Source organism: Sebastes umbrosus, chromosome 11 (assembly GCF_015220745.1).
Source record: "Sebastes umbrosus isolate fSebUmb1 chromosome 11, fSebUmb1.pri, whole genome shotgun sequence".
NCBI classification, from domain to species: domain Eukaryota; kingdom Metazoa; phylum Chordata; class Actinopteri; order Perciformes; family Sebastidae; genus Sebastes; species Sebastes umbrosus.
The window spans coordinates 32,606,461-32,727,062 of NC_051279.1; the positions used below are offsets into that span (position 1 = coordinate 32,606,461).

At 39.9% G+C, this 120,602-nt stretch overlaps 8 protein-coding genes across 16 annotated transcripts; 3 read left to right on the forward strand and 5 right to left on the reverse strand.

Annotated features, from left to right (window-relative positions):
* The first annotated feature begins 3,890 nt into the window (after window positions 1-3,890).
* Window positions 3,891-11,348, forward strand: LOC119497101 (fucolectin-like). The gene is made up of 4 exons (XM_037784956.1): window positions 3,891-3,920; window positions 7,798-7,856; window positions 8,481-8,763; window positions 8,971-11,348. Exons 2-4 carry the CDS (start codon window positions 7,799-7,801, stop codon window positions 9,143-9,145), a joined length of 516 nt encoding a protein of 171 aa, XP_037640884.1. The 5' UTR covers window positions 3,891-3,920; window position 7,798; the 3' UTR covers window positions 9,146-11,348.
* A 410-nt stretch (window positions 11,349-11,758) lies between these two features.
* Window positions 11,759-32,701, reverse strand: LOC119497102 (phospholemman-like). 4 transcript variants are annotated; one of them, XM_037784958.1, is made up of 9 exons: window positions 32,439-32,701; window positions 18,870-18,941; window positions 17,807-17,862; window positions 15,822-15,854; window positions 15,435-15,458; window positions 15,160-15,234; window positions 15,006-15,042; window positions 14,178-14,221; window positions 11,759-12,491 (listed from the first exon to the last, which is right to left on the reverse strand). In XM_037784958.1, exons 2-9 carry the CDS (start codon window positions 18,902-18,904, stop codon window positions 12,472-12,474), a joined length of 324 nt encoding a protein of 107 aa, XP_037640886.1. In that variant the 5' UTR covers window positions 18,905-18,941; window positions 32,439-32,701; the 3' UTR covers window positions 11,759-12,471. The 4 variants fall into 4 exon arrangements, with proteins under 4 accessions (XP_037640886.1, XP_037640885.1, XP_037640888.1 ...); XM_037784957.1 differs by having other exon boundaries at window positions 15,435-15,461; window positions 32,439-32,681; XM_037784960.1 differs by lacking the exon at window positions 18,870-18,941 and having other exon boundaries at window positions 32,439-32,685.
* Window positions 32,702-46,940: 14,239 nt separating this feature from the next.
* Window positions 46,941-53,529, reverse strand: LOC119496452. Of its 2 annotated transcripts, none has more exons than XM_037783738.1 (6): window positions 53,204-53,529; window positions 52,415-52,551; window positions 50,161-50,609; window positions 48,337-48,484; window positions 48,007-48,129; window positions 46,941-47,900 (listed from the first exon to the last, which is right to left on the reverse strand). In XM_037783738.1, exons 1-6 carry the CDS (start codon window positions 53,209-53,211, stop codon window positions 47,854-47,856), a joined length of 912 nt encoding a protein of 303 aa, XP_037639666.1. In that variant the 5' UTR covers window positions 53,212-53,529; the 3' UTR covers window positions 46,941-47,853. The 2 variants fall into 2 exon arrangements, with proteins under 2 accessions (XP_037639666.1, XP_037639667.1); XM_037783739.1 differs by having other exon boundaries at window positions 50,272-50,609; window positions 53,204-53,520.
* Window positions 53,530-55,659: 2,130 nt separating this feature from the next.
* cd22 (cd22 molecule) lies at window positions 55,660-61,045 on the forward strand. The gene is made up of 7 exons (XM_037785296.1): window positions 55,660-55,817; window positions 56,482-56,826; window positions 56,911-57,150; window positions 59,264-59,542; window positions 59,845-59,926; window positions 60,034-60,067; window positions 60,150-61,045. The coding sequence occupies exons 1-7, from the start codon at window positions 55,778-55,780 to the stop codon at window positions 60,189-60,191; spliced, it is 1,062 nt and encodes a 353-aa protein (XP_037641224.1). The 5' UTR covers window positions 55,660-55,777; the 3' UTR covers window positions 60,192-61,045.
* Window positions 61,046-61,215: 170 nt separating this feature from the next.
* Window positions 61,216-71,687, reverse strand: LOC119497286 (B-cell receptor CD22-like). Of its 2 annotated transcripts, none has more exons than XM_037785294.1 (9): window positions 71,563-71,687; window positions 68,989-69,233; window positions 67,492-67,634; window positions 67,127-67,212; window positions 66,817-67,022; window positions 64,489-64,752; window positions 63,939-64,250; window positions 63,048-63,147; window positions 61,216-62,495 (listed from the first exon to the last, which is right to left on the reverse strand). In XM_037785294.1, exons 2-9 carry the CDS (start codon window positions 69,041-69,043, stop codon window positions 62,432-62,434), a joined length of 1,230 nt encoding a protein of 409 aa, XP_037641222.1. In that variant the 5' UTR covers window positions 69,044-69,233; window positions 71,563-71,687; the 3' UTR covers window positions 61,216-62,431. The 2 variants fall into 2 exon arrangements, with proteins under 2 accessions (XP_037641222.1, XP_037641223.1); XM_037785295.1 differs by lacking the exon at window positions 71,563-71,687 and adding an exon at window positions 71,399-71,493.
* A 21-nt stretch (window positions 71,688-71,708) lies between these two features.
* Window positions 71,709-95,197, forward strand: hpn (hepsin). Of its 2 annotated transcripts, none has more exons than XM_037785293.1 (13): window positions 71,709-71,914; window positions 73,144-73,305; window positions 86,041-86,148; window positions 86,287-86,328; window positions 87,053-87,182; window positions 87,279-87,398; window positions 87,568-87,608; window positions 88,767-88,932; window positions 89,015-89,205; window positions 91,044-91,139; window positions 91,921-92,063; window positions 92,282-92,446; window positions 92,964-95,197. In XM_037785293.1, exons 2-13 carry the CDS (start codon window positions 73,269-73,271, stop codon window positions 93,006-93,008), a joined length of 1,284 nt encoding a protein of 427 aa, XP_037641221.1. In that variant the 5' UTR covers window positions 71,709-71,914; window positions 73,144-73,268; the 3' UTR covers window positions 93,009-95,197. The 2 variants fall into 2 exon arrangements, with proteins under 2 accessions (XP_037641221.1, XP_037641220.1); XM_037785292.1 differs by having other exon boundaries at window positions 73,166-73,305.
* A 10-nt stretch (window positions 95,198-95,207) lies between these two features.
* Window positions 95,208-102,023, reverse strand: LOC119497284 (B-cell receptor CD22-like). The gene is made up of 11 exons (XM_037785291.1): window positions 101,988-102,023; window positions 101,839-101,891; window positions 101,303-101,641; window positions 100,999-101,223; window positions 100,408-100,680; window positions 98,252-98,530; window positions 98,071-98,140; window positions 97,631-97,661; window positions 97,117-97,281; window positions 96,941-97,032; window positions 95,208-95,633 (listed from the first exon to the last, which is right to left on the reverse strand). Exons 2-11 carry the CDS (start codon window positions 101,876-101,878, stop codon window positions 95,573-95,575), a joined length of 1,575 nt encoding a protein of 524 aa, XP_037641219.1. The 5' UTR covers window positions 101,879-101,891; window positions 101,988-102,023; the 3' UTR covers window positions 95,208-95,572.
* A 3,278-nt stretch (window positions 102,024-105,301) lies between these two features.
* Window positions 105,302-115,250, reverse strand: si:dkey-33i11.1 (sialoadhesin). Of its 3 annotated transcripts, none has more exons than XM_037783827.1 (19): window positions 115,061-115,250; window positions 114,888-114,953; window positions 113,999-114,097; window positions 113,002-113,113; window positions 112,780-112,925; window positions 112,582-112,702; window positions 112,367-112,503; window positions 111,914-112,036; window positions 111,454-111,600; window positions 110,870-110,975; window positions 110,363-110,526; window positions 110,057-110,206; window positions 109,748-109,882; window positions 108,014-108,095; window positions 107,815-107,863; window positions 107,511-107,597; window positions 107,264-107,397; window positions 106,708-106,834; window positions 105,302-106,361 (listed from the first exon to the last, which is right to left on the reverse strand). In XM_037783827.1, exons 2-18 carry the CDS (start codon window positions 114,934-114,936, stop codon window positions 106,732-106,734), a joined length of 1,944 nt encoding a protein of 647 aa, XP_037639755.1. In that variant the 5' UTR covers window positions 114,937-114,953; window positions 115,061-115,250; the 3' UTR covers window positions 105,302-106,361; window positions 106,708-106,731. The 3 variants fall into 3 exon arrangements, with proteins under 3 accessions (XP_037639755.1, XP_037639754.1, XP_037639756.1); XM_037783826.1 differs by having other exon boundaries at window positions 106,717-106,834; window positions 115,061-115,249; XM_037783828.1 differs by having other exon boundaries at window positions 106,717-106,834; window positions 109,748-109,879; window positions 115,061-115,248.
* Window positions 115,251-120,602: the final 5,352 nt, after the last annotated feature.

The following is a 120,602-nucleotide window of genomic DNA, read 5'->3' on the forward strand; positions in this document are numbered from 1 at the left end:
TTAGTGTTAGTCAGTGTTAGGGTTAGTCAGTGTTAGGGTTAGTTAGTGTTAGTGTTAGTCAGTGTTAGTGTTAGTCAGTGTTAGGGTTAGTCAGTGTTAGGGTTAGTCAGTGTTAGTGTTAGTCAGTGTTAGGGTTAGTCAGTGTTAGGGTTAGTTAGTGTTAGTGTTAGTCAGTGTTAGTGTTAGTCAGTGTTAGTGTTAATTAGTGTTAGGGTTAGTCAGTGTTAGGGTGAGTCAGTGTTAGTGGTAGTCAGTGTTAGGGTTAGTCAGTGTTAGTGTTAGTCAGTGTTAGGGTTAGTCAGTGTTAGGGTTAGTCAGTGTTAGGGTTAGTCAGTGTTAGGGTTAGTCAGTGTTAGGGTTAGTTAGTGTTAGTGTTAGTCAGTGTTAGGGTTAGTTAGTGTTAGGGTTAGTCAGTGTTAGGGTTAGTTAGTGTTAGTGTTAGGGTTAGTCAGTGTTAGGGTTAGTTAGTGTTAGTCAGTGTTAGTGTTAGTTAGTGTTAGGGTTAGTCAGTGCTAGGGTGAGTCAGTGTTAGTGTTAGTTAGTGCTAGGGTTAGTCAGTGTTAGGGTTAGTTAGTGTTAGTCAGTGTTAGTGTTAGTTAGTGTTAGGGTTAGTCAGTGCTAGGGTGAGTTAGTGTTAGTGTTAGGGTTAGTCAGTGCTAGGGTGAGTCAGTGTTAGTGTTAGTTAGTGCTAGGGTTAGTCAGTGTTAGGGTGAGTCAGTGTTAGTGTTAGTTAGTGCTAGGGTTAGTCAGTGTTAGGGTTAGTTAGTGTTAGTCAGTGTTAGGGTGAGTTAGTGTTAGTGTTAGTTAGTGTTAGGGTTCGTCAGTGTTAGGGTTAGTCAGTGTTAGGGTTAGTTAGTGTTAGTCAGTGTTAGTGTTAGTTAGTGTTAGGGTTAGTCAGTGCTAGGGTGAGTCAGTGTTAGTGTTAGTTAGTGCTAGGGTTAGTCAGTGTTAGGGTTAGTTAGTGTTAGTCAGTGTTAGTGTTAGTTAGTGTTAGGGTTAGTCAGTGCTAGGGTGAGTTAGTGTTAGTGTTAGTTAGTGTTAGGGTTAGTCAGTGCTAGGGTGAGTCAGTGTTAGTGTTAGTTAGTGCTAGGGTTAGTCAGTGTTAGGGTGAGTCAGTGTTAGTGTTAGTTAGTGCTAGGGTTAGTCAGTGTTAGGGTTAGTTAGTGTTAGTCAGTGTTAGGGTGAGTTAGTGTTAGTGTTAGTTAGTGTTAGGGTTCGTCAGTGTTAGGGTTAGTCAGTGTTAGGGTTAGTTAGTGTTAGTCAGTGTTAGTGTTAGGGTTAGTCAGTGCTAGGGTGAGTCAGTGTTAGTGATAGTTAGTGTTTGGGTTAGTCAGTGTTAGGGTTAGTTAGTGTTAGGGTTAGTTAGTGTCATAGTCAGTGTTAGTGTTAGTCAGTGTTAGTGTTAGTGTTAGGGTTAGTTAATGTTAGGGTTAGTTAGTGTAAGGGTGAGTTACTGTTAGTGTTAGGGTTAGTTAGTGGGGCTCTCCAACAGCCCCTCTGTGACTGTCTCTCTCTCACACACACACACACACACACTACTGCCCCCCCAATCTCTCTCTCTCTCTCTCTCTCTCTCTCTCACACACACACACACACAGTATTGCCCCCCCACTATCTCTCTCTCTCTCTCTCACACACACACACTACTAAATTTATACAGTCCCCTGTATACTGATTTAGTATTTCATACTTTTATTAATAATTTAAGTTTGAAAGCAGAATAGAAAATAGATTCATATAACAGTGTCCACTAGGGCGAGCCAGATCCTTTCTAAGACACAGAAAGGTTATCTCCAGTAGGCAGACACTGGGACGCATCTTAACAGAGAAAAGCTCAGGTTTAACTACCTTAAATGGTAATAATTACACCAGTGCTCTTCTTGTTATGACAAATCATGTAGGCATGTAGTTTATGTGGTTATATTTATACCTTGTTTTACTTTGAACATTGAACAGATTTTTTTCATACACATACACACGTTTTATATTATTGTGATGATGCTTTAATGTTTTGTCTGAAGATTTGTCAGTTTAATACTCTTGATATGAAGAAATGTCATTTCATTTTACTGTGTACTGTTTATGGTTAAAAAGACAAACAAAAGGCCAATCACACTCCAACTTTAAGCCCCTCAACATCCATTGTATACTCAAAGCGTCTGTTGATTTATCTGATTTTAAGGACTTAGATCTATCTATCTATCTATTTATCTATCTATGGTAACGAAAACACAACAATTCTTATTTTCAGGTGATTATGCACTAAAGAAAACACATACTTATTCATTTTATATTCCAATTCTGCCAATCGATCCCCTTAATTGTTACACACTGTTCCTTTAAATGTGCTGTTTTGCTGATGGGATTTCCCACTACTCATACTGATGTGTAAAAGGATACAGCTATTCATTAACTGTTTATACTGTGTTGTTTTGAGATTGTGTAACTCAGTCATGTTTATACAGAGGAATGTGTGCTTAAAGAATACGGTAAAAGTGCAGTTAAAACATGTGTATAATAAAGTCTGGCACACTCCCTGTTCCTTGGCTCATTATTTCCCTTTTCTTTACAAAACAATATTATAATCTGATATAATCTACAGGCGTCACACCCTATTACACAAACGGTTTTTATTTGTTTTTATTTTATAAATTGGCTTACAAAGGTGTGGTTAAGTTTAGAAAAAGATCATAGTTATTGTAAATACACTTTGGTAAGGTTATAGGGAACTAAAACTACAGTACGGTGTGGCCCTGACAGCTCAGAAATAACATCATTAATCATATACTGTATGCAACATCATAACACACATAGAGCAAATACAGAAAACCCAACCAAATACAGAAACACGCTGTAAATACAGGAAACCTAACCAAATATAGAAAGACGCTGTAACTATAGGAAATCTAACCAAATACAGAAACACGCTGTAAATACAGAAATCTAACCAAATATAGAAAGACGCTGTAACTATAGGAAACCTAACCAAATACAGAAACACGCTGTAAATACAGAAAACCTAACCAAATATAGAAAGACGCTGTAACTATAGGAAATCCAACCAAATACAGAAACTTGCTGTAACTATAGGAAATCCAACCAAATACAGAAACTTGCTGTAACTATAGGAAATCTAACCAAATAAATACGCTGTAAATACAGAAAATCCAACCAAATACAGAAACACGCTGTAAATATACAGGAAATACAGTAGAGAAGAATAAATTATAGCTCAATCTAATGCAGTCTACTGTAATACAACAGTGCTGCAATAACACCTACCTTCATGAAGGCTATATTGTTCAGTTCAGGTGTTTCTATTATTTTGTCCACCCCGTTCATTTCACCAATGGTGGGCTAAATGACAGTAACAACTCTCCGTACAGTTCAACACCATCGCTAACTACATCCTCCAGAAGGGTCAATACACGCAGTTTGATTCTAACATGCAGACTGAGCAACATTCAGTCACTTACTCTATTTATTTATTTATGCTTACATTTATTAAAAGTTGTTATATTAAAAAATATTAAAACAGATTGCTGAATTCTTTCATCGTTAATTTCTATCTATTGTATTACATTTAATATTTGTAACAGATATATCTCTTCTCTTCACCAGATCTCATGTACTGTAATTAGATGTACGTACATTGTCTCTACTACCTGTCACAATCTTCATTCATCAACTCCGACCATTATTTGAGCAAACGCAGGGTGTAACCTCTGAAAAAAGATGACCTAAACACCAACATCACGGTCAGACTGGCCTTTGAATACAAAAACAACACCTGTTATTTGACCAGGGTGTTTGTTAATCAAGCAGATGTCAATCATGCTTTGCACTAAAGTATAAAAAGAATTGCTCTCTACGTGGGCATGCAGATCACAGCTGCTTCCAGGGTGCTACAGAGCTTCCAGGTACGTGTTTGGTAAAGTTACTGACCAACGTTAGTCTTCCTTTTATTTTCCGTCTGTAATTTTGTCAGTAAAATAATGAACTAAATCAACTTGAAGAAAAAAATTAAGTTATCATACTATGAAAATGTCAATTTTGTTTCGAGGGGAAACATATTTTCTCCTGGATTATGTTTTTTTTTGACGTAATCAATCTGTAAAGATAATATCTTTTAAGATCTGAAGGTCTGAATGTGCAGCAGAGCTACAGGATGAAGAGTTTGAGAGACGATCCTCAACATTTATGATATTGATTAAAGAAATAAGCTTCCAGAAGATTCTGCTTTGCACATTTCAGCACAAAGCAAGAGAGAAAGAAAGTTTTATTTCAACTGTTAAAATAACTATGATAAGTACAAAGTGACCAGAGGTGGAAAGAGTACTAGAATAGTGTATATATATATATATATATATATATATATACTACTATATACTGCTCCTTTAAAGAAATTTTACTCAAGTAAAAATAATTGTGTGTAAAAAAAAATGCACTCTGCATAAACGTTACTGGGTTACATGAAAAAAGGGAGTGGGTGATGATATAAGACACCTCTGTTAAATTAGATTAAAATATTAAGGCCAACAGACAGGCACTCTGCAGTCTGTGCATACAACTGATTATCAATTATATAAATATACAACAGCCTCCCAGCCATTTTGGACTTATTATATATATATATATATATATATATATATATATATATATATATATATATATATATATATATATTATACTTATTAATGCTTATTTATTTATAATATTTTATTGTTCAACACAGGGGTAGAATATGTCAATAGAAATCATTTTAGTTTTTCTTTGTATGGCTCTTTTTAGGTGGTTGTTTTTTTTAGTGGCTTTGAGTCCAAAATGGTGAAAGTGTAGCTCTTCTGCTTGGCGCTGATGGAACAAACGATTGACTTTCACTTCTTGGCAGTATACATTCTTTGATAAACATCAGGAAAGTCTCCCGTCACGGGCTAGATGTTCTAAAGCCTGAAAACAGAGCCATGAGGAGGAGCAGAAGTCTAGTTTTCTCTCAGAACACTTGAATTACAATATGCTGAAAGGTTATTATGGAATTTTTGCCCAATGATGCCAAAAATATACTGACTACTGCTGCTTTAATATATATTATACTTATTAACGCTCACTATATTTATAATACTGTATTGTTCAACACAGGCCATTTCGGTAGAATATGTCAATAGACTACACATAATCTTGTTTTACTTTGTAAGGCTCTTTTTAGGCAGATGTTTTTTTTACTAGCTTTCAGTCCAAAATGGCGGCCGTGTGGCTCCACCGCTGGGTGCTGATGTTGACATGGAACAAACGTTCTTTTATAAAACATCACGAAAGGATACAACATGGACATGTAAACAATATAAACTCCACAGCGACTGTAGCCACGTATATGTTACAGTTAAACTACCTTTAACTACGTCTAACTAGGTTGCTAGGCAACGATGTGGTTGACGTTCTCATCAGCAGTGTGTTGGTTGTAAAGTTCCTCTCCGGTCTGAGCGGCTCCCTGCCAGTCTTTCCTGACCACTGTGAAGTCCTCCACACACAGTCAGCAGGTATTAACAGTCTCAACCAGCAGGAAGTCCTCACACACCTCATGAAGGTAGAAGATCCTCAGTGGACAAGGAAGTCACTGCTATGAGCATTTAGCATGTTAGCATGTTAGCCAGAGGCAGTGCGCCGCTACTGGAGGCCACGAACATCGTGGGTGTGTCATGTAGCTTGCTCACCAGGTCTGACGTAGCCTGCTCACCAGGTGTCACTCAGCCTGCTCACCAGGTGTGACGTAGCCTACTCACCAGGTGTCACTCAGCCTGCTCACCAGGTGTGACGTAGCCTGCTCACCAGGTGTCACTCAGCCTGCTCACCAGGTGTGACGTAGCCTACTTACCAGGTGTCACTCAGCCTGCTCACCAGGTGTGACGTAGCCTGCTCACCAGGTGCTGCATTAAATCAGCCATTAATGAGATAGGTGCAACTTTTTAAAAACTATTCCTAGATGCAATAATAACCTAAATAACCCCATGTGTGTGTGTGTGTGTGTGTGTGCGTGTGCGTGTGCGTGTGTGTGAGTGTGTGTGTGTGATCCTTAATTTGATTGTACTTGAAGTGGGCCCAGCCCGTGAACTCTGCGGCCCGTGAACGCAAACATTTCATAATAAGGTATCACTTCCGGTGTGTCTCCTCTCTGAACTCTCTAGACTCTCTGGACCTCTGGACCTCTGGACATGGAGCAGCGTCCTTCTGTGGCCGCTGTCTGGAACTGTTCTAGGAGGGAGGGAGTTTACTTTAGACTGAGGGAAAACATGAGATAATAAAGAGGAATTAAAAGAAGACACAGACCACAATGAACAGTGAACAGCACCCTGCATCATTTTGTGCCTAATTTGCGCCATGTGGACCAACAACTACTGAAAATAGCATGTAGACAAGCATTACTTTGTTTATTAATAATTGATTATTTAGAAGGAGAGTGGTAGCTCTGTAACTCTGTGATTATATAATGTGCTCTGAAAAGATCCACATTATATTTTGCAGTAATATTTCCACCCCACCATCTGTCAATTTGTCCGTCACAAATGTGACACCGAGTCAAATTGAAACACAGTCGCATCCTCAAATAACTTTTTCATCAATTTTCATCAGATTAGTTGAATATGGGACTGATGTTCCACAGGTGTTATGACATGACAGGAAACAGAGGACCTGAAGTTAGGGACCGTCTCAAAGGTGCACACAAATGGATCAAGGGGAGGTTTTCACATTTTTGTCAATAGCTTTCTAATTTCTTAATTTCAAAAGAAAAATATTTCCGTCTGGGCTTCCTCCAATTCCATGCACTATATGCTATTTTAAAAAGTATGCACCAGGGCCTCATTATTATTATTATTATGATTATTATTATTATTATTATTAACCTTTATTTAACCAGGTTAGTCCCATTGAGATTAAGAACCTCTTTTCCAAGGGAGACCTGGCCCAGACAGTCAGCAGCAAGAACACAGAGTTGCAGACAGAGACACAGACAGAGACAAAATACAGTTCACAAACACTAAAAGCACTAACATTTGCATTAAAAGAGAACTATCTAAAGACAAATGGGGGGACAAAAAAGGAACTTTTCTGGGAGTCAGCTGTACAACAAGGGGGCTAAAAACATTCTGTTCAAATTTTTTGGGACAGAGAGCACAAATAAGTCCTGTGAACACAGTGAATACTGTCCACAATTTTTCTGCTTAATAAAAACACTTCAGTAGTGTGTGAGCAGACCCCGAATCACCTTCTATATACAGATGTACTGTAAGTATGTATGTAAGACGATAAAGTGATGAAATAAAACCAGCAGACACCAGCGACGACATCCATCAAAGATAGATTTGATTTATTTGGTCTTCTTGTCGGAGGACGGTGTGTCGTGAAGTTTAGAAACACATTTCTCAAGCGTCCCGTTATCATGAGGTTGTATAACTTGTGTTTTGTCAGTGATTTTCTCATTATTTAATTCTAGACATTTCAGACCAACTTTACTTTCATCTGGGTCTCCTCCCATCCAGCTTTTAAATAAAACAATGATATGGCCGTTTGCAATTCTGACTTGTATTCTTCCACTAACTTTCCGTCCTATGTTCGCTCTTGATTTCCACCCTAAACCATTAATAGATACACAGCTTTAATTTAGACCGGTATGGCAATATATAGGTGGAGTTATTTTTCATAAAAACGTACGTGCATATTATGTATATGTATGTATATGTGTGTATAAATATAGTAAATGCATAAGTTTAATATCTTCATATGTGTGAACTTGCTCCACAGGATGATGACTACAGTCTTTGTCTTGTTGGCTGTTCTAGGACAAACAAGTGGCCATTTTGGTGAGATTATTCTTTTAATTATCCAAGTCAAATTATTCATATTTCCCTAATGAATTCCAATTTTAGCATTCAATAGACACATGTAATATATGTGCCTTTCTCAGTCTATCTTCAATATCATATTTTGTACGGCTCCAACTGGTGATTTGTCTCATATAAAGAGTTCAATAGTTAACTTTGAGCAGACAGTCATAGGGCTTTGGTCAGATCAAAACATGTAATATTTCTGTACTTTCCTCAAACTATCTACCTTTATTTATTTACTTTTTATATATACTTTATTTTTTCCCCCTTTTTTTCTGAGTTTGTTTTCATGTATGCAATTTACAGTTCATAATTACAATCCTTTATTAAACAATTTTAAGTAATTAAGCTTAGAAACAGACACAAGAGAAAAAAAACATCAGCATTCAAAATTGAAATAAAATAAAAAATAAAAAAATTGATTAAAATAAAAAATAATAATAATAATAATACAAAGAGGAAAAAAAGAAAAAAAAAAGAAATAATAATAATAAGTAAATAAATAAATAAATAAATAAATAAATAAATAAATAAATAAGTTAATAATGAAAAAAATCCTCAAACTATCTATAATGACACATTTTTTATATCTTTGTCCAGATACTAATATTGCTAAAGGTGGAAAAGTGACCCAGTCCTCCCTGGGGTTTAACGGCATCCCCGAAAGGGCCATTGATGGAAACCGTGCTAGCATCTGGAAACAGGGATCCTGTAGCCACACACAAAAAGATAAAAAACCCTGGTGGAGACTAGACCTCCTGAAGACATATAACATCAACACTGTCACCGTCACCAACAGAATGGACTGTTGCCACGATAGGATCAATGGTGCTGAGATCCGCATCGGAAATTCCCTCAATGACGATGGCAACGATAATCCCAGGTGACAGCACTTTCTGTCATATATTACATTTTTCATTGGTTGTGTAAGTTACAGGAAATCAGTGCACTGGATATATACATAATTTCTAACAAATACTCATATTGTTCACCACAGTAGCATCCCCAGTATAGAACTACTGGTGAGATATGTGCATATTTCCATCTAATAACATAGTTTTACTGATAATTCTGTTTTCTTTTTCTTCAGATGTGCTGTTGTCTCGTCTATCGCTGCCGGGACCTCCAAAACCTTTGCGTGTGAAGGAATGGAAGGCCGTTATGTGAACATTGTGATACCTGGAGGACCAGAATACCTGACACTGTGTGAGGTGGAAGTCACTGGGACAGAATCAGATCATTCCATTGAATATGGCGTCGGCTGAGTCTGAAATAATTCCTCATACTTATGTCCACTAAAGCTAATCTATATTTCTGCTTGTTTTCCTTCAGTGGTATATTCATACTTACTAGTGCAGTTCCCGTTGAAAACATGCCTGTTTAGAGCGGGCTGAATGCTCGGCCTGTGGTGTTCTCGAGAACCGCTCATGCAAACAACTTCACACTCAACGCTATGCTTCCTTGGGTCCTGAGCAATACACCTGCCATGATATAGTTGCGCCACACACCCAAGTCGTTGCTACTCACGGTCAGAAACACTGGTAAAATACACTCTGGTTCACAGGAAAAAACACACCCAAGTCGTGGTTACTTGCAGTCAGAAAAATCGGTGAAATACACTTTGTGGAGGCAATCTCCAAAATGAATTAACAGATGTACTTTGCTGGGGGTAATATTATTAATGTTATAAGTTAGTATCAAGTCTTATACAGAGTAAATACAGTCTTACTCGTGGGGGAAAAACACACCCAAGTCGTAACTTACTCACGGTCACACCGGTGAAATACATTGGCTATATCTGCTCGTGTTGACTCCAGGGAAGTGAAGAAGAGAACGGTTGTAAAGTGAGTGTGCACAGAGATCGCTTGTTTATTCAAAGTTTATTAATATTGAACGTGTGTCCAAATTGCACCAAATTCAAAGAAAGCACTTCCTTGGGTCCCCAGCATACACCTGCCAAGTGTGAAGTAGATCGGATGAGCGGTTCTCGAGATATGTGTAGGACACACAGACAGACAGAATTCAGTTCCTGATCCTGTGGCACTGTTCACCTAAGAAAAAGCAGCAGAGTCTGGCATCGTGAGTCATTTTCCTTTGACGTGTTTAATAGTTTTCATTCACTATCCACTGCACTTGCAAAATAAGCTTTTTATACGCCATTAATCTCTCTTTTTTGCTCTGTGTTTTCTTTTTCTTGAACTTTAAAGTCATTAAGGTGAAATGTGAGGGTAAAATCAGGGTGTATTCTGTTAATAATATGTGAATAATAACTACTGACAATTAAACAAACATTAAAGTTCCAGCAACTGTTGTAAGTCTGAGAAACATCCTGTAGAAACCATGGTCTACCATGACTCTGCAGCATACTGTGGGCACATTGGTTAATGTGTGAATATGTTTCTGTGAAGGTAGCTCCATCTCATGGTCACAACCTGCAGTTGAATGATTCTGTTAAAGCCAATAAATCACGTGTATTTGTTTTTCTTGTTTCCATTAGATAACTGTTCATTTAATGCTAGTCGTGCTTGCACATACATGGTATTTTATAATAGTATGGTACAATATCTTATTATTGTTGTACCATGTAAATACAGTGGTAAGGGCGGCTGTAGCTCAGTGGGTGGAGAGTGGTCGTCTAGTTGTAGTGGTTTGACCCCCGTTCCTATTGTCTTCATGTCAAGGTGACCTTGAGTGAGACACTTAACCCCAAGCTGCTCCCCGGCTGCTTCACAGCAGCTCACTACTCCTTAGGACGGGTTAAATGCAGAGATCATATTTCATGTGTGTACCTGTATGTGACGAATCTAATAAAGGTTTAAGTTTGGTCGCTTACATGATGATATCATGGTATTACTGTGTGTAATTGTGACCAAATTATGCCAATTATTTCACGATATTACCATGACACTAACACCTTAAAAGGTGATTTACGCAGCACCCCTCAGTATCACAACGGAGGGAGAAGGTTAAAGAGGTTTACTCTATGGAAAACATCACTGCAAGGTGACAGATGACAGATCTGCATGACAGATGTATTCTTAACTAAGTGGTCCCCAATAACCTAATTTTTCTCAATTGATGTGAACTAAATGAATATGTAACAACCTGGGGACTTTTATTTTTTAGTCTTCTATTCATTTTTGTTGATATTTATTTATTTTTCTTGTTGTGACTTTTTTTTGTATCACTATTTACTTTGTTTATACTTACCTTCTCTTCACGCCTAATATAAGTATAAACAAACATGTTATTTTTCCTCCCTGTACATCTACTGTATGTATTCTCTGGGCCTATGGACGAAAATTATTACTCATTCCTACTTAATGGAACAATGTATGGACATTGTGGGGATGCCGAAGCTCACGGGCTGCCTCTTAAGGACACTTGACCTTGCTGTTATGTCAAAACATGTGACTGTGCTGTACGACTCTACCTGTTGAAAGGAAATAAAAAGAAGTTCAAAAAAAAGAAAGAGAAGCTAACTTACTACTCATCAAAGTTTAACAGACATACTGTACCTGCTACCCTTATTTCTCTCTTCTGGCTCAGGCACAATATCCCATTTTTACCAAGGTAGACATGCAGATTTGATGCACATTTTACTGAAATTCACATACAGCACATTGAGCCAGCTAATCTGCTACACACTCAATAATAAAGAGCAAATCCAGTAATCATTCACTGAGCAATCTTTAGCCACAACTTTTTTTTTTTTTGAAATATTAAGATCAAATAGCAACTATTTGAAGAAGTTGTACCTGGGTGAGGAGAAGCAGAACTTCAAATCAAGACAGAGCTCTGACAAAGACAGGCAGCAATTCTACCAACATGGACGCTCCATCACACACACTCAAATAAAGTTCCATAGTTCGTAGTAGTTAGTTTCAATAGTTCTTTTTATAGAAACATGACAGAGCATTTCTGTATCTCCGAACAGTGCAATCCACTACTTTCCTCCATAAAGCTAAACATTGGAATTAAGAGATTATCATGAATTATCAACAGCACTCTAAACACTCACTGACTATGTGGATTTCATAATATGTGACATGAAAGCATGGTTAGGTTGGTCACAGTAAGCGACTAATATCAATGTTTACCGTACACAGACAGTACAGACAACAGGAGTAGTGCGAGACATCGACACAACCTACAGTATGCAGACACTTAAGGATTTTTTTTTGGTAAAAGGTTCGTGTTAACCGTTATATGAAGTCACTTTCAGCTCAATCAACCTAAAATGAACGACAGAGCATTCACACTGAGTTACAGAAGGATTCATGAGACAGTTTCTTCATGTCAAAAAACCTTTTCAACTTCTAAACACCATCAGCTGATTGAAATGAAAGTGACAACTTGTGTGTGTGTGTATGTGTCAAGCTGCAGGCTGCAGATCAGTAGCTCAGTTATCAGGCAGAAAGCATCACACCTCACAGCCGGTACACACACACAGACTACTTCCTGTCGCTCTCTAACAATAAAAACAAAAGCCTCTTGTTGGATGGATCAGATCCCGCTGCTGCCGCTGCTGCTGCGTGTTATCTGTTGGTTGCAGGTTCATCGGGATGTCAGTGTGTGTTCTGGTTGACGTCTAGCAGTCACAGGAACGACCTGCAGACAGACAGGCAGGCAGACAGACAGACAGATAGAAAGACAGACAGACAGGAAGGTGAGTTACAAACATAGAATCTAGTACTTTAAGCTGTATTTAGGTTACTTTTCTACAGAACTGAAGTTAAAGATAAATTCATCAAATTTGTGATGAGAATCAAACTGTGGTTTTACTCAGTGGGCAACCTCTGGGTCTGAGAAGTGAAGCCAATGCTGAAGTGTCTTAAACCTGCATTCTTTCTATCAGCCAGCAGGGGGCGACTCCTCTGGTTGTATAGAAGTCTATGAGAAAATGAGTCTACTTCTCTCTTGATTTATTACCTCAGTAAACATTGTAAACATGAGTTTATGGTCTCAATCGCTAGTTTCAAGTCTTCATCAATACAGCATGATGTTCATTTAGTAAATTATGGTCCCATTTAGAGTCAGATAGACCATAAAGCAGGGGATGCTTTAGGGCAGGGCTACCTTGTGATTGACAGGTTGCTACCACGTTGTCCGGTCTGAGAGTTGTCTGAGTTTTCATCTCTTACAACATTAACCCTTTCACGGTGTGTTTTCAGTTCATAAAAGTTAATTGTAACATTTTAAACACCTACAAATGTCAAATTCTATTGAATTTGTTTTGGTCAGAAGTTTTTAAGTTTACAGAAGACATCTTCAAAAAACCCTCTGTATTTAAAAGCAGAGCATATCATACTCGGGAAACCTCCAATTGGTCTCAGTAAAGATGAACGTCACTTATTTACAATACTAATTTAATAAAATGGAAAAGTTTGATTCAAGAAGGAAAAGTTATGGAAAAGAGAACTCACAAAATAAGAAATATGGTGTTTTTCCATATGGGTCTTTATCTACATCACAGCTGGTAAAACCACACCAGTAGCATCCGACACCATCAGCGTCATCAGGGATTAAACTGGCTTCACTACAAATAAATGGCAGCTAAATCTGCATTTTTCAAACTCAAAAGGGCATCTTGTATACGGCTGCACCACGACATAAAAGAAGAGTAGTGGTGGCCTCACACCACTCTTCCTCCCCCTACTTCCCTCCCTTCCTCTGCATGCCAGACACCCAGAGTCCCACCACCTGTTGGACAGCGACGTCCATCTGAGTCAAGCACTATGGGAGATTTCCATACTGTGTCAGCGTGTGTGTGTGTGTGTGTGTGTGACATGAGGCTGTTTACAGTGAAACAGATGGACAAAGTAAATATAACTTTAGACTTCAGCTGGGTGATGAAATGTGTGTGTTTTGCTACACACGTCTACATACATATGTCTACTACATATGCAGTATTGTTTTTGGGAGGGCAAAACAGCATTTATTGTAGAAGTGGGAAGATGGGTATATTTATTTAGAATAATGTAAGTGTTGTAATGTGAAAAGGAAGGTTTTAGCTGTTGTCCTTGTTGCTCTTGTCACGTCTCTGTGGTTACAGGTGATCAACTCCTCTGTTGACATTTACAGTAAACCATAACTACAAATGAAGTTTGCTTTCTGTTAATAAATATTTACGTGGTACTGAGTTAGAATTGTGTTCAATCAGCTGTTGACCACGTTTCACCTCTTGAAGTTGTCATCAACATAGTCTTGCTTGTTGGGGAGTTTTTAGATAGTGTCTCACACCTGCGACAGTTAACAAGGTAAAGAGAGGGACGCTGGTAGGTTAACAAATGTTACCTTGGTCGGAGAGCATCTGCTGAGCATTGCTTCCTGTCCTCCTTCTGCAAGGAGAAGAAAGGAGGGAGTAAGAAACAAAAAAAACATACACAATATGTACTGTTTTTACAATATTAAATGTAAATTGTTCCTAGTTAAAGGTTTACACAGCAATTACACAAATGTTTTAATGTTTAACTGTAGGGATGCACCGATACCGATACCAATATCGGGTCCGATACTGTGCTCATGTACTCGTACTCGCAAAACGGCTCCGATACAACTTTACGGCTGCGTGACGTTAACCTCTCGTCACCATCTTTCGGGTCCTATCGCACGCGCTCAAGCTCCACCTCCCCGACAGCATGTATGAGACGGGCATTAACGCGTGTGCGTTAAACTCCTTGGTCCGTGTTTCAAGATGGGTCGGGTGGGTTGCAGACATCGGCGTAAGACCCTGGCGCCTTTTAATGTACGTGGGCCGAGCCCCGCCCTGTGGGTACGACGTAGTTGGGGCGCACTGAGGACAGTCCGCCATGGTCGACAGTCTTTCCCCAGCAGGGAGAGAGGGCGCAGTGAGCACTTTGTCAACGGCCCCGGGAAGCACCTTTGCCCCGAGCCTTTCCAAGCCGACCTAGAGCCGGTGGCGGCGCACCGCCTCGTATGCGGGACTCCCCAGCCTGCCGTGTGTCGCTCACACCCTCCAGCTGGCTGTTAACGAGGGTCTTTTGACACAGAGAAGTACTCGTATCGGTACTTGGTATCGGAGAGTACCCAAATGTAAGTACTTGTACTCGGTCTGAACTCGGTGTACTCGGTGCATCCCTATTTAACTGTATGAAGGATCACCTCTTCTCCTGGTTGAACTTGCACCTGCAGTGGCCACCTGCAACAAGAGAAAAGACAAGGTGACTTTCTTCATATCTGTGTATTTGTGTGTTGTTAGAGACAGTTTATGACTCCGTATGTGTGGATAAGGGTGTGTGCATAATTTGCATCTCACTGAACAGGATGGTGATGCCAATGAGACAGAGGACAGCAGCTAGAATCAGGCCTCCAACACGCAGTCTGTGGTAGTCTACACAAACATGTCATTGGTCAGCATTTGAAAATAAATCAATATAATAATAAAATCCAAGCAAAGAAACTTACAAAGGAAATTACACAGGAAACACCTTTAACTACAAGTTACAGCAAACTGCCCTTTATGTCAATGATACAGAGCAGTTCCATTAACTTCTAAATGTGAGAATAATACATTGGAAAATAATAGATTACCAAAGGTGAATGGATCCTCTTCCACTGCTGCAGCAGAAATGAATAGATGAGTCAGATGAAAGTTGGTTTGAGCAGCAGATAAATGAGAAACATCCACATATCAAACAGTGACATAATAAAGTCAACAGTACAAAGTTAGACGACCAAACACGGTGACCTAGTTTCATTCTCTCACTGATGACATAATCAATACATTTCAACACAGAAGAGACATTACACTCAATGTATATGAAAAATGGTGGTCTTATCTCATCATTTTAAGATATAAATATAATAATAATAATAAAATAGCTATATCCTTTTTTAGGATGAAACCTAACCTATTACTCAAATATTTACTGTAGTTGGGCTGATTGAGGAGAAAAAAAGACATATTAGTGTACTTACAGTTCTGTTCTTCCGCAAACCCCATGGACACAACTGCAAGAGTTCAGAAAGAGAAAAAAACAGTGAAACACAGCTCGCGGCAACTCATTTTTGGATAATTATTATTATTAGGCATAATGAGAGTGGAAAAGAAAGGAAATGATCTCATTGCTGTAGGTTTTTTTAATATTTTATTGATAATTTTTCCAGAAAGGAAAGAGACAAAACATTGAAGTGGTTAACAAACCACATTACCCACCTCCTCCCAACACACGTAGGTTTCTATGGTCATCCGTAAATACAATTACACTGCGTTCTTAAAAGAATATAAAGACAAAGGTTTGACTGAAAATAAAAGTAATTGAGCTGTCATGTGGGTCCCCTCAGTGAGGCATCTCATTTGGTTTATGAGGGATAATGAGTGGAAAAGAAAGAATAATGATCCCATTGCTGTTGGTTTATTTGGAAAATACTGATTCATGTGGTCCAAACACTTAAAATACTCCAAATAGTTTCACTCATATTGGTTTTGTGTGCTTAATATTGAGGTAGTTTTCTATTTTGGATACTTTTGAGGAAAGACATGCCTGTAATTTAGAATCGTTGACAAATGAAACTGTGTCAATGAATAAAAGATTTCTTACAAAGCTCTTAGATCTTTGCTGCGTTTATCAGAAATCCAGATCTGTTTAAAAATGTTACATCAAAATCTGCCTGTTTTATCTCTCTTCCTCCTCATCCATCACATCGTTTCTCTCTTCTACAACACCTGAAGGAGCCGTGGATGTTGTCCCCCCCGTCACCTTTTCAGGACTGTTAATTGTGGAACGCTTCATTTACCTACAGTGTTAGGGGATTTGCTTTCTCACAGTCTATTTCTATAGGACGCATAATGACGTCAGAGTGAAGGAGTCAACCAGACAGCCAGTGACAAGATGATCTCTCTAACCACTCATCCACTCGGCTGCTTTTTGTCTCGCCTCAGACATGTCACATAGTGTCACAAAGATATAAATACTTGTGCAATGTGCTGATGGAAGACAGACCTGCAGGCAGAATGTCCTCTGTAAAGAGGAAGTGGAGCCAAAAAGGTCACGAGTACTTCGAGATGTAACATTAATGTGTTTAGTGTGAGGTGGCTCTCTTTCTTTCAAAGGTCTTTTTATTAATTGTCAACAATCAATAGAACAGTCACTATACAGGGAAAGTTCATTTTTTCTTTTTCTGAACAACACTCACCCGTGACACAACACATCAATCAATCACACCTGACAACAACATACACATACACAGCCACAGCTGGCCACAAAACACATAACTGATTCTCAATCATGGATACATGAATTTCAAATTGTAGAAAATAATACAAAAATAAATAATAATAAACAAATTAAAAATAATAATAATAATAAATATGTACAGTAGATATATAATAATAATAATAATAATAATAATAATAATAATAATAATAATAATAATAATAATAATAATGAATAAATAAATAAAGAGGTGTCTCTCTGGTTGATTAAAACTAAAATAAATTAGAGCTGCAACAATTAATCAATTAGTTGCCAATTATCAAATTAATCAGCAACTATTTTGATAATCGATTAATCGGTTTGAGTAATTTTTTAAGAAAAAACAAGTCTAAATTCTCTGATTGCAGCTTCTTAAATGTGAATATTTTCTGGTTTCTTTCCTCCTTTGTGACAGTAAACTGAATATCTTTGAGTTGAGAACAAAACAAGACATTTGAGGACATCTTGGGCTTTGGGAAACACTGATCGACAGTTTTAACTATTTTCTGAGATTTTATAGACCAAACAATTAATCTATTAATCGTGAATATAATGGACAGATTAATCAACAACGAATATAATCGTTAGTTGCAGCCATAAATCAAATTGATTTACTTTCTGACTTTCATAAAGAGGAAGTTAGTGATTTAATGAAGGAGTTCTTAAAGACAAACTGTGATTAAATGAAAAAACTTTAAAGAAACTCACGTGTCATCAACACCAAAGCACCGATCTTTGACATCTTCACGCTTGAGGCTGTTGACCTGCAGAGATAAAACCAAACACTGACATCAACAACAATATTAACAACAACTAAGAATGTAATTAGATTGATGTATGTACAGTATGCAGCTTTACATTCTAAGTTAGTCCCTTACAGTTTATTCAAGTATGTTATTAGTATACTTCTTTTCAAACTTAAAATAAGAGCGTATGCTTTCAGATTACTTTTTATGTACTTATCAGAGATGAACTTAAATAATTATGCTTAAATATCCTTGTATCATACCGACAAGTATACAGAAAAGTCCAAGTATACTTGGCTTATACTGAAAAGTATACAGAAAAGTGTAAATATATTTGGTAAGTACTATAAGTTAACTTACAAGCATACAGTAATTACAGTAAAAACTACTAAACCAGTAGTTTACTGAGATTATTCTTTAAAGTGTACTTTCATAAACTAAAAAAGTGGGCTACAACTATATAACTAGTAATAAAATAACAGTATACCTATAAGTTCACTTGTAGTGTAGATCATATTATAGTTGGATCTAAACTAGTTGTGTACTCAAAGTTTACTACTCTTACATTTAAAGTATACTTAATAGTATACTTTTATAAACTAAAAAGTAGGGCCAATTTAGTCCCAAGAAGTATTGAAGTAGTACACTTACAAGTATACTACTAGTATATTTATATTAGTATACTTATTACACAAAGGTAAGTATACTTGGGATTATACTTGAACTATACTTAAGTTTACATCATAAAATAAACTTTTTGTAAGGGGTTCCAGAGCAGTGATAAAGATATTAAAACTTGTATTAATTAAAAATCTGTACTTTTGAGTTATGCTCGCAGGTCGATTGAAAACATGAACTACTAACTGCGGTGCATTGACTGGCCATTAGAACCAGGCTCTAGTTGAATCAACGTGGGGTAAATAACATTATCTCCAGTCCCCATGGCACAAATAATCACATTTTAAATGTGTGTGTGCGTGTTAGATGTTAGAAAGCTGATTACAGAACTCCAAACTGGCTCTCACCGGCCAACAGAGTCAACAGAGACCTGACGCAACATGTAGCCTCTCTGTGTTGTCTGAGGGGCACTAAAAGGACTTAAACACACAGAAAACAGAAAGCCATCACACCGCTCCATCTGAAGCACACACAAAGAAATCTGATCAAATTTGGCCGACACAAAGTGGTCTCTCCCGCTCTCTTTCACACTCAGACACACTCAGAAACTCAATCTGATGTTGATGGCTACAAAGTGCTCCAATGGAGCCTCAACAGGAGGACTGAACCATTCTGCATAATGCATTACTCCCATGCGAAAGCTCCAATCTTCTTTTTTCTTGTTTCAATGTTATCTTTCAATTCACTACAGGCTTATTCTACCATATATACAGTACACTACTGCATTTATGCATCCATGTACATGTAGTCACCTGCTGCAACTGTCCACATTTTTCTTCTTTCAAACTTTCACTTGAACAAATCAATGAGAATAATATTAAAGTGCACTCTCCCTGCCGAAGCTATTCTTGTCTGTAATATCATTTTAATGTTGTTTCTGGCGTACATTAGTGTATAGATGGCTAGCTTCCAGCTTCTTTTTGAAGTACCATCATCACTCAATAGAGATATTTTTATTTTCTAATGCCTGCTAATTATTAAAAACTGACAAAAAGCTCCCTCATCTTACTTCCAGTAAGAGCTCTCTCTTGACAGTGAGGCAGACTTTACAATAATATATTACCCAAGTAAATTTCCTGACAATTACATCCCACGCACTGTCTACTGAGCGGCTCTGTGTCCACGCAGCAGAGGTAACATGATGTACTGGGTGGAGACACACCTTAAACAACACAGCAGGGATTTTCCACTCGCTGCACTTTTTCCGTTCAGAGCGCTCCGTACGTAGTGAAGAGCAAACACACCTGAGCTCATTTAAAACTGGCATTCACACACAATCAAGTGAGAGGGAAAACTTGCACAAACACACACAAATGCGTGCATAAAAATACATCATCTGGATGACATCAAATTCAAATTGGGCTGAGTCAAATTAGTTGGTCTGAATTCCTGCTGACGCTACAGCTCAGCCTGTGCAGCAGCATGATCTGTATGTCCTCTTAGTTTGCTCGAATGTGAGCTTTATGACAGATTTTTGGGGGGAAATTGGAAACTTTTTCTAATTTTTTATCTAAAGTTTTTTCTATTTGAGAAGGGCAGAACTCACAAGAGAAAATAGTGTTGTAGGTTAAAAGCATTTTGACCTCTACTAGTGCTATGGAGTTTTTTTTATGACTGGGTCCCCGTTTGTTTGTGTCATTCAAAAGATGCACATGTACACGATAAACAGTCCAGCCAATAGAGTAGTGCAGGTATGACGTATTTGTGTAGGCCAACCAGGAGGTTAGCATCGCACGACAAAAAGCCAATGGGATTTTGTACAAACGCAAAAGTCTGTCACTGAGTGATGAAGTTACACGATTGGTCGGCCGAGTGTTGGAGTTTGAAAAGGCGGGAACAGTCCTTTTTTGCAAATGAGCCCGTCCAGCGTGACGCGTCCGGCTCACAAAACTTGGACTAAGCTGTGAAACTAGGCGATCTAGTTCTGAAGTGAAACCAGATTCTGCAGTGACATCATCCCATATCTCTCGCTTAAAATGTTTTCAGAAGTTGATTTTGGTGATTTGTTTAGATGGAATAACAGAAAGTTTACAAAGTTTTATGAGCAGGCTGCCAAGTTGTTTCCTGTTTGAAATGTCAAGCAGAAAATCAGGAACCAATCAGGTACATTTGGGTGGTGCCAGTTGAGTGGAGCAGCGCGTCCCCTAGTGTCCTCACCGGACCTGGTGGACATGTACCGCTGCATTTAACATGATAGACATGACCACTGACGATTTGCATAACAGTTTAGCCACAAATTCACAGACTGACCGTCCAGCCAGAGTCTTGTTCTGTTGGCTTTTAGATTATTGCAGAAAATAAGTTCTGAGGCAAACAAACGTTTATGATACATATGCGTTTTTATTCAGCAAAATAATGTCCACAAAAGTACACCACTTTTATGATTTTTGAAGTGTGAATGCAATCGCCAGCAGTAAAAAGCTAACGTACTACACCACGGTCACATGAACGCGAGTATACACAACGAGGCTGTAAAGGAGGACGAGTCGGTGTGATGACGTTTAGTCGTCTCATTTAGCCACTTGTTAGCAACCGCCTTTTTTAAGACACGTAAAAGCTTCAAAATTCACACGCGGGATATTTACTGAGGTATTTTATGTCGTAGAACAAAACGTTAAAATCTCTTCAGCTTGTGTTAACCACAGACCTGATTTCAGGCTCTAACTAAAAACCCATTCAAAAAACACACTGACTTTGAGATGAGGGGACCAGAGGTGCTAAAATCCTGACTCATTTCCAGGTTTTAGGACTCATTCCTGCTCCACTCTATGGTTTCACACTATTCCACTGATCTACAGGTGGTAATAATGAGCCAAGACACACACCAATGTGCCACCAAAGGCAGTGAAGAGAAAGACTGTTAGCAAGTAAACATGGATGTAAACAGCTCTTCAGTAAAATTGTCTTTGCAAATGTTTTATGAGGAAGGAAGTGCATTCAACAGGTTTGTCAGACCTCAAGGATACACACGGCGTTTTGGTGAATGACACAGACTTAAACATAACTTTTGCTCCATAAGGCACCTTTAAGCTCTACGGATCAGACTGACATCTCTCAGGATGGAACCTAAAAGATGTGACAGTACAGATTCAGCTCCTAAGCTGTAGTTTAGTTTCTGTACAGACACACATACAACCGTGACCTTTGAGTCCCAATAAAGGAGAATGATAGTAAAACAATGTGTCCCGCTGCTCTGCTGTTGGTATAAAGGGAGAAAGAGGAGAGCAGGATGAGTGCACCTCTCCTGGTGCCTCTCCACAGCAACCCAAAGCGAGGGAGGGGGAATGTGGATGGACGGGAAATAAGCCAACAACCACTAGAGAACGGTTTACCTCAGGAGAGAGCCACACAGAGAGAGAGGAGGAATAGACGTAGGGCAGAGACAGAAACAGGAGAGAGGAGGACGGGGCCACAGAAGAAGACACTGAGGGGGAGACTATTGGAAAGGGGGAGGCAGAAGAGTGAGAAAAGTGAAGAGAGACAAAGGGATAGGGTGAGGAACAGAAAGCAGGGGAGTATGAAATAGGTGGCGCCTCCTTGTTCCTGTTTGAAGATCGAGTTCTAAAACAAATGTTAGTGTAAGGTGGAGCCAGGAGGGGAGTGCTGGAGGTGTGTGTTCACATCATTATGTTTATGGCTAGTTAGGAAGTCTGGTGGATAAGTATGGTGTATGGTGTACTATATAACACATAGAGTGCATTCAATATCTAATGTCAGTGGATTAGGCCTGCCACTAACTATTTTTCTTTGTTGATTAATCTGCAGATTATTTTTGTGATGATTGACAATTTTTTTTTTTTTCTGTAAAATGTGAGAAAGCAGTGAACTAGAATCATGGCCTCGTGGTTGTATTCCTCCACCAACCAGACAAGTAGCAGTTTACATCCATGTCCGTTCAAAATGTCATCTCTTCATCATTTTATCCTGTTAGATGTTTGTGTGAAATTCTCATGAATTATTGAGTTATGGCCAAAAACGTGTTTTGTGAGGTCACAGTGACTTTGACCTTTGAGCACCAAAATCTAATCAGTTCATCCTTGAGTTCAAGTGGACGTTTGTGCCAAATTTGAAGAAAAAGTTTCCTCCAGGCAAAAGAATGGACCGGACATATGTACGGATGAACAGACGGACAACCCGAAAACATAATGCCTCCAGCCACGGCTGCTGCCGGTGAAGAGGCATAAAAATGCAGATCACAATTTCCCACAGCTGCACGGTAACATTCACATTGCTGGTTTTGTCCAACTAACAGTCCAAAACTCAAAGATATTCAGTACACTATCATATACGACAAAGAAAAGGAGGAAATCCTCACACTGGGGAGGCTGGAAACAGCAGATTTGAGGCATTTTTGCTTCCAAAAGTGGCTTAAATAATGAATAGAATTAATATACTATCAAAATAATTGCAGATAAATGTGCTGTCAATCGATTAATTGAATAATCAACTAATAGTTTCAGATCTACTGTAGTCCCTGTGGAGCCACTTCTCTCTGCCTAGCACGGATAAAGAGTTTTCTGTTCTGGCTCTGTCATCCTACTCTGCCTGTCTCCGACTGTCCCTCGCTTTTTGTTTTCAGCTCTCTTTCTCTTCCTGTCTTTAGGACAGTTTTTTTTACTTTTTGTTGTCTCTACACCCTCTGCATCTTTCATTCTGTCTTCTCTCTCTCTTTCTAATACTCCTTTCCACTTTCCTTTAGAAGCTTTAAGAAGCCTGTTTGTTTGAAGCCACTGTTTCACACTACTCTTCTGCCTTTGTTGAGCTGCTGTGTCCTTTCCAATCTCCTCCAAACCTCTCCTCTACTACTTCCCTCCTCTGACACACCTCTGCATGTCCTCGCTCCTTCACCCATCCCCTCTCGTCTCCCTTTTGTTAGGTCTTTTCCACTCATTTATCCCTTCCCTTACAAACTCCCCTGGAGCACAGGCTTTCTAGGCTCTACGCCCGTCTCACGCTCATACACTATCATCTTCTCTTCTCTTCCTCTCTTATCCAACAGTAAAGTTACACAATAAGCTGCAGGGCCGTCAAAGGAGCTCCAACTCTTAAATTTAGCCATGTATCAGTCACTCATTCAGTCAGGATCCCACCCACTACTTATAGTACTTACCAAGATTAAATATTGATATTATATAGTGTCTATTTCTTCTCTATTAAGTAGTTCCTATGAAAATGTCTCACACAGATCTGTTGATCATCAGGGATGAAAAGCTGCTATTGGATTTCTTTTAATGCTGTGAGCACCACAAATGAAAATCTATATCTATTTAGCTCTGTTGTAGCGGGGTGGAGGCCGAAATATCTGAGACACTTAGTTCAGATCTGGTCACATAAGACAAAAAACTATCTGCATGGCTTGATGACAAATGGACAACCAAAATTCTTAAAGGTGCTAAATGGGAGATTGGGAGCATTTCTACCTCCTCTGCACAGCTCTCAACGTGGCGACAGCTGAGCTAGCGGCTTGTAGCTAACGATGCAGACAACTGCAATAGTGCCGACAACCGCCGTATGAGAGCAATGCAGAGCGGCATGCACGGCCGGCCCGGCAATAGTTGTTTGCTGCTATATTAACGCTCTGGATGTCGTATAGAGAACCTTTAAGTCCTGCATTTAGCAGGACAAAAAGTACTGACTATAAGGAAAATATTAGAGCTGTCAAAGTTGACGCGATAATAACACGTCGATGCAAATTCATTCTAATGCCACTAATTTCTTTAACGCATTAATGCAATCGATGTTTCGGAGGTGGTAGCGGGCTCAGTTTTAAAGCTAGATTGAAGATACCTGATGAATCCGTCGGTACCAACCATGTCATACTAGCTTGTCGCAAAGGAGGTTAAATAACGCTCCAAAGTTACGCTAAATTTTGGTGGAGAACGGAAGAGAAAAGTCAGCCCTGCAGTAGCACTGCCGCGGTTACTTGTCATGAGGTAGCGTTGTTGAGTTGAGGTCCTCTCTCCGCTCTGTGTCTGTGAAGTAGTTACGTTGCGGCGGTGCTCGTGCATGTGTGTGTGTGTAGGGAGGGGGGGGGGGGGGGGGGGGGGGGGGGGGAGAGCCCCAAGGGGAGGGGGGCGGGGTTAGACGGAGCTCCTGAGGCGATGCTACTTTCACATTATGCTAGCTTTACAACATCGTCCACCCTATCTTTAATGCTACTTTATCCCAAAAACCAGAGATTCAATTTGTGCTTCCACTATTTTGTGTGTGCACATGACTCTGTGTGTTACGGGATGTGACGTGCACAGCATGTATGTGTCCCTGTTTCTATTTTCCAACATCCCCCCTCCCCCCCCCGCCCCCCAACTGTTTGAAGGCTGGACACCGGAGTCTGTGTGTTCCTGTACTGCGCTACAAAGACAGCTGCCTATTCTCAGTGGTATGTTTTATTCCTAAATTAGCAGCACTGGATTCCAACACATCTTTTATGAGGCACACGTACACACACACACACTGTGGTCTAGAGACACACTGAACAGTGTGAACCTGCTGTGAAATCTGTGATGAATAATTAGCTTTTATCTCAGCTGAGACACAGTTGAATTTAGCTCAACTCATTCCTTCCTTTACTTTACTAATAAATGACATGATGACATGACGACAGGACGTGATGTTTCTCTGGAACTGAATGTCTGGAAATGTTGACTGATGAAGCACGTGACCTCAGATTTAATCATTACAAAGTAGACTTATTTGTAGATGATCACAGCTAACAGCTACAGACCAAAGAAAGTAAAGTAACTAAGCACATTTACTCAAGTACTGTACTTAAGTATAATTTCTATTTCATGCTACTTTATGCTTCTACTCCCCTACATCTCAGAGGGAACTATTGTACTTTTTTAAAACTACATTTATCTGACAGCTTCAGTTAATGAAGATCGAGGTTTTACACGCTCAGTTTATAAAATATGAATAATTACAGATTAGTTGTTAGAGATTAAACCACCCTACAGTATTAAAAGTAGTTAAAATTATCTTCATTTTGACCAGCTAAAACATAAAATGCTGTCAGTCAGTAATAGTACATAATAATATTTCAAAAGTTTCACACTGACAGGAGTCATTCTACTTTTACTTTTCATACGTTAAATACATTTTGCTGCTATACTTCTACTTAAGTAAGATTTTGATTGCAAGACTTGTAGTGGAGTAATTTTATTCTGAGTTGCTGCTACTTTTACTTAAGTAAAAGCTCCGAGTACTTCCTCCACTACTGGTTTAGATCACTAAAAGTGCAACTTGTGTTTTATGTAATGTGGAAAAATAAGCAAGAGAGATAGAAAGGAAGAAACAGAGGGTGGTGGAGGTGGAGTCAGTTCACTGATGAAGAAGGGAAAGAGAGAAAGAGGAAGAAAAAAGGAAAGTACAAAGAAGATATCGAGGTGGTTAGAGTGAGCGAGAGAGTGAGAGGAGGAGGAGGAGGAGGAGGAGGAGGAAGAATTGAAGCCTGTGGGAATGAGAGAGAGGGAGGCAGGAAAATGAGTGCGGTTGGGAAAGAGAGGGAACGAGGAGGGACACAAAGAGACAGACGGAGGTTAAGAGGGAGTGGAGCATACTAGAGCCATGAGTCACACATGGTAACCACAAAGCTCGCAGTCAGCGGCTCAGACTTCGACCATCGTTTCATCCATAAAACTATTAATCTTACACTTACTGACTAGTAACTTCTCTATTAAACTTTGTAGAAGCCCTGAATCATCTGTTGTGCTTCCAATATTTGAATAACACTGTGAGACACACATGCGTACAGTTTTGTATTAGACACTTATAACTATGAAGTGCAAATAAAAATATATGGATAACAACTACCACGATACTTGGGTGCCGATTCAATATGTATTGAGATTTTTAAGTATTGTGATTCAATATTCTGATTTATTGTGATTTTTGTTAACTTTTTTAACACTACACCATGGGAAAAAGTTGAATCATACACTTCTAGGGACTTTTACTTTGGAAATATCTAAATTAATACAATAAAATGTTTGATTTTCAGCACATTATGTAGTCAGAGATGTCCTGAAGTCAAATATATCAGTCATTGTCAGGAATTATTATTATTTTTTTTTCCAGCAACACAAAAATCAAAGAATAAAGACATTTCCCTCACAGATTAGTGGTATTTTTTTTAATTTATAGGGACTAGAAATGTTTTATACTTATGGTGAATATAATCCTATCAATCTTATTTCCATAGATGTATTTTGTATATACAGTTCCCTTTGTTAACACCTTGTCAACACAGTAATAATACCTCCGTTAACTTCGCCAAGTCCATCGCTAGCTCTCCCGTCAGCTCCGTTCTCTTTAATACATCCATGGTCAGCTCCGTAAGAATGCATTTAACATAAATGTCAGTGTCTGGGTGCTCTACAGTTGTAGCGTCGGCTCATTTGACCACGGAGATGAGAGCGACGGATGGCTCGCCGACACGTTACCTCGATGCGATAACGTTTCCTGTCCGTGACAGAGTTAGCATGCAGCTCTGGCGGTGATGTCGAGCTCTGCTTTTCCTGTCAATGTGTGAAACCCAAAGTGTTTCCATCCTTTACTGGATATGTAGTGTTTACCACGCTGGATTTAACATGTGAGGGTGCAGGTCGTATCCACGCTGACCCTCCAACGTTTTATACCTCCTGCGGTTTGTTTTGGTTGACGGATACGGAGCGGATATGACGTCATGTTACTCAGACTACAACAATAAAAGCGGTAACTTCTTCTACCTCCACAGACTCAAATGAAGCAAATATATCGATTCTAGCATTAAAAAAATCTATTTCAAAATCGGAAAAAATCGTGATACATAGGTGAATCGATTTTTTTCCCACCCCTCATAAGCTGTGTCTCTGCTGAGCTGTAAATTAAAGCTTTGTGGCTACACAGGGAATGCACTGAAGGTCACAGTCACAGTAAAATCAATGTCTTCTTGTTGAGGTTTCTAAATTTGTGTTCAAAGTGATGTGAGGAAAGGTGAGGAGGAAAGTGTGCCTCGCCTAAGAACGCTCTCCCCTCCAACTGTTTTCCCTCACTTGCTCTCGTTTTCTTTTTTTAGGAATCGTGGTCATGTGAGGAGGCGAGGTGAGGACTGTGAGCTAAGTCGGTTTCATCTGAGAGAGGAAAGACAACTCTGTCTGTCGCCACCTTTGTTTCACCCTCCCTCCATCTCCGTCTCTCACCCTGTAACCCTTTACTCTCCATGAATAACTGTGCTCATATAAGTAGAACTAAGGTGCATTTAAATCTGTCAAAATACAGTAGACATTCTGCAGTTAGACAGGTGTGACTGTATCTTTCCCTCTCTGTGCATTTGTTAGATAAAACAATGTTGGAGTACTTAAATATCCCAAAATACATTTGGTACTGTAGTTATATAAATTCTTAAGAAAACTCTGAAATCAAATCTGTTTGTTGCTAAGCAATCATATTCATGCGTGGCAAAATATTGATTTGTTTTGGCAGAAATCTCAGTAGTCCACACAAATGACCTGCCATTTATATGAATATATAATGCCATGCATGCAAAGAAGACTAAAAATGCATCACACTTTCCCTCAAGATCGGTTTAGATCTACTTCAGTTACCAAACTTTCACAAACAGCCACAGAAGGGACATCCATTTGTTGCAGGACAGACAGATAGCATGCCATATAGTATATTAGCTTTACAGCATGTCTATGATCATCACCACATGCTCAAAACATATTAGATGTTACTACTGCAATGCATTCTGGTCTATATGGTCACTCTGTGCCTCTTGTGCAACTGATTTCTCCCTGTATAAAGGTCTGTTTACCTGAGACTTCTTGTTTACCCGTGCACAGTCTGTATCTGTAACCATGGGTCACAGACACACATAGATATGTGAAACAAAACAACAACCCTACAGCTGTTTCAACTGTTTATGCATCTCTATCCTTTATTGGTCAGTTAACTGCTCACACACCTTCATAAAGAGTGTCAGAATGATGTAGAAACCGGCATTACATTGGTGCTTAATATTAGTTGATAACAAAATTTGTAAAACATGAACAAATATATACAGAGAATGAAGAACGGCGAGGTGGAGAGGAAGAACATATTTCAAGTTAAACAAGTTGATTTTTCCTGGGTTAATAAACTCTATTTACATCGTTTTTGTGGCAACACGCCAACATTCTTGCAGGTTACAGCTCCTAAAATGTTAATGATTTTTTCCTACCATTGTAACTTTTGAAGCTTTTGACTGTAAGTAACCTAAAAAAAAATGATTTATTCAATAAATAATCAATATTTAGCAGTCCTTTCTTCCATAGAGTTCAACATTGTACAGCACAATTTGACATGTCCTGTATCTGTCCTTGTCCCAATCTGTCCTGGTGCCACATTGAAGCTAAACTGTTATCACTACTGTTCTTATCAGCTGGCCTTTTCACACACACACACATACACATACACACACACACACACACACACATGCACACACCAGCTGACCATATGTGTTCACTAAAGCATGTAACAATATGACAATATTGAAAAATTCCACAGCAGGAAGTCTTCACTGGGAGCCTAATGTGTGCTTGAGGAGTAAAATGTCTCAAACTGTTAATTCATGAGTTGAATAATTTAGCATGTGACTGTCTAAAATATCATCTATTTAATGCTATTTATTTTAAACACCTGAAAGAGGTCATGGCTAGCATCAACTATAAACACTAAGGGTGGGAAATGAATATATATTTTTTAAGACATTTATTTTAAATGCATTCAAACGGCCCCGATGGAGCTGTATATATAAAGAGAATGGAGCTGACGGGAGAACTAGCGAAGGCTTTACGAAAATATACACGCGTGACTACGTCCGGTTTTCAAAATAAGATGTTAACAAAGGTAACTGTATATACAAAATACATATTTGTAAATAAGACTGATTAGTGTATATTCACCAGAAGTATAAAACATGACATGTAGCTTACAAATTAAAAGAAAATACCACTAATTTGTGAGGGAAATGTCTTTTTTCATTGATTTTTGGGTGGCTGGAAAGAAATTAAATAAATAATGCCTGACAATGACTGATATATTTGACTTCAGGTCATCTGACATGCTTAAAATCAAACATATTTACTCTATTAATTTAGATATTATCCAAAGTAAGGTGTATGATTCAACTTTTCCCGTGGTCTAGTGTTAGAAAAGTTGACAAAAATCTTATTTATTACACAGCTTTGTTGAATACCCGATTCTGATTGGTTAATCACGGCGTTCCACGGTGTGTTATTTCTTTATAGCAGACCGTTGCTATGTGTAACAGACCGTTGCTATGGGCGTAGCTCTGATGTCAGACTCTGGCGGAGCGTTTTTGTGTCAAATTGTTGATTTCTTCAGTAAGTAGCCGTGTAATAAACGGGATAATGTACAGCTAGCGCGTCCTTGTTGTGTTAGAATCCCCTTCAGGGCGATGAGAGACCCCTCCGCTCCCGTTTCTTTCACAACAATGACCAGCTCGCTGTACATTATCCCTTACTTAATAACTTTTGGAACCTCACAGTGAGTTTAGAAAATAAGAGCAACTTTCAATTCGAGTAAAAATAACAGGGCTGTCAAAGTTTGTTTTAATGCCACTTATTTCTTTAACGCATTAAAGCCATCGATCTTTCGGAGGTTGTAGCGGGCTAGAGTGCTAGAGTGAAGATACTGGTATCATATGAAACTATAAACCTGATGAATCCATCAATCCCCTTGACCTCTGACCTCAAGATACATGAATGAAAATGGGTTCTGTGGGTACCCACCAAGCCCCCAGGAAGAGCGCCGGTTGTCAATCCCGACTTTCGTAGCGGTCAAACGGTGGTACTGCAACTGCCGTGTCCGTCACGTGATGCATTGGGCCCAAAAATACTTTCCCCATAGACTTACATTGGGAAAGAAAAGGCTGTAACTCAGCGGATACATTTTTTTTTAGTACGAACACTCTAATAGCCCTTATTTAAAAAATGTAGTTTTTAAAGTTGTAAAACGCACTAATTGCTAAATCCAGAGTTATCTCCGTTCATGTGAGTGAGACCCATACCTGTATTTACTCTCTGCCTGAAATGCTCCGTTTTAGCGCATTTCAACGGAATTGCGTTGATAGGCAATAGCTTGAGTCCATGTTTACTTCCTGTCAGTTGATGTAATTCACACCCACTGCAGCAGAAAATAAAACTGGGACACATTTAGAATGCTTACGTTTAAAACTGTGAAATGGTCTAAATATTGTAGATTTGTGACTAGGGATGTCAATAATTAACCGTTTAACCGTTAACCGACATTAAGCATTTTAACCGATTAGCGCCATTGGTTAAAAGAAATGTTAATAATTAATTAAAAAACTGAGCGCCTCAAAGGAGCGGCTCGTCACTTTAAGGAGAAGCTGGTCCACCTTAACAGCCCACCTTAAGAGGCGGAGCCGGAGTTGCAGGATACAGGAACTTGGCTCCGGTCTCTGGCTCGCTTGAGCAGAGGAGTTGTAGTTTCGTAGCATTTATTCACCGACAAATAAACTGTACACACACTGCTACACCTACGATCACAGCTAGAATGCCACCAACAACCTCACACTCACCACCAACACACACACACAGTCTGTTGGAAACTCGAAGCCTCCGGCAATGCTACAGCTGCTAAAGTAGCACAAATACACACACTGTTTGTTGGGCACTCGCTAAAGTTAACTAAACTAAATGTGCGGTGGAGACTTTTACTGGGAAAGTGGCCGCATGTCTGCGACACTACACGCAGCATCGTAGCTGCTAAGTTAACGCTCCCGGATGGTGAACTGGAGACTCCCGTCAACCAATATCTCTTGTGCTCCTGCAGCTGGTACACCGCTGCATGTGAGGCACAAATCTTGTCGGTTAACGGTTAATAATCGGTTAACGAGGGTCGTTATCGGTTAAGAACATTTTTCAAAATGAGCATCCCTATTTGTGACATCACAAATGGACAAAAATCCTGACAGCTTGTTTGAAAAAGCAGTTTCTGAATACGGGCTGTGGGTATTTCTCTGGGGATTGAGTGTTTTGATACTTTCACAGTATTTATACAGCACTTAAACCTACTTTATGATATAAAATACATGAAAATCGCACTATTTACAATATGGGACCTTTAATACATCCATGTTGAGTCTCCCCTTTACAGACATGCTCACTTTATGGTAATCTCATGCCGATTTGGGGCAAGACATAGTCAAGTCAGCACACTGATGCAATTCTTAAAAATCGCAATACATATCGAATCGGCACCCAATTATCGTGATATCGGGGGATAGGTGTATCGTCCCAGCCCCAAAAAACACCTACAGACAACTATTTGATTTATTTATATTATTTATTATTCTCTCATCTGGTTGGTTAAACAAGGACTAGATGTACAGACAACCTTTCTTTATGTCAAATATAGTAGTTTAAAGCCTGCAGCGTCCTTTAATAACCATATTGACATGAACAGTGTGCTCAGAGCACGTGAAGAGACACTATCCGGCCGGTACGCACGTTGGCCCCTATAGGCGCGTGCCGCTCCATTGTCCTGGTAACTGGTGGCTCGAGTCAACATGTCAGCCCGTTAACATTAATATGCTTGTTATGATATCATGTTGTATTAATACTCTTATTATGACATCATGTTGTATTCAACTGTCACATTTAAAGAATTATAGACTTTTCAAAGACGGGAAAAACAGGTTTATGTGTTTAATTCGAGCCTTTTTGAGTGTAAGGTAACTCCAGTTATTAATAAAAACAGAGATTTAACAACATGTTTAGAAGCTACAACATTAGCTTAAAGATGCTCACGAGCATGTTTGGAATGTTTTTAACTTCATAAACAAATGTCCTCAAATCAACAGTTGAAGGGAGATTATAGTCTGTGAGATATGAGTCAATAACACTTACCTCTCACACGGTGAATCTAGCAACGACAACAAAGAGGAAATCTTTCCCAGAGAACAAGAAGAAGGCGGATACGTGTGACTTTTCTGCTCTCAGTCCGCCAACACCCTGCTGCTGCTGCTGCTGCTGCCTTCAGCTCGGCTACACTCAACAGGTCGGCTGCATTCTTAGAGAAAAGGGGGGGCTGGAGTTTGAGTTTTAGTCCGTGAGTCCTGATCCCGGGTCGGTTTGTGTGGTCCAGCTGACAGCTAGAGAGAGGACCGGGCTGGAGAGGAGCGGGGCGTGGAAGCTGATCCAGAGTCAGGAGGACTGATGAGAGCCGGGAGGAGGAGGAAGAGGAGGAGGAGGAGGAGTGAAGCACTGCATGTTTGCTTGTCGAGAACGAAGATGGCGAAATGTATCGAGTTTGGGCTGATTTAACTTCCACACTGGGATAATAGTTATGGGCTATAAACCATTAGAGACATAACAAACCACGTCTGTAAAGAAGATAAATATGTATAATAACATATTATAACAATCATAGTCTTAAAGGAAACTCTAGATCAACAACTGCCCTTCTCAGTTCACAAACCTTAATAGGCTACTATATCAAAAAGTAAGCACAACTACAAGCCAAGTATTTGTCAGTTGTCTGTATGAGCCAAGTATACTTGGACTTTTCTGTATACTTGTAAGTATAAGCCAAGTATACTCAGACTTTTCTGTATACTTGCCAATATAAGCCAAGTATACTTAGACCTTTCTGTATACTTGTCAGTATAAGACATGTATACTTAGACTTTTCTGTATACTTGTCAGTATAAGCCAAGTCAACTTATGTATACTTTTGTTAAGTATATCTCTGATAAGTACATAAAAAGTTAACTTATTTTAAGTTTAAAAGAAGTATACTAATAGCATACTGGAATAAACTTCATTTTGTAAGGGTAGTTTTAAAAGTTAAGGTCATTAAAGGTCAAAGAGGACAAGATGATCTACATTATACACCTGTGGAAAAACTACACTGAAATATTGGAATCGGGTTTAGCATAGTGACATTTATTCTCATGTTGGATGTTGCACACCAAAAGATTTCTAACATTTTGTATTTCTAATCTTGTCAATATTGAAATGGTTGACCACATGATTAATCTAAGTAGTTTATCACACAGCAAAACATGCAATGAACAGCAGGACTAAACATCACATTGTGTTCCTAATAATGCACTATTTCAACTATAAGCAGGGATAAACATCTTTGTGAATATTGATTTACACATCATATAGTACAGAGAGGGCTTCATTTATTTCATCTTTATCGTAACATGTTGATCTATTGGACTGCTTTCACATCTTGCATGAATGATAAATCTTTGCACAGGTCTGTACAGGTATAATCATCTGAGCTGGTGTGTTAGGTCCAAACCCCCCCACAACGCACCCAAATCTCTCCACCCCTCTTGCCTGTCAGCTCTTCTCCCTGGCTGAAACCGGTTTGTCAGGCACCATATCAGATTTCACTGTTGTCATCCTCCACTTTTCTACAAGGTAAGAGAGGAGGGTGGGGCGGCCATTAGCATGGCAGTTTGAGAAGAAAGAGAGAGAGAGGGAGACAATAAAAGGGGGAGGAAGTCACATTAAAGAACAGACATGAGCACAAAAACACACATTTCACAATATGAGAAAAACACGTACTTGTTCTTCCCGGAGCACCTGTTATCTGTGAAAACAAAGTAGGATGTGTTACCCTGATTCTTCTATAGGCGTAGCTCTGAGACTTTCATTTGGGATTTAAAAATACATTTAAATGTTTTCACATGTTTACCATACTGGCAGAACTTACAAAGTAAAATGGTGAGTCCTCCAACAAACAACAGGCTGGCACAGACCAGGCCTCCGATTCGTAGCCTTTCATAGTCTGTTAGACAGTAATGTTAGAAGTTAAGAGGGTCCTGGTGCACCTGACAAAGCAAAATATTCAATTCCAAAGCAAACACGCACCCTAAAATTTAATGGAGAATCAAATAACGTTTGATTCATGCTTTATCTAAACATGTTTTTTTTAAACTATCACATTAGCAGTGGCTGCTTTTGTCATCAGACATTGCAATAATCTAACATGATACTCTGCACTAGTCTTTTTTATAATCCTTACACTGAGTGGGGATGTTAGGTGTAGATTATAAGAATTAGGAGATAAGAGTGTCTGTACTTACTGTAATAAAACGGATCTACAGAACAAACACAAGAGGAGGAGAAACAAGAGAGAGGGAAAATAAACATTAGAGACAAGACTCACTTCAACTCGCTTCAAAGGATGATTCAAGATTTCTACTTCAACAATGTACAAAGTGGCCTTAACAACATATTGATCCATGTTTCTGGGTTACATCATTTAGTATTACATGTCTCTAATCAGGAAATTAGATTCATACGATATAAGCAAGAACATCTTAGAGACTGTCTACAAAAGTGTCTTAACTTTGAACACGTGTACACGGGCACCTAGGGGTTAAGAACAAATTTAAACTATCCAGAATTACAAACATGGAATGGGATGTCTATATATATATATATATATATAAATAAAACACAGGTGAAACAAAAAGCCAGATAAATTGTTCTCTGATCCCGTTCATCCTCTTTTTAAAGAATTTATAAATCTGCCCCTCGGGAAGACGCTAAAGATCCGCCGCAGCAACCAAAAAGTCTTTCATACTAAATGCAATAACTTTACTAAATTAAATTCATAAACACCGTTCACACTGGGACCATGTCCGTTATTGTTATATGTACCGTATGTTGTGCTACCCCTTACCAAACAGAAGTTTATTCAAGTGTGTTATTAGTATTCTTCTTTTAAACTTAAAATAAGAGAGTATGCCTTCAGTTAACTTTTTATGTACTTATCAGAGATATACCTAACAAAAGTATACTTGGCTTCTACTGACAAGTATGCAGAAAAGTCTGAGTATACTTGGCTTATTCTGACAAGTATACAGCAAAGTCTAAGTAAAATTTGGCTTATAGGCCTACTTGTACTTAATCTTTTGATCGAGATATACTTAAAATAGTATAATTAAGTATTCTTGCCTCGGTCTACAGAATGGTATACTTGGCTTTTGCAGTACAAAATAAAATTTAGCTGTAAACTAGTTGTGTACTCAAAGTTGACTATTCTTATACTTAAAGTATACTTTTATAAACTAAAAAGTTGACCAATTTAGTCCCAAGAAATATTAAAGTAGTGCACTTATACTAGTATACTACTAGTACATTGATATTAGTATACTTACTACATAAAGTATACTTGGGAAATATATACTTGAACTTTACTTGAGCATACTTTATAAAATAAACTTGAAGTATACTACTTTTTTCGTATTTATATTTAGGGTATTTATTGCATTTACTGTGATGTCCTGCATGTTGTGCTATTTATTGTATTTACTGTGATTTACTATGATGTGTTAAAACAACCTGTGAAGCCGAAGGCAAATTTCCACATTTGTGGACGATAAAGATTATTATTATTAACTATTTTAAGCATCCATTTTTGGGGGATGTTAACAGAGGGGATGTTGCCCTGAATATGGCCCGTTGTTATGGAGACAAAAGTGTTTGATTTCTTCCTAAACCAGTTTCTCAACAAACCAGTTCAGAACAAGACAAGGTGGTGAAAGTCGAGTTTTGACCTTACTTGCTTCAGTTTCCATGAAAAGGGTGAAGAGCACTGCAAGAAAGACAGACAGACAAATGAAATGTTAATTTTGTAGAGTGGGAGTCATCTGTAATGCGTGATACGGTCAGTGTCTCGCTACAGAGGAAACACGGTCATTTATTTTCTTTTAACAAGTTGAAGTTTGAGATGTGTCGGGGTCAAGGGAGGCCTTTTGAACAAAGTGAGCTTTTGTCTGCTCATAAATGACCTTGAACAGAAAATATCTGGAATATTTGATTGACTTTTTTTACTGTTTTATTTACCTGCAATAACAGCCACAACAGTGAGATGTTCCATCTTCAACACGACTGAGAGTCAGATAGAGAGAGAAACAGATAAAGACAGAGAGAGATCATATGACTGTGAGAGACATTTTTTCCTTTTTGTTTCTCACACTCGTGCATACACGCAACGAAGTGCACACACTTCTCCGTCTCCCCCGGGAAGAATGTCCTTGTTGTGTGAGAGGTCAGTGTCTCGTCAGCAGGGATGCATTCTGGGTGTTTGGAGAGTAAACAGTGGATCATTTTTTGTCTTGGGGTGAAACCCAGCAGGTTTTTCCAGACAACTTTCCTTCAACCTCCACTTAAAAAAATCATTGCTTCAGGCCAAACACTAGTCATGTGCTCTACAGCATCTAAAGATGATTTATTAACCTTTCTCTCACTTTAAACATCATATGAGCAGTCGGATTTATTACTGACTTTATAACATTTATGTCTCATGTATGTAGCATGCAAAATACAGCTTTATGCAATGAGTTTTATAATATGTATTTCAAAATAGATATGCATAGTTATAACATATTCATAATCACAACAAGTAATATTGAGTTACAGATCAACTTTTTTAACCCCTTTAAAAAGCATAAAAAATCTCCCATGAATAAAAATGTTTCTTCTTGCAGACATTTAATATATATATATATAATATACGTATATAAGTGTGTACATGCATTAGGACTTTCCAGCGACCTCACTGTCACCTCTAACTGATCTTGGACACCCTTGGGTGTCTCCATGGAGGTTAGAGTCTCTGCGTTTTCACTTCATTCTTTGTCTCTCCTCTCTTCTGCTCTACTTCTGTCCGGCTCAAACTAGTTTTCCATTCACAGATGTTTTTTTTTGTTTTTTTTAAACATCCCAGCCTGTTATTGAAACCTTGCGTAGCCAAAGCACAGTGAGCTTAGCAATAGATAAAACATGCTTTTTTTTTTTTTTACATGTTTGATAAGTCTTACAAGAAGATCAAATACTGGTGTTACACCAAAACCTGTGACTGCAGAGAGCCAGCAACACATGAGATCGCCTGTTCTGATGGCTGTCGTCAGAAAATGTGACCCCACTGTACCAATATAATAAATGAGGCAAATATATGACAGATAACACACAAAACTAAATTGTTTAAAAACATAAATGCATTTTGATACTTTTAATTTAAAGATATATTCATAAAAACTCTAAAAGAAAAGTAAAAGATAGGTACAGTGGTCACATTATCTGATGACATCCGTCAGTAATGGTGACCTTATGTGTTGCTGGTTCTCTGCGGTCACAGATTTTGGTGTATCACTGTCTTGATGCATTTTTTTTTCTGCATGTAACTTCTTGCAGATTTATACAGTTTGCACCAGAAATGGACATCAAATGAAAACAAAGACAACACAGAGACTCCTTATCATGCAGTGTCTGTCTCTTATCTTCAATCATGGCCTCTGTCCTCGCTGTCTAAAAATGTCATAGCAGCTATCAGTTAGCATGACCTTAGCCAAGGTCAAACTGTGGACAGGCCTTTGTCTTTCAGATCCCACCTCTCAGATGACACAGCAGCAACAGGCAGAATAGACTTTCTGCTTGAGTTTAAAGTGATTTTACGGTTCAGCGTCCTTCCCAGCTTACCGATGTTCTGCCAACACCTCCTGCATTCTTTACTCTTTTGTTAAGCGAATTAACAAATGTTAATTGTTTCTGATTCAATTTGGAAAATGTTCTGTTGTCTAAGGTTAATTCAAAGATAGCAACCAACCAGAAATCATCCCACATATCATTCTAGGGCTCGTCATACATGGACACAATGTCATAACTTATAAACCAGAAGCTCCACATGCCATATACAAACGAACAAATTCAACAAATAAAATTATTTTTTCATCACAAGCATATTTGCTGTTCAGTTTGTGATAATTTATCTTCAAATCTCCAAAACAATTTCAAAGCTCATCTTTCAGTAAATTCTTCAAATGGCCTCAACCTCCCACATGAATGTCTCTTTGATAGTGCAAAACACTCACAAGAATCACAACCCTTGCAATCGACTCCTTCACAGAAAGGTGACCGTGACCCCTTAACCCTCCCTGACTCCCATCCTGCCTCGCTCCACCATACCTGTGCTTACCTGAGCTGATGGTTACTTGAATGTTCCGAAGACACTGCCTGGTCAAAAGTGTGTATTTTCTATTTTACCTGAATAAGTAGCGCCTGCTCCTCCTCTTTGTTTGGGGTATAAACTGAAGTGTGTGCAGCGTGTCCGGTGTGGATGTGTGACGTGTTTACGTATATGTGTAGGAGACCGGTGGCAATGTTATTCCATAAACATCAGCGTGTGTGCGTGATGGAGTGAAAGACAGGGGCCATTTTTACTTATAGTTATACACTTTCATTTAAATGTTCATATTAATATTCTAACATTAATAAATTTGCTTTATACAGTCTGTGATTCACTGGCAAGAATCCTTTGACACTCCAGTGACCGTCAGTGAAGCCTTTACACTGAGTTTAAACAACAAACAGTATCAAAGCAGCAAAATCAGAAAGGATATCAGTCATAGAAAATATGAAGAGAGGTAAAAATACTGTGGCTTAGCGGATAGAGCGGGTCGTCCTTTAACCAGAAGGTTGGCGGTTCGTGTCCTTAAGCGAGACACTAAAACCCCAAGTTGCTCCTTGGATGCTTTGCAGCAGTCCACTGCTCTAAACTGCTCAGGTTGGGTTAAATGCGGAGGTCTAATGTCATGTATGTACCTGTAGCCTACAGTATGTGTATGACGATTGTTATAAAGTTTAGAATAGAAAATACTTTATCGTCTAGTTTTCATATACAAAAGGCAGAAATTTGTCTTTGGTCCACATGTGCAAAAAGTGCTATTAAAACAGTACTGTAAAAGCTACATTAAAAAGGAGCAGCAGGTACCAGGACTGAATCAAGGTTAAATAAATAGATATAAAGTGCTGTTTGCTGAGGTAGCAGGCTGGCTTCAGAAAGTGTCTGCCCTTAAATATTAAGATACTTTATGGCAATAGGGAAAAATTATTTTTGTTCTATATGTTTTTCTTTGCACAGGGGTCTGTTTGCAGCCTGTAATTGTAAAGGCCAGTTTGACTACTTTGGAAAGCTTCGTCTTGCTTTTGACACTTAGTTACTCGATGTACAATGTTAAAAGTGAGTATACTTTCAATAAGGGACTGGTATACTCTGCTTAAAGTGCATTTGCTGACCTACTGTAAGTACTAAATATTATGAGATTATAAAATTAAATCATCTCAACTTCACAGATACAACGAAATGAACATCAGTTTTTCTTCTTTTTCAAGTGTATTCTAGAGTTTTAGATGAGACAAAGACATGAGGTGTGTACAGTGCATTATGTCTGTCGTTCCTCTACTGACTTCAGTGTTGTCTCTGTGCTCTCTGCTCTCTGTCGGGTTTCCCAGGTATCCACCAGAGCTCCTCTCTCTGTGGAATAAATTGCACTGTGTTGGTCTTTTGGTTAACAGCCATTTTACTTCTTCACTAACCCTGGGCAGGAGGGAGGGATTTCTTCAAACTCACACCCTTGCATGAAATAGACCATTTTAAAATAGTTTGTTCTTGCATGTTAGTTCAGTTCATCTTAAAGGAACAGTGTGTAGGATCTGTCGGTATCTAGCGGTATCTAGCGGCCTCTCCCATGTGCTAAACGTGTAGGATTGCTACGGTGGCTGACACAAAATTGTGGATGTCCCTCTCTAGAACCAGTTATTGTAAGAGTAACGCAGGTCATTTGAAGCAGAACCAGTGCGTATAGTGTGTGTGTACGTGGGAAGTGAGTGGTGAAGCAAGAGAGAGAGAGAGCAGCGATGGCGACAGGAGCGAGTAACGTTATAGACTCCGGCCCAAGTAGGAAAAGTTAACAGAGTTTGGTTTGTCCGTTCTGGGCTACTGTAGAAACACGGCGGTGCAACATGGCGGAGTTTGTGAAGAGGGTGCCCACTCTGTATGTAGATTTATTACACGGCTTTGTTGAATACTCAATTCTAATTGGTCAATCACGGCGTTCTACGGTCTGTTATTTCTTTATAGCAGACCGTTGCTATGAATAACAGACTGTTGCTATGTATAACAGACCGTTGCTATGTATAACAGACCATTGCTATGGGCGCAGTTCTGATGTCGGACTCTGACAGCGTTTTTTGTGTAAAATCATTGATTTCTTAAGTATGTAGCCGTGTAATAAGCGTGATAATGTACAGAGGGTCATTGTTGTGAAATAAACCCCTTCAGGGTGATGAGAGACTCTGTCGGGATTTTTTTCACAACAATGACCGGCTCGCTGTACATTATCCCACATATTACATGGCTCTTTCTGAGGTAACGAAAACACGATTAGTTTCAGGTGATTAGACAATTTTTTCAGGTGTTGAAAAAACAAAGTTCGGAAACTTGTGTTTGGTCGATTATTGCTCTGTTGTTACAATGCTAATTGGCATTGTATTTTACATCGTTGGAAAGCCTGTTTATTTACCTTCGCAATGATGTCCCACTTGTAAGGATCATGCATTTGTGGGATGAGCAGCACAGCTGATTATGTGGGTAGCGCCCAAGAAAAATTTGCCAAAATGCTCCGTCAATGGTAAACAGTGTATTCTCCTGTTGGTATTGACTCTTGTTTTGAGTTGTTTGGTGGATTGGATGATTGAACTCTCTATCAGTAACAAGGAACAAACAAGACATTTTGGCAATTTTACGCTTTATTCATTTAATACACATGAGCCTCAGTAGCGGTGGAAGATCCATACGCAGCCACAACAGCCTGGCACCTCCTCCTCATGCTGGTCACCAACCTGGTCACACGTTGCTGTGGGATGGCGTTCCATTCCTCAACCAGGATTCGTTGCAGGTCAGCCAGCGTGGTTGTGTTGGTCACTCTAACACGTACAGCATGCCCGAGCTGATCCCACAAGTGTTGAATTGGGTTGAGGTGTGGACTCTTGGCAGGCCGTTCCATTCTCTCTACTCCCACATTGTGGAGGTAGTCTGTGATAACCCTGGCTCTGTGGGGGTGAGCGTTGTTTCTTGGAGGATGAAGTTAGGTGCCAGATTGTGGAGATATGGGATCGCCACTGGCTGCAGAATCTCATCCCGATATCTCACTGCATTGAGATGGCCTTCAATGATGACAAGCCTTGTTTTGCCAGTGAGGGAGATGCCCCCCCCCACCCCCCACCCCCACACCATGACACTGCCCCCACCAAAAGCGGTTCAACAATCAGCATAGCGTTCTCCGCGTCGTCTCCATACTTTGACCCTGCCATCCAACTTTGGCAGACAGAACCTGGACTCATCACTGAACATGACATTCCCCCACATGTTCAGGTTCCATTGTCTGTGTTGTCGACACCAGCGCAAACGGGCCTGATGGTGAAGGGCAGTCATTGCAGGCTTCCTGGTAGCCTTATGAGAATACACTGTTTACCATTGGCAGAGCATTTTGGCAAATTGTTCTTGGGCGCTACCCACATAATCAGCTGTGCTGCTCATCCCACAAATGCATGATCCTTGCAAGTGGGACATCATTGCAAAGGTAAATAAACAGGCTTTCCAACCATGTAAAATACAATGACCATTAGCATTGTAACAACAGAGAAAACCAAACACAAGATTCCGAACTTTGTTTTTCCAGTATATATACAACACATGTGTGCAGAGCTATGCGAGTGCATGCATGTGTCACAGCTGGTGATCTGTGACTATTTATACCTTTTCCTGTCACACGCTGACAAAGCCGAGGCATGCATCAGCCTCTCAACAAATGATAACGCTGCGAGGACGGAGGAGATATAGAAAGACACAGACACAAAAGAGACATACTGTAGTTCAAGGTGTGTGTGTGTGATTGAATGTGTGTGAGTGTGAGTGATAATACACCAATTTGACAGCAGATAGAGACGCAACTGGTGATGACAAAGCAGAGAGAGAGAATACAGATACAGTGGTGCGTTCACTTTCATTACGTTTTTTTTCACATTCTTTTGCACATGGACTGGATTTCATGGATTACTTCAAATAATTTTGATGGCTTAAATCTTCATATAGCATGAAGCATCTGTAATATTGTTAATGTGAGGTTAAATAAAGGCCGGTGTGTTCCATGTCATGAGCATGTCACTGATAGAATTAAAGGAGCTAAAGAATATATAGAGAGAGGACACTCAGTGAACTGTTTCTTTCAGTATATGTAGGATGTTTCTATTGGTGGTGAAAATTACAATATTATTTTTCTCTGGTTGTAGCACTACTGAGCATTTTCAGTCACTGTAAAAGTAATAATAAATATACACTAAACCAGGTGTTCCCTTTACAGGGGAGAAAATTTTCCAAGGACCCCGTCTTAACCGTAACACCGATTATGCATATCTGATTAATACCATTTCTACTCTTAGATATCATCGGAACTATTTGTATTCTAAAACTTTTCAACCTAAATACTTCAGACCTATTTCATATAAACAAACAGAAACACATTTCAATTTGAATCATGTTAAGATAAGATTAGATAATCCTTAATTAATACATTTACAATGTCATTGAATGTTAATATTAGGGTTGTCAAAGTTAACGCGATAATGCGTTGACGCAAATTAGTTTTAACGCCACTAATTTCTTTAACGCATTAACGCAATTGATCTTTCGGAGGTTGTAGCAGGCTAGAGTGCTAGAGTGAAGATACTGGTATCATATGAAACTATAAACCTGATGAATCCATCGGTACCAACCATGTCATAGCTTGTCTCAAAGGAGGTTAAAGGGACTGTTTGTAAGAATCATTAATTGATTCTTAACAGCGACACCTGTGGTCGTTAATTCAATGAAAGTCAGCGTCCTGTTGCTCGCGCTTGTGATCGCTCTACATAGACATGAACGAGCATCGCTGAAAATAGTGAGGCGACACACGTCAGCTAAAAGCACAATATCACTCTATATTTCAGCTGCTTGGCAGTAATGTTAGCTGACCAGACGAAGGTCTCTCCATGAATCCATGCTGATTCTAGTGTTGGCTTTTCCTGCTTCAGCCTCCCGACCACAGCGGGAGGGAACAGGGGAGACACCGGCACCCGGTCGGAGACGATAACGTTTCTCTCTGCGGAGCCCCGTCACTTCACAAGACACGGGAAACCTCTGTTGGTCTGGAGGCTACGGCATTTATTTCTGCACAAACGTCCACTGAACATTCACTAGATATTCTCAGAGCTAAACTAACTCTTCTGCAGTGTGGAGTGTGTGCGCATGCACGTGAGGTGGAGCGAGCTGAGCGAGTGAGAACGAGCGCGGTGTGTGAGTGAAGGCAAGCAGAGGAGCAGAGGAGCCGAGTACAGCAGAGACTCCGGTCCTGGAGACCAAAGCTACGGTCTCCCCCGCGTCCTCCGACCGCAGCCAACACTGTTTAACAGACAGGCTTCACTAGAAACAACTTTGCGGCTTTGGTGCTGCCCACTTTATGATAATCACATGCAGTTTGGGTCAAGTCATAGTCAAGTCAGCACACTGACACACTGACAGCTGTTGTTGCCTGTTGGGCTGCAGTTTGCCATGTTATGATTTGAGCATATTGTTTTATCTAAATGCAGTACCTGTGAGGGTTTCTGGACAATATCTGTCATTGTTTTGTGTTGTTAATTGATTTACAATAATACATATATACATATGTTTGCATAAAGCAGCATATTTTTCCAATCCCATGTTGATAAGAGTATTAAATACTTGACAATTCTCCCTTTAAGGTACATTTTGAACAAATAAAACAATGTGTGATTAATCATGATTAATTATGGACAATCATGCGATTAATCGCAATTTAATATTTGAATCGATTGACAGCCCTAATTAATACCACTTATATACCTAATGGACACAATATGCTTGTTTTATTGGTGCAAATGGTCCCCATCTGTAGATTTGTACTTTTTAATGATCGAGCACAATATTATAATTTATAGCAAATTATTTCGTGGACCTCCTGACAGAGTGACCCCACTTTGAGAATCACTGCTCTAATGAAATAAAAATGTCAACTATTAAAGATGTGAAAGTTCAACATGCAAAAATGAGGTTAAAACCAGTTAAAAATGTAGCTTAATAATAATATTAGCTTCATAAAGAAATATAAGGATTTTTTCAGCAGGATGACTAACTGGTACATAATCTGGTAGATATCAAGTGTAAAAGTTACCCAAAAAATCCTGCATTTTGTTTACTTCAATGCAATCTTGCTTTTCTGCTTTTATTCTTTTTAAATAAAAGCTAATTTAGCAGCAAACGTAGCAGACATATGGTCTCAATGATTCACAGTGACTGTGGGGAAATTAGAGGTTAGTTGCAGGTCAGTTAAAATTACTCTAAAAGTCGTAAAGTCTGTTGTCGGCTCCACCGCTAACTTCACTCGATACGATCAACATGTCACTATTTAACTTTAAATGTAATAGTGTAACCCGTGTTTCCTCAGCTATTGATCGCTGTAGCGAGTTAAACTGATTCATTATCAGTTAAAGGTCATCTTGAGAACACACTCTGAACAATGTAGGTTATCAGTGGACACACACACACACACACACACACACACACACACGCACACATTCATTCACGCATGGCAACACATGCGTGCGTGTGTTATGGTGGTATGCAGGATGTTTGTCCATAAACAGTCAAACTAAAGGTCTGAGAACAGGTTAGCTTAGTCAGTCAGCAGATTAGAGAGCTTCACTTAGATCTGAAAAGATCCGATGGAAATCAGCTTCTAGCTAATAGATAGTAATAATATAGCAGCTTGCTTTAAAAGTCACATTGGGAAACTCTTAGTGGTGGGTCCTCACGTGATAAGAGTATTGTGTATTTAGACAGCGTTATAGGGCTTTTTTCCCAAAGAGAGCTAAGAAATGTGACCGGACTGACTGTAATACACCACACTGTTGTCTCATTTGATCCTTTGTCATGCAAACACCAAATGAAGCCAACAATCCTGCTGTAAAACTACTGTCATACTTCATCTTCAGTTGTGGAGAACATGAAGAAATGAGACAGCAGAAGATGACGGGACCTTATCAGGAGTGAACCGAGGTGTCGCTGAGCAGCTGAGTCAACACGTTGCTCCACACTGCCTCTGTTGTATCAACCAACTTTAAGAGACCAGGCTGAATCCTCTCCTGCTGGTTTCCCTGTGTGTGTGTGTGTGTGTGTGTGTGTGTGTGTGTGTGTGTTGGGGGGGGGGATGAAGACTGCAGTCAAAAGCAGTCAAACACCAGTTGTCACATTACGTTGTTTAGTGCTCAATAAATCATATTTAAACGTCCATGTGAGCAGCTGTGTTTGAGTAGTGAAACAGCATTATATCAGTGGGTTTGTGATTGGTTGATTGATGGATTGGTTTGTCTTTTACCAAATGCAGCCCCAGCTGAGCTGGTTGGATAAAGATGAATTGATATTTGTGGGTTAAACCAGCAGTAGGCAGCATATTTTTGGCATCATTGGGCAAAAATTCCATAATAACCTTTCAGCATATTGTAATTCAAGTGTGAAAACTAGACTTCTGCTCCTCCTCATGGCTCTGTTTTCAGGCTTTAGAACATCTAGCCTGTGACGGGAGACTTTGACCAATCACAGGGCATTTCAGAGAGAGAGATTGAGCGTTCCTATTGGCTGTGCTCCGGTCATTTTAGAGAAATGTTGGTCCTTGTCGGGTTTTCATAGGTCTAAATTCAACAAAATCATGCAAAAGAATGGAAGTAGGTATTTATGTGATGAAATGATGATGGTTTATACTGCAGCTTTCCAAATTTTAAACGCACTCCAGTTTTTCTTTTGACATCATGTTACTTTAATTTGGTTCAATGGGCCACACACTGACAGAAAGCTCTGATTTACACATGCATATTGTGTGCAGGGTCAATAGGACAAAAAGGAAACAAGAAAACAAGAGCATATTACAGTAATGTAATCATAAAAACATCTACAGAAAGAATAGAAGGCACAAACATCAGCAACAGCATACAAACAAATACATCCCTGATTTATCTCTGGTAGCTGCAGAACTACCAGCTACTTTCCTTCACGCAAACACGATGACTGTGTCACCACAAAAGCTTCAGGACTATTTACCTCACAATGTTATTATATAAAAACACCTATCATCACATCTAACTTACCTCACTGACTAAATCCCAAACAAAGCAATTTCTTCATTACAGTTTTAATTGAATGAAAGTGTGAAGTGCAACATGCTCTGATGGAAACAGAAAATAGTTGTTTTAGTGTTCACAATAAGTTATTTTAAAGGTCCCATATCATACTCAAATTTTTATGTTTCTACTAGAACATGTTTACATGCTGTATTGTTAAAAAAACAACTTTATTTTCCTCATACTGTCTGCCTGAATATACCTGTATTCACCCTCGGTCTGAAAAACGCTCCGTTTTAGCACATTTCAATGGAATTGCGTTGCTAGGCAACAGCTTGGGTCCGTGTTTACTTCCTGTCAGCTGATTTCATTCACTCGCGAGCGCACAAACACACACACACACACACACACACACACAGTATTTATACGATTTATAATATATGTATTATTGATAAAAAAAAAGACATGAAAATCTCACTTTTTTACAATATGGGACCTTTAAAGGTAATATTTCTCTCAGTAGTGTTGCAACAACCAACTGGCTTTTTATCTGTGGAGCAAGTGCTTCCCTCAAGTGGACAAACTGTGAAAGTGCAGCTGACTAAACCTGCTATTACAAGCACAGCTGGGACCACCAGTGAGTATTTTACCTTCATTAGTTTGTTGTGATACAGCTGTAAAACATTTGTACCAGCAAAAAGGGGCAGCTACTCTTTAATTCCTCATTTAACCGGCGCCGGTCTGCAGACGATCACTTAGTCAGCACTTTCATAACATCTCTGTAACCTCTTACTGTAACTGCTGGGAACCTGCAGGGCACACTTAGAGTGGTTCTTTTTTATTACATGTGGCCAAAAGCTACTGAAATCCTACACTACATACAGTCTGACTGCTGCTTTCTACAAACACGTCAACTGTTTTAGTCACATTAGAGTTCACAAAAACACATTTTTACACATGATTTATAAGGTATGTACCGTACAGGCAATGCACTGATGAATGACCCTGCACCAATGGGGCAAGCGATCTGGCATAATAATATTTTGGTGTATTGTTTGAAGGGCTCATGCTATATTATACACTGTCAGGCTGTGTATAACGTGTGGACAGAACAAGGAAGTGAGGAGATCAGAGGTCAACAGAACACATCATCTCCAGACCTGCAGGGTTCAATCCAACTTTCACTTCTTTTTGATCGATGAAAGGATTTTAAAACAGAAACATTTCCATTCTCTGTTGGTAAGAAAGGTACAAAAAGCGACATCAAGAAACGGCTTTCTGTCTCCGTTTACTCCTTCGTTATTATTGTGGTCATATCATCTGACACACTCCCCCCTAGAAGCACAAAGACGTCACATGTTTACTTATACATTTTCAGGTAGCAGTCGATGTATTCAGGCTAGGGGAGGGAGGCAGGGAGGCAGGGAGGCAGGGTACTTACTAAAGAACCTCTGGAGGGCATCAGATCTCTGCAGCATGGTGTACGCTAAACCAAACACCAACAGGATGCCGAAGAAGCCCCCAATGGCACAGCCGATGAGAGTGGCGAAGCTGAGGCCGTTATCTAAGATAACAGGGCAGAGTGAGGGAGGAGAATTTACCATTTACCATAGTATAACTACCTCTTAGAGACCACCATTGGAGTTTTTTTCTGTGATCGTGGGTTTGTTTTTAGTACAGCACATAGACACGTGAATTAAAGTAATCAAAATGATTTAATGCTGTGATAAACATGGTGAGGAAAAATGTAGATATTAAATTGTGTCTTCACCATAAACACGTAGGAAGGCAACAGCTGCTTTAGGATTCTTCGCCTGCTGACATACGACTCTTGTGCCGTTGTCGGAGAACGAAGATCCCTTGAGGACCCACACACCCAACGACTGTCCTTTCTTCACACCACAACTTCCATAGAGAGCCTGAGGGGGGTGGGGGCGGGGGGGTGGGGGGGGGAGAGAGAGAGAGAGAGAGAGAGAGAGAGAAAGAGTAGAATAAAGAGGGGTTCAGATGAGAGTAAGAGTAAGAGATTGAAAAGAATATAAACATGATGTGAGCTACTCTAGCTCCTCTTGAGAGAGAGAGAGAGATATTAGACCCTTTATTGCCAGTGTGTGAACAGGTTGTAACCTAACCTAAGAAATGAGACCTTACACAACTTTCTGGGTTTCCTCTATCAGCCTGTAGACTGCTTTTAATGTGATGAACCTGGGCCGTTTATACCGGGAAAATCCAACGGATGTGACGTCATGCTAGCTCGCGAGTGACTTTATTTTCAGCTCCGCTTACAGAGCTAAAAATGTGCAACCATAGCTAATGTTTGTGTTGCAACCTAGAAATATTTTATAATTTACATTTTATTGACATAGAATAGATTTAAGTTATCTAAGAAGAAATATACACTACACTACACTATTATCTGATTTATGTTATTATCACGAGGTCAAAGTTCAGAGTGATGTGATGTCATCAGTCAGCGCAATGTTATTATTAAAAAGGTCAAAGTTCAGGCTGTGATGAGGTCATCAGTCAGTGCGGTTGCGATTAGAAAGCGTGCTTGATGTTTTACATATGTGTGCGAGCGGTTCTGATTGCTTCGTGTAAAAGATAACTTCAACAGAACTGGGAAGAATAAAAGTTGCCAAAAGGAAGACGGAGTCATGTGTCTTTAAGGGTGCAACATTTGGTTAGAAATGGAGTCCATTAACGCCAATAAACGACAAGCCCCCACCACAACTCAGACTCCCAACATTTATATCTAATGAAGCCCGTCTGGCAAAACAGGAATGTGACTGGCGTCGGAGGAAAACTAGGATCAACATCGACCGGGCCTTCGATTCATGGAGGGACCTTTGTTTACGAGCATTAGCGTGCGCAACAGGACGCTGACTGTCATCGACTTAACGGCCACAGGTGTCACTGTTAACAAGCAATTTCTGATTCTTACATAGAGTCCCTTTAAAGGAATAGTGTGGAACATTTGGGGGATCTAATAATATTCCTAACTATGTTTTCATTAGTGTTTAAACACCTGAAACTAATAACTGTGTTTTCGTTAGCTTAGAATGAGCCGTTTATATCTACATAGGGAGCGGGTCCTCTTCACGGAGTCCTCCATGTTGTTACGCCATTTTTCTTTCACATTTTTATGTTACCTGAAGGCCACCGTAGTTCTCAGGCACACTTATGAAACTGCGGTAACGTGAGTACCAGAGTGTAAAACCGTGGTACCGCCAGCCGCCTGACTTCAGTTGCTCTTAAAGCAGTGATATTATGGTAAGGATGACCTCTGAGTTAGAAGAACGGCATTACCAAGGTTTTGCACTCGGTGGCTCACGTTACCGCAGTCTTGGAAAGGGAGGAGTCAGCAGAGGGGAACTCAGTTGATTATAATCTGCAACCACACCACTAGATGCCACCAAATCCTACACACTGTCCCTTTAAAGGCAGCCTTACTTTTGTGTAAAATGTTAAACAATGTTAATAACTTTTGGAATCTCACAGTGAGTTGAGAAGCAACTTTCAATTTTATTTTTTATTTTATTTTTCCAGTGTGATGAAAGTTAATTCACCTTCTGCTCTGAGAGATGTTGTTTACCTCCTCAGCTTTGTGTCTGTGTGTCAACAAGATGGCGTCACTGAGGGGAAGTGGCGAAGAAAGTGAGGATGAAGTGAGAGTAAATACAGAGTCGGACGGTGACCACCTCACCTGGGGGATATTTTCCTCATGGCCAAAGGGGCATTTGAGGATGAAGTTGCCGTGACTCCCGTAGAGGGTGAATGTGAAGTTTGGAGAAGCTGCGGGAACTCCACAGCGAAACACTGCAGGTTGTCCCACAGCCACTTTGACGACAGCTGGGCGGGTGCTGTAACGGAGAGCTGACCTGGTGGTGGGGGTGCTTTTGGTGCTGGTGGTGCTGGTGTTACTGTTGGTTCTGGTGCTGGTGGTGCTGGTGTTACTGGTGGTTCTGGTGCTGGTGGTGCTGGTGGTGCTGGTGATGCTGTCAGTGTCGTCAGTGAAGTCGTCAGTGTCGTCGTCGTCTTGAGCTGAAACAGGGATTAAGTGTTGACAATGTGTGTGAGAGATGAGGAGGAAAGAGCAAAATGTGGAAATAATTTAATAAAATCACTAATAATGTATATACATATACATATACATATATATATATACAGATAATAGAGTGATACAGGAATGAGTCCTAAAACCCAGAAAATTAGTTATCATTTTAGCACTTCCTGTTCCCTCGTCTGAAAGTTAATGTTTTTTTTTAAAATGGGTTTTTAGTTAGATGCCTGAAATAAGGTCTGTGGTTAACACAAGCTGAAGAGATTTTAATGTTTTGTTCTACGACGTCAGTAAATGTTTTAAAAAGGAGGTTGCTAACAAGTGGCTAAATGAGACTACTAAGCGTCATCACGTTGACTCGTCCGCCTTTACAGCCTTGTTGTTTATACTCGCGCGTTCATGCGACCTTGGTGTAGTTCGTCTACAGCCTAACGTTAGCTTTTTACTTATCTTGCTGAACAAAACGTGTAAGTATCCTAAACGTTTGTTCACCACAGAGCAGGGTCTGAAATTAACTTTTTTTCACTTCCTGCCACTGTGGCAGGTAAGTATTTTTTTTGCAGTAACATTTTAGATCTGATGTCATTCAATCTTCAATATATTTTACACAAAAAACATTTTATGTATGATAAATTACAGAGTTCGAATTACACCGTATCTTCCGGGGGAGCCCTATTTATTTGGGGCAGAGAGGGTACTCTACACAGTACAGTACTGTACTTTGTTATTGTCATCTATAGTGGTTGTTTGCATAAAAAACACATGATTCAAATGATTATTATTTAAATATTTGTTTTGATTTAAAAAAAAATCTCGGCAAGCTGCTTAGAGCTAGTGTTAGGAAGTTAAACAGGTCCTAATTCTCTCTCTAATATCTGTTTTACATTGCTGTGAAAACATCTCCTTCAAACAACTGGATTTGCTCGACTGCTTAACTGACGGAAAGCATCAATACAGAGGAATCGATAGTCACGGAGGCATGGAATCGGACAACTAGGAACCGGTAATCAATGGGAACCGGTTCTCTATTCCCATCTACAGCATTTTCCATGTCTGCCAAAGCGTGACGATTTTACCAAATGCAGGTAAATTGTTGGCAGTGGCGGGTGCTAATTTCACACCCTGCCACAGAGCTTATTTTATGCAATAATGCAAAACCCAATGAAAAAATCTCATTGTCTTTTTGTGAGGGAACCCAGGGCGATATTAACTTCCTGGTTGTCGTCCCCGGAGCACTCTATTAAAGGCATATATATTACCCAGTGTAAATTCTACCACTAAATCACTTTCTATTTGTTGAAATTTTAAATCCCACCATCACTTTTTCAGGCAGTTTAGTGCGATCAGAAACATACTGTAGGAAGCCAGTAAAGAAAACCAAACACAGACTCTGAATAAATGTAGAGTGTAACACTATCACTATTGTCATGGAGTCTGATGTTTTAAAACAAAGTGTGCACGTCATTACTCAGATAATTGTTCAGTTCTTATATGTTAAAACAATTATCCACCCATCCTTGTTATGTGACCAGAATGCTTCCTGCATCTGCATCACTGTCCTCATAAACATTTGAATATTGTAATGACTGGAACACCGTGTGGTTCCCCGCAAGATTTCCTTGGAAGGGTGTAAAGAAACAAAAATCCTCGTGTTCTTACAGACGGCAAAACATCGACCAGGGTCAGGATGAGTTCTACGGATGTTTTCAGTTCAGAATGTATTGAGTGTAATGAGAGTAAGAAATGGAATCTTTATCTTCAATAAATCCTGTATGTGGTTGGTTACCTAAGGAGGGTGCGGTGATCTGGAGAAGAGCCAGCAGCAGCAGCAAGCAGATATGAGAAACCTTCCTCTTCATCCTCATCTGTCCTTTCCTGCACTCTTCCATTCTTTTCTCAATCGCTTTTATTCCATTAGTTGATCTGCAAACGTTTGAACAACGAAACTTTACTTTTCACTCAACAATAAAGGAACACAATGCATGTAATAGTACAACCCTCCTTGTGTTAAAGGTTGATGTTGATGACTATCACCTGAGGGAAGATAATGGTTATTTACACTGTAGTGATTTTAAATACAGATTCAATCCGTCACTTCTTTTTATATGAAAAGGCTGCAAGTATTTTAGGACTTTTGAAAAAGAACTATTATCGTCTATATAAGTATATTAAACCAAAGATTTTATTGCACACCATCAGTCGGATGACAATATTTGGCCAGAGCAGCATTTTAAGCCATAAAATGATCCGATTTAATATTTAGTAATAAGTGATGCTGAAAATCTTTCTTCACTTTTGCTGATTCAAGTCTTCTGCTTTATGAATTATGAATAAGTCATGTTGACTTTTAAAGATATGCAAATTCATTCCATTTTATCACTCATGTTTTGTTTACTGAGCTTTAGTCACCAATAGTTTTCGGTTTCTTAAAACATCAGTATCATAATCTTGTCACCCATCATCATGACTCTTTTGTCCCCAAATCTGACACGTTTTTTGTAAATGTGAGAATTACAGTAAAACGGAACAAGTATGTTGAAATGCAGAGAAAGACTGTGACATTATTAACACGAACCTCCACATGAACTGGAAACTCCCCAGAAGGTCTGCAGGCAGCTTCCTTTATTTGAAGAATTTGACGCTGCTCCTTTTAAAAATAAATCCTGTTTATTGTAGAAATGAACTTCTCAGATGACACCTTCATCTGTAAAGTCTGATCTATATCTGCTGCCTCAATAAACTATAAATGCTGACTCTCTCTCTTCAACTCTGTCCGCCTCACTTCGTCCTCCTGCTCTAAACCAGGAGTGAGGTTGAGAACAACGAGGCACCTGAAGGAACGTGGACATCTACCTGATTTACAAGGAAGCTGCAAATGAGAAGCAAACAGGTTGAACAGGCCGGGCCTGAGCCAATAATAGCTGTTCTGGAAGGAACGTCAATGCTGATCACGCAGCGCTTTTCTGCTTTCTCTCTCTCTCACTCGCTCTGTCTCACACAAACACACACACACACACACAAACACACACACACACACACACGCACACGCGCGCACACACGCACACACGCACACACACACACACACACACACACACACACACACACACACACACACACACACACCCTTAGACAAAGAGCTTGAAATACTCGTTTTTTTTTTTTTTTTCATTTTACTTTAAATGTATTTCCTTCTGTCTGAAGGACAAGCAGGTTGACCTGCTGCCATCACAGCAGAAGTGGCATCACGTTTCACCACATACTTGCACTAGTTTTTATGTGAATGTTCGAATTACAGTAATTACCGTGTGTTGTTGTTGATCGTTAAGACATTGAGATGATGGTTTCTCTTCTAAGTTGAAAGAGGAAGATTATATCTAGTCTCCCTTTCTGCGTTTTATCGCGAGGGATCGCCTCGCTTCCCAGCATTGGGCGCTTGATGGGCTGCCGCTAGACACAAGGCACCTGATTGGTGCGCTTTCCTTTGTGAGCTGCTGCTCCCAGCTTTTAAAGTGGAAACAATATGGCGGCTCGTTTGGAAACTTTCTTCTCTTATATTATTAAAATAGTTTTACATTTTATGTGAGAAATAAGCCATGCAGTTGATGAATCTGTCTTTATTTTAGATCGACAACGTTTAGTTTAAAAGTTTCTCGGGAGTTTCCAGAAGCGGTCAGTTGCGCCGGACGCCCCTGATTTGCATAAAGTAGCCTAGACCTCAACTTTATGCAAATGATGAACGGGCAACTTGACGGTCGGTCTCTCGAATCGCATCGCCACGCTACCAGAATGCATTGCACGGCAAGGACTGGGAAGCATGAAAGTAAGGAGCCTGTCCACATGTACCATGAGAGTCTACAGCCTCTTCTTAGCGTCTCTGTGAGGCTGAACTTTTAGGGTTGTGTCTAGAAGGTAACCTGCAAATTGCAAAAACTTGCAAAAACTCTAGCGAGACTCACTGCCCAACAACCTATCCTAACCTTAACTATTCCAGGTCAATGCCTAACCTTAACTATCTCGCAAGAGTTTCACAATGTGCGTGTTTAACATTCTAGACACGACCAACTTTTAGGCACGACGGTGCTTTGAGCTAAATGCTACCATCAGCATACTAACACGCTCACAATGTCAATGCTAGCATGCTGATGTTCAGCAGGTTCACCATCTTAGTTACCATGCTAACTTTTGCTAATTGGCATTTAACACAAAGTACAACTAATGTTGATGGGATGTTAATTAGTTTTGCACATATTTTGCAGGATAGATGAAAAGTCAGGGCCTCAATTCTCTTTTCGACTGCATTGTGTAGGAATCATGAACGTCTGTGCACACTTTTGTGCCAGTCCATAACAGCTGTTTATTTCACTGAATATCTGAAAACTTTGACCTGCTTATGGTGCAAGAGCAAAAGACATAATTAGTTTTTGACCTATTTCAATCTGGATCAAAGAATGACATAAATAACTGAGCAGGAAACTACCAGATTGAGATGTGAAACTTCAACATCAACAATGATGTTGAAGTTTGAGTAGCAGCCATTCTGCCTGTTGCAGCAGGAGACTGCACCCTTTAAAAGACTGTCTTGTGTTTTTAGCTTTTGTTTTGATGGAGCATATAAAAAAGAAACATTTGAAGTAGCCACAGAAGAAAAGTAATAAAGGAAATACGTTTTGAGAAGGAAAGCAACAAATTAGCATGATGTGCAGTGATGCGAGACAGAGGAACTGAAGTTTCAATCACAAGTTCCACATTTACAGACGACTTCTCTTTTTGTGTTTTTCTACCTATTTTTTCCCCCCATTTATTATCTTATTCCTGCTGTTATATTTTGGTATGTGCCACACATGTCCTTTTTTCATTAATTGTTTTCATTAGATTATTACACACCCACTCTTGCTTATAGAGAAACACAGTTTATGTAATCAAATGATTTAGCTGACCCCTCCCTTCACATAGATGTGTGACGTGGCAGCCGCTAAGGGAGCATCATGCGCATAGGCTCTTTCTTTCCACTCCCAGAGGTGCACAGTAAGCTCTAATTTATTTGTCCTCCCTCGTCCTCCTGAAGGTGTCTGTGATCTGTGCTTCCTGTCACACCCACTTATGAGAACTCAAATCTCACTTCCATCTCGAAATTTTGTGTTTGCGTTTGATGGAGAAGATGCTCCTAATGCTGGTGCTTCTGATGCCAGGTAAGGAGAGATCATTTTTGAATTTACATTTTAAGTCAAAGTGTGAGACTTGTATTTATTTCTGGTCAGTTTTCTTTGTTTCTTTACACAACTACTATTTTTAATTTATTTAATTCACTTTATTCTATCTATTTTGTCCATATTATGCTATAAATACTGTAGATACTTCTAGCAAGGGTGTAATTTCATTTTCACAGGGGCTGAGGTTCTCACCGTCCTCACTACCCAAATTAAAATTTGCAACCAGACCAACGCTTTCTTGAAGATTCAGTTTAATATGCTCATTAAAATCTCTCTCCTCTGTGCAGCCACCGTCATTAAGAAACTCTTGAGTTGGGCGCTCAACTAAAAGCTTTAGAGTACCAAAGGGCACAGCTGTTTACACTGAATTTCTAATCCTCATATATATATATATATATACGTATATATATATATATATACGTATATTAGTTTTGAAGAACCCATGGTTTGAGCCCCTCCACATCTGAAAACAAACCAATAGTCTTGACTTTTCTGATGAGTTCACTCTCTTTAATCCTTTTAAATCACATCTTAAAGTTAAAGCCATATTGTTGCAGAGTATGTGTCCATTCCTTCTTTCAACTCATCATACAGTAAAATAATTATTTAAAACATAATGCATGACATTGTGATTTCTCTGCAGGAACAGTGAGTGCTGGTTGGTCAGTGACGTTTGATAACCCAAATCCGTGTGCTTTAAAGGGATCATCAGTGGAGCTCAGCTGCTCATACAACTACACAGACGGGGAAACTGTTATAAAGACTGCATGGTACAAAGGGGAATTAAAAGATGGCACCTGGAGACGCGTTGAGCTCTCAGACCTTCCTTCATATCAAAATCGTTCTGAATTTTTTGGCGACCAGCTGCACGACTGTGGCCTTGCGATTCACGACCTGCAGGATAGTGACAGTGGACATTACTACTTCAGGTTTGATACGGAGACGTATGGGAGGCGGAGTAAAGAATCAGTGTATCTGACTGTCACAGGTAAAATTATTGCACATTGACTGTTACTCTTCAAATGTTTTCATCTTTTCTGAACATCACAGTCTCTGTTTCTTTAACTGACAGATGCAGAGCTGAGAGCCAGTGTTTACCCTGAGAGTGTGAGAGCAGGAGACACCGTGACTCTTAAATGTGGAACATACACGAGCACATCCTGCCAACTTCCCAGCACAGTTTGGTTCAAAGATGGACGTCCAGTAGCCGAACCAGTGTTCCAGGCTCAAGCCGAGGATGCTGGGAATTATTCATGTGCTGTCAAAGGACAGGAGTCAGTGCTATCTGACCCTGTGGCTCTGGATGTTCAGTGTAAGTATGTTTATTATGGAGAAACTGGTGTTTTACTGTGTGATGCATGAACTTAAAGGAATAGTTCAACATTACCCACAAGTTGCAAAACTTTCGCAAGATGGTTAAAACCCCTGCCTCCCTCCAGCCAGTTTTACTTCCTGTTTTTTGGTTAACATTCATTCTCAAACAGAGAATGGGGGCTTGGTTAATAGTCAGACGTAATTCATTACCATGGCAACCAGATTTGATTGTTTTTCAACCCAGTTTAGATGAAACCAGCTTAGATTAATTTACTGTTTATCAACCCACAAATGAGACAAGAATTAGTGCAACACGCCGACACTCTCTCACTCGCTCTCTTCTTCATCATCTCCTGCTGGCGAGGCGGCCGTCTGCTGGCTGAGTAGCCGCACCACCGCACGCCGGCCGGATAGACATGTTGCCGAGGTCCGCCGTTTGAAATGGAGTTTCGGGACATTTTGGAGGTTCACCGTCCACCAGCACCGGCCGCTCTCACCTCAGCTCCCAGCACCGACACTGCACCAGGCGGCACTGGGATTCGTTTGTTTCTCTAACGGGACTTTTCTCTTGTGTTCTTTTGGGCTGAAAGTTGCACGCTTCCGTTGTTCAGACCTGTTAGAGGCCCGCAAACCTCTGGTATCGGCTGCTTTCCGTTAACTTATCTCCAGCAGGAGGAGTAGGTAAAGAAGGGGGCGAGTGAGACAGACAGTCAGTGTGTTGTGTTCATTCTGTGTAATTCACTGCGTTGATTTCACCCGTTCACCACACACACAAATGCCGTTGTGAAAATAAACACTAAACTAAGGTGGAGGAAACTAAAAATAAAATGACAACCCTCAGTTAGCTAATGTAACAAGTTGGGCGAGCTATCTACACCTAACTAACTAACTAACTAACTATAAAGACAAACAGATAAACAGATCTATCAGTTTGCTGCTCGGACACAAACGAGCATGAGTGCGACTGTGCAAGCTTGGAGGATGACCTTTGACCTGCAGCTTCTACTATAGTCATATTCCCATTTTACCAACAACCTTCTCTTTTAAACTTTGAGCACAAAATTAAGTTATTTGTTAAAAATAAATTTGGCAAACAGTGTGGCTGATCAACTTAGTCCTGAAAGAACTCAAAAAAATATGAAATAATCACAGGTAAAATACACTGGAGGGGGGCTTTAAGGTTAAGCATTGACCTTGAAAGTTTAAGGTTGGATAGATTGTCTGGCAGCGAGTCTCCCAAGAGTTTTTGCACGTTCTCACAACTTGTGTGTTACCTTTTAGACACGATCGGAAAATACTTATTATTGTGTTTTGTTGCGTATTGAGTGAGATGAGAAGATCGATGCCACTCTCATGTGTGTCCATTAAATAAAAGGCTACTGCCAGCAGCCAGTTAGCCAGTTAGCTTAGCGCAAAGACGGAGAGAGATAAACATTTGTTTGATCCTGTTTGAATTGCTCCATGAATCACACATGATGTTTGTCAATTTAAAACATTATTTTGCAAGTCAACAAAGTTTGTCGTAGTATCATTTAGTTTAGTGTGAAACCGCTCAGTGAACTACATCTCTCGTCTCGCACAATATACGCCACCAACACTAGCTAGCTAGCTAACTCAGCTGTGTTCCACACACAAATGAAACGTTAGTCTGATACTTCAACAGTTTTACAACAAACTGAGACTTTCTCGACTTGCAAAATTATTTTTTAAATATACAAACATCATCTGTGTGATTCATGGAGCAATTCAAACTGTCCCTCTCCCGTTCATATTTTTTTCCAAAATAAGGTCCCATGGTGGTCCACCGGAAGGGACGGGACTTCACTGCTGGTCACAGCCAGGCTGTTTATGGTCTTTGTGCTAAGCTAAGCTAACCAACTCCTGGTGGTAGCTTTGTATTTACTGTCCGGATATGAGAGTGGTATCAGACTTGAGTAGGGAATAATATTTCCCAAAATGTTGACTTTACATTTTTAAACGACGTATTCTTTGACAATTAATGTTTGGCTACAAATGGTCAGGATCATCCATGAATATTTTCTTTTTTACAAAAAAAATACAGTCTCTAAATGAATGTATAAAACAACACAGTGGTTGTGTTTTTAATACAGATCCTCCATTGAATGTGTCAGTTGAGGTGAGTTATCATGGCCCCCTGACAGAGGGCAGCAGTGTGAACCTGACCTGCAGCAGTGCTGCTAACCCTGCAGCAGACAGCTACACCTGGTACAGGGTGAGTACTGGCTCCATGCTGCAGGTGGGATCAGGACAGGTGCTGTCCCTCCCCTCTGTGGACGCGTCCCACACTGGACTCTACCTCTGCCGGGCCGGGAACCATCTAGGGGGAAACAACTCAACCGAGGTGCTGCTGACAGTGGACGAAACAGACAGTGAGTATGTAGAGAACATAAGATGGATCACAATGAGCTATTACAACCTGTTCAGGGACTGTATTCATAAGTGATTAATAACTCATCCTAATGGAAATGGTGAATTTGAATAGCCTGATTGGAAGGATTTTTAGTGGGGTGGAGATACAATTGCATTTTATTCATCACAACCATAAACCTGATTTTAGAAAATACAGTAACATGCAATTTAAAGAAACATCAGCTAAAGTTTTACAATGTATTTGCTGAACATTTTTAACTATATTTGAAAATTTCTCACAGTTTATTTCTACCTCTACTAGTTAACCGTGTCGTCCTCTTTGTTGGTATTGGAGTCAAAGTCTTTATAATCTTGTTGCTTCCACTGGTTATTATCTGGGCATGGTGAGTTCAGTTATACACAACATTCTTGATTTTGTGCCTCTTGGACTATGACATTTCATACTATGACTGTTATGAAACGTTACACTTTTCTTATTTCATTGTTTCAGGAGGCTGAGACGTAACTCTGCTGTGGATAAAGAGGTAAGAAGGACGCGGTTCTGTTTAAATAAACGAACGATGGTTTCACACAAAATGTCTAAATGTTGCCCTGTTATGTTTTCAGGAGAACGGCCATGATTATGAAAACATCAACCTAAAGAGCTGAGTCATTTAGAAGGAAATGTCTGTTCAGCCTGATGATATTTCATGACACCAGATACACGACTTGGCATGGGAACGTCTGTGGTTCAGTGGTATGCTGCTTGGAGCTCAACCAGAATACAGCTTAAGTTAAAGAGTTGAGCAGCAAGTTTGCCGGCATGAAAAATGCAGCAACACCTCTCGTTCTCTCCTGACTCCCATCTGTTCAAACAGTCAATCCTTCTCATGACACTGGAGACACTACCAAGAAAACATGACCTAGTTTTATCAGTGAAATACCCACAAAATGTAACTAAATGAAGCTATTTTACTTTGAACATGTTCCAGTTGAGCGAGTGGTTCACTGCTGGAACAACAGACAGTGTGCAGAGTCATTGTAGTCAAACCAGGATATGCTGCCCTCTTGTGTTTAAAATACTCATGTACATTATGTTCTGCTTGTAAATACAGTACTTTGTTACCTTCAGTCTACTAAATTATTTAGTTAGGGTAAGCTCAGGGTTGAGGTTTGTTAAGATATAATGAGATTTTTATAATAATTAGTGTTTGTAATTGTAACAGACACAACCACAACAGCATAGCGTGCATGTATCGGGTCAATGCATTTTAAAATTTGTTTCACACTGTAAACTGATCAATATGTGCCTCACACAGATGGCAGAACTGTGGTCAATATGGTAGTAGTCACTGATCGCTATTCAATAATCTTTTTGTATACCTTCTGGTGAAAACTACACAAAACAACACGTGTAAACACCTGCATGCATAAGAACGAGCATTTCAAACTTGCTGCTGTGATAACTGTATAGATTATGTTTTTCTAGGGCATAGGGCATTTAAATAAATATGTTATTAATATGTTTTGCGATGCAATAAACTCTTGTTTCCAAGGCAATTTCCTTTTGAGCAGTTAATTGTTGGAAAATGGAAAGTCCAATCTTCATTAAATCTAAAATAACACACATTCTGTACACCTTGGTATCACTCTAGATACGTCACAATTAGAAAAAATCTCAGATGACATACACTGTGGTTCAAAACAGCTTTAAAATCAGAAGCTCAGTATATGTAACGGAATCAGTGACATTACAATATGTGCACCTCTATTTCCTCATTAAAACGTCACATAAATGTTAAAAAATATACGCTAAATACAACCAAGCAAAACAGCTCTTGACCTGACGAGCACATACAGTATGTGAAACTGTCTCTTGAAATGAAACAAGCACTGCACTTCCTTGTTTACTTAATTATCATGTTTGCACCACTTTACTCTGCTCACTTTAATATGATGAATCAGGCAAAAGCAAATTGCTAAAAATAGCCGATAATGAGATGAAGAGTTGATATCCAAGTACATGTTGTAAATGTGATGTCCGGGTTGTCAGAGTCACTGTCCTCCTGGTTTTCATCCTCAGGCTCTGGTCAGTATCCGTTAGAGCCTTATCACTGCCAAGAGTTTACTCAAAACCACACAGATGGGACACAGTCCCGACTGCTAACAGCTCTTAATTGGATCATTATGTCTGTATTTTCTGTCATCGTCTTCATGCTCCTCATCATCATCTCTAACAGGCTTTCAGTAACAGCTGTTTCTGGCTCACACAGTACTGGGTGCAAGTTAAAATCTGTGGTCGTCATGTGTGATGAACCACCAGAGGATGTATTCAAATTCACATCTGCTCCTGCAACAGTTCAAAAGCACAAAGTAAAAAAGGAAATGAGAACAGAGGATTTTCAGTCTATTTTCTGTTATAATAAATATTTCTTTCTTGAAGATTGCAGTCACACTTAAACAAATGATCAGATAACCACGAGAATAAAGATATTCAGACAGTTTTTCCTTTTTTCTTCAGATCTGTTGGTTCTGAAATGAAGCATTTAGTCTCTTAAAGCCCAGGTGAGCCAAGTTCATCCTCATTGAAATCCAGGAGTTAAGGGTTTTTTCCTGCTTGCTTGAATGTACAGCGACGTCTATCGTGTGATCTTCAGGTTGTCACACTGTGTGAGTTGGAGCCACCATCAACAGTCTAGGAAGTTGTTTTTCTTCTGTGTGCTACAGGGGGCTCAAGCAGGCCAAAAGGTGTTACAGCATGTGATGTAATACTAGTTTTAAGGTGTGAAGGTGAACACACAAGAGTGTCCGAGGATATTAAGAAAAAATGTGATGAATCATGAGTTACTTTAATAAAATAAAAAGGTCTCTGCTGGTGGTTGTAGGCTGTTTGTACTTTGTTTTGTACTTTAAGGTGCTGTAGCTGTTGTCTCAGCGAGGACGTACGCCTGTTGCCTGGATGGCTTCCGTCTCCTGAAAGGACACACAAATAAGTAATAATAAAAAAACACTGTCATTTACATCATTAAGTTAATTTGATCTTGATTAATTTTTCTTAGAATATAATAAATCATTTATTAACAGTGTATGTGTATGTAACCAAACCCAGACACTGAAGATCTAATATTCACACTATACTACGGCATCACCTCAACCTTATAATTACACATTATAGATTGAATTATTGAAAGAGTTCAAGCAACAACCATGTGAATGCATACTGTTTAATGATGCATCAGGTGGTTTCAGACCCAGTATCACTTCTTGTGAGGCTGCTGTGTGTTACACACTGGATCTTTTTAACCTCACATTTTCTATAAATATGAGGTCTTTTGTTATTGTGATGTTTATTAAGAGTATTGAAGCAGGGACCATTGCACTTGATTTTCTTTTAATTACATTATTTTACTGATATTATCCACCAATCCAACGGTACATTCCTGATGCTGCAGTGCTGATAGAAATATAACAGGAATAAAGAAATATAATAATACTGATGAGCTGAGAGAGAAGCAAAGAACTCACCTTGTCAGAAAAGCCACTAATGCCATGATAGCCAGTAGAACAGCGACGGTCACGCCGATAATGATCAATCTGCCTCCTGAGGACTCAGACGGGTTCGTCGATGTATAGAGAACAGAAACAGGATTAGAGCCAGAACAAACTGTCTCAGGCAGTATTCTTTAATACAATGAGCAGCATGTGAATGGCCAGACCTCGGACCGAGAACGTCCTGGTGCTGCAGGAGTATAGGTACAATGTTAAGGTATTTCATAATGTTTGACTTCATGGTAGCAGAACCTTTTTTAATGAGTTAAATGCAAAATATTTGAAATAAATATTGCCTGGATAAAGTCATGTATTTAGAACCTTAAAAAGTGGCAGAATGGGTCAGCAGTTTATCACAAGGTTCAATCTCCTCCTGTCCACACATCGAAATGTTTTTGAGCAAGACAATGAACCCTAAATTTCTCCTCATTTATACGTGGGTATAGAAATGAAGTCACTTTAATTACTACTTTCCTCTTCTTCGTATTACATAACAACACACAGAACTGTTTGGATCATAAAAATTCACTCCTTGATTTGTAATATCTTAGTGGCTAAACAGATAAATCATTTTGTTTTAGTAAGGTTTAATCACATTTATTTGTCATTGTCAAAGGTGAGTGTATACAAAAAGTCCACAACTGTATTTGTGAGTCATGGAAGCACTCCCCGTTTTTCAAACATTTTGAAATCAGTTTCTACCTTTTGGACTAATATTTGCAAGTAAAAACCCTGCTCAACCCTGTAAACAGGTTTGGCCAGGTGTTACTCTGGGACTATGTTCTGCAGGATTGTGGAGAACACATGGCTGCCACTGAAAACTGTTGAACTCGGATTCTGTGACTGACAGGCTCTTCATTGACCCACCTTTGGAGCCTGTGAGTGTTACGCTCTCGGTCTGTGATCCGCGTCTGTTGCTTGCTACACAGCAGTGCTGCCCACTGTCCTCAGTGGTGATGCTGGCGCTGCTGAGCGTCGAGCCTCGTCTGGAGGGTGTAGCCGGGGATCGTCTTGCCTGATGCCAGCTTTTGTCTGCTGCAGGGAGACATGCTGCACCCTGGTACCAGGTGTATGTTTGGACAGGTGGGTTGGCATCACTGCTGCAGGTCAGAGTCACAGGAACTCCGTCCTGTAGCTCTGCAGCAGGAGAGACTGAGACGGCTGTGTTTCGAGGAGAGTCTAGACAGGAAGGAAATGAAAGGTCAGTTACACCTGACATGAGATATGATATATATGATATGAGTCACTGCTTTTAAGCCAGTTTTCAAACTGAACAAGGAAGTTTCTTCATCCAGCCAAGAATTTCTCAAATTCTCTGTTGGAATGCTCAGTCAGAAGCACCTTGCTTTACTTCTGTTAATGTGAAGCACATCAATAGGCTAAACAAATGACTAAATCAGGATAATATTTCACTCACACTCTACGTCAACGGGCAGCACGGTTGAGTTCTGCACTTTATCTCCAGTCTGTATCTGACAGTAGTAGCTGCCAGAGTCATCAGATGTAACCTCCGTGATGTTCCACACCGGTCCAGTGTGTCTCGGGCTGGTGCTTGCGCTCTTGTACCATCTGAAACGGGCCTGTGGACCGGCCGCAGGGCTGCAGCAGGCTAGACGTAAAGCCACGCCCTCTGAGATGTCACCGGAGGGACTTGCTGATGCTGTGACGTCGGAGGATGGGTCTGGAGAACACAAGGGGTAGGAAAGTGGGAAAGCATGTGTGGTTAGATTGTCTTACTTCAGATATTCAAGAAGAGAAAATGAATCATTTGACTGGTTAGTTTATCCTTGTGTGTACATCAACAGGGCAAAAATCATATACGAATTACATGGCTGGGAATATTGACATCCAATGTTTTGCTTGCTTGTAATGATGTTTCTGCAGGACTGTTTTCAGGTTTCAAGTTTTCAAGTTTAGTGATTTGTGACCAACAACTGTACAACACTTTCTGTTCAGGGTGTTGGCCAGGACTTTAGAAACACTGAGGTCAAAGGTCAAACCACCCATCAGATCATTTTAGAGGTTATTATATTGTTTTGTATATTTTTCCCTGTTGAATTAATTGAATTGTTCTATTATTATATATTTTCTCTACTGTATATGATAGTCTAAAAGCTATATCTTATTTATCTACCCAACAAGAAATACCCAAATCTGGTGGTTAAACTGCTGTATTTACTCATCTCTGTACAACTGTCATGAGCAATACAATGTGACATGACAATTTGTACCCAATCTGAGTTGAACATCTTTCAGCCGGTAAACAAATATCCAACTTTTCTCTGATAATTAATTTCTATTCTACTGTATTCTACCATTTTTTGGATTGTTTTGCTCATCCTACAGATTACCAGTAGATCATGGGGTTTAATCACAAAGGATGACACAGCATTGCAACAAAGAAAAAACAAGAAGAGTGCGGCTTCACACAGACGTTTCTCAATCATTTCTTCAGATTATCCTAACACCACTTACCAACACCACCCAGCCTGACTGCTTCTCACCAGGCTCTAATACCTTCAATTGCTCTAAATCCCCTGTTTTTTTTAAAAGTTCAGCAGGTTTACAGTTTGTCCCTTCATGTTTGGCTGTGAGTGACTGTCATCATTACTTTAGGACCTGGCTAGAAAAATAAAACTGTCTGACATTACGAAACACCTTATTTATATGCATGTCAGTTGCAGTTCTACTTCTCATAAAAAGCACAAAGTGTCAAACACAGAGTTGCATAAAGGAAGTGGTTCACTGAAAGGCAACACTTGTTGTCCAAGTATTGAAGTTAGCAAAGTACACATATTCTTAATTTGATGTTTGTTTCTTGTACAATTACTACAAAACAGCTACCACTCGATACTGTTGACGGCAGACAGGCAGTAAGACGGAGTGTCAGTGAGACACAACATTCACAACATTCACAACATGGAGGAAGGACAAATAAAATAATTCTTTATGGTTTGTCTACTGTGGTTGGTTAAGGCAAACTGAATTGAATCTGTCTGTTTTTTCTTCTTCATCTTTAAGATTTTGAGATGGACGTGAGCTACAGTATATGGGTGAAAATCAAGACATGATTGATGAGTCATACACTGTCAATAAATCCACTGCTGCTCTTATATACTATAATTCTTACATTCTTTAATGCACATTTTTATGTATTATGTAGATATCATCTGTCACTTTATGTACATATTAATATATGTACATACCTGTCACTGTAAATATAAATCCTACTCGGTGTACATACAGTATACAAACATCTCCACATGTACATGCTATACATAATCATCTAGTCCATGTAAATTATATCCATCCAATATTTATTTCTTTGCACTATTTGTATTGTTTACAACTCCCAAACACTTGACTTGTATATAGACATTTGATTTGATTTTTGTTTTTATTATTATATTATTTATTCTGTTATTTCTATTCTGTGTAAAGACATTGAGAGAGCTGCATAAAAACAGGAGTTAAATTCCTTGTATGCATATACTGTACTTGGTGAAATAAACCTGATTCTGATTCTGATAAAAATCAGCTCTCTACTTTGCATTCAACATAATATATTGGCCCATTTTAAAACTCTCTTTACGTTTCTATCTTCTTAAATACTTTGCAACTCTACAGATTATGAGCTGTTGATTGATGATTGTGATGCTTTTCTGAAGAAGATGATGGTAATTATGGAGGTGATGATCATGTTCATTATGATCAGTTGTTAGTTGTAAATGAAATCTATTCCTACCTGCCACCAGGAGCTGAATGCCGCTCTGCTCTGGCATCTTCTGTGTAGGGTGGCTGGTGATGAGGTAAAACACGTATGACCCACTGTCCGACTGCCTCAGATCAGAAATCCTCAGAGAGCAGTTCTTTGTCCCTGGTTGTCCCAGGTACTCCACCCTGTTCTGGTAGGACGGTTCTGGGAAGATGCCGGCACTGTGGAAGACATATCTGAGACAGACAGACAGACTCAGACACTTTGTTTGTTTGTCTAAACCCTGAGCTATGAGTTCTTTACTGAAATGAATAACAGGTGCTTTGGTCTTAAACAATACCTCTGTGTCATACAGCGACTGTTTTCAAGACACCACATCTCAGACAAAACTTTGTACTGCTGTCCTTGTTGTCCTCCTCCACCACCCTGCAAAAGAAAAAAAAATAAGCAGTTGCTAAAAATAGAAAACAAGGAATGAACTAGGGATAAATTACTGTGAAATAGCAGATGATATGTTCATGCATACCTAACTCTAGATGTGCATACCACTTCCAAAACTTTAATTGCAAGCTTAAAGTTTATGCAGTTATTGTTAATCAACCCGCTGTAGCTGCATGTTTCTATTCATTCTCTTGCAGAGGAAGTCTTCTGGTTAAAGACACACTGCAGGATATACTGCCAACAATGCCTTCTTTATTGAATCACCTGAGTAGAGAGCCGTCCCTCTTCCTTGGTTTCATTAGAACTTTGGGGGTAGTCATAGGAACAAGGGAGAACCACAGAGGAGCCAATCACAGCACAGATAGGACTGGATGGGAGACGAACTGACCAATCACCTGCAAGAATACCTGAGAGGCAGAAGATATGTGTTAAAATATAGCAAGTTATCATAAGTTACGTTATAATGGTGCAACATTTCCTTAATTTAATTAGTTGTACATTTTATATGTTAAAGGTAAAAGAAGAAATTCACAGTTGCACGATGCATTGACGAAATACATTTAAAACATAGTTCACTAACTTTCAGTATTAAATAGCATTATCCAGAGACAGATCAAAGTAACTCACACATCTACCCATATTATACCTGTTGCTACAATGTGAGGATGCATTATATGCATATATCTATATATTATATTATATATATATATATGTTTTTTCTTGAGCGTAGGATGTGCATGAGGTCTGTGTAGATGTTATGTATATACGTATGTATGCCTAGATGTATGTTTAAGCATGCATCTCCATCCATTATAGTGACTTTAAGTGACTTTATATGTGTGCTTTTCGTGGTCTGTCATTCAATTTTGGTCTGTTGTTAAATCTTACTGACCAGTCCTTCTATATATATATATATATATATATATAGTATTTTGTTTGATTAAGATTCAAGATTGAAGATTCAAGATGTTTATTGTCACACCGGTTATACCAGTACAATCGTGTGGAATACTTTTTGCTGGGTAGCTCCATTTATAAAACAGTAAGTTAGGTAGCAAAAAATAAAATAAAATAAAATAAAATAAGATAATAATAATAATAATAATAACAATAATAATAATAATAATAATAATAATAATAATAATAATAATAATAATAATAATAATAATAATAATAATAAATGACAATACATTTTAAAAAAAGTGTATTTACAAATATTATACAGCACAATAATAAAGGAAATACTTGGTATATGGTAAATATACAAGCATATATATATATATACATATATATATGGGAGCAGTAGAGGTTGCATACTATAAAAATATTGCACAGGAATTTTTTTTATATTGTACATATTGCATTGATTGAAGTATAATAAAAGATGATAAAGGTTACCTTTAGTATCTGCTGTACTGCTGATTGTTTGTCTACATCTCTTCGGTTCAAATAATAATGAAATTTTAGTCACAATAACTGTTGCTACAACACTGTATTTTCGTATTTTCCAGGCGTTATGGATTATTTGGAAAAAAAATTTAATTACTTAAAAAGAATTAAGGAATGTTTCTGCTCAGAATTAATTGGTGAACAAAAACAAAAAAGTAAGGGAGAAATATAAAAATATTTTACTAGCAACAAGAATATGGAAACATGCATGTAGTTCTGGTTGTAGCCGACTTGTTGCCCAAATCTGATGCAAACTGTGGTTGCCACCATAGATATAAAACATGTTGCTGGTACTCTGATCCGGGGTCTTACCTTTCAGAGAGAGTGTGATCAGCAACCAGCAGCTCTGTGCCACTCGTCCACCCATCTTCTTCTCTCCTTCTCTTCCTGCTGTTGGCTTGTGTTGTAGTGGCCTCCTGACCTTCCTCCCTCGCTCACCTGCTCTCCTCTGTTGGCTTCACCTCTTCTCTCCTTCTCGTCCCCCTCTGTGACGCTCTGATCGTTTTCAACCAGTCTGCCCTCCTCTAGTTGAATCAGTGATGTGCAGGCTTCTCTTCCTGTAGAGCAAAGACTTATAGGTTAGATTGTACTTCCCTTTTATTTTCTCTGCCAAAGAGGAACCAGGGTGATGAAATGTCACCAAAGGGAACTTACTGTACATACATACTGCATGTGTGTAGGTGGTGGTTGGGGGACACCACCAATGTGTTTACTGGCTCAATACAGAGATACCATTACCAAAAGAGTAGTATACTTCAAGTTTATTTTATGAAGTATTAAGTAAAGTATATTCAAGTTCCTCCAAGTATACTTTATGTAGTAAATATACTATTAGTACACTTGTAAGTCTACTACTTCATTACTTTTTGGGACTAAATTCACCCATCTTTTAATTTATAAAATTATACTTTTAAGTGTAAGAATAGTACAATTTGAGTCAGGGTCTGAAATTAGCCCGGTTCCCGTTGAGAACCGGTTCCTAGCTGTCTGACCTTTTGGCATCTCATGCCTCCGGGAATATCGAGTCCTCTGTATTGATGCTTTCAGACAGTTACGCATGCACAATCACGTTCATGTTCATCATGTTTCGGTTTGTTTGGGACCGGAGCCACAGCGGAGAGAAAAAAAGCGCTCAGCAGCATGGCGCCACCACTAAAGCTGAGGAATGCACCCTATTTCTCCCTGATAATGCTTCATTGTGAACAACAAATCTGTGCTGAAATCAACAGCAGGAGAGATAGTAACGTTAGTAACGGAGGTGACATTGAGTTACATTAAAAGTGCGTTCAAGTAAAAAGGACTATTGGGCGAAGGTAAATTACAACGTTATCATGCTGTGTTGAAATGTTTTTGGTGAGAAACTTGAATAAATCCAGTTGTTTGAAGGAGAAGTTTTCACAGCAATATCAAATGGATATTAAAGAGGGAATTATGACCTGTTTTAACTTCCTAACACTAGCTCTAAACAGCTTATAATACCTCTTTTAAACTACTAATGTCAAGATATATATATTAAATAGCAAATTTAAATAATCATAATCATTTTAATTGTGTTTTTATGCAAATAACTACAATAGATGACAATAGCAAAGTACAGTACAGTACTGTGTACAGTACCTTCCCACTGCCCCACATCTACGGTGTAATTCCAACTCTGGAATTTATCATGCATATAATGCTTTCTATGGAAAATATATCAAACATTGAATGACACCAGATCTCAAATGTTCAATGTTTCAAAAGCAGCAGATAACATTTTTGAGTGGCAGACAAAAAAAATACTTTCCTGCCACAGTGGCAGGAAGTGAAAAAAGTTAATTTCAGACCCTGCTTTGAGTACACAACTAGTTTACTTCTAAGTTGTATTTTGTACTGCAACTATACTGTGAACTATAGTGCAAGTGAATAGGTATACTGTTAGTTTACTAGTTATATATCCACTTTTTAGTTTATGAAAGTACACTTTAAAATACACACAGTAAACTACTAGTTTAATAGTTTGTATACTGCAGGTACACTTGTATATACTTGTAGCCCACTTTTTTTTTAGTTTATATACTTTTACTTATAGTACTTAGCCACTGATTTATGTGTTATATATAAACATACTTGCTTCTTTTGATATTCTACTTGATGTTTTGTGATGATAAAAATAAATAAATGATAAAAATGTTTTTCCTCGCATGTCTCCACAGTGAATGGAGAATCCAGAAAAGGAGGAAATTCTTCATGAATTTAAGTAAATTTATTTCACAACAATACGTTTACAAACTCTATTTGTATCAAAAAGTAAGCATAACTACTAGCCAAGTATTCTTTTCTGAAGATCTACAAGGCAAGAATACTTATTTATACTTTTCTTAAGTATATCTCGATCAAAATATTAAGTACAAGTAGGCCTATAAGCCAAGTAGACTTAGACGTTTCTGTATACTTGTCAGTATAAGACAAGTAGACTTTTCTGTATACTTGTCAGTATGAGCCAAGTACACTTAGACGTTTCTGTATATTTGTCAGTATATAAGCCAAGTATATCTATGATAAGTATAAACTAGTATAACGGGTAAACTGAAAGTATACTCTCTTATTTTAAGTTTAAGAAGAAGTTTAAGAAGTTCAAGAAGGCTACTAAGAGCACACTTGAATGACCTTCTTTTTGCTGAGGGTATGAGGCTTCACTCTTGGATGTGTGTATTGTGACTTTACAGGACAGTGTGTTCACCTGCAGCAGGTGGGCTGCTGGAACTCTCGCGCCCCGTTTGTCCACTCAGAACCGTCACAGCTGACGTCACTCTGAGCTCCTCTCCTGTGCGCAGCTGACCGCTCACAGGACGAGCACACTAACTACACTAACCCACCAAACAGTTGGGATACACTTTCACTAACTTTGTCTCACTTCGTCCAGTCTTCCAAATGTTTCTCTCTTTTCTGTTAGAAACGGGCGTCGGTGGTTTCGGTTGATAGAAAGAGTCGCTGGAAACTGGACTTTTTGACTTCTTCTTCTTCTTCTTCTTTCTTTCTTTCTTTGGGGTCAGTAACCTGTGAAGAGAGCAGAAACAAGGATTTACTGCAAACTGGGATTTATCTGAGGAGGCGTCTAAACCGTTTTGTCTCCTGTCTGCGAGGCTTTTTATTTTACTTTTTTCTATTCTTCAAACTTCTTCAGACTTAAAAAAAGAAGAAGTTCATATTTGTCACTAAGGAAGGCCAGTGGTCCACCTGCTGGAAGAAAAGACAGGTGAGTCCCTCTCTGGGCTTAGTTTCAGCCCTGTTCTTTCATGCTATCAATGTTTAGAATGAAACCTGGCTGTAGGCTAGAGCTATTAAAACACTAGGAGTTATTGAAATTCAACATTTTCAGTAGGCTAAAAGTAGACAACTTTTGATTATGTCAACATTACAGTTTATCATGCTTAATGCCCTTTGGTCTGTTTAATCATGTCTGTCTCAATACCTCTGCTGTCTAAAGTGATAACAACATTTCAATTATATAGGCTTTTGAAATATTGTTGCCTTTAAATTGCATTATATGGTGATACAATAGAAGACTCTATAGCTTTCTACATACACACTTTAACTCCCTATAAGCATGCCTTTATGATCATTTGCTCCCAGTGGTCTCATAGGACTGGTTTAACCTTTGTGATGGTTAATAAAAACAACAGTCTAATATATGTAGTGGCATAAGAAGCTCGTTATTGTTCCATCTTAGAAATAATCAGTTATGAGAACTTGTTAGTAGACCTGGTTATCTGGAGGTGTGTGTGTGTGTGTGTGTGTGTGTGTGTGTGTGTGAGTGAATTAACTAAACACAAATTGAAAACAACTGCTCTGAAACAATCTTGTGATGTAACCTGTCTTATACTTGTACTTTAGAACATATTGATACAAAATTAAAGTAGTATTATTAGTATTATTTAATCCTTTTAGTTTCCAGTGTGTGAACAGGTTGTAACTTAACCTAAAACATGAGACCTTTCATGACTTTCTGGGTTTCCTCTCTCAGCCTGTTGACTGATTTTAATGTGAAGAATGGGGGACGTTTGTTTTTTTCTGGAAAATTCAACAAATCTGACGTCATGCTCGCTCGCTAGTGTCTTTAAGTTCAGCTCTGCTTACAGTACAGGCCTAACAGTGTGCAACTAGAGCTAACATTCAGTTAAAAATGGAGTCCGCTAACACCAACAAATGACCAGCCCCCCCCACCACAAGTCAGCCTCCAACACAAACTCCACAGATATACGTGTACAAACTTACATACAGTCCCTTTAAAGTGAGTATTATGACTTAGCATTTTAGCTTTTTGACAAAACTAGTTTGTCCTCTCACTTTATATAGTATATGTTTTTTCCTCATATAACTCTATATGTCTGTCTGACTATGTCTTTGATAAATATCTCAATAAATTGAAAAAACGTTTTCTTGTGTGAGTATTATTGACAATATGGTGTTTGTTTGTCACTTAAGACCCTCAATATTATATTACCAGGCAAACCACCTGCCCTGAGGAGTCAAGGAGAGAAGGAAGGAAGAAAGGAAGGAAGGAGACGGATCGTTGTCTATTGTTGCCCTGTGCCTCCTACTGTATACAGATGTATGCTGAGAAAGTTGTGACCGAGGGGAAGATGGGTTAGTGCACATATTACACACACACACACACACACACACACATACACACACCCCACACACACACACACACACATGCACAGATTAAAACTCTGTGCTGGTCATGCTGCGGCGCGTGCTGCCTGTTTTCTGTATTTGGGACCAGACATCAGTCCACCTGACAGTTAACCATTAACTGGTGTGTTCAAAGCTGACTGGCCCTCTCTCTGATGTTCACTGGGTTTATTATTGAAGTTTGTCTTTCAGCTCAGAAAACATATACTGAGATTGGTTATAATACTTTTTAATCTGATAAAATTCCTTTAAGTCCTAACCCCAAATAGAAATGGGATGTGTTGATAACTGGGACCAGAAATAAAAACACTGTCCTTCACACCAAAATACTCAGCCTGTCAAAGTTAACGTGATGATAACGTGTTAAGATACTGGTATCATATGAAACTATAAAGCCTGATGAATCCATCGGTATCAACCATGTCATACTAGCTTGTAGTGAAGGAGGTTAAATAACGCTCCAAATTTACACTAAATGTTGGTGAGGAAAAGCTAGCATGTCCATTTCCAAAGGGGTCCCTTGACCTCTGACCTCCAGATCAGTGAATGTAAATGGGTTCTATGGGTACCCACGAGTCTCCCCTTTATAGACATGGCCACTTTATGATAATCACATGCAGTTTGGGGCAAGTCATAGTCAAGTCAGCACACTGACACACTGACAGCTGTTGTTGCCTGTTGGGCTGCAGTTTGCCATGTTATGTTGGGAGCAAATTGTTTTATGTTAGGGGTTTCTGGACAGTATCTGTCATTGTTTTGTGTTGTTAATTGATTTACAATAATAAATATATACATACATTTGCATAAAGCAGCATATTTGCCCACTCCCATGTTGATAAGAATATTAAATACTTGACAAATCTCCGATACAGATATTTGTACAATACAAAATATGCGATTAATTATGATTCAATATTTTAACCGATTGACAGCCCTACAAATTAATTGAATGGTGTGACAAAAACGCTTTTATCATTAACACTAGTAAGACAGAAGAAATGATTTTTGGCCTTCCTCCTGACTGTCAGCTGCCTCCAGTTACAATTCATAATGTATAAATTAAACAGGTCTTTTCATACAAATACCTGGGAGTTATGATAGACTCCACCCTATCATGGACCCTCACATTGAATTTACTTGTAAGAAGATACAGCAGCACATTTACTTTCTTCGCAGACTCACATCTTTTGGAGCCAGTAGCTAGATCATTTTTCTATTTTTCAGTTCAGTGATTCAGAGTGTCCTGTTGTACTGCAGCACAGCCTGGCTCAGTAGTCTATCTGTAAAAACTTAGAACTAAACTTTAGAGCCAAATCAAAATTTGTGTGAAGATCATTGGCTAACCTGTGACAGCCTTCTTTCAAGCAGCTCACAACAAGAGCTTGCTCAGACTGGCCAACAGCATCTCTTCTGATCCCTTACTTGTTTTAAATATGGGAATATCAACTTCTGCCCTCCAAGAGACTTTTCAGAGTCCCTACATTTAACCGCATCAGGCTGAAGAACGCTTTTGTCCATCAGTCCATCTTGTTGCTAAATAATGATTAATGTGCTGCTAAGGAGATGTAAATCCAGAGGACAGATGGTCATTTTGTAATGGGTTATGTATGGTTAATTGTGATGTGTTTTGGTTTTTGTCTGATGTGTCCTACTTGTCTGTCTGTCTATGGTAACAGTCTATTGTATGTGTACTTTTTCCTCAAACTGAGCTGCCAATGGATGCAAAATGGATTTCAGTGCAAACTGACAATACAAGTTGTATCGTATTATATCTTAAATTACGCTTAATTGCAGCACATTATATTTACAGTCATAAGCAAACAACTCACTGTTCCCACATCACTGTCAATATGAAGCTGTCCTACCTTTTCCCAGCAAACACACTCCCATCTCCATCAGGGAAATCCACATTTAAAAAGGAAACCAGAGAATCCACATCTGTCCTGTTACGTGGCGTAACTGTAGCTGTAATGCAGCGATGTGGTCAAATACTGTATGCAGCTTTATGGCTCCTAATGAGTTTACTGCCAATCATATGATGCTGTTATGGAAGTAAAGATAAGATTACCTGCTGTATTTTACTGTTGCTAGAAAGTACTCCTGTCAGCGTGAACTGTAAAACTCAAATATATGTTGGCCACTTTGTAAGACAATAAATTCACCATTTATAAGGTTTTTACCCCATAACCCTGCTAGACAACAGTACACCTACCTTAATCTGCAGAGACAAACTGAGTGCCAGTACTATAAAGCCAGTAATCTCCCATTAAGTGAAGTCTTCTGCACGTCTTCTGCTGTTCTCATCAACAGGTCTTCTTGGTCCTTGTTGTGCTGTAACTTACTTTCTGTGTCTGAAAACGTGGTCAGGTTAACGTTTGGTCTTGTAGATCCTGAAGAGATCCCACCCAGATGCAATGAACCAGGCTGTGTGTCTTTGGTGTGTGTGTGTGTGTGTATGTAATTACAAGAGAAACACTGTCTAGCAGAGGAGTGACACATATGGTGCGGCTTATGTTGTGTGTGTCTGCTGCGGCGCGTAGATTAGGTGGGACATCATCTATTTTCAGAAACACGCTGTGTTTACCTTAAACATGACATGCTTATACATGTGTGTGAAGTACAGAAACAAAAACATACATTCACACAGGGCAGGGTATTGTAATCATACTAATGTTTACTGTGCAGTATGATTGTGTTTATTTTGACTTTTATGTCATGACAACCACTACAAGTATGAGTCAGATCTTCTGTTGGGTGTGCGTGTGTGTGTGTGTGTGTGTGTGTGTGAGGTTTTCTTCTTTGCTTCATACCACAGCTAGGTTCACTTCAGTCTACTCAGGAAGGGGAAACTCTCCAGTGTTCATTTTTAAACCCCTTTAAACCCGTTATCGTATTTAAATTGGACTGAATGTGTGTTGAATTTAGCTCAGCCTTGTTTCTGATGGACCAGAAACATAAAAATCTGATCTTCCTGGTTTGACAAATCTGTTTCCTAAAGTCCAAATGTCAGTGTCTAAGAGGACAGAGGATAACACAGCAGATGCTGAACATGTCATGAGGTGTGGAGGGGGTCAAGAGATCTGATAAATATCAACCTAATATTTAAAAGAAACTGGTACTTCTGTACAGTGGGAGGAAGTGGAGACGCGTCGTCCATCTTTATATACAGTCTTTGGTTTGACCAATGAAATCCTTTGTTCCAACTGATCACCGTCATTCTGCATAATAATTAGCCACATGCTTCTGTTGGTTGCACGGAGAGTTGTGTATTTTCAAGCCTTGGAACAATGGTTGAGTGTTTTCAGGGTAACGGACTGTCGGACAAATGGGCTTTTTGGTCTCAACACCCAATAATGTACGACAAACACTACGACCTCAACGACCAAATAAAAGACGATATATGGCTTGAGATCGTCCAGCTGCTGGGATACGATGAAGATAGTAATGTAGCTGATATGCACTTGCTAATGTTGGTCACAGAACGAGGCTAACCACAACAGCTAATGTTAGTGTTAGCATCACATTTGGGGTCCGATTATAGTTTCTGTATTGTGTAGTTAACGTTAGCCCCCTCATGCTCTGTCTGGATTGGGTGGAACGGACACAGGCACTATTTAGGAGGAAACTCATAGCGAAAATGGAAAACGGTTACGCGGATAATGTGTGCATAGTTGTCAATGCGGAAAATTCGCATGCAGATTTTCTGCATTCCCGCACCTAATCTTTGCTGAGAAACAGCTTTAACACCGTCATGAATAGGAGCTCCAGACAGTTCTCCACAGAGAATCAGACGTCTACCTTGTAGTTACGACTTCTGAGAAACCGTCTTCTGTTTATACGTTTCGTGAAAGACAAACAATCCTATATCAATAACACTTTGAGAAACCTTTTTAAGAAAAATGTGTAATTAATTTAATATCTTTAGATAGATTTAGATTTCAGATTAACTATCACAGTAGGGGTGTGAGAAAATATTAAAAAAAAATCGAATATTGTGATATTTGGTTTTGGGATTCTGTATTGATTCTCGAAAACACTGTCTAGATTTCTAACTAATAGTTTAAATGCAAATATTAACTATTAATTTGCAAAGATATGCATCCTCTAAAAGTAGTGATATAATGTTGGATGTTACAGGGACTGTGATAAATGCAAATGCATATCCCACTGTTCTGATTGCATAAAAAAGTTAACTTTTTTTACTCAGATTTTATACATACTGTATGGCGGTGTTCTTCAAGTTTTAAGTTTATTTGTCATATGCATTTAAAAGTTCAGTGTACAGTGAAATGCAATGAAATGCATTTTACGCTGGCTCTCTCTCTCAACCCTTAAAATCTATAAATAGTGCACTAGATAAATACTACAATAAATAAAACAATACCTGAGAATAAAACTTATAAAAAACATAAAAACCATAAAAAAAACATCCACATCCGTGTGTTCTCTATACAACGACCGTTGTCCTAAAAATAGATTAAAAAATATCGCAGTATATTGAATAGTAACCCCTGTATCATGATATATATCTTGTCTTGCCAACACACAGCCCTCTAGTTTAGTAGAAAAAGTTTTTTGTAATACAGAATGTGAAGCCACTATGGGTTTTCATGTTTTTCTCTCAGTTTTGGTTTGGAGGGTGTGTTCAGCCACATATCTCATCTGGTACACAGCTGCTTGTTTTCAGCCTACAGTGTTGTGCTGCAGTAGGAGGGTGTAATGCGTGCAGAGTTAAGGGTTTCCCTCCCAACATCCCAGTGAGTGAGTAATGACACACTGAACCGTTTCCATCCTGCTGCTACTTGCTGGTCACGTGACTCATAGATGAGAATATAAATAACCCAGAATAAAAAAAATTAAGTTTGAGTGGATGGATCGCAAACAGTAAGGGATGATTCATTCTTACCTCTCGTGCCAGCTTTTATTTACCGCAGCGGAAACAAGCGGCAACAAACTCTGCAGTCACGCTGTGCGGCTGCATTGTGAAATATTCCTGAGTGATGCACTGCAACAGTTTTATCTCTTCTTTTTGTTGAGCATGAATGAGTCATGTGACTTATCAGAGAAACATGTTGGAAATTATATATGTGAGCATCATTCATAATTGGTAATTAGTGGAATGGTAGATAGAGTTAATGTTGCCAACCCATTTATAATACAATACAGCAGCCACCCACGGTGGGTCGGTGCTTATAAAGGGTTCTGCCAAAAGTTTTTTACTGGTAAAGGGGAGTTTTTTCTTGCCACTGCCAAGTGCATGCTCATGGGGGATCCCTTGTTGTGTCTCTAATTTATAGAGTACAGGGGGCATCCTTACCAGATGCCCGAACCACTTCAGCTGGCTCCTTTCAACGCAAAGGAGTAGCGGCTCTACTCCGAGTCTCACGGATGACTGAGCTTCTCACCCTATCTCTAAGGGAGACGCCAGCCACCCTCCTGAGGAAACCCATTTCGGCCGCTTGTACCCGCGATCTAGTTCTTTGGGTCATGCCCCAGCCCTCATGACCAGAGGTGAGATTAGGAACGAAGATTTGAATTATAGTAAGTGAAATTATATCTGTTTTCAAAAGTAACGATATCATAAACTCAATCCAATTTTACAACTCTGTGTAGTTATGGAGAACTCCGTTTCTGAAATCTTTGAACATAAAGCAAAAAGTTCTTTGTATTATTATAATACATGATATGCAACATATGAACTGCACTCACATCTGTCTACCAACTTCTACTACTCGCCATCACATACTGTAATACCTCAGTGATTTCAGAGGAACCCTGACTCATAACACACGTACACACAGGAGAAGGTGTTCTCAGGTAGAGGTGGACACAATAGAGCGCTTGTTCTGTCCTGCAGTTTGACTGGGAAGAGATCAGGAAAGAAAGAAGAAGAAAGGAGTTAGGGAAACACCAGTGTAGGTGTGTATGTGTTGGGGTATTTCCTGGAGAACACAATGTCCAGTGGCGTTCATCAGATGCTCATTATGTTCACTACTTTTTGTTTCTCACTTTTACATTTTTCTGCCTCATTTTTCCTCGTCTCTCTCTGACCTTTGTGTACCCGTTGTTAATTTGAATTTAACAAGCCAAGGAACAATAACACCATTATCATGCTGACTGGATGTTTGGAGGGGAAGCCTGAGGAAGGGAGGAGGAAGAGAGTACAGGTACGGAAAGGGAGGAGGTGCAGATAGGAGGCACACAAAGGGAAGGAGAGGAAGGAGGGAGGGAGATGGGTACAGACGTAGGCAAGGAAAGGTAGGGTATTTTTAAGGAAACACAGTCAAGGTGCAGGTGGAGTTGGCCAGGGAGCGTTGTAGCGTAGAGGGAGGGAGCAGATGTGAGGAGATTGCTTAGAAGGAGGTTAAGGTCACTGGATTAGGAGGTCTACACAGCTATTAAGTTTCCCGATAACAGCGTAGAAATTCAGCAACTGTGGGACCGAACAGTGTAAGTGGTCTGCACAACACTGGTTCCTTGTCATTCCTTGAGTTGTTTACCTCAACAGATCAGGACACAAGACTACATATAAGCTAAGGAAACTGACTTTGAGCTGGTAACTGTGCAGGATTATTCTGGTTCTGCATCCAGACACTCAGCGTCCCGGTGGGCATCTAGTGGTATGGTTGCGGATTGCAACCAGCTGAGTATCCCTCCGCTCACTCCTCCCTTTCCAAGACTGCGGTAACGTGAGCCACTGAGTGCACAACCGTTTAAACGCTGTTCTCAGAGGACATCTATACCATGATAACACTACTTTAGGAGCAACGGAAGTCAGACGGAGGCTGGCGGTACCACGGTTTGACATTCTGCGGCTCACGTTACCGTAGAAACATGACAGAGCAACATGGCGGACTCCCTATGTAGATATAAAGGACTCATTCTAAGCTAATGAAAACACAACGGTTCTTAGCTTCAGGTGATTAAACACTAATGAAAACATAGTTATGAATATTATATTCCATTTCTGCTAATAGGTCCCCCGAAATGTTTCACACTGTTCCTTTAATGTCTAAAGAATAAATTAAAAAACTAACTGATGTGGGTACTCTCCTGAAAACACTAAATATACAGCAGCATAAAAAACAACTTTCCTATGAACGTTTACAATGCCATCAAAAACATTTTAATGGAATTGTTTTTAATCAATTGTTTTTACAGCTAATGAGAAAGATAGAGAGCAGGGGAAAAGTTGGAGGGAGACAGTAGCAGGAAGGACGAAGAATGTTTTCTTTGATTGGATCAGAAACACTCGCATACTGACAAAGTATCTCCAGTTGTTTCCTGGCACATTGATGGAAAGTATTACTGTTACACTCCTGACTGTCCCAATGTAACGTAATGGACAGAATATCCAAACACATACACAACTTCTACTCACTTCTCCTGCATTTCTCTGACAAATAATTACAGACCCAGGCTCCAAATGTTATATTAATGTACGATCCTGATATTTGCCCTCTCAGCATGGACACCTTTTCCCTTCAGCTATCACTAGAAACAGACAAAGTGATTTCCAAATTTAACAGAAATGACAGATACTTGAGATTAAGGTTTAGGTTTAGGTCTATTTTACAGCATGTCAGAACTGGAATCACACAGGTGTAATTAATAACTTAATGATTAGCATTAGCATTAGGTTAACCAGGACCAGGGCTCTACCATAGTCATAACTTTAATGTGGTGAGGCCATCATTAGTGATATTAGTAACACCTGCTCTCCTGCTATATGACAAGTCAAAGATGTGCTGTGGAACTGCCTGTAACAATGACCTGTCTACCTCTGATACAGGGAGGTAATGACACATCTTCAAGGCTCTGTCTAAACAGGTGTAAATAATACAACTAATGACTTGGGGGGTCTTGGTATTGTGCATGATGACTCACTGTCTCACTGACATGGCTTACCAGGATACTTGAATATAATGTAGCCATCGTTAATGTCATTTTATTTATCTATTTATTTATTTATTTGCCTTTATATAACCAGGTAGTACTCATTGATATTAAGAATCTCTTTTGCAAGAGAGACCCGGCTAAGACAGCAGCATTTAAACATACATTAAAGTTTCAGACACCACAACATAAATCAAATGCAAAATACATACATAGCATAATATCATACGAAAAACATTAAAATCAAGTGTTTGAAGCCAACGTTAAAGTGAAAATATTCAGAAACACAGACAGCTCCCGATTGACTCTGCTTCTAGGTCTTTCATTAATGTTTTAATTTCATCAAAAGTAATCAGATTTTCCAGCTTCACCTTAGCTTGCAGTGTATTCCAGGAGAAGGGAGCGGAATAGCTAAAAGACCATCTTAGCATCTTAGCAACACCTGTGCTTTTCCTACTATTGGTGCCTCCAGATGGGGTCGTGTTTACTGTGTTTACGATTAGAGTCCATATGAACGCTCCCCCCCGCCCCCCTCTTGTCGCGTTCACAACCTCGTAAGTGGAAATTTTCTGAAAGCTCCAAGTTCACGAGTTTGTTGACGTTGTCAGAAATGGCGGAGGTGGAAGTACAATTTTCGGTGCATAATAAGTACATATATTGTAATTTTAGCCGTTAACATGTCTGAGGAAGGTGTTGATATTCCCAACGGCCTCATCTTTCTCCTCTGTCAGTATGTCTTTGCATTTAATGCATTATGTTACCCACTTGCTAGCTTGCTAAATCGTTAGTCTCTGTGGCTTCTAGACAGCGACAGTAACGTTAATATTGCCGTTGCTTAGCAGCGGTGTTCTCAACACTTAACCACTTGAACGCCAAGCATATCGTGTACACGACTTCCCATGTTGTAAATACAAGCTCACGAGTTTCATTTGAAGGCATCATTTGTCATAGCTTCAATGTAGTGAAGCCATCGTTAGTGATATTATTAACACCTGTCTTCCCTGCAATATGACAAGTCAAACATGTGCTGTGGAAATGACTTGTCTTTTAAAGGCTCTAAACAGGTGTAAATAATACAACTAATGACGGCTGAAATCCATTCAGCTGCTTCAGTTTCAGGGTCGTGTTTATTGTGCACGCTGGCTCACTGTCTCTCACTGTCTCTCACTGTCTCACGGCTTACTGGGACACTTGAACACAACGGAGCCATCGTTAATGTCATCAGCAACACCTGTGCTTCTCCTGCTATGACTAAGTTTTGTTGCACCTGTTAGGCTGGGACAACTCACACCTGTATCGTTCTTATCATTATTAGCATTTGGACTTTGGTGATGTGACATAAATCTCAGCATAGTTACACCCAACTTCAACCTGAGCAGAAGTACAATCAGTAGGGGTGTGACGATTCACTCAGCTCACCATACGATACACGATATTGGGTTCATGATCTCGATACGATACGATATTATGACAATCATTTTTAACAAAACTTGAATGATGAAAATATATGACTGAAAAAATAGCCTTTTCTTCAAAAGACACAAAATGCAAAACAATGCTGTTGTTTGCCCTATAAATCCATTTTTTTTATGGTATCAGTCCTGCCTGTCCTCTGTCCTCCTCTGCTGCCGTCACTCCCTGCTGCAGGTAATGTTAGGGCTGGTAGGGGGGGTTTTGTCTCAGCCAGCTGATCACTTTACCAGTCAGATACATGACCAACTAACCTGAACAGTTAGACTACACAGCCTACTGCCAGCGGTTGTAGCCGAGGGTTACACTGCTCCTATACTTTATGAAGATAATAAATCAATAACATGGAGGCTCCGTAGTCTGCAGCCTCGTCAATAACAGCACGTCACCGCTTCATGTCTTCCGTTCCTCCCTTCACAATAAACCCCCCGGACACATACACTGAAACACGGCTGACTAGAGGAACTAAAGTCATTCACAACTAAATAACTAACACGTGTTTACAGTTAGCAGTTAGCCGCCGAGCTAACGCGCTCTGCTTGTGTAAACAGCAGCAAAGGATGACAGACTACGGACAGAACAGATTGAAACATTGCTCTCCTCCATGTGTAACCGTTTCATCTTGTTTATGCTTGTTGAACAGGTGTAATAACGTATCTTGGCTTTACACTTTCAAAGTTTTATTGCACTTACAGCAACAGGTGTAGCGTCAACTCGTCTCCACCGCGGCCTCTCTGTTCAGCTGTTCACTGACTGCGCTGTGTGTTGAAGTGTGTGGGCCTATGAAAAGATACTGGGTTATGGGCAGACATGGCTCTCGGGGTATATTACCCATGCGCAGTGTAACTGAAGCTAACCGTACGTTGCAATTGGTTCAATTTCGGCGAGGCGGACCAGATTGTACTGCACATGTGTTGTTCCCCAAAGATATGACGCGTACTCAGCCTCCTTCCAGAGGCCTTGCAGAGCAGCAGGAAGAGGCTGCAGCTTTGCTTCAGCTCCGGAGCCAGTATGTACGTAGTACCTATTATGCCTTGATATCGCGATTCAGTTTTTCATCTCGATGATGCATATCGTCACGTTTTTATATCGCGATATTTCGTGGCACGATATTCCGTCACACCCCTAATAATCAGCCATAATAACTAAGAAACGCCTGTGTGGGTGTGCAGGACCTTAAAAGTAAAATATTCATCAATATAATCAGTCGGATTTGGCTTTTTCATCAATATACCGTTGTAGTTGGCAACCACATGAAGTTTTTAGTGGAGTCATAATACAATTAAAGCAACAGATGATGTGACCTTGCCTGCATACTTGCCAACCCTCCTGTTTTTCATCATCCTCTCCCTCTTGTTTCCTCCCGGGGTCACAATTCTCCCGTATTTCTCCACGATTTATGGCAATTTTCCACACCTTCTTTTCCTTTTCGTTATCTCAGCCTGTTTCTGGCACTATACAGCGTGTATAAGCCCTACTGTTTCCACCCGCAATAGAGCTACACCAGATGGCCTATTGCAGTGTAGCCTACTTATTATTTTGTCATTTTCCTTCTTTAAAAGTCACCAGAATTCAGGAAGCAAAGTCTCTGACCCCCCAGGCCCCCCCGCTTTGGTTATGAAATCCTCTCTATTTTTGAGGTCTCAAGGTTGACAGGTATACCTTACCTGTAGTCAAGATTTACAACTCTGTGATCTGATTTAATGTGTCTAGAGGTGTAACCTAGCCTCCAGCTTTTGTCTGCACTATTGCTCTAACTTTGATGATGATGATGATGATGATGATGATGATGATGATGACCGTGGGCTTGTGTAAATGTTTGTTAGTGGGAAGGGAAATGAGCTCAGCTGTGTTTAATGAGAAGGGATGTGAATGGCAGGCTGACACATAAAGAGACGATATTTTTTAGCGTTGCCCCCCCTCTTAGTCGATGAGTCGACTAATCGCTCATTTTAGTCTTAGTCGACTAAGACTTCCTTAGTCCGTTAGTCATTTTTTATGCTTTTTTCATGCAGATTGATTTTTTTCCAAGAAACTTATGGGCACATCTCTGGTAAACAAACTGGTGGTTAGGGTGATTCTTTGTTGAGGAACTTAGTTATACAGATCTGTCAATTAAATCAACTAATCGATTAATCGAAAAAATGGTGTGGACAGGTGGAACTAATGAAATTAATTACGGCTCTGCACCATCGTTAAGTGTCCATGACAGCGAGCCAGCATGCTCTGTCCCAGGACCCTGGACCTGGCACACCAGAATGCATTTGTTAAAGGAACTGTATGTAACTTTTTACACGTATAAATGTGTTTTTAATCGCTTTTCATTGCAAGGGTGTGAACAGATGGTAACCTAACCTAAAAAAAATTAGACCTTCCGCGACTTTCTGGGTTTTCCTTTATCAGCCTGTAGACTGCTTTTAATGTGAAGAATGTGAGACGTTATTCTGGGAAAATCCAACAGATGTGACGTGATGCGCGCATACGAGTGCCTTCGATCTAGCTGCAACATTTGGTTATAAATAGAGTCGGCTAATGCAAATAAATGACCAGCCACCACCACGACTCAGACTGCAGCACAAACTCCGCGGAAACACAAACAAAATCAAAGTTAAATCTGGTGAAGCGACAGGACGCTGACTGTCGTTGACTTAATGGCCACAAGTGTTAACAAGCAGTTTCTGATTCTTATAAAGTCCCTTTAAAGTTAATAATAACATATGTGTGTTTTCCATTCCATTGCATGCCTGCAATGAAAAATGTGTATTAATAAGTTGTGAGTCAAGTTGACAGACGTGAGGAGAGGATAACAGAAACAACACCCATATGCAGGTGCACACACACATACTGTACGTGCACGCGGGGGCAGACACGGGTGGCACTATATCCCAGTTTAAGAGTTTGTTCTTGCTTTTTGGAGAAATGCTAGACTTTAGACTTTATTGATCTAATTGTGTCATTTGTACTGTTCAGTCTGTGCCAGTAAATGTTGCAGTATGCCCCTTCACGTCGGGACGGTGAGCTGATACCGCTCATTCTGCTCATGTTTGTGTAGTGCGGCTTCAGCGTCCAAAAAAAGAGCCCAAATTAAACACCAGTCTGGTCTTTTGACATGTATTATTCTATCTAATGTCAGCAACAACATGGTTAACTTTAGGTCACTGTTATAATAATTATGGTTATGATTTCATCACTTAAGTCTTCTTAAGTCTTCTTAAGTGCTGCTCTATATGTGCACTAGCATGTGTGCATTCATGGTGGTGTATAAACTGTAACATGGTGTATGTACACTCGTGTGTGTGTGTGTGTGTGTGTCTGCAGGGAACAGGGGGATCTCTCTGACCTGTGTGTTGACCCCCTGCCGTGTGATTGGGGTGTGTGTGACACTGATGACCTTGGGAGCCATCGGAGCTGCCGTCTGGGCCGTAGGTCAGACTACATGCTCTCACACATACAGACACATTGTCAACCATATGATGACCATAATCATTTTTTATTTAAAGTTGTTTATATTCTGCATGGACTTAACAAATGTTAATGCTGTTTTTTTATGACCTTATTCTGTAGTTACGTATTGCACAATGGAGGAAGACACAGGACTGTATGATGGTGAGTAAGAGAGGACTATCTATCTATCTATCTATCTATCTATGCAAAGTGAAAACATCTATACATATCATTATCTTTAAGATACAGTGTGCCTATATTTTGAAATTCCCATGCCACGGTCAGTGTCACCATTTCCTTCTAGGCGCAACTACCTTCCTACAGAGACCAGCGAATGACATTGTCAAATCATATTTTAGTTGCTTTTTGTGAGTTTGATCGCGTTAAATGGGTATATGATATTGTCTCATATCGATCGCAGTCCCCTGAATTGAATCAAATCGACATCGTATCGCAGCAGACTTTGTGATATCAGAAAATATCGTATCGTTGTCCAAAGAATCGCTATAATATTGTAATGAAACTTGTGATTTACTATCGATCAAAACACAAACTTTACTGTAACATTGACAGGGTAATACTGTAGTTACTTGAGAGAAAAATAAATATATCTGATGATTTCTACAGTGTATGTTTTTTAGGGCAGTTCTAGTTGCAGATTAATTTATTTATGTGTATTATCAAAACATGTTTTTATAAAAGAGGTTCTACAGTAGCTGAAACTGAAGCAGCTTTAGTGGACAAACAAGTAAGATAAAGTTACATTTCTGGTCTTTTCTATGTCTCATGTTACTCAATATGAGCAGCAAATAGACATATATATATATAAATATTACAGGTAAGCAGGAGCTGTTGTACCAAGTGTGTTTTGTGTCGTTCCCTACAGTCCAGGTAAATTCTGCTGACCAGCGTCTCAGAGTCTTTGACTCCGCCCAGAGGAGGTGGCGTCAGGTGTGTTCCTCCTCAGCCGATGAGCTGCTAGCTAGCATCAGCTGTGAAGAAGTGGGCTTCATCAGGTGAGATCTTTTTGAAATGTTTTATCTCGGTGTTTTCATGCAGCATGGTGTGAAACAGGAGACTGAAGTGGGTGTGTGTCTGTGTGTGTGTTTCAGCGTGGTGAACTACTCGGTCACGTCGGTGCCGGAGGCCAGCGGAGACGGTGGAGAGTTCTTCTGTGTCAGACAGCAAGAGCTCAGCCATGGCAAGAAAATCAAAGACTCATTGTTCCCATGGTAACAAACACCTGTCTGTTTGATCCCCGCACCTGTCTCACAGCAGTCTAACCTTCCACCACACTGTCCTCTCTGTTGCTCTTTCTTTCACTCGTCTACTCGGTTGACACAGAGAAAAGCTGAACAGTAACTCATTTTGGATGTTTTTCTGTTTCTGTCTGTGTTTCAGTGACTGTGAGAGCAGAGAGGTCCTCACACTGTTGTGTCAAGGTAAGACGGGAGCTCAGATCTGCACTCAGATACCCACCACTCATCTTTCACCACATGCTGGGCTCGTCATCCTCCCATACAACTCGTTGTCTGTGCCTGTCTGTCATTGTTTCTCTCCTTCTTTCGGCTTATCTCATGTTCACTTACTTAGCTTTTATTGCTTTTATTGCTCTCTATTGTCACTCACCCATTCTCATTCTTGCATACTCTGTCTTTCTCCTGAGATACTTGGGTGCCGATTCAATATGTATTGCAATTTTTAAGTATTCTACAAGTATTGTGATTCGATATTACGATTTATTGTGATTTTTGTTAACTTTTTAACACTACACCATGGGGAAAAGTTGAATCATACACTTCTAGGGATTTTTACTTTGGAAAATATCTAAATTAATACATTCAAATGTTTGATTTTCAGCACATTATGTAGTCAGAGATGTCCTGAAGTCAAATATATCAGTCATTGTCAGGAATTATTTATTATCCAGCAACCCAAAAATCAAAGAATAAAGACATTTCCCTCACAGATTAGTGGTATTTTCCTTTTTAATTTATAAGGGGCATGTAATGTTTTATACTTCTGGTAAATATAATCCAATAAATCTTATTTCCATAGATGTATTTTGTATATACAGTTCCCTTTGTTAGCACCTAACTTCTCCAAGGTGGTCTGTAGCTCTCCCATCAGCTCCGTTCTCTTTATCCATCCATGGTCAGCTCCATCGGGGCCGTTTGAATGTATTTAACATAAATGTCAGTATATGGGTGCTCTACAGTCGTAGCGTCGGCCCATTTGAGTGACGCGTTACGATACGATAACGTTTCCTGTCGCTGACAGAGTTAGCATGCAGCTTTAGCTTTGCTCTGTCTAGCTCTGCTTTTCCTGTCAATGTGTGAAACACAAAGTGTTTCCATCCTTTACTGGATGTGTAGTGTTTCCCACGCTGGATTTAACATGGGAGGGTGCAGGTCGTATCCACGCTGACCTTCCAACGTTTTCTACTTTGTCGTTTCGGCTCACTGCATGTTTTTTTTTTGTTGGTTTAGATGGATACGGAACGGATATGACGTCACATTACTCAGTCTACAACCATGTTTAATTGTCTCACCTACAGTTCACCCAGACAGTAAACTCTCTCCTCTCTCCCTCCTTGGCAGACTGTGGCAGACGTAGTTTTGCAGCAGACCGTATAGTTGGCGGCGTGGACGCGAGGCAGGGCAGCTGGCCTTGGCAGGTCAGACTGGAGTACGACGGAGTTCATCAGTGCGGAGGAACCATCATCTCAAACCGATGGATTGTCTCAGCAGCTCACTGCTTCCGAGAGTAAGAAATCAAGCCTGAATTTATACAGAGATCACATTTTATTTTTAATTGAATTAATTATTTTTTTAAAATTTCATCCTAGGCGGTACCGCTTCGTCAATCGCTGGCGTGTGCTGCTGGGCTCCACCTATAGTAAACCAGTCAACGCCAACGTGGCGGAGGTGAACACCATCGTCTACCACAGCAGCTACCTGCCCTTTGTAGACGCCAGCATTGATGACAACAGCAGGGACATCGCTGTTCTGGCCCTCACACAACCTCTCACTTTCAACGGTAGGTCACACACACGCACACACACACAAACACACACACAAGAAACACACTCATCAACACACACCTTGATTGCATGATTACAGTGATTAGAGATGAATGGCAAAGAGGGGCAGTCATTACGGTCATTTACCTGCTTTAGGTTTCCTGTTTCCCAGATTTGAGTCAGCAGGACAAAAGTTCTTTTATTAAACATAATTATATCAGCGCTGGACAGTAAACACCGGTTCCTCTTGTGTCTGATGCTCTCTCTCTAATCCCAGGACTCATTTAGTTTAATATCCACACTTTGATAGTGAGAAAGGTACAGTCGTTCTTACAAGAGTCATCTGTCTGTAACGTAATGAAGCAGGCTAAAGGATGAGTGTGATTTACACCGGCATTTTAGGTCTGAGAGAGACAGAGGTTAACTTTGTGTCACAGCTCTGCACATTTTTAACATTTTCCAGCAAACTAAATTAAACTAAATCAACATACTTATGAGGCAAATATCTAAATGCAAATATACTGTATTTACATTATCTACACTGACCAAGAAGAGAAAACAGAATGATGAAGACCTGTGCAGAGATATAGTCGTATAGAGGAAGAACAAGGCAGTGGCTCAAGTTTCTGAAATGTAAAGGAAACCTGACTGTACACAGTCATGTTGGAAAATGTGGTTGTTCTCACCAGCTTTTAGTTTTTAGATGATTGCTGAGTCATTGATGTTGGTTAATAACACGTCATATTATGCAGTAGAAGAAACTCTAAAAGCTAAAGCTTTCAGTGGGTCACTTCTGACATCTAGTGTTTGTCCTTCATAATTACAACCACGACACGAAGTCCACTCATCATAACCTTTATTTAACTAGGAAGTCACATTGAGATTAAAACCTCTTTTACAAGTGAGACCTAGCCAAGACGGGGTCAAATAGCAGCATCCAACACATAACAAGACAACACTGAATCACGACAGCAACAATAGGTACGACAAAATACATGACATCATTAAACAGTGCATTAACAGGGCAGCATGTTGGTCATGGGTTTGCTAATTAATTGAAACAACTGCAGCTTGCAGTGACCACTTCCTTTATTCTATGTTTAAAATAATTTAAAGAGATAAGGCTCTCCAGTTTAAGCTTGGCCTGCAGATGGTTCCAGGACCAGGAACAGGACCGTAGTGGATCAGGCTTGTTTTACCAGCTTCTGTACTGATAGAAGAACTTTAAACTGAAGCCATTTATGTGAGCTTAGATTATAACTGTTTTGGAGAATTACAAACTTCTGGTTTAAGTAAATCTGAAGTTTTGCTAGAGATGATCTTATAGACTAAAGTGTACCAGTGTTGTAACCTCCGCAGAGTGAGTGACTAAAGTGAAAATAACACAAGTATAAGGTAGTCTAAGTTAAATGTCTCTCTGTAGAGTGCATTGTTCAGTGTTGTTAATAGACTAATAGAAAAGCATGTGGTTTATAGCTTTAATCTCCTGTTTTTTCACATTGTGGATGATAAGTTACCTGTTTCATACATATTCTGTTCATTGATCAACCCTTGCCTTAGGCAGCATGATCCAGTGAGAATGGCTCTCTTTTAGCCTGTGCACAGATGACAATAAAAGCAAATATATTACATATTATGATGGTTAGCGAGAACAAGGCAGGAGCTAACCTAAACATTAGACTGAACCTAACAGTTTCAGTTCATTCATACAGTGTACGGTAAGAAAGAATGGTGGTTCCTGGCCATTGATTTACAATGACTGAATGCGATGACTGTATTTCACCACTTCCACTTCTTGTCTCCCTCTCCTGACACATGTGAGGTATTATTCTGTTCTGTGTGTTTGTGTGTGTAGAATATATCCAGCCTATCTGCCTGCCAGCGTACGGTCAAAGACTGATAGACGGACAGATGGGAACAGTGACCGGCTGGGGGAATGTAGATTACTATGGTGAGTCTGTATTTCATTACAACTGTACTGTTATTCCACTGCAGACAATGAGAAGACACAATTTACATTCCTTGTATCAACATACTCAAACATATGTGCTATTACAGTCGGGGTGAGAATCACCAGAGGCCCCTTCATATGAAATGATCATTTAATCATGATACAATGTTATTACGTTTTTATATATTTTGCGATATTCTGAGTATTACGATAAGATATATTGTGACTTATTTCAACTGCAAATGATGCAGTTTGTCAACATCAGTTTGATCTAATAAACAGTTTTCACTCTGTTCATCTCAGAGTTTTTTATTCACATATCTGGAGGTCAGAGGTCAAGGGGAACCCGTTGAAAACGGCCATGCCAGTTTTTCTTCGACAATATTTTGCATCTTCCCGACAAGTTAGTATGACATGGCTGGTAGCAATTGATTCATTAGGTTTTTCTAGTTTCATATGAGCACGCTACAACCTCTGGAGACGGGCATGCAAGCACGCTGTCAGATTGTGAATAGTGTGAATAGTTTATATAGTAAAAGATCAATACTTGACATCCGTGTATCGATACGATATTGCCGAAAATATCGTGATACTATGCTGTATCAGTTTTTGTTACCCCACCCCTTTGTGCTATAATAACAGTGTATAATAACAACAACACCAGTGTACATTTTGATTTACATAACTACATAGAAAGGTGAGCGTAGAGTAATTGATAATTGCATAACTTAATGTTAGATTGTTTTTTTTTTTAAATGTTTTTCCTGTTTCTCTCTTGCAGGTATTCAGGCAGATATTCTCCAGGAAGCGCACGTCCCCATCATCAGCGACGCCGTCTGTAACGCTCCCGATTACTATGACAACCAGATCACCACCAGTATGTTCTGTGCTGGTTATGAGAAAGGAGGCACCGATGCCTGCCAGGTCAGAGTATATCAGTACTGTGTTGATGCATAAATGCTTTTGGGTTTCTAATTCTTTATCTGCTTTGTTTAATCTGATTAATTGAATGCCTGCGTGTGCCCAGTGCATATATACCTGGTTGTTTGATATGTTATTGGATTCCTATTTACTTGAATTTCTGTACATGTTTGTGTAGTTATAATGTGTGTGAGAACAGCTATGATCCTCTGTGGTTTCAGGGAGACAGCGGCGGTCCTTTTGTGGCAGAAGACTGCCTGTCTAAGACCAGGCGGTATCGTCTGCTGGGGGTGGTGAGCTGGGGAATAGGCTGTGCCATGGCCAAGAAACCTGGCGTCTACACCAGAGTGTCCCGATTTCTGCCCTGGATATCTACGGCCATGAGGGTGAGAGACTGGACTCTTTATTCTTTGATATGTTATTATTGTAATGCTGTATTTATTGTGTTGTCACAATGCTATAATGCACAATCAAGGACATACAGATAGCAGGTCCTCTACCACCAAGTGAATTGCATTCAGGTCATCTATAAACCACTCAGCGAGCTAGTTTTCCCTCACCCACCCTCACACACACACGCACACACACACGCACACACACACACACACACACGCACGCACACACGCACGCACGCACGCACACACACACACACACACACACACATACACACACACACACACACACACAAAACATATGATTGCCAAATTAAGGAAACAAAATGTCTTAATAAAGTGTTGTGCCACCATCAGATACACAAACACTCATGTTCACAGTTCCTACATTCATGTTAACGTACATGTAAAGATTGGTGTTGATGTTTTAGTCGACCACATCTGTAATTTCCTCTTGTCACATTACAGATGTATTTAACAAATTTCTGCTTCTCTCGTCCGTCTCCTCCAGAACTATCAGAACTCACCGGGGCTTCACAAAATGGCCCGGACATGAGATTCCTGCCCCAATTTTTTCCACTTTTTCTACTCTTGGATGACAATATTAAAAGATCTCGAAGATGTCAATGAAGGAGCAGTTGGACGGGGTGATGAAAGGCTGTGATGTTCCCCTCATATCACGGTTCCACATTCTCCTTCTTACCTAAAAACTGTTTTTATTGAGGATTTAATCTCTTCCTGAACCTTCCCACATTGTTACATGCTACTACTTAAAGGGGACCTATTAAGCTTTTCCCTTTCCTTTAGTGTGTTATAGAGTTTCTTTGTGCATGTTAAAGGTCTGCAAAGTTACAAAGACCACACCAAAGAGAGTTACCGTCCCCGACAGAAACGCTGCTCCTGAACTGCCTGAAACCCCTCGCTTGAAGTCCAGCCTTTTTTCCCGTAACGTGGTGATGTCACCAAGTAACACATTTGCATAACGGCTAGTTTGGCAAACCCTCAAACAAGGCTAGTTAATGCGGGGTCCAAAGAGTTTGGTTCGTGTTTTTTGAACATTAAAGCGTGTAAACACGTTCTAGTAGAAACCCAAAACACACGTATGTACCTGAAAATAAGCACAATAGGTCCTTTTTAATAGATACCCAGAATCTGCAGAGATACACAAATAAACATGAAGTTTTAAACAGATCAGTAAAGAACACTCTGTTATTATGAAGTTAAACATTGATAAAAGGGCAAAAGTGAAATAATATTAGAATCACTTAACTGGATTTAAGCAACCAGTTTTGTGAAATATAATGAGATTATTTTTATGAGATGACTTTTTTTCTCCTCTTGTACTTTTTAGCTGCATACTACTGCGATGTCCAGAAGTAAAGTTAGAAATAACCACTGTAACTTGTGCGCTAAGCAGCAATACATTGAATTGAGACTTGTAAAGGCTCAGGTTCACTCTAGATGTGAATACAAGGACTCATACAATAAGTTAACTTCCTCATGTAGAGGTTTTGTCTTGTTCCTCATGAGTCACTTTCTTCAGCGTGCACAGAGAGCCACAAAGAGTGCAGACTATAATAAAGATCAGTACAGATCTTGTGCAAACTCAACTCTTTTAGTACTTTTACATTGTGCAACACTAAGACACAGACACACACACACACGCACACGCACACAGGGACATACTTACACACACACACACACACACACACACACACATACACAGACAATTAGAGATGTAAAATGTCAGTAATTTATGAATATTGCTAATGAGTAACTAAAACATTCCCAGGTGAGCTTTATTTTGTAAAATCACATCAAACCTTTCACATCGTAAGGATCTCATTTCATAATTAAACTCTTACTTGTATGATAAATGTCTTTTTTTATGTGCAGTAGCCTGAATTCTGTATGAAAAATAATTATTCATTCAAGGTTTGTCTTTATCAAATTCCCACATGAACTGGTGAAGATACATTGAAATCAGTATTGTATTAATGTCTTGTAAATATTAGTCTTGTTTATGAGGATGTTTATTTGAGACGTGTTACAGATGATCTTAAAGCCAAGAGTGCAATAACGTAACCTAAATCATGTCCACAGAAAAGAGTTCTTTTACTGCACCACATATTGATCAGCAGATTTGAAATGATGTCTCATCATATCAACAGTCAGGAGTGTGTTTACTCCACCATGGCTGATGTATAGTATTATATACTAAAACTCCCCCTCAGCTCCTACAGTCGGATTCAACATCAAAACACAACACACATCTTTTACAGGACTTTGACTTTACACATTAAAAGAAACGTGCTTTACACAAAGCAAATCAATTTAAGTACAAATGGAGAGAATCCACACACTAGACTAAATCTCTCAAGACTCTACTGGACTGTAAAAAGGAAGTGTTTCGACCCAATCTGGGGCCAACATGACAAACTTTAAGGTAAACGTAGGCACAGAAATGACAGCACCCTGCTGATGTCAAGATACATTATCAAAAGTATAATGTATAATTCTACTACTGTAGATATCACTGAATCTGCGCCCTGCACCTGGCCTAAAGAAAGAATTGGATGTGAACACAACTGCAAATACATTTGAACCCTCTCTGGCACTGATTTAACAAAACAGAATGTGATTTAATTTGCATCAATAAAGTCCCTTTGAAATGATGTTAATGTACATTTATGGCAATTATTATGTGTGCAAGAGAAATAAATAAATAAATACTGTAAATGGAAATTGTTGTATTGAGTTTTGTATTGAAATAACAACAACTTGTCCATTATCATTATGTAATAATATCACAGTTTATTTATACATTTTTAATGTACAGACTGCAGTAAAGAATAATTATACTAGTATACAGTAATCTGATGTTTAGTATATCCCTTTAGTATATAAAAAATATTCAACATTGTTATTCAGTAAGTATTACTGTACAGACTAGAAAAAAAACCTTGCAAAAACAGTAATATACATAAATACAAAGTATAATAAAAAAGATGCTCTAAGATCTCAATTTAACTCTCCTGAGAGACTGAACTTTGACCTTTTCATAACTATCTTAAGAGTGAGACGCCACATGACGAGACAAGTGGAAGTTTCCGGTCACACTCAGCTGGACTGAGCCAGTGAAGTGTAGATCACAGAGTCGTCGTGCCCACAGGCTCTGGACCTGAGGTGGAAATGATGGTATTTGTTGAATTTTAAGGACTGATGGTGACATGGTGATAATATTACTGCACATAATATCAGTCAGGCTGTAGCTACTATAGAGGTCATGTCCTCTGTAATAATAGGAACTTGTGGGTTTTAATGATCTGAAGAGAAGTTTACATTCTACAACTAGAAAATGCATTTCCTGCTGAAAATGCAAAGAAACGCTGACAGCTGAAATTAATTGCAAAGCATTGCTGAAAATGCAGAAATGTGAAATGACTTGCCTAAAAATGTTTAAGATCAAATGCATTTCACTGCACTGCTGAAAAACCTAGAAGATGAAATGTACAACTGGCAGAGCTGGAAGCTGAACTGCATTAGCTAAAAAATCTAAGAGCTGAAATACATTGCTAGAAAAGCTGAAGCTAAACTGTAATACTGTCAAGAGTGGTTAATTTGAATTTTCCTGAATAGGCAGAAAGAAGAAATGCTTTGTATGTATATCAGACAGATGAACTGCATTGCTGAACACAAAGAGAGAGAGAGAGAGAGAGAGAGAGAGAGAGAGAGAGAGAGAGAGACAGAGACAGAGACAGAGAGAGAGACAGAAAGACAGAAAGACAGACAGAGCAGTATTTGGGTGGAATAAACCTTTAAAACTAAAAGTCCAAACAATACTGGGAATGCTGAATCAGTATTCCCACAATTATACACATATTACGCATGTCATGCTATTTTAAACTAATTCTGATATTTAGAGTGAGCATCTGAAATGACAAAAATGTACAGAAAACATGAATGAATAAATAATTCTAATTCCGAGCAAAATGAGATTTTCTTTATGGTGTTTTCAGACTGAAGATGGAGCTAATTCTGATTCAGTGGTGGTGTAGTTGCATATAAAGTCAATGAAAAGATGCAAGTGATACAATTGTGCTCGGCGGTGCAAATTGGGACAAAGATCAATCATCGAAAACTTGACAATAAAAAGCTGCACTTATCCCAAATGATTTCACTGAGAGAAAGTAAAATTAGGAATGTTTTTTTTTGAATACTTCTTTGGTATGTTAGGTTATAGTAGGAGGGAATTTGCACTCATGACCTCAGATATTGTAAAATCTTACAGTCTTATTTAAAAATGGGGATTTTTTTTATTTTTCTCTGTGAAGGTCAAAGGTCTTGAAGTGTCTTCTTTTGTAACGTAGTTATTTCAGACTGTACAGTAAGAGGTGATTAAAGGCTACTCATACAGTATGAACTTGACTGGACCCACAGTGAGTAATGAGGAGTAGCTACAGGTCAAACTGTGGTCAGTAAACCTACCAGGAGTTGTGTATGAGATGTGGAGGACGGAGGTTTCTGGGTTTAATGGTCACTGTTGAGTAGGTGACCTCGTCTTCATAAGATGTGGCGTCCTGAGGGGAGAGGAGAGGAGTCACTTTAGTCAACATCTGATGGAGATGTTACATTGAACGTTCATGTTGGTGCACCATACTTACATCGGGTTCAGGGTGGGACCTCCTCTGTGAATGAGGAGCGATGTCCTGAGCAAGAGGAGACGACGGCGGCAGCGAGTGGATGTTGTCATAAACTCTGTTAGATGGATCTCCAGACGCTGAAGAGCTTGAGCCTCTCCCACTGAGCCTGAAGTCATACACAGTCTGCTGGAAGGGACACAACAAAAGTCTGCTGAATGATCCCTTTACTTTCTTTTAGTTTTGCACATTGGGAACCTACAAGCATGTTCTTTGGCTCCTCTAAAGTTTCTGGTTTTGCATGTGCAAAATAATGTGAAGAATATTTCATAACAAGGAAACTGAGATATCTCACTTCTTTAAATAATAGTTGAGACTCTGGCTAAAGTACAGAGACTGAACATGCCATTCAAATAGTTGATATTCCTATTTAAATGCATTTTTCTACTAGTTGTGACATTGAGAGGGAATTTAAAATCCCCCCAAATCATTAAAGTTTAATCAGAGTCATTTAATAACTTATATTAAATGTACTCACCTTTTTCTCTGCACGGGTCCTCTGTTTCAGCCTACCAAGACAACAAAAAATAAAATAAAATAAATCAATAAATAAAAACATGAATGTTTCTCCACTCAGAACAGAGCATAATTGTTGCTCAAGTTTTGATGTCACGTTTTTAGAGAAGTTGTTCTGTAATAATGGGAAACCCAGCAGCTTGATACATATTAATATATATATATTCAATATATTAATATACCTTAGGTATGCATACAAACTGAGTATGTGGTTAAAAGTGGCAACAGAGTGGAAATTAAGATGACACACATATAACGCATGCTATCACACATGCAGCCATGACAACATTAAGTGAGACACATCAAAAAGTTACCCAACATGAGTAAAAAGAGAAGGCGAACAGTAAAAACGACTGAATGATGAATGAGTCATTTCCCTCTCTCCATCATTCGTCGACTCACCAGAACAAAATAAGAAGTGTCACAAAAATAGAGACTCCAACTCCAGCTAGGATTGGGAGGGACCGGCGGCCTGAGGAGAAACACACTGTAAGGTTAGATTACTGTTGGTGGAAAAATAAATGCTAAATTAAGATGAACTTTCTAGAAGAACGAAGCAGCGGTAGTAGATGAAGACACAAACCACGGTTCTTTTCCTTCACGGCGAGCAGCACCTCGGTTGAGTTGTTTCCCCCTAGTTGGTTCCCCGCCCGGCAGAGGTAGAGTCCAGCGTGGGACATGTCCACAGAGGGGAGGGACAGCACCTGTCCTGATCCCACCTGCAGCATGGAGCCAGAACTCACCCTGTACCAGGTGTAGCTGTCTGCTGCAGGGTTAGCAGCACTGCTGCAGGTCAGGTTCACACTGCTGCCCTCAACTACATGTGGCGGCTCCACTGAGATGGAAATGTTCTCTGGACCGTCTGAGAATAAAGTACAAACACGTGTTAACAGTTTTATCCCAAAATGAGAGAGGAAATCAAAAGTTCTCATCCCAACTGGTCACAATCTGACGCTTCGTCAGACCCCTCGGCGTCACTTTTTCCGTTGCACTAAACACGTGCTCAACAAGCCTTCAGCATAATTAAACAAAAACACTTGTTTAGGTTTAAGGTAACAAAACCACTTAGTTAGGTTTACTGTAGGAATAAAACGACATGGTTTGGCTTAAAATTACTACGTTTGTGAACACAGGACACGAACAAACAGCTGATCATAAAGTGAACGTGAAACGTAACACACGGGACACAAACGGCGGTCTCCTGGATGAAAGCCCTGTGTTTTTTATTATTAAACCTTTATTTAACCAGGTTAGTCCCATTGAGATTAAGAACCTCTTTTCCAAGGGAGACCTGGCCCAGACAGTCAGCTTAAAGAACACAGAGCTGCAGACAGAGACACAAACAGAGACAAAATACAGTTCACAAACACTAAAAGCACTAACATTTGCATTAAAAGAGAACTATCTAAAGACAAATGGGGGGACAAAAAGGAACTTTTCTGGGAGTCAGCTGTACAACAAGGGGGCTAAAAACATTGGCACGCCGTAGAGTCTGCTTCTAAAGCCTTCATTTTAGATTTAAGAATGTTTAATGATACCAGCTCCTTGATTTCCAAGTCGTTTTGGAGCAAATTAACAGGCTGAGGGTGCACAATATGCACTGTCCAATATGTTTGTTGGACCCATTCACCTCCCTGTGCGTCTCGTTCGCTCATCACAGCACTTTCTCTGTATTTACTGTTGCCCCAGATGGGTTTACGTTTTAGTTAATGGAAAGCTTTGTGCGTCAAGAAATGTGCCTTGTACGACGGTATCGAACGCCGATGGTCGTGACAAAGCAAAGCGCTGGTATTTGACGCTCTGGGAATGAGAGTCTCACACTAGTAGAGTAGAAGGTAATCTACAACAGCAGTAGTTCCCCACCTGGGGGATAAATGTGAGGGGTCACACAACGATTAAAGGAATTATAATGACAACTGAAGGGCTAAAAAAGAAAATATATTCCATTATACACAAATTTGCCTTTATTTTTTCAGACTTTTCTCTTATTTTTGCATTTTTCTTTGGAAATACTGGACAAGTTCACCTCTCCAGGCCTCTAAAAATGCTTCAAATGAAACAATCTAAGACAGAAAAAAATCCTTCTTTGGTTGAACTGCTCCTTACTAAGACCATAACCTGTGGTGAAGGGTCACACATGCTTCATTTTAAGGGGTCACAAGACTGAAAGGTCAGGAACCAATGCAGTAGAGTTCACTCAGTAGACTGTTAAGATATCTCAGTCTTCTTGACTGAATTTTCTCCAAAAGTGTCAGACTTGTGTCTCTGTCCCTCCTCTATAGACACATTTATAGTTCTCCATAAATCAAATCATTGCTATTTTTCATCTGTCCTCGGACTTTCCCTCCTTTCTCCCCGTCACCTGACTGCCGCGCCCATCCGCACACCTGTTCCCACTTCCCTCATCAGCTCTGCCTCACCCTCCTCCTCACCTGCAGATCATTCCCTCGTTCAGCCTCTCTCCACATATCAGCTCCTCCTCTCTCCCTGAACCTTTCACACATCCTGAGAGCAGACAGAGACACACTGATGGAATTTGTGATATAGGGTCATCGGCAGTTTCCTGCTGTGAACTGACTGACTGTTGGTTGACATTGAATTTCTCCTGTTTTCAAGGGTGAATTTCTGACACCCCTTGAACGTAACATGAGAACTGTGTGTGTCTTAATGGTGTGTGCTTCTATCCACATCAACACAGTTTCTGTAACAAGACATTTGAAACCATCTCAGCATCCTTACACTGGACATCCAGGTGAACCTCAGTAGAGTTAATCAGGTCGACGCCCCCCCGGCTGATGTTATTCCAGGCCTGACAGTAGTACGGTCCACTGTGTCTGGGCTGGACGGCAGAGATGGTGTGATTCTGTCCTGAACTGATGAAGCGTCCGTCTTTATACAGGTTGTATCCACTGTGGGTCACAGGAGGGTTGGCATCACTGCTGCAGGTCAAAGTCACCGGACTTCCTTTGACGACTGACGGACTCACTGACAACGTGACTTTGCTGGGAGCATCTGATTGAGAGAAGAGCAGGATGTTAACAAACAAACCTCGATCATTATCAGTGGATCACAATGAATAGTAGAGTTTACTTGGAAAATAAAGATACAAGGATGTCACTCCATGAAGCAAGAATGACATTAAAAGATATTTCTTATAATTTGACTCTAGTTGGAGGTTAATGCACCAAAAGCAAATGTTTCTGTCATCATTCATCTACACAGCCAAAACATCAGAGTGTTTAGGGTGACTTTTAGGCTTCAAAATAACTGAGAAACAGGAACATTTCATAACAACTTTGATTTTTTTTGTAGTGTTATTCATATACTTACATTGAACATTCAGAGCCACGGAGGCAGATCTGACCGTCTCTTGTTCTAGGACGGCACAGTGGTACCTCCCAGTATCCTCTCTGCCGGCCTGGAAGACTGGCTTTGGTACCCGTTGTCCATCTCTGAACCAGACGATGTTTATAGGCGTAGGACAACCTGACACACAGTCCAGACTGACATCGTCTCCCTCTGTCACAGCGCTCGGCTGGACAGCAGCGGTCAACTCTGATTCAGAAACAGGAGTTGATTAATTTCACTAAAACATATTTAATTCATGAGGAATTCACCATTATTTAGTTATTACCTCTTACGGACAGATGAGCAGGTATTTGACTTCTCCATCTGTTGAGTGTCGTCACAAAATGAAAGAAGTATTCTCCTTCATCGGTGTGTTGGACATCGTTGACCAGCAGATTACAGTCGCTCCAGTAGTTGCCCACATATTTAAAGTGGTGTGGGGGTGAAGGGAGCTGTGAGAGGAGAAACTTCTCCCATTCGCCAGACACATACAGGGCTTTAGACCAGCCGGCTGAGGTCACAATATGACCTAAAGGATAGTCATACTGGCACTTAATAACTACTGATGTCCCTCTCAGAGCACACTGATCCTTGAGGGTCACCCTCCAGGATCCGCTCCACACACCTTTGGGCAAAAATAAAAAAAGACACTATCAAATTGTTAAATGTTAGATTTAGCTGTAGCTATTTATCCCCACTGTATTTGGTCATAAGATCCATAAAATACCCAAATTAGATGGTATGAAATGTATTAAAAGTCAGTTGTATAATCATTTTATTGCAGTTTTTCTATACATTAATTTAAAGAATATGTTTCCTTACCTGGCATTATTACCAGAATAATCACAATCAAACTCTCCATTGTTAAATTCAACCTGCAACATCAGGACTTAGATTAATATTCAGTCTGTTTACAGCAGAGAACAATGTCAAAGACACATTTTATGTAAATTAAAGTTAATTGTACTCACCAACACCAACTAAAGCGTGCTGACTTATTGTGGATTTTGTGGAGTGAAAAGCAGAAGTGGGAGGGTGTCCCCTCCCTGCTTCCTCTCATCACATCGTCATCACATTCACAGTGCTCGTTATATGAAGTTAGAAAGCCTCATATACAGTAATAGGACCTGGATCTGAACACACATAGACAGTACTGTACACTACATGCTCAGGATCCAGCAGAGCACACAGCCGTCACCCTGCAAAGCAGCACCTGCAGTTTCCTCTCGCCATGTGTCTTCAAATGTCCCCGGGTGTCTGAAGGACATGAATGATGGGCATCAAACATATTGTACTGCCATGTGAGTCAAATAGTGACTTAATAGTGTGATGGTGCAATGAAACATTAAATGCAAAGGATAGATGGTTTCATCCTGAAGTGTAGATGGCCTGTTCGGCGACAAATACCGCCGCTTTGTCACGGCCGTCGGCGTTCGATACTGCTGCGAAGGTGCCTTTTGTGGTTGATGTATGATAGAGAGCGAAAGAGACATACATTAGGTGGATGGGTCCAATAAACACAAGGCTTTCATCCAGGAGACCGTGTTTGTATCCCGTGCGTCACGTTTCACTTTACGATCAGCTGTTCGTTGATGTCCCGTGTTCACAACGTCAAGTCACATTTTTACTATACAAATGCAGTCATATTAAGCCCAATTATGTTGTTTTTTCCTAAACCTAGCTAAGCGGCTCTGTTGCCTGAACCTAAGCGTGTTTTTGTTTGTCTTTTAACATTTGTACTTCAAGGTTTCACCTCTTTTACCCCTTTATTTAAGTGTTTTTTTTAAAGTGTTTTTAAGTGGTTTTTTTTAGTCTGTGATGATGTATGTGTATATTGTGTTATGTGATGAGCTGTTGTTGTTATTGCTACTGCAGCAAAACCAATTGCCTCTCGGGAACAAATAAAGGTGTTGAATCTTAATTCACAACATTAAGCACGTGTTACTGCGACCAAAAAGTGATGCCGAGGGTTCTGACGAAGCGTCAGTATGTGATGAGTTGGTGTTGCGATGGCTCCTCGGACCTCCACAGGATTTGTGTGTTTGAGCTCCTTACAGGCTGAATGTCCATGTGAGGAAGATCCGTAGGAATTATATTCCTTATATCTTGCACCTTCAAGCAAACTCTACTGGGTGTGACTGCTTTGTGATCTGACTGCAGGGATTTATAAACTCAGTTTCTTAAAACTCTCTTAAATCTCCTGTTTGTCTTAGGACACGGTGGGGGTTTAGAGGTCAGCTCCACTGAAGGGTTCTTAGTTGAAAGCCAGTTTTAATCTGGTACACAGGGATCAAAACAGAAAACATGTGGCCGACATGTCACAAACAGCTGGTACCACATCGTCATCGCCAGCATGGTCTGTCCTTGTCCACAGGGGGGTGTTACTGGACCGTGCACCCGACAATGCAAATCACTGGAGGGTTACAATAAGAAACTTATTATTATTTGACCATGCCTCTTTGATCTAAACGTTGCTTTTATAAATGAAATTGCTTGGAGCTATCAGTGTCAGTAAAGTGTGCAGGTTTTTCGTCTGTTTTTTGCCTCTAATATCATGAACCATTAGTGTAGACTTTTTATTGTCTTGTCATAACTTTAAGCACATTACCCCAACCAAATATGTCTACTGCAGTTCCATTTCAAGAGAGGAAATGTCACAATAAGTACATGATATATGCACTATTATTGCACCAAACATTTCCTCTTGCAGCACCAAGTGGGTTAGAGAGCAAGATCTCAGGAATAAAAGTTATTGCTTTAGTACAGACTGTGATGTTGAGTGATATGTAATGCAAGAAGAAGTGAAAAAGTTGTGAAAGAAAAAATAGTGCAATCCACTGTCCCACATTTGTAATCAGAATGGATGAAAGAGTTAATCAAACAAGCAGAATGAATATATATTTTTGTGGGAGTAAACTTCTTTGCAACAGATTTATTTTCATTATAAACTGGTTCAGACCCCAGAATGCTCCCACATTTCTTCTTAGTGTTACATTCAAAGATGAGCCAGAAGTATTACAGTGTATTTCTTTTTTCAGTTTTAAATGATGGTGTGGTGAAAGCCCCTAGATGACAGCTTAGGAACATTTAGGGCAACAACACTGCTGCCTGCAAGCTGCTCTCTGGAGATATTTTGTTCTCAGTGGCATCTTTCTATTTCTGATAGAACACAAGTGTCAACCAGCAGGAAAAAGACATCTAAATTATGCCAATATAGATTTTAATCTATGTCTTTTAAATATGCCTACTTACTGTAGAAATATTGAGAAAGGAGACTTCTTTGTTCAGAAGTGACATGCTGAGAGGATTTTTCCATTTTTAAAAGTAAGTATATAGTATTAACTCCAGCAACAGCTTTAAATGTGATGTGATGTGTACAAATACTGCACATGTTAACAGTTTTTTTTCCAAAATGAGCGAGAAATCAAAAGTGCCCTCATAGTAGAGAAAAAGATAATCTACAACAGAAGTGGTTCCCTACCTGGGGAATGAATGTGAGGGGTCACACAACGATTAAAGGAATTAAAATAACTGAAGGACTAAAAGGGAAAAATAAATATTTTCTGTTATACACAAATTTTCCTTTTTTTTCCCATATTTTTCTTGTTTTTTTCTTTTTTCTTTGGAAATACTGGATATATTCACCTCTCCAGGCAATCCAAACAATCTACGATGGAAAAAAATCTTCTTTGGTTGAACTGCTCCTAACTAAGGCCATAACCTGTGGTGAAGGGTCACACATGCCTCATTTGAAGGGGTCACAAGACTAAAAGGTCAGGAACCAATGCAGAACAAAGCACTCATTAGACTGTAATAATTAGTACAATTATTAATGATTATGCACTTGTTAAGATATCTTATAGACTGAATTTTCTCCAAAAGTGTCACACTTGTGTCTCTATTTCCCTCCTCTATAGACACATTTCTAGTTCTCAATGAATCAAATCATTGCTATTTTTCATCTGTCCTCGGACTTTCCCTCCTTTCTCCCTGTCACCTGACTGCCGCGCCCATCCACACACCTGTTCCCACTTCCCTCATCAGCTCTGCCTCACCCTCCTCCTCACCCGCAGATCATTCAGTCAGCCTTTCTCCACATATCAGCTCCTCCTCTCTCCCTGAACCTTTCACACATCCTGATAGCAGATGGACAGACAGACACACTGCAGCAATATTAAAACGGGAAAAGACAAAAGAAAAGAGTTAGCAGGAGATTTTTCTTTAAATTTGACACACAAATTAGTAGAGTGTATTTACCACAGAATACAAACAAAGTGCATGCTGCTGTTTTTGATAACGTCTTTATTGCCACAGTGTTTTTCTTTTGTTAGCAGTGCTTGCTAAATAACCAAACATGGTTCACTGTCAGGACTCCAAGTGTCATTTTACATCTTCAGCATACCAAAACAGACCAGTTGCACTGAAATGAAAGAAGATATTGAGTTAACAACAAGTTTGGTTGATTTGAATGAGTGTATGATGCTTTTCACAAAGACTGAAACAAAGAGAGAAAACAAAAATCAGATTTTCTTAATGAGCAGAGCTGTTAATTGTTTGTGAGCTGCAACCATTGCAACATACGTTCAAGCAACAGGACTTTGTTAGTTTTATTTTTCTTCAGTGTAACAAACTACAACATGTAATTTTTTATTGCATTACTGCTGGCTTTGCTTACTCTATGTAAAAATGGAAAGATTGATTAAATGGAAGTTATATCAACTGAATAAATGTTGCAGCCTCAGCAATCAAAATAAGCCTGTAAATTCATGTGTCAAATATTACATATTCTTTATTCTTTATTAGATGTCAAATCATTTTCTAAAGGTTTCTTCCACTAATATGTCTTTGAGCGTCATTTTTATTGGAGACAATTATGTTTGAATACAAATCACTTTTCAGTGGTGAGAGGATGCACATGATGCTGTAGCATCATCTATTTACTTGTATTTCAGTGTCAGCTATCAACTCAAGAGCAACAGTAGATAGAACCTGTACTGTGGGTATGGATGCAAGCACATGGCCAACATGGTGAATGCTAGTTTTCCTTTTGTTTTGTAATAGTTTTGAAGCATTTCTGCTTCATCAGGCAGCATACAGTGGTGCAGTAAGATGCATAGAAAACAAAGGGAAAGACATGCAACACGGTTTAGGAGCTGGACTCCCAGACAGCACCCGGACCACATGTCGTCCTCGTGGTCTGGTAAAGTCTGGTAGAGTCCGCAAAGACACGTCTGACCCAGAACAGCGGACAGTAAGGCATCGTCACTAGGAGTCGTTTCCTGTCCTACAGTGTGAATGGAAGTAAAGCGACTGGTTCACATGAGGAGGGTTGATGAGTTGTTCACCTGAGGAAGGAGATGGAAAAGGACAGTAGTGGACAGTAGAAACATGAGTTAACTTAATAGAAAACATTTCTTTCAGGGGTTTAAATTGTGTTTGTTGCACCACCGAGACTCTTCATATTTGGTACATTATTAAGATAAACTAATAAACTCTTCTTTTTTCTTCCAGAGGCACAACTTCACTGAATTTTTGTAAAACTTCATCAATTTCTGACTGTATGTGGGGTGATCATAGTACTGACATTCCCATGTATATAATCTATAAAGTTATGTAAGTAAAAAATACACAAAAAGAAAAAAACTAACATGGACACAAGTGTACCTCTGAGGTTTGTAAAGTGTCATATACCTGATTTACCTGTTCTCCTGCCGGTCAGTGGCGAGGCTGGTGCAGTAAAGTGTAAACAACTTTGGAGGAATCCTTCGGCTTTTTGTCGCCCCCCAGTGGCAGGTTGTGGACCTGCACCTGATCCACACTGAACCCAACAGAAACAACAAACAGTCAACCATATGAGTTCATCTGGACATCTGACTATGATCATAAAAGCAGCTCCTCATTCTGCTCCAGAACCATTAAAACATGTTTTTAATGTCCAAAGAAACTGGGATGAGAAATGTATTGTCCTCTCATAAACGGGAGGACGGTGTTGGATATCACAGAAGGAAAGAGAGGAGAGACAAGGAGAGGAAAGTGTAAGGAGACGAGAGAGAAGGCGATGACAGGAAGATAAAGAAGAAAGCAACTTGGTTGTAAAATAAAATGCAAGACATGAAACAGTAGATCACTGCTGTGGTCAACAGATGGTGTAAATGACGGAGTGAAAAGAGGAAGATGGAGACAGAGGGAGAGTGAAATAGACAGAGATGTGGTTCAGAGGACAGAGATGGAGGAGGACGGTATGTACCTGGACAACTTGGAGTAGTGGACAGTGATGTAGTTGGGGGCGGGGCTGGGAGTTTCTACTTCTGTGATTGGTGGAGCATCCTTCAGAGGAACGATGGCGGGGTGGGCGCTGTCACTCAAGTCCTCTGGCTCCTCCTGCACGCACACACACACACACACACACACACACACACACATCGACATTTGTTTTGGGATAATTCTTAATTGTCATTATTTTCTAGAGGTATTTTGTGTACTGGGTTGTGTACCGGTATGTCGGACATCTTGCCCTTTCTCACTGGAAAGGTCTGTTGGGCTGACTCATAGAACATGGTGTCAGCTGTCACTGATGGACGCTGGGGTCACACACACACACACACACACACAGAACAAGACAAAGAGTAAAACTGAGGGTTGTTTTTTTGTCTTTAACAGAGAGAACTGCATTGTGGGATGTTGCATCAAGTATGAAAAGCATGTTTTTAAACTGTCGGCTACAGGATAAACAAAAAATTAAGATTCAGTTTAAAACAAATGATTAATATTAGTAATAATATATAATAAGTACTGTACCTTGTTTGCTACCTCTCCTGACTCCATGTCCACTCTGTGCATGTTCTTACTGTGAAGACACAGGAACAATAATATCAAACCATGACCAAGTGACGACTGCTACCGCAAAAGTAATGCAAACAAACCATGAAATCCTTTTTAAATCATGTGGTAGAGTGCAGAAATAGCAGTGAGTAAACAGCAGTGTACTTCCTGTCACCTGATCATAATGGCCACTGTGAGAGTGATGAGTCCAGCAGACACCCCTACAGCTGACGCCAACGCAATGACCTTAAGACGACCTGCCAGCGGGAGGATGATAATAGAGGTTATCAACATGACTAGAAACGAGAAGAAAGAAAGGAAGGATGAATAAAAATAGAAGTGATATATCGTCTAGACTCGAGACTTGTGTTTCCAGTTGTGATTTCCAAACCCAACTCCACTTCTTCAGCTGTCTAGACTCAAATAGTAGTTTTCCACAACACCTCATCAGCCCTCATAGAGAGAGGGCTTTACATGACTCACCATGACTCATAGAAAAACAGTCAGAAAACCATGCACAAGACCATACACAACGCAGACTGGAGCCCGGACCTCATGCTGCGATAATGGCAGCAAGGTTTCATCACCCGTCGTTTCAAACACACAGAATCCAAACAGCCCTCAGAGAAATCAACTCATTCTCTGAGATAATCAGAAACATAGATGTAAAAATGGGACGTGGGTGTTTCACTAAGCTTATCAGAGACACCTCATCTCTTCCATTGCACTTCTTAAAGTGACAACGGCGTGCACAATGACTCAGAGCGTACACGACCAGTACAGTAGAAGCAGGGGAGTGTCAGTGGAGATGAACCACTGAAGGCCTTCACAACTCATGAAAATCACCACATAAATAACATTTCTTTGTCTCAAAGGTTGCTATGAAATGAAAGAGCTCTCAGAGTGTACCTGTAGTGTTGGGAAGCTATTTAGGAAAAATCTTCTAGGGAGAACATGAGAGTCTAGCTCTGCTAGTGGCTACGTCAGGCTGTATTTAGGCTGTATTTAGGCCCAGTTATATGCGCAGTACCGATCGGGGTGTGGGGGGGTGGGGGGTGGGCTGGAGCCGCTGTATCGTGGTCCCGCCCACTTACCCGTCCGAGCCAATCACAAGTCGAGCACAAACACAACAACTAACCATAAAATCTCTATAACTACATTTATGATCAAATTGACACGTTCTATTACACAGACTGGTGACGATTATGGAAAGTTAAAGTTACATCTCCTCTGTAGTATATTTCCCGAGCCTCCGGCTGCAACTACTTCACTCAGAGCAGCTGTCAATCACAGCTGTCAATCATGACGTCTCACCCCCTTTTTCTTTTAAAAACTAATTAAAACCAAACTTATCTGAAAAATGAACACTTGAACAAACATCAGCATGATAGGAGCTACCTAAATGACAGCAAGAATCTTTAGGAAAAATTTATTTATCGTGGACCTTTTAGTTTGGCCCATGTCCCATCTGCTAACATGGAGGGGGCGGGGTTTATGACCTATACTGCAGCCAGCCACCGGGGGGCGATCCAGATGTTTTGGCTTCAGTTTTGGGGAGCTGTCGTCCATCTGTATATACAGTCTATGGTATAAACCAAAGTACTTCGACAAATTCAAAATTTGACCTGATGATGACTTTCAAATTATATCAGTTTGTCCTGGGGGGCGGGGGGCAAAACCACAAATGTGAACCTCTTGGTGGCGCTAGATGAAAAGTCAGAGGAGGATATATCCTCTTGAGAACATGGATGTCTGAAAAGAATGACATGGCAATCTGTCTGATAGTTGCTGACTTATATTTCACTGTATAAATATACTAACAAACACTAAATGCTTTCTTTTTGCTTTAAACACACGGACAGACAAGATAAGGACAAAGACAAGTGTCGGTTCATGAATGATTACGTACCTCTGACTCGTACAGTGAGGACAGGAGAGCTGTGGGCTCCGATTCGGTTCCTGGCCTCGCAGTAGTACTGGCCACTCTCTCTGGGGCCGACCTCTGAGAAGGTGAAGACGGGACCGGACCTGCTGCCCCACGCTGCTCGGAGCACAGAACGAGAAGAAGATTCAGAGAGTGTTGGAGGACCCAAACCAACAGACAGTCCGGAGGCTCACAGAGCATAAAGACACCTTACTGACTACTAACATTTAGCACAGCTTATAGAGTTGATGATAATGTTAACCTTGAGCGGAACCACATTTTTACGATGCTAACATTGTACAGAGCCCCCGTCCAGAGCTAAGCGGTGCCACGTGAAGTTGTCCACTGCCGGGTTGGCCTGACTGCTGCAGGTCAAGGTCAAAGGTCGGCCGGCGTCCACCACGCTGGAGGGACGAGCCAGAACTGAGGTGTTCTTAGGAGGGTCTGCAGAGAGAGGAAGAGAAGGATAGACACACAGGGTTAAGGAAGGTTGTTGTCATGTGAATTATGTTCTGCAAAGAGACGGATGTGTCAGCATGTCCTCAGATAAATATTTATAACAAACCTAAACCCGGAAAAAAAGACACAGCCACTACTTACAGAGTATAGTGAGTGTAGCAACAGGGGAGGTTTGGTATCCTAACCGGTTCCACGCTGTGCAGTAGTACTGACCAGCCAGGTGAGCACGCACTGAGGGGAACGTCAGGTTCTGGAAGGTTCCTTTAGCCAACACCTGGTCGCCTAGGATACGATACCAAGCATACCTGCAGGAGGGAGGACGGTGAAGATGATGATGATGATGATGATGATGAAAATGATTGTAGGACTGAGCAATATGCAATAATATAATCTTTGGTCCTTGATGATTCGATTATATAACACTGGGTTTTATATACAGTAGGTGAATATTTATCAATATTGAAATAGTTTTTGTCCATGTTGCCCAGTCTATTCACAACACCGTGAAGAAAAGTGAAAGTCTGATAATGACAAATGCAAAAATCATGATAGTGATGACAAAAACAGCAAAAAAAACGCATCACCATCATGTATTAGTTGGTAGAAACTGATGAATCTGGAGGAGTGGTATTGAAGTATTTGTCATACCTGCTGGCAGGAGGGTGGGCGTGGCTGACACAGCTCAGGTTTACAGATGAGCCCTCTCTGATGTCAGCCGGTGGACTCACCAGCACACGCGTGTTCTTTGGAGAGTCTAAACAGGAGCATCGTTTCTGTCATGTTCATGTTTTGATCCATTTAACTGACCAAGAGCTTATCAATAAAGAATGTGGAAAGAAACGGAGGCAGCACCGAACGTGCTGAGTGGCCGATAACGTCCACCAATCACAAGCGAAACTAGTTGATATGACATATACTGTAGATACAGTCTGCAGACTTTTTATTTTTTGGTATTAAAGGCAGTAGAGTTTGTCTCACTTCCTACTGAATCCACATGACAGAAGATTACTACAGTATTATGTCTAGAGTTTAAAATAGAGCTGTTGACTAATCAGTGTAACCCAGACTAACCTCTAACAGATTTACACAACAGGACCTAAGATAGAAACATACAACCTCACTTAATATGGGTTCACAAAGGTTTTTGAATTCTGATCTGAGAATTTAGTTTTGATTCTGAACTGCAAACACGCCCTGCCTGTGGTAACAATGCAAACATCCAACAAACTTACAAGTGACGTTGAGTAGCAGTGGTTTGGATCGGTCTGTTCCCAGAGAGTTGCGTGCTACACAGAAGTACTCTCCTCTGTCGGTGTACTTGAGGTGGGACAGGCGGAGCTGAGGCCTAAAACTGTCTGGGATGCTGCCGCTGTCCATGTCTGGAGAAGAGATAAAGATACACAGATTAGTGCACACATGAATTCACATTACGAGCACAATCTTAAGTACTATGAAATATAACGTTTTATTTCCTGCAATTCTAGAGGGAAACTTCAAAGACTTCAGCTGTTCATGAATGTCCAAAGAGAACTGGATCCTACTCTGCTTCAACAAATCATTTAGAGACCTTCACTTGTCCAACTGCACAGCATACATCCCTGTCATCAAAGACTTAGCTCATATCCACGACACAGAACAGTAAGCGTCCTGTCATCATTGGTGAAAATACCACGGCAACATGCTGTCCTGTACCTTTGAACCAGGCAAAGCTCTCTACAGGTGGAGCAGCGTCACTACTGCAGGTGAGAGTGACCGACGCCCCCTCTGACACCTCCCCTACTGGGACGACTGCTATGGAGGTGGACCGTGGACCGTCTGCAGGGGAAGAGGGTGTGAACAGGAGGAAGAAATGGGGACAAAGAGGACAGAAAAAAAGGGAGAGATGAAATAATGCAAAATGTAAGAGCAGTTTACACTTTATTAAACGTAGTTCCATAATTTCACCTTCATCAGGGCCAATAGCAGGTGGGTACTGATCATTTTTCCACAACAGAATTGTTAAAATACATTTATCTACTTGTGTTCTCTGTTGTGTCCCAAAAATAACACAATACTTGTATGGGACTGGTTCCAGATGCTCCCTCTGAAAGCATGTTTAGATGAGAGCAGGTATTGTGAGATGTGTTTTTGATTGGGATTACTCACGTCCCAGATCCAGCGAGAGCGATGGTGACTGTACGTTCTGAGGTGGGATTGGTCGACAGGTGTACCCTCCAGTATGTTGCCGATCAAAGCGGTTGATTATCATCCATTTCTCATAGGAGCCCAGGTTTAGTCCGTTCCTGTGTGCAGAGCATCATATCATAACTACAATAGATGCTGTGAACCACTGTCTGGGGGATCGATGTACAATAACACACCTGTACAGCGCGAGGCTCCTTCCTGGAGCAGCACATCCTCTGGCCTGGCAGCCCACAAACACTGTCTCTCCGATGCCAAACATGTTGGCAGGTCTTGCTGGATGCACCTCGACCTGGAGGTCTGAAATACACACAGACATTCACACACATGCACAAAAACCACTGAGTCCAGCTCAGCGTTCGTTTGCATGAACCTACCTGTTACATCGAGGGTGATGGTGTTAGGGGAGGTCCACCTCCCCAGCGGTTGGTCTGTCTCAAACCTGAAGTGGTACTGGCCCGCATCACTCAGCTTCACAACACGGATCTGGACTGAACAGCTGTAGTAGCTGCCCCCGATGTAGCTGCAACCCACGGTTCATTTGTCATATGTTTCACATTTACAGCGTGTCATCTTTTTAAAAAGAGTGTTTCTCCTACCGGGTGCGTCCGCGGTACGACAGGCTGATCTCGTTGGGGTCAGTGTGGTGAGTGAACTCCCTGCGACCTTCTGCAGACACACGGAACCACATGACCCGCTTCACAGTGTGACCTGTTGAGTTAAAGAAAACAACACAAACAATCATGGAGGAGGAAAAAGGTAGCAACATATAATAAGGCTTTAAAAGGATAGTTTAGGTGTTTCTCAGTGGGGATGTATGAGCTACTTATCCATAGTAGGTGTATTACCTACAGTAGATGACGGTCAGCACGCCCCCAGTTTGGAGAAGCAGACAGGAGCGCCGGCACCAGAGCAGTACAGTGATGTGGACGGGGCCGGCAGAAAAACGTATTTTAGCCACCTAAAAGAAACGTTCGCCTAAGAAAATTGATATCCGTATAAGTGTACGATATATTTAGAATAATTTCTGAAGGCGAACTGAACCGAAAGTGAAACATATCTATACAGTTTTTGTCATCTGAGCCTGCTGGCCCTGAAGAGAGCATAGATAAGTTTGACTTTCAGTTCAGTTCAGTTCCATGTCAGAAAGGAGAAGGAAAGGGCTGTCTGACAGCAAGATAAAGCAGTGAAAATATTCTAAATATAGCGTACACTTAAACCAATATACATTTTTTTTAGGTGGGCCTTTCTTTTAGGTGGCTAAAATAAGTTTTTCTGCTGTCACCGTCTACAGCAGTATATTGGTTTGCTCCGGTGTCGGTGCTCCTGGTCTGTTTCTCCAAACTAGGGGGCGCGCCGACCATCATCTATTGTAAATAATACACCTGTTATGGACCGCAACCCCACTTCAACACACCTAAACTATCCCTTTAAGGTTTTAAGCTCACCTCAGTTGCTTGGAACTTGGACACATGTAGCATCCAGAGCATTTTATGGCTTCATAAATCATCATAGATATTTGAAAATAAAAACAAATACAAAAATGAATAGATAAAATAGAACTAGAGAAGGTTTATATATATATGGATTAGATACCTGATGGGTAGTCATAACGGCAGGGCAGAGTGACAGTTGTTCCTGCCCACACACAGATCTGACTCCTAGAAAATGACACACTCCACCTGCTCTGGATACCTGTAGGACAATTTAATACCACAAACATGTAAAAATCATAAACAGCAAGAAATGCAAACGCTACAAGTATATACACACATGCACAGTTAAAAGGAGGCACACTAAAATACACACCTAAAAACTTCTGCAAATCACACCAGGCTGATACAGTAGATGAAGAACGTCTCTAACTGTCTCTACATCTGCTCTCGTGATTTTATGAAGCATCTACTGGCTGTCACATCCACAAAATATATGCTTGCCATATAAAATAAGCTACCAAAGTCTTAGGGAATACATACTTGAAGACTAAAAGAGGTGTAAATTTCAACTGGCCACAAGTAAAAGTTTTCCTTCAGTGTGGCTCCTCAGAGAAAGACTTGTCAAACCACAGCTCTGATCCGCTCAGAGAGTGACACATAAAAATGTGAGGCAGTGAAAACGAGCCTCGGTGTGCAGCCGTGGTGTCATCCTGTGCTGCTAACTGCCTGCCTGGCTGACTACCTTGCACAAAAGACAATCAATACTTATAAATAACTTGAGCGTAAAGGCAAGGGCACCTGGCTGCAGGACCTTAGGTGCATAATGGATCCTATAAGTCAGTCATTCATCTTTCAACTGTTGTTTTAAAGCATGTGTGACACATTTATGGTATAATCTAGAATACAGTACAAATATCTGACAATTAAGTTCATCTCTCATCCCCATAAGTAATAAGAATATACTTATTAAAGCCTTGTTCAGTTCAGTTTTACACCTCATGATGAAAAATAAAGTTTCTGATGTGTTTGTTGTGTTTTTTTCGTCTTACCTGGTAAAGCTGAAAGGATGGTGCCCAGAACTAACGCACCTGCCAACATCTCCGCTGACACGAGCTCTGTAATGTTACCGGAGAAGGAAGAAGAGCACAGGGAGACAGAGAGGTGAACAAAACATTTATCAAAAAAACACCACCATCTAGATGAGTAAATGTGAAGCACTCACCCCTTAAAGTATCTTCATTCAGCTCAGTCAGTCAGACAGAACGAGGTCTGAGGGATGCATGCAGTGATGGAGGTGAGCTGTCTGAGGGATGTGTGCAGTGATGGAGGTGAGCTGTCAGAGTGATGGTGATCAGAATCAGGCGGTAGGAGACAGGAGGAGGAGTGGAACTGGCAGATGGCGGAGGATGAGGAAGAGGAAGTAACTTCAGCTACCGTCCTTTATTCCATCTTTTAAACTTTCAACTGTTTCTATTTTCATTCTGTTTTCCACTTCTCCTCTTAAGACAGTCTCTTAAGGTCAATGATGCGATGACTCTGGTTTCCTGCTTTGTGTTATTGTGACAATGTGACATCCTTGTGATCATGTCACTTTCACAACATTATTTTGTAATAAGTATTTTATTTATTTTTTATATACATATTGTCACATTTGGTCAACAAATCAAATGACTCCTATATATGCACAATAATAATATGCAAAATAATAATCTAACAACAGATAAAATATATGCAAAATAAAATTAATAATAATAATAAATACAAAATAAAATACAAAAAAAAACACAAGTCAAATAAACTGTATATTCCTACATTAATCTGCATGTTTCTTTCACAACATTTTTTGTAATAAGTATTTTATTGAATTTTTATGTAAACACTGTCACATTTTGGTCAACAAATCAAATGACTCCTATATATGAATACTACTACTAATAATAATAATAATAAATGCAAAATAATAATAATAAAATACAAATAAAATATATGCAAATGATAATAATAAATAAAAAGAAAACACAAAAAAACAACAACACACAAATCAAATATATTCTCCTACATTAATCTGTATGTCACTTACACAATTGTCTCTTTTATGTAATTGACGGACTATTTCTTTAGGAACTCTTGGTAAGTGTTTTTTTCCCCAAAATTAGTATTCCTTCAAAGCAATGTTCATTAGCATACATACTCTATGTAAATAATACATACAATATTATTAATGTGTTCACCAACTCATTAGAAAAAATATTTAGTTCTTTAAATGTTAAATCCTCCACTATAGTTACTATACTATACTATACTATAGTTGCTTATTTTTTTGTGTTGGTTTATCAGAGCTTTTTTTTAGTGAAAACGGATGCATATTAAAGCGCTTTGAGAGGTCGGAAGACTAGAAAAGCGCTATATAAATGCAAGTCCATTTACCATTTACCATATTGTACCTGGAAAATCCTCTGTTGAGAGCGGAGAGAGTGAATCAAAACAGTAAAATGCTTCATAGATCTGAGAGGAACTGCAGAGACAGGTGATACTTCTCTATCAGCAACACCATTCTTCATTATTTGACCCATTGTTCATATAAAAATATCGATGAGTACAGCTTTAACTAAATATCCATCATGATTAACAGACATGAATCGATTGCACTGTAAAAGCGAGTCGATCTTCACTCTGACATTGGAGCAAACTTTGATCATCGTGATTGACTGATTGTTAAAAAGACAAACATGTACGGTTCATTTGTAAAATGAATTCAGGCCTGTTGGCGTACATTAATATACATAAGTCAAGCAGACGTGGACTCGGCAGCCCAGATGTCCTCTCATCCACGGCTCTAATTGAGAATTGCTGGCACAGAAGACTACCCACAACCAGACGTGGGGAGGTTCGAGACCTCTCAGTCAACTGTGTCCACTTAGCCTGATGAGTCTAAATGACTTTAACATGCTACCCTGCCACAACTCGGCCAATAGATGTCAGTTTAGCGTCACGACTCGGCCAATTGGCTACTTAGCCCAGCTTTGACCCAGGAGTAATGATGATGTACAGTTTAACTTTTCAGTCAATCTCTATTCACAGTCATCCAAGTCAGGGAAGGAAGGGGGAGTTGTAACTTTAAGGTCTCAGAGATGATATCTTGATCTACATCTGGAAATCAACGCTGACGTTTTACTTATTAGCCGACTGATCAAAGATGATGAGGAGGGGGGGCAGTATAAGGGATCAGTGCTGATGTTAGGAAACATGAATGTATATCCGATTTATAGCCTGCTAGATTTTAGGACCCGCAGGCCTCTTTTTTGTTGCTCTTCACAGAAGAACAACAGGAATATGTGTGGCCTTAATGAGTATAAGGTTAATATGTAAGACTCAATATGTTCCTCATGTGGGTCCTAAAAAAGATTTTTTTTAATTCAAGATTATGTTTTTGGCATTTTTGCTTTTATTCGATAGGCAGGCCTCTGGTGGACTCAGGCTGTCTGAGGGGCAGGGATGAAAAACAAAGGGCACCAGCATGCAGAAAGTTTTCTAGCATGTAGGGAAGCCTATGTAGCATCATGTCTTTTTAATTTTAAGACTACTCTAGAGAGCACTGCATCATGTTTTCTCCAATTAAAGGCACCCTAGAGGGCACTTTATCATGTTTTCTCTACTAGAAGGGCAACCTAAAGGGCACTTCATCATGTTTTCTCCATTTAAAGGCACCCTTAAGGGCACTTTATCATGTTTTCTCTACTAGAAGGGCAACCTAAAGGGAACTTCATCATGTTTTCTCCATTTAAAGGCACCCTAAAAGGCACTTTATCATGTTTTCTCTACTAGAAGGGAACCCTAGAGGGTACTTTATCATGTTTTCTCTACTAGAATGGCAACCTAGAGGGCACTGCATCACATTTTTTCCATTGGAAGGGAAACTATAGGGCACTTTATCATGTTTTCTCCACTGGATGGGCACCCTAGGGCATTGCGTCACGTTTTCTCTACCATAGAGGCATCCAAGAAGACACTTTTGCAGTGTTATTTTCAAACACGGGGGCACCAAGGGGGGGGCGGTCGCACCCCTCTTTGAGTCAACCAGTGTAGGCAGTAGACAGGAAACAAGAGAGAGAGGGGTATGACATGCAACCCAGGTCCTCGACTGGAATCGAAACCGTGGATGTTGCGGTAATGTGGTATGCCTCTTAACCATTCGGCAATCAGGACGCTCCCTAAAAAAAATACAATTTTGTTCATGAGGTCTGCGTTATGTTTAGTGGGGAATCTGAACTCAACTTTAAACAGCCACCCCTAATAAGGAACAGAAAGCCTCTGGTTGGGAGAGTTACCTTCAGAATATAATCAAAATCCTCAGGATATGAAGTTAAATGAACAATATATTCCAGTTCACAGATCGCTAGGTTGGATTATGGGTTGGGAGCCGAAATGGGTCGCAGGCCCTCCTCTAGTGGGTCTCCACATGACAGGAAAAGTTTGTATGATTTAATGATCCTGGATCCCAGGAAAGAAAGAAAAAAGTCATTTTGGTCGCTGGCTGAGAGGTTTTCAGAACCTTCCCCCTCCGAATACTGTCTGTATTATGTTGAGTAGGAAGAGTGGTGGGCTTTGAGCTTAACCTGTAACCACAGAATGACTTCAAAAGGATCACGGCACACTAATAGGTCAAAGCCTGATGTAATCTTAATCGAAAGCAGACCGGACTAAACGAATGAAGAGAAACAGATGGATGGAGCTAGATTAAGTGTGACTGACCACAAACAGAGAGAGAAAGAGGGTGAGAGAGGGAGGAATGAGAAAGTCTGAAGGGGAAGGTAGGAGAAGGGGGGGGGAAGACAAAAACACAATGAGGTAAGGTTGGAAAAAAAGAAAAGAGATGAAGCACAGGAAGTTGAGAGGAAGAGGAGGAATACAAAGAGGGATTTAAAAGAGTGTTAGGATTGTCAGAGGAGAGAGAAAGAGGAAGAGAAATGGGGGAAAAAGTGTGAGAGGGAGCAACAGACAAATGCATGACAGCGTGTCCGACCCTTACGGTAGTGAAGGTATCCATCCGCTGACCGCAGCCTCCAGGCCAGATGAAGTGTGACCGTCTGGTGGTCAGACTGGACCTGAAGATTTTCCGCTGTTGCAAAACACTTCCTGCCTGCTGTTTTCATGTAATGTGACCGCTCACACAGTTCGCTCCCCTGCCATACTTTAAGTTGTACAATATGTTATTTCTATGTTATTCCTCATGCCCACAGATTAGACTCTTGGCTCTCCGGGCCCTCCAGCCTTGGACGGACTCCACATAAGCAAATAATGATTCGACTGTCCAACATGTGTTAGTCTTCAAATTGAGTGGTGCTCTCCACGGGGGGAAGTCTGGGCAAGACTGACGATGATCAGAGCTACAATCATATCTGACAAGGTGATATGTTGTTCCTGTGCTGTCTTTTAGGAGCTCCACACGATGACATGATGAGCGGGATTTTTGCCAAGAGAATCATCGAACCAACGGGGGGATTAAATAAAAAGAAACAGAGAGAGAAGGAAGGGGTTTCTTCTTTGTGCAACTGATATAAAACACAGTATTTAGCCATTTAGACACTTGACTTTCATAAATAAGCCAAACCAAACACTCGATGAATTCTTAAAACTCTTAAATCTTTGAAACTTATTGGAGCTCTATTAAATTTACCCTGGTTTTGCTCATTCCTGTTCCATTCACAAACTCTGCTGCAGGGTCGTTTTTCTGCTCCTCGTCTGCCAGAGACCTGTCTGTGGCTGCTGTGGTATTCCACGCTGAATGAGTCATGTCTGGTGGTTATTATGGGCAGGCGTTTGGCTCCCCCCGTCTCTCACCCCGTCTAGTGGAAGCAGACAAAATTACATCTTTTGTTGAGCCTCGTCCAGCCGAGCCGACTAGGATCAGGTTCTCAGTTAACCAGGCTAGATGAGTTAAGGAAACATTTTTGGTTAGTGACATAAGATGACGTTTTAACTTCATGTTAGGTTGATTGATTCCACTCTCTTGTTTTAAAGTTAAAGCTGAGGAGAATGATGAAGAATACACCTGATTTTAAAGGTGCATATGTGGATATCAAAACATCAACAGTGTGCTGAGAGGCAATTTGAGGATTTGAGGCTACTATTGTGGCCAAAATAAAAGAAACCTGTGAACCTTTAACTCTGAAAATCAAGAGTCAAATCTGCTGTTTAAACCTTAAAGCTTTAAACCAACAGTAACTCAGGTGTTTGGTGATCAGAGACGGGCAGGTGTATGTCTATACTGTATGTCAATCACTCAGCCAGTTACCTTGGGGGTGGGACTTACAGGTGTAGGACGTGTGCTATTCATTGTGTTGATTTGAATTCTGATGATCGGTTTCTCTAAATGTTTCTACAGCACTTTTACCTGAGCTGGTTGGATTAAGATGAATTAATATTTAGTGGGCTAACTGACTTGCCCACGTCTCACGGGAAGGCATGTAAATAGCACGATATTACATAGACATTCCGCGTGCCATGAGTATGCATTTTAGCCTTTTCGTCATTTGTACACCGTTTTTCGTGTTTAATTTTTACACCACGCAAACATCCGCAGTTGGGTGTAGGCAAGAAAACCACTAACTTAGGTTCAGGCAACAAAACCACTTAGTTAGGCCAATGAAAAACGTCATGGTTGGCATTAAAATAAGTACGTAACACATAAAATGAGTAAAAAACATACGGAAACAACGTAGTAACACAACTATGGAAAACCTGTCACAACGTCACAAAAAAAC

Bases quoted from the DNA above. Each gene is read 5' to 3' on its own strand.
- LOC119497101 (XM_037784956.1), top strand. From the start codon at position 7,799: ATGATGACTACAGTCTTTGTCTTGTTGGCTGTTCTAGGACAAACAAGT. The intron at 7,857-8,480 runs GTGAGATTATTC...ATCTTTGTCCAG, and splicing joins ACAAACAAGTGGCCATTTTG to ATACTAATATTGCTAAAGGT. The intron at 8,764-8,970 runs GTGACAGCACTT...CTTTTTCTTCAG, and splicing joins GATGGCAACGATAATCCCAG to ATGTGCTGTTGTCTCGTCTA.
- LOC119497102 (XM_037784957.1), bottom strand. From the start codon at position 18,904: ATGTTGCGTCAGGTCTCTGTTGACTCTGTTGGCCG. The intron at 15,855-17,806 runs GTGAGTTTCTTT...GAACTCTTGCAG, and splicing joins TGCTTTGGTGTTGATGACAC to TTGTGTCCATGGGGTTTGCG. The intron at 14,222-15,005 runs GTGATCCTTCAT...TTCTCCTTGCAG, and splicing joins AAGTTCAACCAGGAGAAGAG to AAGGAGGACAGGAAGCAATG.
- LOC119496452 (XM_037783738.1), bottom strand. The intron at 50,610-52,414 runs GTAACCAACCAC...TCCCTGTTTCAG, and splicing joins GATCACCGCACCCTCCTTAG to CTCAAGACGACGACGACACT. The intron at 47,901-48,006 runs GTAAGTACCCTG...TTGTGCTTCTAG, and splicing joins TGCCCTCCAGAGGTTCTTTA to GGGGGAGTGTGTCAGATGAT.
- cd22 (XM_037785296.1), top strand. From the start codon at position 55,778: ATGGAGAAGATGCTCCTAATGCTGGTGCTTCTGATGCCAG. The intron at 57,151-59,263 runs GTAAGTATGTTT...TTTTTAATACAG, and splicing joins TGTGGCTCTGGATGTTCAGT to ATCCTCCATTGAATGTGTCA. The intron at 60,068-60,149 runs GTAAGAAGGACG...TTATGTTTTCAG, and splicing joins ACTCTGCTGTGGATAAAGAG to GAGAACGGCCATGATTATGA.
- LOC119497286 (XM_037785294.1), bottom strand. From the start codon at position 69,043: ATGGGTGGACGAGTGGCACAGAGCTGCTGGTTGCTGATCACACTCTCT. The intron at 67,213-67,491 runs GTGATTCAATAA...TTTCTTTTGCAG, and splicing joins AGGGACGGCTCTCTACTCAG to GGTGGTGGAGGAGGACAACA. The intron at 62,496-63,047 runs GTGAGTTCTTTG...GTGTCCTTTCAG, and splicing joins TTAGTGGCTTTTCTGACAAG to GAGACGGAAGCCATCCAGGC.
- hpn (XM_037785293.1), top strand. From the start codon at position 73,269: ATGTATGCTGAGAAAGTTGTGACCGAGGGGAAGATGG. The intron at 87,609-88,766 runs GTAAGACGGGAG...CCTCCTTGGCAG, and splicing joins CCTCACACTGTTGTGTCAAG to ACTGTGGCAGACGTAGTTTT. The intron at 89,206-91,043 runs GTAGGTCACACA...TTGTGTGTGTAG, and splicing joins ACAACCTCTCACTTTCAACG to AATATATCCAGCCTATCTGC.
- LOC119497284 (XM_037785291.1), bottom strand. From the start codon at position 101,878: ATGGAGAGTTTGATTGTGATTATTCTGGTAATAATGCCAG. The intron at 101,642-101,838 runs GTAAGGAAACAT...TTTTGCCCAAAG, and splicing joins TATTCTGGTAATAATGCCAG to GTGTGTGGAGCGGATCCTGG. The intron at 101,224-101,302 runs GTAATAACTAAA...TTTCTGAATCAG, and splicing joins TGCTCATCTGTCCGTAAGAG to AGTTGACCGCTGCTGTCCAG.
- si:dkey-33i11.1 (XM_037783827.1), bottom strand. From the start codon at position 114,936: ATGTTGGCAGGTGCGTTAGTTCTGGGCACCATCCTTTCAGCTTTACCA. The intron at 112,037-112,366 runs GTGAGTAATCCC...CTTCCCCTGCAG, and splicing joins GCTCTCGCTGGATCTGGGAC to ACGGTCCACGGTCCACCTCC. The intron at 111,601-111,913 runs GTACAGGACAGC...TCTCTTCTCCAG, and splicing joins GAGCTTTGCCTGGTTCAAAG to ACATGGACAGCGGCAGCATC.